Below are 142,040 nucleotides of genomic sequence, written 5' to 3'. Positions count from 1 at the left end.
TGTCAACAGAGACAAGCCTTTTGCCCTGACACATGACCTGACTGTTTCCGGGTTATGCCGCGATAGCCTTTCTGAAGGTTATTCAGAGTGCCAGCGGTGTTTCACATGACCTCCAACACATCACATTCCTCAGCACTAATATCATGAACCCCTTTCCTTTCTCTCTCTTTCTCTCCCACACACACACACACACACACACACACACACACACACACACACACACACACACACACACACAATTGCCCACTAACAGTCCTTGTGTCATATCCAATCATGTCCGTCCAACCGCACAGACTGACTGTGTCGATCACGGCTGTTTGATGTGTGAACATTTGACTTGGGTGGGGTTAGTGTCAACAGCTGAGTCACGGGGGTTAATGGAGAAGACGGCGAGTGCAGGGGTCTCAAACGCAGCAGGCTCTTTCTTTGGCCACACGTGACTGAGGATCATCATCATTAGAGCAGAGATATTCAGCTATGAGCTCATCACGGACAGATGATGGTGCTCATTTGTCACGTCTAGGAGAAGAAATAACTCATTCACTCAAGAAAAGTGTGAGGTTGTGAAATTAAACTCTCAGGCTGCTGTCTGTATTCTGGAGTAGAGTTCAAGAAGTTGCAAGAAATGTCAGTTTCTTGTACAGGCAAAGAAAAAAGATATTTTACTCTCAAATTCTGAATGACATAGATGAAATCTTCCATTGTGTGATTTCATTGAAAGTTGCATATATCATGTTTTACAGTGATGCATTTTTGGGGAATTCAACTGAGAAGTGTTTTATCAAAAAAATAGATGTTTCTCTTTTGGTTGATTCACTAAATGACATGTTAATACCACACAAAGGTACTTAATCACACCTATACAAAAATGCTGTACATTTATGCCAAGAAGTTGGAGTGCTTTAATAATAAATACTACTAATAATTAATAGTTTAAATTATTTTCCAACCAAAATACCAAACCTTCTCGACTTACAGTTCTCTACTTATTTTCTCTGAATGTCTTTGGGTTTTAAATTGCTGATAGGATATAGCACTGTGGGACATTATAATGGACAGTTTTCAGTATTTTGTGACATTTTAAAGACAAAATGATTAACCTGTGAATTGAAGCAAGGGTAAAATGAAATACAAATTAAATTACAAATTCAACGAAAGTATATAATTTACACCAATTTAATGACGGAAGAGTCTAGAATAATGTTTTTAAAAGTATTTGGAGCTTTTTCAGTAGAAATCATCTTACAATATACTATATCAAATACTAAATTACTACATTATTGTCAATTTCACCCAACCCTTACAATGTATAAAAATAGCCACAGTAACTGCTTCAACGTACATATTTTTTAACAAGCAAAATTTTTATGACAGTCTTTTCTATTAGTGCCAGATTTCTTATTATTTCAACTATTTTGTGCTTTTGCCTGCACGGAGCCTTCAAACCTCTAAGTGAACCCCGACTCTGTGCTCAACTCTCAGCGGATACACAAGGAGTTGTGTCTGGGTCCATTAAGGCAAGCTGGGGGTATTCAAAGGGTCCACTGATGTCACGTGATGGGTTCCCACAGCTCAGAAACTCTTGCTTCCCTAAAGCTACAACAGGAAGCAGAGTTTAGGGACAGACTAATGGACAATCATTATGCTTTCTGGCTCCGTTCACTCTCATTTGTTCTTCTAGTGTGAGAACATAGAGCTTCGAGGCCCCCGGCAAAGAAAGACACTGATATCTGCACTTTGTTCATTATGCTGCACAAGTGATAGCCCATTTTCCCATTTCTTGGCTTTTATTCATTTTAATTCATCCTCTAGTTGAGCCATTTCCCCAGCTGCCCTGCTCTGCTCAGTCTCCAGGTCTGTACTCTATCTCTTAATTCCCCTCTGATTTGTGGAACCGAATGAAGCACTGAAGAAATAAAAAAAATGGCATCTGTAAAGTGTCCTCTGCACCAAACCACCACTAAATTGTCAGTATCTTTGAAGCAAAAGAAAAAAAAAATCATCTCACATTCATTCTGCATTGCTACAATTACAAGCCCGCCTGTTGTGCCTGCGTTTAAATATGCCATTGATGAAGGCAGCTAATCAAAGCACATTTTTCCTAAAACATAAGACAACTTTTACTTCCACTTTTCTGTTTCTTCCAAAGTTAGATAAGCCAGCAGTGTTTGTTACAAAGGCTGACAGCATTCTGTCTTCCTGTCTCAGCACCTGTCCAGTCGGACTCAAGTGGGACAGAATGGATAGAAAAAAGACTGGGGCAAATGGCAATATGGCTGCAATTGTTCAAGTATGCTTGAGAGACAGCCAAAAGAGACAGACCAGCCAAACAGGGCCAAAAGAGAACTAGCTGAATGGTGTATGCGTGATGTGTGTGTGTATTTAGGGGGCAGCGGGGATGGGAGATGTCAACATTTTTTCTTCAGAGTGTCCATCTCCATTTGCATAATTATACATTCCCCATGAGCAACAAAGAAAAGAAGGAGATGCTCGTACAAAACCCAAACTGACGAGGGAACAATGGTGGCCTAAAGGATCACTTTGTGAGGGCTAAAATTTCTTAAATCATGGTTTAATATTTTGTCAGGCAGGTTTTGGAAAATGTTGCTTTGCCAAAGCTCAGCTCAGACGCTGGCTTTGTCTGATTTGATGAGCAAAACAGACTGAAACTCAGTAGTTTGTCACATTATCGAAAAAACAAAACAAAGCCTTTTATTTCACTTGTCAGGATCCATTGACTTTGCTGCAAGCCAAAAATGAGCAGCAACAGATAACGGCAAAGAGGACGGTGGACATATGAATGATTAATGCTCATCCTTCCAAAGTTGAGTTCAAGATGCATAATCCACCACAACCCACATGTCACATCAAAAGAGTGGACATATATTTTACAGTGAGAAGACCAAAAGCTTGGATGGACTATATTCAAAATTATAATATGTTCACCAAAGATTTGAGTTAACTGTAAAAAGTTAACAAACTAGGCCACTATGTAACGAAGGGTAATGAGAAAGAGAAATGCAGATAGTTGTGTTTGCTGTATTGAAAGCTTTGTCTGATGGTGAAAGGGCACACACAGCTGGCAGAGGGGCAGGCGTAAGGAGTGAGAGGGCTGATGTAAGGGTGAACGAGCGTGCAGGCAAAGATGGATGATGGATGGTGTTGATACAGGAGGTAGCAGCCCTGCTTTATCTAGGCAGCACAAGCCAGACCTGCCGGGGTGATGGGTGGGCTGTCAGCCCTTTGTTTATGGACCACCACCCATCTCCCATCTCCTATATGCCCCAAAAGCCTAGATCACTCAAAAATAGCTTCCACCTCCTCGCTCTCCATCTCTGACTCTCCTGCCTTTTCATCTTCTTCCCTAACTAATGTCATTTTGTCTCCCGAGTTTGTTTCAGATGTACAGTAGAAAAGAAAGAACTCTATAAAAGTGCCCGTTCAAGAGCTCTCCATTGGTTTGCAAATGTGAAAAAAAGTAAATATTACATTAACTGTAATGATATGGGAACGTGTCTCCCAGACATTTATGTCCACAGAAGAGGGGAGAGAAGAAAGAAGAGCAAAGGGATGAAGTGAACCTAATCCAACCGTATCCCCACGAGTTGCACGCTTCCAATTAACGACTGGTTGGTTTATCAGTCTCCGACGGGTGATTGCTGTTTTTAATCATTTTCTTTCTCTACACGGTTTCTTCTCCTCTATCAGTTCTTCCCACTCTTATCATCTAACCCCCTCCTCACGCTGTCTCGCTTCCCACCCCATCTCTGTTCGGTGCTGACTCTGTTTCATCATGTTCTCATGCAGCCACGCTCTCATGCTGTGTCCGGCATTAGTGCCAGGTCTGTGTGTTAAATAAAAAAACTTTGATGTGTTAGTTTAGAATCTGCCTTGGGCTACTGACACAGCACCTTCCGCGGTAAATGATCCAGGACCACATACCATCTGCTTTAAATCTACAAAACAAGAGCGTGATCAAGAAACAACAAAACTATTCTGAAAAATGCACTGACCCAAAGTACTGTAAGTTAAAGTTTGAGTCTTTGCTTCACGATAACAGGGGGGTGTACTCGGGCCTTTTCTCCTGACTCATCCAGAAACACAGCGGTAGACCTCGGAAAAAAAAGAATCAACATCCACCTCCTCTTTCACCTGCCTTTGTTAGTGTGATTGATTTGGAGACCTGGAATGTGCCTGTCACATTGATCGATCTGTCCACTTGATGGGGGGGTTTATCCCTCTGCCCGGTGGCATGGTAATAAATGGGGGGTGACGGGCGGTTGACGGAGCAGCAGTTATGGCTTCTTTAATTTACCCGACGCCTCACACTGACAGAGACTCATAACAAGGTGACACGGCGCTGTAATGGTTACGCTCAGTCACCTCTTGTCGTGTGGAGAGAGGGCGCAGGGGGCGGAGGCGTATGATGTGTGTGACTTTTCGGGTTTGTGTGGTACAGAGATTGTGTGTGTGTTATTGTGTGTATGTGCAGAAGCTCACTGATTCGATGTTGCCTCTCCTCCCTCTGGTCAAGGTGTTATTGAGAGTGGGGCTGTTATCTCTGTCCACGGGGTCGCCTGCAGCCTCACCAACGGGGAGAACACCAGCCCTACCAATCCCAGTGAGCCAAGCGGCGGGTCCGGGTGGGTCTTTGCTAGCCACATCCTCCTGGGTGGGCTATAACTCATCTCCAGACGGGGGATAGGGCCTTATCTCAGTCCCCCCTCCACAGGCCTGCCCCTCGCCTGCTCTGTCTTAGGGAAAAGATTTTCTGGTGCCCCAGTGTGTGAGTTATAGTTGGGGTTAAGGTGACTGAATAGGCCTGTCTGTTTGGGTTGTCTTAGTGAATTTATGTCTGCGTGGGCAGAGGAATGTGAGAGTGTGTGCGTGTGCATTTATACTGTATGTGTATGTTTTTATAACTGAGATTTATTTACCATGCAAACAATCCCAAGTTGTGTGTCTGCTCATCTTTATGTATCCAATCCCGTGAGGTGAAACACTATTGTCATAAGTTATTTAATCATGTGAAGGGCATCGTTACAGTTGCATCTGAGCTTTGCCCCCCCCTTTTCCACATACACTCACATACACACTCCCCTCCACCCACCTACCCCATCCACACCGCCTCTCTCTGTCATCTCAGCCTATCAATCAAAAATGTATTAAGTCTGGAGTCGGGCCGATCAAAGGCAGAATTCCTGGGAGGAGAGCAGATAAGGCCTATCTCATTAATAAGTGCTTTACCATCGTAGGGGCCCGCGCGCCTCGCCACACCCTGCCTGCCTCCCTTTGATATCTAATTATCCATCCGTTTCATTCTGTCAGAGAGGGAGGAGAGGGACGACTCACAGTGTCATCACAACCAAATACTGTTGCGTGTCTGTGTGTGTGCATGTGTTTGTGTGTCTGCGTGTATCAGGATCTGGGCAAGGGGCTGCACCAAAACATCGTGACATACAGCGAATCCGAACGTGCAGAGAGTGGCACATGTAAACAAATGCAAATAAGATGTTCTCGCAAAGGCAACTGGGCCCCGCATTTGTACGGCACCCCTCCTGAAAAGCTGTCATGCATATAGTGTGAGCCTGGAGATGCAGAGACGGATCTATTTTACAGTGAAACGCCAACAGTCGACTGCTGCTGAGACTCTGAGGCGGCTTACAAATCTACCTTTTAACAATCTGTAGGGGCAATGAGTTTTAAGAGCGCTCCAAAGAGCTGAGGATGGATAAGATAGTGGTGGGTGAGGAAAAGAAACAAGATATTAAAACATCAAGGTAAGATACTGAAAGAAAGGGGACAATGGAAGGAGTGCAAGGGTTAAGAGGATTTTTAAGAAATGCTGGGTAAGACTGATGGACAAAAGCAGAAGAAGAAATGAAGAAGGAAGGGAGAGGCAGACAGGAGAAATGAGAGAATGGGAAATGGGAGGGAGAGAAAGAGTAGGGCATTCTTTTCCCTTCTCTCCTTGGTTTTCTGTAAGAGTAGCTCAGGAAGATAAGGCTAAAAGGTCCGTCAGTCTGTTGTGGAACAATCCGTTCTGTGTCTCTCCCCTTTTTCTCTCTCTCTCTCTCAAGATACTGCCTTTCTCTCTGTCTAATGGCACAACTCAGATTTCTAGCGATGCCTCTTGTGATATGGCTCATCTCTGGTGGCATGGTTTACTGACATCACTTGTCCAATACAATATACTCTCATCCCATAAAGAGCGAAGCAGCCTCAAGTCTAATGTGACAGAAGAAACTCTGCAAACACTTTGGGCTACTTCTCCTTTAAAGAACAAACCTTAAGTATAGCTAATATTCAAACCAGTGTCATTTATTGATATAAAGACTGACTATTCAAAGCTACAATAAAGAGCTGAAATTATGTCTTCATTTAACCGAGCCGTTCAAACCCTCGTCTCTAATCGCTCAAAGCAGAGCTGGGAGACAAACACAAAACCAAGGAGGATTTAGAAGAACAAAACTGACACAAAACACAGGCCCACATGCCTAACAAAGACTCCAAAGTCTGCCTCCCCATCCCATGTCCTCTTTTAAAAAGAGACCTTCATCTCTTGGCGTTCCCGTTATGAAGAGACTTTCTTCAAGAGGAGAAAGGAGGTGTGTCAAAGACATGGGTCACAATGTTTACAAAGACGACTTTTAATCCAATCACAGCATCCTCCTGCTTTTATTTCCTGTTTCATGGGATTAAAATTAAATGAAACATAATAAAAAAAACTAAAAAAAAACAAAAATTAATTTATGGCTGAATAACATATTTTTTCTGTTTTAAAGGGATGGGTTTAAAAGAGAATCTGCAAAGGAAATAATTAGAGTCAAAGAAACAAATCGTCTCTTAGACTTTAATTTATTTTGCATTTTCCTAAGGAAATATTTGATGCAAATGCATGCCCGGCAATTACTGAATATTATCCAAAAAGACTTTTCAAAGTCTCAGTTCTTTTTATTCAAAGCAAACAAAAGTTAAGACACTAGTTAATCTGTAAATAATCAGCTGCACATACATCTCTCTCTCCCTCTCACTACTCCTCTCTGTCTCTGACCTGTTGTGAGGCTGCCTCAGGGCTTGAATAACTGTCTGGTGCCAGGCTGCCTCACCCCAAGGTCTTGTGGGAGAAGAAGAAGAGGTCAGCAAAGGTGGTGGTGGAGGGGGTGGAGGAGGAGGAGGGGGATGGTGGTGGTGATTGTGAGTGTGCGTACATGTGAAGATGTACGCCCTTGGTGGATACTGTTCATCAAGCATGAACAGACAAACGCATGGAGAGGCAGAGAAATTGGAAAAGTGTGCAAACGGACAGATAGGAGAATAGGTGGAAAGAGAGATGAGTGTATTTCAGTCATGGGACCCAGAAGACTGCACAACAGAACACTAACAGAAGCACAAACACATCTGAAAAAGACACCACATTAAATAACTAACATACGGGTATCAGTATTAGTACTCTATCATACTGACACTCTCACAGATTTAAAACTAATCAAAATTAGGTGCCATATATTCAAAGCATCATTAAAAAGTATTTATGATTACAAAAAAACACACGCAAGAAGAAGACTGCAATTGCAACAGCCTTAATCCAACTTCTTCACCTCGCTGATATGTTGCCCTTTCAACATTACTAGGTGTGAGAGAAGACTGGAGACCTACAAGCAGATGAAAGAGAGGTCAGCTCGCAGGGATGAACCTCTTCTTAGGTCTGACCAGAGCTAGAGGGGCTGCCTGCCTGGGTGGCACTATACCTACACCCCCAGATGAACAGATCTGGTTGTGATTTGGTCCAGTGGACACTAAGACACAGCAGTCTTCTTTCGTTTTATTTTTTGTTCCCAGGATGCCTTGGCTAACGTGGGTTAGGAAGGGGTGACAGGGAGGTCAGGTGGGCTCCAGTCGACTGTGCCCTGAGGGGGAATCCTGGGGAGGGATAGGAGAGTGGTAGCTGAAAGAGGGAGGGGGGTATCCCTCAGGAGCCTGGCCCCTCCCAAATCAAAACAAACAAACAGAGTGGTCCTCTGATCTAATCTGGCTGGACTAAAGCCCTCCAAACAGACCGCCTGAAGCTGCTACTACACTGGACTGCAGCTTGTTCTGTCCCTTACAGCAATTTAGAAGCACTGTAACTATAAAAAAATATGTCTTTCCTGATCATGAGCTAACACATAAAATTGTGTGATACTGATTTACATTTTAGATACTGATGTATTAAGGTTAGGTCCAGCGTTCTTTGCTTTGAACTGCAGTTAAGCATGGACTTTGAAAGATTGGGCGAAGAAATGTTTACAGATGTTAAAGAAGAAATATTGCTGTAAGCACTGTACTGTACTAGAGGTCCAGTCATGCCTGTGCACACACCACAGGAAACAGTATCAGGATTATTTTATAGGCTACTGCCTGGGAAAGCCGACATGTTTGGCTCTTTGAGTTCTCACCCTAAACATTCCTTCTGTTTCTGTCTTTTGGAGCTTTGCTATGGTTTAGACAGTAGACTAAACTTCTCACTGGCTAACTGTTACCCCAACACAATGCTAAACAAATCCCTCTTCCTCAGCGATCCACCCACCAATTGCAGCGCTGCACTCTGTCAGCTGACCAGCGAGAGAAGATGAGGGTGAGATTATCCCAATCAGGGGTCAGGCTGAGGTTATCACAACCACTCGAAAAACTAAAACAGATGGAGAACGGAGTGCAGCGCGACTCAACATCTACTGTCGGACTCATATCTTTAGGCCGTGTATTCTCCTGCTCCATTGGACTGGAAGAATGTCAGACTTGGTTTTGGTTTTGAATTCTGGGTCATGTTGCTTTAACAAAATAAGAGTGTGGATCAGCGAGTTCGAGGCGTATGATACGACACATGATAAGACATGTAAATCCTACACAGTGGTTAAAGCTCTCTGCTCCTTAGAGGAAAGAATACAATATAGAAAAAGCAAAAAGCAGCAAAATAAAGCCACAAACACACACACACACCAGGTTCAACGGACTCTTTGCATATGTTCATTACCACATACATTTTCAAACCATTGCAGCAAATTGTATTATCGCAAACACACACCTAAAAAGAGTTAATTTTCCTTTTCAATAGCATGGGCCAAGACCACCCACCTTTCAGGACCGATATCAATATAAGAGGCTTAAATATGTAAAATACTGAGCACACAAACCGATGCACAACAAGACATAGCCTTATCAAGGAAATGGCTTTTTCTGAAGCATTTGTTGGTTTATTAAAATCAGAAATACACAGTTTTTATGTATCTATAAAATAATATCTACTCTTTCTCTTGCTTTCTAGTGAAAATGCTGACCTGCCATGAACTGGCAACTTGGGAGTACAACTAAAAACTTGTCTAGTTTGCCCCAAACATCGTTCCTAACGTCTGTCAGTCTGCTCTAACTTTACTCCCATTTTGTCTATTTTTACATAATTGTTTGCTTGTTTTCTTCATTATCTGTCCATCAGCAATTCAACTCCCTGCAATGATAAACATTAGGCCCCTCACAGTCTCTTTCTCCCCCTTTCTCTCTCCAACTCCTTGCACCTAGCTGAGATGTAATTGTGATTAACAGCGCCGTGACAAGAGGACACAAGACTTTCGTCATGATGGAAAAACAAACAAACAAAACAGACGAGATAAAATGATGGAAATATGTACAATGTCTTATCACAGATGCTAATTGTTTCCGTGTGGGAGGGGAGGGTGGCCGTGGAGAGGAACGGTGCACGTGAGGGAGGGGGAAAAAGGAACTTGAGAATATCCTCCCTGTGCCTGTGGCCTGCGCCTGACTTCAGAGCTAAGCCCTCTCTCAAGAGAAGGTCAACACCAGGTTCAACTTTTCACCTCGGCAGCTGAGAGAACACACTAAATACCAAGGATTACACCACGGTGCACTGCAATATCGCCTGGCCTTCCACTGCATTTCAGAACAGACCTACACAGCACATTTCAAAACCACAACATTCAATAATGCACATTCAATAGAAGTGTCAATAAAATATAAGTAGATGCTGCAATAAAATGCCTGTTGCAATTAGGTCAAACACACTAAATTCAACATAAAATATGAACATATTTGTTGAAAAAGCCACAGTATAATTTTCCTAAACATTATTACTAAGTGTGGATATGCACCAGCTGCAATTACAAGTATAAATTTTCAGAAAGTTTTTTTTTTACATTTTTATCACATTTAGGTGATAGGCCTCACACCCAATCAGCAAAACATCAAAGGCAACAGCAAAGACTGATGCCAACCTCATGTACTGAGGAGACAAGTGAGCCGACCACAGTGGCAATGAGTCAATTAGCCTTAATATGACTTTTGGGTGCCAGGTCCAATAGTGCCATGTATATGTGAGTGTGTGCATGTGTGCATGTGTGCATGTGAGTTTGTGTGCGCATGGCTATGTCGATGTCAGTGCCGGTCAGGTGTAACAGACAGACAGGCAGGCGGCTGGGTGGCGTCAGCAGCCACACGCCTGTCACGACACACCACACGCCGAGGAGCCGCATACCGCTGCGCCCACATTGCGTAGACACAATGAACACTCAGTCCCCTGCATCACGCACCAGCGGCAGCAGAAATGTGAAATATTCAGGGACAAAAGGTAGAGAGACGGGTGGAGGAGGGGGGAGACCCAGGAGGTGAGGATGGAGGAAGGGGTTCAAGAAAAAAGTGGGGTTGAAATTGGGGGAGTGACCTAAAATAATAACAAAGTTGGGTATTCAGACAAACGTCTGACCCCTTGACTGTGGGCATTATTGCAGTTTCAAGTCTTGCAAATAACGAGAAAAAAAGCTTTCAAAAAGCAACGTCATTTTCAAATTTCAACGTCACTTTAATTTACTAAAATATTCTATAGTAAAGCATTAACCACACTTTTGCTTCTTGTAGTATGTGTGTTGTTTCTTGTAGTATGTGTGTTTTTATGAACTGATCTGGTCTGAAATAAAGATTGAACTGAATTGAATTCACCTTAAAGAAGTCACAATTATGAATCATTTAAACCAAAGCAATGATCATATCTAGAGCTGAAACTCATTGACAATAAATTAATAGTCACAAATTTGATTATTGAGTCATCGTTTAAGTATTTTATAAAGGAAAACCTCAAAATATTTGCTGTTTTTTTCCAATGTAACAATTTGCTGCTCTTCTCTCTTTTGATGGCAAATTGAACGTCTTTGGTTGTTGACTATTGATTTGACAAAAATATCAATCTAACAATCACAATGTCACTTTGGGCTGTGGGGAGTTATGATGGGCATTTTTCACTATTTTCTGATATTTTATAGACTAAATAATTAACAGCTTAATAGAAAAGGAATTATCAACAGATTAACAATGAAAATAACCCTTAGTTGCAGCACTAATCACAAGTACTCTCACAGCTTTTTCTTCTTTTTTTTTTTTAAATATTGGAGTTGGTTTTATGTAGACCTTATTACATAAGCTATTTATTTTATAAATGTCATTTCAACACTGTAATGCAATGAAACAACACAATTCTCTTGTTTTATGTAAACTGAAAAACTGCAAAGATCCATGGAAAAAACCCTACTCCCATACATTATTGAATTAGGACTGTGGGAGCCGTTGAGAAACACTGCAGATGTTTTACAGCTCTCTCCCGCCCTCTGGTGGAGCAGCGGGAAATCTGCATGAACACCCTGAACAACCTCCTTATTAAAACTTCCTTTAGTTCAGACTGACCTGATGTTTCTAACCTTTTGGGGATCTGGGGGATGAACAGCAAAGATATTAATGTCAGCCATGTGTGAAGAAGTCGCTTGAGCATTTTCTACAACCAGGACAGAATGGAATACAGTGGGGCCCTCTCAAGCTATTGCCGACACCCTGAGCCCCGCACATCTGGTGTTAATCAGCAAAGCCTACACAAACACACACAAAGAGGTAGACACACACAGACACACACTTCTCCAAAGATCCCCTTAAGAAAATCCCTCTCAACTCCTGAACTTCCTACATGACTGGGGTCAACACGCTTGCCCTGGATCTATTAGTACACACACCACAGCCATGTAATAAGAGCTGGTGACTTGTTACAGTACAACGAGTTCTCACACGCACACGCACACACATCGACACACACAATGCATTTGGGCTCACTCAATAGGGGCTAGTTCAGAACATAACTGACCACGAATACATAGAACGTGAAGATGTATGTTCTGAGCTACTGACCACAATCAGAGAGATTGTAGCACAGACTTAACATCCTGAAAGGTGAAACTGCAAAGCTCCAAAATTTAAGAGTTGATCTGTGCTAAAACTGAAGCTCTGCAAAACGAATAGAGGCACAAATCACTATCATTGGGAAGAGCGAAATCAAGATGCAAACAGGCTTCTAAACTGGCTCCAAGTGAATGTGAATTAAGAAATTGTCATTTTTACTGGCGTAACAGGAGTCTTTCTGCTTGTTGATTGTATCATGTACACTTTCACAGGTGTCATTTATTTTGGCTGATTAGACTTCTGCTCAGGCTTAAGTTTAGATGCAACCAAAATCTTTGTATTAATAAGAATCATAAACGTGTCTCAGGTTAATAGGCTAGAGTGAAGAAGAGTTCAATAGGCCATTTCCAGGACATTCCGACATGTCACCATAGGAAAAGCACAGCTGTAAATTATTAAATTAATGGTGGCTTGGTTTCATTTGGCTGCTTTGGTTTCAGAGCCCTGGTACTGTGCGTGTTGGCTCACTGTCACAGTCATTATTGGGACCCTATAATAGAAAAGACCCATCGTTAATGTTATTATTAACACAGGCGCTTTTTCTACTACGACAAGTCAAAATATCTTTTATGAAAAAAGTTAATCAACCACCACACAGTCCAAGGAGGATATCTAATGAGCCAGGCAGGTGAAATCACCGGTGTCGATAAACTATGGATGTTCAGGACCTTAAATAAAGGCTTTATATTAAAGGACATCTGCAGATTTGTTGGTCGTGCAACAAATCCTGGTCTTTCTTATTGTTGTAAGAGTGACAGATTTTGGGGAGAATAGCCTACTGAATTGTTTTTTGTTTTTGTTTTTTTTTCTTGAGACATATTAGCAAAAAAATTGACACAGAACCATACCAGTTGTTCTGCATACATAACTTATTGACATCTTTATGAGACATTAGTTGCAATACACTTTGCCTGGAGTATGTGTATGTAAATAAGAATAAAATTTAGCTTAATTCTGAGCTCCTGATGAACACATCTTGATAATTTACCTCTGTCCACGCCGTTATTCCATAGCGGAGTCCCGATATTAAACCTGCTCTGTGTCATTTTCATGTCCCCTGTTTCTGGTCTTCTCTCTTCAGATGGAAGCGAGAGCGATGCAGTGGAGTGGGCGGCAACCTGTCAATGAACAGTTTATTGACCCATTAAGATGTTTATATTATACATTTTTTACATCCATTTGGTAGTGAAATGGCAGGTGTAGCAAAGAGAACAGAGTAACACCTGCCATTTCACTACCAAATGGATGCAAAAAATGTACAGTGGTGAAATAAGTAGCAAGAGCACTATGTAAACGTGTCATTATTGTAAAAACTGTTTCAACACTCTCCATTACAAACTTGTGTTTTTGTTTTTGTTTCAGTGACATAAAAAACGATGTCAACATCGTTATTATTTCGAAGTTTAGCTAACGACATTTAACGACTTTAAGACATTAAATTAAGACAATGGTTTTGTGTCCAGATTGAGCTAATACAGTCTATGGCTAATACTAGATATTGTTGGTGTACAAACATTGGCTGTGTATAGACATGGACAACGTGTCTCCACCGCCTACCTCTGTGCAAACGTAAAACTATTTCCTTTCCGGGCTCTGCCATCTTGCTTGTGTGACGTCATTTGGGGCCAGAGTCTGCGCGGTAAAGTTCGGAAGCAGCACGCAGAGGTTTGAGAGCAGTTGTCACAGGCTCAGCTGTCAATAATGACATCATGCCCATTTTTAAAATAATCAAATAATTATTTTAGCATTATTAAATTAGAAAAAATATCACTTGGACAAACATCAGTAGGATAAGAACTTGCTAAAATGAATGAATTTGCAGCCAGCCACCAGGGGGCGATCAAGATGTTTTGGCATTACCTTTGGCGAGCTGTCATGAATGTCCTCAAAAGTATGTGGGTGGTTTCTGTAGGCAGCCTACATGAAGTTTATGATATCGACATGATATACTTACCTCTCTACAAGTTAAACAACTATGACTATGACCTTCACATAGAGGTGCATTACCCTTTGGTGAATCAGTGCTTGGCCTTGACATGTTGCAGCACTGTCATGACTTACTGCCACACCATAATGGGACAAAGCTGCTATTAGCTCCACCTGCACATTTCCTGTTATAAAAAACTGTCATTTTGAGGGCTATCATGTATACCCATGTGTGATGCAAAAACATGTGCAAAAATATGAATAAAAAAAATCGACAATTTGTGATTTCATTTGTTTTTATTGAAAAATATATACTTCTTGGGGCAATAATTACTAACTGAATCTATAGATACTTGTGTTTTAAAAAGTCTGATACTTTATGTTATCTTTACTTTCTCTGTTATCAGGCAGTGTTGTATGGCTGGCTGGGAAGCACATAAAGCATACAGTTGGTACAACTTTACATCAGCTGTTGACATCAGCAAACACTTTTATGAGTTTTGATAATATGAATGACCTGTAATTCTGTGATTATCCACAACAATTATAAAAAATAATGTAATTAGAGGATAATTATTGAAATTTCACAACAAGCACAAACCTTGGGGGTAATTCACTGAGTTGCAATCTACAGCCTCACCACAAGATGCCACTGAAGACTACACACTGGTCCTTTAAAATTGTTGCCCTTAAGCATCAAGGACATTGCAGAACTGGTAGAAGGTGGACATTAAGTTTTTGTTGATTGATTGAAAAAAAGTTGAGAGACAGACAGAGAGAGAGAAATAGATGGAGAGAGTTATGCTTACTGAGTAATGACTAGCTAATTTTTAAATGAGTGGTGATGCCCCTGCTTGTTTGAGTCATACAGTGTTAAAAAAAACTCACATCCTCGAAAAAGTTTTGTTATGTTTGCTTCTGCATGTGTGTTTGTATATTTATAGGTCACTACTATCAGCTATCTCTCAACAGCACAATGATGTGCTATGTGTCCACAGTGAAATTTCACTGTTGTATAACATTCAAAAGATTCAGACAGTCATAAAAAGGTCGGACACAATGTAATCAGAGGCTCCTCCATCCACAAGGCCCATTCCACTGTTATTAACAAACCAGCAGGGAATATTTTCCCCGTTCTTCACATCCCAGCTGAAGTCCTTCTGCCAGTGTCTGCGAAGGAGAGCAAATCAATGATGAGGTGTGTGTACAGTATATGTAAAAAGAAATGCTCACGTGCAGCAGACTTGAAGCGCACCTGGTCACATGGAGTGTTTGTCCCTTCACATGCATGGTGGCGTTTGGTTTCCCGTGGACTTCACCTGGTTGTAGGTCTGTCACCTCAAACTCAATACCATGGTAGAACTGACCTGAAGGGAAACATCTCACTTCATATCTTTTGATTTATTCAAAGTTTAAGAATGAGTAAAACATAAGATAAAATATAAAAGTAGGAAAATATGGAGAACTTGCTCTCATTTGTGGCTTTTCCTACCTAGCAGGCCATGAACTGAAGCAGACAAATGATGACTGTCCAGGGTGTAGAAACCCAGGTAGTCTTGTTGGTTGTGACGTCTCTTCCACACCTTTGTGTGTCTGATGACCATGAATTTAACTGAGTGTCTCAGCGTGACTGTCAGGCTGCAGTTTTTTGTCAGCTGGAGGTCCATACTGGAAGAGACACAGAAAAGCATGTGAAGAAACTCATTTTCCTGGGCCAAGGTTGTGGAGAATTTAATATTGTCAGTTTTTAAAATCATTTTTACAAATCCTATTTTTGTTCATTCTAACTTCATATTTCTTTCATTTTTGGTAAAGCAGTGCTACTCACTTGGTTTCCTTGATGGACGCTGTATCAGACCATAGTAGCTTGATGTGCTTGCCGTTGTGGAAGACTGAGATGTCCTGAGTGCTGACATCCAGCCTCAGTCCCAGATTCTGGTGGGTGATGCCAAAACGCCCAAAGTAGGTATTGATCTTACCATCCGGTACAACTTTCTTCTTACCAATAATTTGGCCGTTCACCACAAAGCCTGAAAGTAATGACAGGTTAGTTTTCCCTTCCCATACTTCTCAAACAAAAACAGACTATGTGAATAAGTAAGACTCAGGGCTGACCTGATTTAGGGTCTCTGACCAGGTTGAAAATGGTTCCTGGTTTGTCATTAATGTTAAAGCACAGAGCGTCCTCTTTGTCTGGGAGCTCTATCATGAAATGAGGATCTCCATCCGCTGCACAAGCATCATTAAACGAGCATATCAGATGAGATGCACAATTAATACTTTCAAGTACACAGTTAATACTCAAGTACAAAGGTATATTACTATAATTTTAAAGCAGCAACAGTATACGTAAAAAATTCAGCCAGCAAAAATGGCCTATAGTTACGCTTGAGTGACAGACACCATCAGTTTAGGTAACATCCAAGGTGATAAATTTCCATAATCAAAGGTGCCAGGTTGGGTACATGACAAGATAGATAGATGGCAAAAAACTGACTAAGCTGCAGGGGGCTGTCACTTCCCACTTCTAACCATGAGTCAGGACAGTTTTTTAAATTGTGGTTTTAAGCAAAAGAAGGACTAATAATCTAATTGTATGTATAAAAATCTTACCATCAAATTGTGAAAAATGTGAACTGGCAGCCTGGGCAGAGGAACCTATTATCAAAAACAATGAAAGCAGACATTATCAAACTTGCTCGTCCCAATATGAGATGTATTTGGCATGTCATAGATTTGAGTTGACTGTCGTACCAGTGCGCCTCTCTGCTTTCTGTCTCTGGTCTGTGAAACAGGGAAACAATTACAAAACATAAAATACAAAGTTAGTTCCACTTTGATTTACTGATTCAACAGGTTATTAATAATGTCAAAATGTGCTGTATATTTGCAGAGAAAGAAAGACTTTGCCATGAGTTATTAGTCATTAACAAATCTTTTTAATTCTTATGAAAAACGGACAAATTAAACATGACTAGAAACATTTCCACCACCCTCACCCTCAGTCAGTTTATTAGCAATGAGAGTGCTTTCTGTGCCGTTCTCAGTTTCGGGCTTGGTGACCACCATGGAGGTAAGTGGAGTGACGAAGCTGTACCGCAGGGACATGTCCAGGGCCTTAGCCGTGTTGTTTTCTTTCTCCTGCTGTGTACCAATGTCACTGGAAGAAAAAACAGAATAAGAGGAGATTGGTTGTTTATTAATGTCATATGATATTCATGATGTGGAATAAAAAGTCCTCTCTATAAAATTATCTGAACAATTTTTTTTTAGTTCTGTTATTGTGATTGTTTCAGAGAGACTCTGACATCAAATCTTGCTGGAGGTATGCAATTAAGATGAACACACCTGTTTTCCAGTAGCTGCTGGATGGTGAGGTAAGCCCATAAACGCTCTGTGAAATTCCCAAAAATGTAGTACTGTTGTGGGTAGATCACATCCCAGTTTACCACACTGGCATTTCCCTGCACCTGGAAGTCATCATCAGGCTAGAGAAAGATGAAAAATGCAAGGTTTACTATCAGTAAAAATCATGGCATAGAATTGATCCCTACTGAGGCCTCATATTAGTTTGGAGGGGAAAAAAGTGGACTACACAATGTAGCTCGATTAATTCACAATATCATTCACACCATTCAATATTCAGTCATAGGTATTGATTCAAATGAGAATAAGAACCAAACACTTGTATTGTCATTTGTCCTGAATTATGTTTTGCTGTCCATGTCTCACCCCCTGGCCATATACTTCCACCAGGAAGTTATCCAGGTCATTGCCGCTCAGCTTTCCAGCCACCACGATCTCTGAGCCATTAAACAAATGGCTGTAATGGTTTTTGGTCAAGAAGTCTACTGTGTTGTCAGGGTAATTCAGGTCCACCTCCAGGAGCAGAGGGTTGGACACCTCCTCATAGAAACCCTAGAACAAAGACATACCCCAATCATGCTATGTCTGATCCCCAAAGGTTGCCTGGCTCCAGACCTTTGAATCTGCCCTACTGTGTAATGAGTTAACAATCCTGTCTGATATCAGGCAACCTTGGAGGTGCAAATACAGCACTCAATCTTGCATTGGCAGTCCCTTTGTTTTTTTTTCTCCCCTACCTGGAGTTGAACAGCTGCATCTGAGGCCTCATAGATTCTGCGGGCCAGTCCCTTGTTTTGTTTGGACATCACATCCAAGAAGGAGTAATCCACATCATTTCCAAATCCAAGACAGAAGAGAGACATGTTCCCGCCAATAGCAGAACGCACATTCTCCTGGATTGTAGGGAGGTCAGACACACCTGTGTGTATATATGCAGATTAATTATGTGGGAGTATGCATTGAAAGCCTTGCAGTTCCTTGCAATGATACAGTTGCTAAATGTATTTGTACATTTTTCAAAAGCTTGTCACAAATTGAAACTTTGGAATTTGATTGTGAATCAAACTGTTGCTTTTACAAATCTAGAGGATCATGCATGCTTCAAAACTCGCAACTTTTCAATCTCTATCGCAGTCAAGTCTTTCTTGATAAACAGGTGAACCCAGAAACTCAAAAACTACATCCCTTGGTTACCCTGAGATAAAAGACATTTTTCAAGATTGCAAGTGAAAGATTGTTAGCTACATGTTAAATTTATGATGAGCTGCTGTAGCCAGTCTCTGAGGACCTCTGATCTCCAATGATATTTTTCCTCATTAAAATGGCTCACCGTGGTTTGGCATCCCATCAGTCAATAAAATAATCATATCCACACTTCTCTCTGGTAGCTTCTTTTGTTTTCTGTCATTCTTCAGCATTTTCACTGCTTTTAGTACGGCACCATTGATATTGGTAGCTGAAAGGCAATGACACAATGAGAAGTTTAACATTCTTGAACTATTCTTCCTATAAAGAAAAATAAGCCTCACTTGCTAGCAATGTTCTTTAAAGGAATGACATTTTTTACTCTCATGAATGATTAATTTAGTCACATTTTTCTCTTGATATTTTTTTCTTTTTCTTTATAACTATTGTATAGACAGTTTATCATGCTTAAATAACATTGTTATCATACGTCCGCAAAAGCTAATTTGAAACATTTTTAGATCCTACTTTACTTCTCAACCTCATAGGATGTGTGTGCAGTACATTTAAAGACAGAAAATAAGTTTCTAGCCATTTGAATAAAGAAGTGAACAAAAACATTTGGCATTAAAATAAGTGCCATTCATTTTCCTCTTACATCCTTTGTCCCTTAGTTCGTTTACATAGGCAATGGCTTCAGCCACATTTTTCTTAATTGCTTTGGTAAGAGACTCCTTCCAGGTGACAATCTTATCATCAAACAGGATGAGAGCAAAGTGGTCCTGCTCGTGGAGGTCTTTCAGAATGGCGACCAATGCTTCCCGAGTCTGCAAAGGTTCACAAGTTCACAAATGAAGATATACAAACAGTGATGCACACAGTATGTAACTTACCAACTTACAACATGTTTTACCTGTGCAATCTTTCTTCCACTCATTGAGCCACTCCTGTCAATCACAAACACCACATTCTTTGGGACTCTGGGTAGGTCAGGTGGAGCAAAGAAGTGCACAAAGTATCCATTTACAATCTGAAGGAAAATAAAGCATTTGGTTTGGACAAATATGGCACAAGGGCACAGCTATGCTCACTTTCATACAGTTAGGGAAATAAGTAAGTAAGATCATCTGTAAAATTCCACTTTTTCAGTTCAAAGTGAATCCAAAAAAGTTCCCAGGCATTTTCAATTATTTGAGTTTTGTAAGAGTAGTTTGTGTGTAAAAAAGGTAGTGTTTCTGCAGGTGAATTTCATTATTTTGTGTGTCAGGTAATCTAACAAAGAATTTCTCAGCAGCTGACCTGAATTTCCCCTAGGCTTTTTTCTCTCTTTACATCGTACTTGATGATGAAATCTCCAGCAATCATGGTACCTTCACATCCTGCACATTTCCTCTGCTGCTCCAGTGTTGGTGAGAAAGAGATGTGTGCCTGAAACACAGAGATTCACTTTGATAGACATGGTTAACAACTTACTGAACGATGGTTCAGTGTAATTTCGAGCTAGCGTCATATGCACCATGAGGGCCATCTAATCAGCGCCTCAGCCCTTTTTTTTCATTTGGTTGCAAAATAATGGAGTTAGAGCCATCAGCCGAATGGCTTAGTACAGGCGCTAACAGGACCACCAGTGTATCTCGTAAATGACCCCCACTAATAATGCCTGGATTGTTATCAAACTTCTACAGCAGTACAAATAGGGTCTTTACTCATAAATCGATGCACTGGAAAGTTTGTAAGGTAAGTGTTTATTAAAATAAACACTTACCTGATGGCTTTAACTCTGTTGCTACTGCTAAAGCTGTAAACATTGTCAAAATATCGCGAGATCCCGCACAGCACATCTAGAGATCTGTGCGGGATCTCGCAAGATGCGACCAAATTAAAAAAAAGGGCTGAGACGCTGATTAGATAGACCTCATGGTGCATATGTTGCTAGGTCGAAATTCATCATCAAAAAAAAAATTAAACCTTTTACCTTTGTGTCTGTGACTATTTTCTCCACCAGTGGGAGCAGTTCATTGCTGAGGAAAGTTCCAGAGGCCTCAACAAAAGCAATGCCCTGAGGCTCATAGATGTCTGCCACAATCTGTATCCACAGACAATGAAGATACAATCAGAAATCATTCTTACGCGAGGTCTCATTAATGTTTAATGTTGTCATTATCAAGAAAACAAAGGAGAGTATGCTCAACCTCAAACTCTTGGACTGGTTGTTTGGGGTTAACTTGGGTCAGAATCTCATACTGGCCCAATTTCCTCTGAAGGAGCTCCTCGTAGGTCAGAATGAAACTCACGTTACTCTGAGATGCAATGTTGACTGACACTGAAAACTTCTCCATCTTTCTTCCAGAAGCCCTGTAATGAATGATTATTATTTTAATGAGATGTTCACACCACAGCCATATGCTAAAATTGCACTGTGGTGTGATAATTTTCAGTCCAACATACTTGACCAGTCCAGCAGTCTGTCCTGAGGAAACAGCCTTCTCATACTGTTTCTTGGCTTTCTGTTTTTCCTTCACCTCTCCAACATACTCCTGACCATCTATTTCCCTGTAAGGTATGAGTGACATTGACAAAGAGTGCGAAATATATCATCTGTTCACTGTCAAAAGAATTGAGTTTTAACCGACATGCTGAAGTTGGTGATGAAGGCTGTTTTAGGAAGCTCCACTTCGAAGACGATTTCCTGTGAGGTGTTTGCTTTGTTCAGAGCCTTCGAGGTCATGACAGTGTGAGCGAAACGAGACGTCACAGCACAGATAACTCTAACACTGTATACTTCCACCAACTGTGTGGGAAAGAGAGACACACTAATTAAAGGTGTAATTTTAACATCCATATATAAATCACTCCAATTCATCTTGCCACAGTTTTTCTTTTTCTGTTTTTATCTTTTTTCAAAGAATTGTACATTAGAAAATCTGGAGAGAAAAAAGGCACAGGGGGGCTTGGCACTGCCAAACTTTTTGAAGTATTACTGGGCCTCGAATATTCACAAGGTGATTTATTGGGTATCACATTTTTAGATTTCTGAGATGGAGCAAGCGTCATGTAAAATGATATCTTTAACATCTATTCTCTGTGCACCACTACCTTTCAACAAGAAAAACCTGACAAACCCCATTGTGATTAACACATTGAAAATATGGTCTCACTTTAAGTACACAGGCAATGTGTCTAATGTCTATTACAGGCAATGTCCTGTTCCCACCATCTCTCCTGGACTCCACCTTCCAATTGTGATTCAGTAGGGGTTTAAGGAGTCTTATTATCAAAACAATAATAACAGTATGGCATTCCACATCTCCATTTCTATAGATATCTCCAGGAGCTTTGTTTTGTCAAGAAGCTGTTTGTGTCCTTCCCATCTCCTCCTAAACATGGCAAGATAGATGATTTTGTAGACAGGGCCCCTCTGCAGCCAGGTCTGATATCTAAACTATACAGTTCAATTCAAGACATGGTCACCCATTCTTTGAACCACCTTAAGGAGCAGTGGGCTAGAGATATTGGGACTGAAACCTCTGATGAAATATGGCAGTCTGCACTTTCAAAATTTCATTCTACATCGTATGCATTAGACATGGTTTATTACAGTTTAAAGTAATACACAGGCTACTATGTACTGCATGTACTTCTACTGCAGTAGAAGCAGACCGGCAATGATGTTCCCAGGAGTAGATAAGACTGCCCCCACTGACATCAGGAAGCACTGCAGTAGAAGCAGACTGGCAATGATGTTCCTAGGAGTAGATAAGACTGCCCCCATTGTCATCAGGATGAAGCCACACTTTATCATTCGTTTTGGAGCTGCCCAAGTCATGGACCATTCTGGTCAGCCACTTTGAAATTTTCTCTACTATTTGTGGTAAGGAAATATGTCCAGACCCAGTTATAGCATTATTTGGAGTAGTTCCAAGAGAGTTGGCAGTTACATGTACACACAGTGTGATGCCTTAGCCTTTCTGTCACTATTGACAGTTAGTGTTGATTCACTGGAAATCTACCAAACCAACATCACACAGTAAGTGGGTGGAAAGTGTTATGACACATCTAAAGTCTGGAAGCCTTTCCTTTCTTGTTTTGAAATAATAAGACCCCCCCCCCCCCCTTTGTAATTGTATTACTTAAACATTATGGGTTTATATGTCTGCTTGTATATTGAAAAAGTATTACAGTAAACAAGCAAGATCAGTGGTCAAGAGGACTGTTGCTTCTCCACTATTTTCTGCATCAGATGTCATGAGAAATGTCCCTCAGTGATTCATGTCACAAACAGAAGGAGGTTAGTGTTCTCTAAACACAATGTAAGATGAAGCTTTTAAAAGTTCTCAAATTGGCAAATGCAGAAAAAGAATAAATCCCAAATGGACTAATCACTTCCAGCATGATTATTGTTTCCAGTAAAGTAACGAGAAAATAAATGCATGCCATGGGAAGGAAGAGCAAAACAAGTGGCATCTGGAAGCAATGAGGTTTATGGGAAATGTGGACTTCATTTTGCCAACGGTAACAATACCACTACTGTGAGATAGAAACTACCAGTCAACTTTACTGTGGTTTCATGTGTATTCAGTTATTACACCCAGGCTTTAACCATTAATTTGACAGTTATTGACATGTATTTGACATGTTTAACAGCAAGGCATGTATCCTTGTTATTGCACACCAGTCAATGTTGGTGGCTCAGAGAGTACTGTTACATGCTGATTAGAAAATGTAAACTGACTGAGGAAACAGCAACCTCAGACAATAAGAGAGACAGTGAGTCTTGGACTGGTGTCCCCTACTTTGTGCTCATTCAGATTAAGATCATTCTTTTAAAAAGATATTCCCCCATTGGGTTTAATACATTTTCATACAAAATTAACTAAGTTTTATCATTTCTGCTCTATTGCCCTTTATTTGGATTGGTTGGTCAGTTGTGAACCTGCAGGCTACAAAGTACAGCAGTGGGAGTTGCATAGGCTTAGAAGGTTTTACAATAATATCAAAATGAGTTCCTTACATCCGTAGACTTTGTGCTTCTTTTCTGTAGATGAAAAAAAAATAGAAACATATAATCTTTCACAAACCAACATCTTAGTATTTTGTCTTTGGTTTCGTAACAGAGACCAAAATGAGTGGAATATAATCACAGCACATGTAAAGATCAGCAAAATAGTTTTTAAAGCAGTTCCAGCCTAACCTTAATTGACCTGGTGTCCACATCCTCTTTGGTTTCCTGAAAAAACAAAAACAAAGTGTGATTGCATGTTTACTGTGAAAGGAAAAGCAAGATTCCAGAGAGCTGTGCACCGAATATATTACTGAAAGATTACCATTAGTTACATCCAGGAATTGAATTGATTCTCAGTTTTATTTATTTTTCTAGTCACTAGTTCAGTCACTATAGCAAGTATTCATGCATTTGACATTCTTCACCACTAAAGTTGTCTCCTTTATGTTCAACAAAATGTCATCAAGATCAAGTTTTTCCAGCTCATTGAGCACTGCAGTAACACGTCTGGACAGCAAGGTGTGGACCCTGAAGAGGACTAAAGATTTAAGGCGGGTGTGGGAAAGAACTTGGGGATTGCCACAAGATGAACAGAAATTAAGTCCTCCTCCTTGGTCAAAATGCAAGATGCAAAATACAGAGGAATCATGTGAGTTGATGACATGTCTCTACTTGCATATTTTGTTTTCTATCTACATCATAACCTGCCATGCAATGAACTTGTTATGTAGCTGTTAAAACGCAGTGTAATGAAGGGCTGTAAAAACAAGGGCATGAGACTAGACTTGAACTTCACAGCTGTTATACTTTACTGGACTTCAGATTCATAGCTCACACCTGCTGAACATTTTTATGTGAAAATCCATTGTGCTTAATGTCTATCTGCCCAAACATAAACTCAAGCCTATTATCTTTAAGAATTTCCCCTGTAACTGCAGGTGTTTTGATGTTCCCAAACATGACAGTGCCATCTTTTTCATTGATTCTCTGAAACAGTTTGTGTTTTTCTGCTCAGCCTTAGTAACTATGCCCACTAAACAACCATTTATTCCATTTTCAGAGAAAACTGCTGCTACCAAACACGCACAGCACACCACTTCCTGCATAACTTCCTAAAGACTTTTCTTGGGAATGATCTATTCTAGTCTAACCTGATTATGGTTACTTCTACTGTCCAAACAAAGTTACAAACAAGACATTTGTTTACATGCAAATGCTTGATTTTATTTACCTGCATCCGAGCATCTCTGCGGGAAATGACCAGAGCTCCTTGGGTTTGAGCTGGAAGCCAGATGCAGACACAAACCCACAGCAGCAGGACTGTCCACCTTGCAGGCATGGCTGGGAAACAGAGGGGCTGCTTCTCAATATGGCTGAAAACAAGTGTGGAGGGAATTCAAGGCATGTGCTTCCCATATGAATTTCACCCCGCCTACGCTCTGTGCTGCAGGAGGCGGAACCTCTGCTGCCTCCACTACCCTCATGTTTATGTGAGTCACTGACCATCAGTTTGAGTGTTTCTCCATAAATTGTCAAGGTTCAGCACCAGTCAGAGTCATTAGGTACACAGAGGAGTGACTGTTTGACCATAAAGAAATGTTTCAACAATTTGTCTGCACCAAAGACATATTTATTTGGTATCATGTGGTTAAGGAGTCCTACAGTAGACTTAACATTAACTGTGAGAAACCTTTTGATCACAACTTTTCTGTTTTAGACAGTTTTGATCAGATTTACTTCTTTTCAGCTCCTGACTTTAGCAATCAGTGAAGCTGGGATTATAAGAGCAGGGCAAGTCGGTGCCAACATAAAATCCTTCAAAAGTACAACAAGCTATGACATATTCAGAAAGTCAAACATGTCTGTCAGGAAAAATGAGGGATAACCAAAGCAACAACTTCATGTGATGAACAAATTGTGAAACTACCATTTAAAAAAAGGAAATGCCCAAACCAAGCGAGTGTTCATTTTAAAGACCTCTTGTTTTTATTATTATATTTATTATTAAGAACATTTATTTCAGTATTTCTGAGATAGTGATTAAACTGTTAAATTCTCTACACAATGCTATGAACTAAGTCTTTTGTGTATGTTTTATTGTATGAATTGGTCATTCATGGGAACAACACTGATAGGACTGTGTGCAAACCGCTTTAAAATCTTTTGAAAAGGCCAGACATAATGTAGTCTGAAGCCTTTCCGTCGATGAGGCCTGCTCCATTACTGTGAATGAACCAGCAGGGAACATTTTCTCCGTTCTTCACGTCCCTCCTGAAGTCTCTATGGAAGCCTCTGTGGACCAAGACAGAAACATCATGTAGACCTGATTAGGACAGTACAATGAATACAACACAAAGCAACAGACATTTATTCATTTAGTACATAATAAATGCAAACTTTGAGGCATGTGGTGTACCTGTTCACATTGAGCTCCTGTCCTTTCACAAACATGGTGGCATCTGGTTTCTCTAGGACTTCACCTGGACGCAAGTCTGAGACCTCGTATTCAATCCCCTTGTAAAACTGACCTGGAAAAAGACCCACCATTGGGGTTGAAAATCATTTCTTTTCTCATCACTTTACTCTAGTCCTAGCAGATTTCTCTCTATGACAAAGAATACAACTGGGTTAAAGTATCGCTTTGTTTATACAGATACAATTTACAGAATGAAGAACAACGATTAATGCAAATATTTGTTAGGATCAGATCATTTTAGTTTAGCAACTTTAATTGCTGTAAAATGCATTTAGCTGCACAGCATCATAAAGATGATTGCTGTTATCCTCAACCTCAGTATAGTATGTAAAAAAGGGGGCACTAAACTACCAAATTTAAAAAAAAATTTTTTAAAATTGTTGTCAAGGACAAACTCTCAAGGACTCAAAAATCTTTTTTTACTTTGATAAAATTGCATATTTGGCATTGTCACTGAAAAGGTTCAGTCACATTACATGTTACATGTAATCATTTAATCTACAGTGTTCTAAAATTAATATATGCAGCTTTGATGTCTTAGACTGGTTAATTGAATTGTGTTCTGACTGTTTTTTATTTACTTGTGATATTTTTATCCATTGAGTGACTTAATATACAACAATATACAACATATTTAACTTCTAACAGAAATTCTTTGATCTATTAGTTACTTTTTTGGCTGCCCTGATGAGACATTATTGTAAATTATAATAAAAATGAAATAAACCATGCAATCTATTTCTAACAAGTGTGCCATGTTGTACCTAGTAGACCGTGAACAGAGGGAGACAGGAGGTGACTGTCCAGTGTGTAGAAACCCAGGTAGTCCCGGTGGTATGGGTGCTTCGCCCATACTTTGTGCAGCAGGATCATGAACTTGACAGAACCTCTTAGAGTTATCATTAGACTACGATCCTTGGTCAAGTGAAGATCCACACTGAAGGATAAAGAAGGGGCAGATGAAGTGGATGAATGGGCACATCATATTGTCATATCTCTCAAGTATTTGGGTCTTTCCCTGAAGGAGATGATAATCTGGTAGTTTTAGCCACTCACTTGGCTCCTTTGAGGGAGGCTGTATCAGACCACAGCAGCTTGACCCGTTTGCCATCCTGAAACGCTGTGATGTCCTGTGTGCTCACCTCCAGTCTCACACCCAGCTTCTGGTGGATGATGCCAAAACGCCAAAAGTAGGTGTTAATTTTACCATCGGGTGGGATTTGCTTGTCCCCGATGATCTCGCCATTCACTAAAATGCCTGAAGAAACAACAAGAGATTGAGCCTTTCACTGTTTCACTGCAGGGAATGATTGACTGGCACACATGTGAGGAGTTAAAAGTGTCCAAGTTATAAAGAGGACATTCATTTACATTCTGTTCCACAAGGTGTATATATGTTTAGTGAAAAAAAGACATCTTGAGTAAGAAAGTCATGGTTTTAATCAGGATTCTGCTGACCTGATGCTGGGTCTCTGACCAGGTTGAAAATGGTTCCTGGTCTATCGTTGATGTTGAAGCACAAAGCATCATCTCTGTCTGGCAGCTCTATCATGAAATGAGGATCTCCGTCCACTGCAGGTAATATGACATTAATTCACAAAATGGTTTAAATAGATGTGATTTTGAGTTAGCTGTGCCCAAACAAGATGAGCCATAAAATGACACAACTTACCAAAATATGTGGGTGGGGCAGCAGCATATGATGGGTAGCGATAAGCTGCATACAGTTACAAAAAATCCAGGTTAAAAAAAAGCAATACAGGCAATAGACTTAATATTTTATATGCCATTTAGTTTTAAAATAAAAGACTGTCTTACCTACTCTCTCTGCCTGTTGTCTTTGCTCTGATAAAAAAGGACAAAAACAAATTTGTAAATTCCACAGTTCAGACTGGAGCTCCAGTCTCTGCTGGTGTAAGTGAGTAAAGAGAAATTATATGTTTAAAAGTTCAATTCCGTATCCAGTGCTTCTGGTCAATGTGCTGCAGGTTTACTTGACTTCAGTCAATGCCATTATGCCACATTAAGAAAAGCCTATCCAACGATACTTTTTAAACCCTCTCTGCACTCCCTTACCCTCAGTCAGCTTATCAGCAATGAGAGGGCTTTCTGGGCCGTCCTCAGTGTCAGGCTTGGTGACCACCATGGACGTGAGAGGGGTAACGAAGCTGTACTGCAGTGACATTTCCAGGGCCTTGGCTGTGGCGTTGGTTTTCTCATCAGGGGTACCAGTCTTGCTGTGAGAATGAAAAAAATACACACCAGTTACCGCACTGGACATTTTCATGAGACCAATGGGAAATAATAATATCTAAGGTTGAGCATTTCAGGGTTTGAGTAAAATCACTTAAACTGACCTCAGCTCCAGTAGCTGCTGGATGGTGAGGTAGGCCCACAGGCGCTCTGTGAAATCACCAAAGATGTACTCCTCATCGGGGTACATCACATCCCACTCCAGAGCACTGGCCTGGCCCTGCACCTGGAAGTCCTCCTCAAACTTTCGGTGAGAGAAAAGAAAAACAATGGGCATCATGCAAGAAACCATATGCAAACAAATTGCCTCTTATTTTCATCCATGTCCAAGATTTGTTCTTATTTTGTTAGTACCCATTGATTTCTCAGATTCACCTATGTTTTCTTATTTTTGCTCTTCTCTTAGGTAAGAAAAATGGCATTCATCATTCAGCACACCTTGGTAAGAGCAGATGTGGGTGGTTAAGAACATTTGGTGCATCTGGAGTTGATTTCTCTTATTTTTTCTCTTAATAGAAATTGAAGAGAATATTGCTGAACGAGGGCTAGTGTTTGGAAAAAAAGGCTTTTCTGCACCTCAGCACCATCTCTAACTTTCTGATGTTTCTTTTTCTCACCCCCTGGCCGAACACTTCCACCATGAAGTTGTCCAGGTCGTTGTCTATCAGCCGCCCGGCCACCACGATCTCTGAGCCGTTAAACAACTGGCTGAAGTGTTTTGTGGTCAAGAAGTCCACTGCGTTGTCAGGGTAACGTAAGTCTACTTCTGAAAGCAGAGGGCTGGATACCTCATCATAGAAACCCTGTAAAAGATTTATATGCACATTTGTTTATATACATTTATTTGTGTGCCATATAAATATATTCTATTTGAATTATATATGTTAATTGTTACACATTTCCAGAGGAATATTGCCTATTTTGGATAATACACCCCGATCCTTGTGTTGGGCTCAAGAAAACCAAACTACTGGCACAAAGATGTGTAGCCTCAATCCTCCACCTGGAGTTGAAGGGTTGCATCTGAGGCCTCATAGATTCTGCGGGCCAGTCCCTTGTTTTGTTTGCTCATCACATCCAGGAAGGAGTAATCCACATTATTTCCGAATCCGAGACAGAAGAGAGACATGTTCCGGCCAATAGCAGAACGCACATTCTCCTGGATCTTCGGGATTCTGGACTCACCTTCAGAAACACATATATAACAGGCACAAATTTAATGTTAAATATTTATTTATATATATATATATATATATATATATATATATAAGCACACCACGTACAGTGTAAAGTACACAATGCTCACCAGTATTTGGCATTCCATCAGTCAGTAAAATAATCATGTCAACGCTCCCCTTTGGGAGCCTGTCCTCCTGTCTGTCTTGCAAAATCATGTTCACACCTCGCAACACAGCATCATTGATATTAGTTGCTAGAAGGAAAACACAAAATATTTAGTAAAACTAATTCTCTCATTTAGGTAATAAAGATGATATTTGGCATTAAAGCTGTTGTCACATGTTTTTTATTAACCTCCATCTTGTCTTATCCCTCTGACATAGACCATGGCATCAGCCACATTTTCTTTGGTTGCTTTGGTGAGTGATTCCTTCCAAGGACTGATGGTATGGTCAAACTGGATGAGGGCAAAGTGGTCCTCCTCGTGGAGATCTTGGAGGATGGCCAACAGTGCCTCTCGGGTCTACAAAGAGTTACAAATTCAGAGGCCAAAATGCATGCATGTGTGCAACAATGTATAAGAACCACATTATCTTTGAAGAGTGATATATATTGTTGACGTGTGTGCAGACATCTGAATGGTCTCTTACCTGGCGTATCTTTGTTCCACTCATTGAACCGCTCCTGTCAATCACAAAAACCACATTCTTTGGGACTCTGGGTAGGTCAGGTGGAGCAAAGAAGTGCACAAAGTATCCGTTCACAAGCTGAAGGGAAGAGATCACAAAGAGCAGTAATACACACAAAAGACTGAAAGAAGGCTGTAATTGTTGTCATTTCTCGTCCAGAAAAATGATTCACTTGACTTTGTTGCACAGAATTTTTAACTGAACCAAACCTCCAGACAAAGAGGGTTAAAGTTATCCTGCATTATTTTATATGTGAGCCTGATATAAACATGCAGACAGCAGACACTCAGGTGATTCTGAATTTGTTGACTGCTGACCTGAATGTCTCCGAGGTCCTTTGCACGGTTCACATCATACTTGATGATGAAATCTCCATCGATCAGTGTCTCATCACAACCTGGACATTTCCTCTGCTGGTCCATAGTTGGTGAAAAAGAGATGTGTGCCTGTGGATAAGAAGATGATAAATACGTTCAGATTGATCCATTCTTCCTTCTTAAGTTCTCTGTTCTCTGTTCATTTTATTGAACACAAGAAGTCACACCAATTTTACCTTCATTTTGAAAATTAAAACAGAGACACAAAGATGCAAGATCTTATTTTCTGTAGCATGTACCTTTTTTTCTGTGACAGTTTTCTCCACCAGGGGGAGCAGATCATTGGAGAGGAAGTTTGCTTGAGCATCAACATATGCAATGCCTTGAGGCTCGAAGATGTTTGCCACAATCTTTGTCCACATACACACACACACACACACACACACACACACACACACACACACACACACACACACACATTGTGTGTGAGTGAGTTAATTTTTTGAGCAAATCCCCTCATTTACAATATCTGACACAGACAGGAAATCATAAAGATGCAGGATGTGTGCATGGCTTCACCTGAAATTCCTGGACTGGTTGTTTGGGTTTAACTCGGGTCAGAATCTCATACTGGCCCAGTTTCCTCTGAAGGAGCTCCTCATAGGTCAGAATGAAACTCACGTTACTTTGAGATGCAATGTTGACCGACACTGAAAACTTCTCCATCTTTCTTCCAGAAGCCCTTTAATCAAAACACAGACAAAACTGACCGTCTCTGATGATAAAAGGATCAGTTTTAGTACTTTAGATAAACAATGTTGCTTTAGTATGTGTGAGGGGGTGGTGTGGCTGGTCTTTTTCATCTTAAATGACATACTTGACCAGTCCAGCAGTCTGTCCTGAGGAAACAGCCTTCTCATACTGTTTCTTGGCTTTCTCTTTCTCCTTCACCTCTCCAACATACTCCTGACCATCTATTTCCCTGTAAGATCCAAAAATGGAGGATGAAAAACTGAGTAAATAAACTGTGTCTCTGACAAAAATCTGCGAGAGAGAGCAAATGCAAAAGGAAGCAGGGATAAATCTCGTCAGGAATGTGGGCAAAGTGGAAATAGGAGTGGAGACAGACTGACATGCTGAAGTTGGTGATGAAGGCGGTCTTTGGAAGCTCCACTTCAAAAAAAATTTCCTGTGCAGCGCTTGCTTTATTCAAAGCCTTCGAAGTCATGACAGTGCGAGCGAAACGAGACGTCACAGTGCAGTCCACTGTCACACTGTACAGCTCCACCTGAGACACAGTGACAGGGAGGAAGAGACAAAAAGATGAGAACAGCAACAGAACAATATGCACAACCTTATCACAAGCCCCTCATATACAGTACAGTAACTTAATACTTAACTATTAAAAAAACAAAGAAAGTCATTCCAAATGGAGTCCAGCCAACAGTCTGCTGCCCTGATTTGTGCCAAAGAAAATTATTACATCTAGAAAACATTAAAAAAATACATTATGTCACTGATTCCATTTTGGGAGTGTTGTAATGACTGTTTGGGTGAGTCAACCTGGGTGCTGGTTGCTCTTAGCATGGATAGTGTGGCTGCTGTTGATGAAGATCTGAACTATTTTCTTACCTTGCCATCATTTGTACTTCTTTTCTGTAAGAAAAAAAGAACAGTGACTATATACATTTTAGATCAGGCTGAAAAAGTAGCACATCCTACATCACATACATTCAAAAATCTTTGCCCTCCCATTTCCCTTCCCACACTTAAATTATACATATGATTACATTATATGTACCCTCCTCTCCCCCTTCTTTCCCTTTTTCTCTTTTCTTTCTTTGTTTGTTTGCTTTTCATTTTCTTTTGAAGTCTCTGTATGTTGCATCTGGCTACTCAGATTTTACACACATTTTAATGTACTTAGAACTGGAAACATGTCAAGGTAGCTGAATAATTTATAAAGAAATTGCATCAAATAAAAATGAACAAACTTTGAAGGGTTCAAGTTAGATTATTATTCAAAGTAAATATGAAGCTTATGGAATAGTGATATTTAAGAATGACCAAAACATTGGTGAATAACATATAAGCAGAAAGATGAAACTTCATGATAAAATACTGTTACTATATCTTGAAGCGACTGTCTGTCTGTAAATACAGTATTTCTGCTAAATACCTGCAGTGATCTGGCAGCTCCTCTTGTGTCCTGAAATGCAAATACAGCAGAGCAGAGCAACAAGGTATTAGCAAAAGCTACTGGCATAACATGATCTAATTTGTAGGAAAAGAACACTCATTCACACACTTAGTTTTACAGCATGTGTCACATGTATACATACAAGAGGAGAAGTTAGACAGAGTAACAAGACAGCACAACTGAGTAGGTTTTAAGCTGTAAACTACTATCAGATAAAATGAATATTCGCAAAAAATTAAACAACAACAATAAAACAATGTCATTTCCAATTAAGAGCATGGTATAAAAGAGTCTGTGTGTGAAGGTACCTGCACAGTTACATGGTCCCGGGAGATGACCAGAGCCCCCCAGACCATGCTGGGCAGCCAGAGGCAGGCGCAGCAACATAGCAGCAGTTGTTGAACACCCAACAGTCCAGACATGACCAAAACTCTACTGAACACTGGCTGACTTCACTGCTGAGAAAAAAGCTCTCTGCCCAGGAGAGGAGGGACAAAAAGTGTGCTTGTGTGTGTGTGTGTGTGTGTGTGTGTGTGTGTGTGTGTGTGCGTTGGTCTGGAGTACTGACCAATGGACCTGAGCTCATTCTTGCATTTATTCATCAACATCATCATAAACTTCACTCGCCTCTTGCTCAAATGGGTTCCTCCTCCTTTGCTGGACCATCTCACAACGGCCTGTGCTGCTTCACTTGACGTATGTGTGCTTGTGTAATTTGTCATTTGCTGGAGAGCAAACAGTGGAGTACTGTAAGAAAATCAGAGAGACTCTCTTGTAGGGTTTTATTTATCTTGTTTTCCTCAAAAATGTGATAGCAAGCATGTTCATGGTGCTGAAGCCAGTGAACAAACAATGGTATTTACTTGGAAAAGCTGTACTGCTCAAGTCATTTTCATCATGTGGGGGCATGTTTGGCAAAAAGAGACCCAATAATTTGTGTATTTTTTACCAGTGGGTCTGCAGGATGGAGAGTGAGAGACACATTCAGGTACTATATTCTGTGCTCATGTCATGACAGAGCGGTGTGTTCTTGGGGTTCTGTTGTTAATCAGGATGCTTGTTTTTCATTTTAATATCAATACTTTAATTATCTCTGCCAGAGCTGGATTAAGGCAAGTGGCCCAGATGTAAAAATGCCCTGTGGGCCCCTGCTGACTCTCTGAGGCTGCTTACAGTTGGTTTCGGTGAGCTGAACACAAGTGAAGAGCCAAGACATTCACATCTGTGTCTATTATGCATCTCCAAGTGTTTGAGCTGACTGCTTTTCATAACTGCCTACATTACTGCAGTTAAATGGTCTGAGGGCCTTGCTCACAGTTATTACATCAGTTGCCAGACAAGAGCCAAATATCTTTAGCAAACTGCTAGCTAGAAAACAAAAACGTTTCAAGAAGAAATACAGGCCAATTAATGTTTTTTGTGTCCATGTTGTTTAGTCAAATTTAAAGGGTTTAAAATGGGAAAATAAACCTATGAATAATTTGCACACATTCTTTTTTTGTGGACCCAGATAAAATTCCTGCTTTTAATACATTTTGAGAGAATATATTAGAAGAATATAGCAAAAAAGTAGTGTAACCTTTGTACCAAATAATTAAAGTTGCTTAAAAACACTAAATTATCAATAAAACATCATATCAACTAGTTTGGCATTATCTTACATATCTTTTTTTATGTCAAATAAAGGTAATGTAATACAATTGTTCTAAATATTAAATTTAGTCTGGGGAATCATGTCAATGAGGAACCATTTCAATTTTGTTTTTTAACAAAGTAATTATTTGTAAGTACACTTAAATACACTGTAGGTGGATAAAATATGTAATATCTTTTATTCTTTTGTGGTAACACCATTTGACATTTTCAGGAGCATTCAGTCTTTCCAGCAAACCAACAAATACAAAATGTAGCCTACATTTTAACAAACTTGATGCTGCTTTTAAACCATTTTCTTAAATTCTCAATCGCTCATCTTGCCAACTCTTATTTGTCACTGACCCATATACATGTATGAGCTCTTCCAACTGTTGAGAGAGGCAGGACAAAGTCATATGCTGTTACCAAACAACCACCACTTCCTGCATTGATGACGCATTTTCTGTCTGTTATGACCTGGATCAAGTGGCATCAACAAAAGGGAGATACATCTAGCAATCAGTTAACAAAATATATTTATTTAATCCAAAAATAAACCATATTAAATGTTTAGAAGGTCATCCAGTTTCAGACTCAAGGCCTTCGCTCTGCTGCCTGTTAACTCAGTGCAGTAGCAGAGTGAAGTTTGGACTTTTCTTACATTCATTGCTGCAGTTCTGGCCTTTAAGCTTGATGCCACAGTATTTTTGGACTAGTTCCTCACCTTTGCTGGTTTACTCTGTTCTGTGCAACAATGAGAATGTGAGTATTGAGTTATTATTCTGTTTTAATTAGTGTAAAAGTGGTGATGTGTTTTATATTGTAACTTCTCATGTATAATGACAGTGCTCGTGTCTCTTTGATAGTATAATGGTCACGTCACTTTAATAGTGGTCACAGAGATAAAGTGAAGAAATGTATGTGACTACATGGTAAAGAGTATACAAGAAACCAAAAGGAGAACTTGCAAAGGTTTATGGATTGATGACAGAAGATATGTATATCTTTATATATAATTATATGTCTCCCAAAAGAACATAACAGCAGTGTAGGAAATGCATGTGAGGTGTATCAAATGGAACTGCATGCATGCATGACTCGTTGTTGACCTTTAAAGTCAGAATATTGTCTGAAATTAGATATACATAACCAGGGACTACATGTTGGTTACAGACAAATGTCTGAAAGTGTTCATTGGAAAGTATGAGTACCTGTAGCTGCAGGTGTCCCCAATGATCTCTTCGGTCTCATTTGCTGCTGAGTGTCCTCACAGCGCTCAGCTGAAAAGTAAATAATCTTTTCCACGTGTCGTTCACACCCCATACGTAGGGTTTCTCTATGCATATACATCACAGACTGAAAAAAAAATTCCTGGTGGCAGTAGCTGCAGAGTCCAAAATAAAAAGTAGAACTGCAGTCTATTTATTTAACATTGAAATAGAAATTGAAGTTGACATGAAATGAAATGTGGAAAAAATGCCATATGCAATGGCTCCCTGGCGAAAGGTTAACGCACAGAAGGACAGACGGATGGACAGACGGACCAACATCCCAATTATATCCCTCCAATTATATTAGTAGGATAAGACCTCTGCCTCCAAAGGACGTGGTCTCTGTATGTTAAAATAACATAGCATAACAAATCTATGAGAAGAAAATGTTAAAAGGCCATGATATGTCTATGGTCAGCAACAAAATGCAACTTGACATTCTGCTGAATATTTTTATATGAAGCTACTTTGTGCTTAATGTCCCTCTGCCCAAACATAAACATATGCCTATTATCTTGTTGCTTTTAAGGATTTGTCCTGTAATTGTAGGTGTTTTTGTTACGTTAAGTAACACTAGCCCTTAGTTCTTGTTGTATGGATTTGTTTTGTTTCTAACTCTCCTGTCATTTCACATCCCGCCTCCCTCATACCATGCACCTGGTTTTCCCCGCCCATCTCCTCACCTGTAGCCCATGTGCTCATTAGTCCCACATTCTGACTCTTAGCAATGGCTTTGTTGCTGCAATTCAACCTGTCAAACCTGCAACTCCAAGTCTTCTCTTCACAGTTGAAACTGAGACTTGCTTACTACGACAGCTATGAAGCTGTGCTTGAAGCTGTTGTCCTGTGAACCACCTATCACACAAGCTGTTGACTCTCAGAGACTTGTCTTCTGACTATGTTGTGGCTTTGGGTCTGCCAGACCTCTCCCTTTCAGAGTTTCCCCAGTTTCTGAATGCTTTTTTGATGGTGAAGGAGACTGTACTCACTGACACCTTGACTTTCTTCGCAGTTTCTCTGACTACATTTTAAGTGTTTTTGTATAATTTTCAGTTTTGGGTAACCTTACACTTACACATGCAGAAATTTACATTTCACATTTCTTTTAATCTTTGCACTTGTCCCTCTCATAGCCTACATTTCATCAAACTGTACTGTCCTTTTACTTAAAAGGGACATTGCACATTAATGGACATCGGTGTCAATAAATACACATGTAAATGCACTAAAGTTAGCACAACTGATAATTTGCATCTGTTGTCTTCTTGCAGGACACACACGTGCTCACACATGTGTGCGAGCATGCATTGCAGATCAACAGTGAGTGCAGGATTGATTACTCTTGAGCCAGTTCTTCATATGTGTTTTGAATATGGCATATGTATCACATTACCTTATTGTTGAAAAAATCAGGAAGGACTATTTATGAAATCATACCCGCTCCATGCTGTGTATAATGAATATGGGAATACTTTTTCTTGACTATCTCACCACCTGCCGTGATGCCGGGTGCTCTTTTCTCAATGAAATATAAAAAAAGTGGGAGGGGGCTGAGGGCTGGGGCTCCCTTCTGGGAGCGCAGTAGTAGTAGGGATGATGTGTAGACTATAGGGGTGTGTGTGTGTGTGGATGGATGGATGGATATGCTGTAGACAACTATGAGCAGAATATTGAGATATGCTGTAGACAACTATGAGCAGAATATTGAGACATGCTGTAGACAACTATGAGCAGAATATTGAGACATGAACGTTTATTTCTCTTTTTATTCCTCACAACAAGTTACATTTGCTGAGGATCATGGGTAGGCTAAATTAGCCACTTCTGCTAATGTCCAAAGCAGCAGAAACAAAACGTATTTCTCACAATCGAAAGTGAAATAATAAAAACTGATGGTCATAACATTCACCCAACATTTCGGTGAATTATCCAGGACACTTTCTTGTTTTTGTGTTCAGAAATGTTGAGGATATAAATAAAGTCGTCAGTGAATTAGCCAGTCTTTCCGGGACATATAAAGACACAAAGGGGGTCATATCTCCTGGTTAAATGTTTAATAATATAGTGTTTATATTTTTAAAGTAATTTATAATATTTGTGGATTACTGGATTTTAATCAATAGATTCAATTTCAGGGCTATTTTAAGAACAGCCGTGAGATTTGGTTGCGCAGGCGCACTGATCACTTGTGTCGCTGCATGTATTTAGATTCGTATGATATCATACGAAAAATAGTGCTCAACGTTTTGTACGATATCATACGAACATAAGATGAGGATGCGTTGCAACGTTACACCTCTTATAATCCAAGATTAAATTTAAATTCTCTTCACAATGCTATGAACTTAGTCTGTTAAAATGTGGGCAGATTTTATTTTAAATATGTCTTATTGTATGAATTTGAGTGGTGATTCATGGGAACAACAGCGATAAGACTGACTTTAAAATCTTTTGAAAAGGCCAGACATAATGTAGTCTGAAGCCTTTCCGTCGATGAGGCCTGTTCCATTACTGTGAATGAACCAGCAGGGAACATTTTCTCCGTTCTTCACGTCCCTCCTGAAGTCTTTCTGCCAGCCTCTGTGGACCAAGACAGAAACATCATGTAGACCTGATTAGGACAGTACAATGAAAACAACACAAAGCAACAGACATTTATTCATTTAGTACATAATAAATGCAAACTTTGAGGCATGTGATGTACCTGGTCACATTGAGCTCCTGTCCTTTCACAAACATGGTGGCATCTGGTTTCTCTAGGACTTCACCTGGACGCAAGTCTGAGACCTCGTATTCAATCCCCTTGTAAAACTGACCTGGAAAAAGACCCACCATTGGGGTTGAAAATCATTTCTTTTCTCATCACTTTACACAGATCAGATTTCTCTCTATGACAAAGAATAAAACTGGGTTAAAGTATTGCTTTGTTTATACAGATACAATTTACAGAATGAAGAACAACGATTAATGCAAATATTTGTTAGGATCAGATCATTTTAGTTTAGCAACTTTAATTGCTGTAAAATGCATTTAGCTGCACATCATCATAAAGATGATTGCTGTTATCCTCAACCTCAGTATAGTATGTAAAAAAGGGGGCACTAAACTACCAAATTTTAAAAATCATTGTTGTCAAGGACAAACTATCTTCTAAATATCGAAATTTCTCTAACAATGGATAAACTCTTTTTTACTTTGATAAAATTGCATATTTGGCATTGTCACTGAAAAGGTTCAGTCACATTACATGTTACATGTAATCATTTAATCTACAGTGTTCTAAAATTAAAATATGCAGCTTTGATGTCTTAGACTGGTTAATTGAATTGTGTTCTGACTGTTTTTTATTTACTTGTGATATTTTTATCCATTGAGTGACTTAATATACAACAATATACAACATATTTAACTTCTAACAGAAATTCTTTGATCTATTAGTTACTTTTTTGGCTGCCCTGATGAGACATTATTGTAAATTATAATAAAAATGAAATAAACCATGCAATCTATTTCTAACAAGTGTGCCATGTTGTACCTAGTAGACCGTGAACAGAGGGAGACAGGAGGTGACTGTCCAGTGTGTAGAAACCCAGGTAGTCCCGGTGGTATGGGTGCTTCGCCCATACTTTGTGCAGCAGGATCATGAACTTGACAGAACCTCTTAGAGTTATCATTAGACTACGATCCTTGGTCAAGTGAAGATCCACACTGAAGGATAAAGAAGGGGCAGATGAAGTGGATGAATGGGCACATCATATTGTCATATCTCTCAAGTATTTGGGTCTTTCCCTGAAGGAGATGATAATCTGGTAGTTTTAGCCACTCACTTGGCTCCTTTGAGGGAGGCTGTATCAGACCACAGCAGCTTGACCCGTTTGCCATCCTGAAACGCTGTGATGTCCTGTGTGCTCACCTCCAGTCTCACACCCAGCTTCTGGTGGATGATGCCAAAACGCCAAAAGTAGGTGTTAATTTTACCATCGGGTGGGATTTGCTTGTCCCCGATGATCTCGCCATTCACTAAAATGCCTGAAGAAACAACAAGAGATTGAGCCTTTCACTGTTTCACTGCAGGGAATGATTGACTGGCACACATGTGAGGAGTTAAAAGTGTCCAAGTGATAAAGAAGACATTCATTTACATCCTGTTCCACAAGGTGTATATATGTTTAGTGAAAAAAAGACATCTTCAATAAGGAAGTCATGGTTTTAATCAGGATCCTGCTGACCTGATGCTGGGTCTCTGACCAGGTTGAAAATGGTTCCTGGTCTATCGTTGATGTTGAAGCACAACGCATCATCTCTGTCTGGCAGCTCTATCATGAAATGAGGATCTCCGTCCACTGCAGGTAATATGACATTAATTCACAAAATGGTTTAAATAGATATGATTTTGAGTTAGCTGTGCCCAAACAAGATGAGCCATAAAATGACACAACTTACCAAAATATGTGGGTGAGGCAACAGCATATGTGGGTGGGGCAGCAGCATATGATGGGTAGCGATAAGCTGCATACAGTTACAAAAAAATCCAGGTTTAAAAAACACTACAGGCAATAGACTTAATATTTTATATGCCATTTAGTTTTAAAATAAAAGACTGTCTTACCTACTCTCTCTGCCTGTTGTCTTTGCTCTGATAAAAAAGGACAAAAACAAATTTGTAAATTCCACAGTTCTGACTGGAGCTCCAGTCTCTGCTGGTGTAAGTGAGTAAAGAGAAATGATGTGTTTAAAAGTTCAATTCCATATCCAGTGCTTCTGGTCAATGTGCTGCAGGTTTACTTGACTTCAGTCAATGCCGTTATGCCACATTAAGAAAAGCCTATCCAACGATACTTTTTAAACCCTCTCTGCACTCCCTTACCCTCAGTCAGCTTATCAGCAATGAGAGGGCTTTCTGGGCCGTCCTCAGTGTCAGGCTTGGTGACCACCATGGACGTGAGAGGGGTAACGAAGCTGTACTGCAGTGACATTTCCAGGGCCTTGGCTGTGGCGTTGGTTTTCTCATCAGGGGTACCAGTCTTGCTGTGAGAATGAAAAAAATACACACCAGTTACCGCACTGGACATTTTCATGAGACCAATGGGAAATAATAATATCTAAGGTTGAGCATTTCAGGGTTTGAGTAAAATCACTTAAACTGACCTCAGCTCCAGTAGCTGCTGGATGGTGAGGTAGGCCCACAGGCGCTCTGTGAAATCACCAAAGATGTACTCCTCATCAGGGTACATCACATCCCACTCCAGAGCACTGGCCTGGCCCTGCACCTGGAAGTCCTCCTCAAACTTTCGGTGAGAGAAAAGAAGAAACAATGGGCATCATGCAAGAAACCATATGCAAACAAATTCCCTCTTATTTTCATCCATGTCCACGATTTGTTCTTATTTTGTTAGTACCCATTGATTTCTCAGATTCACCTATGTTTTCTTATTTTTGCTCTTCTCTTAGGTAAGAGAAATAGCACTCATCATTCAGCACACCTTGGTAAGAGCAGATGTGGGTGGTTAAGAACATTTGGTGCATCTGGAGTTGATTTCTCTTATTTTTTCTCTTAAAAGAAATTGAAGAGAATATTCCTGAACAAGGCCCACTGTTTGAAAAAAAAAGCTTTTCTGCACCTCAGCACCATCTCTAACTTTCTGATGTTTCTTTTTCTTACCCCCTGGCCGAACACTTCCACCATGAAGTTGTCCAGGTTGTTGTCTATCAGCCGACCGGCCACCACGATCTCTGAGCCGTTAAACAACTGGCTGAAGTGGTTTGTGGTCACGAAGTCCACTGTGTTGTCAGGGTAATGTAAGTCTACTTCTGAAAGCAGAGGGCTGGATACCTCATCATAGAAACCCTGTAAAAGATTTATATGCAAATTTGTTTATATACATTTATTTGTGTGCCATATAAATATATTCTATTAGAATTATATATGTTAATTGTTACACATTTCCAGAGGAATATTGCCTATTTTGGATAATACACCCCGATCCTTGTGTTGGGCTCAAGAAAACCAAACTACTGGCACAAAGATGTGTAGCCTCAATCCTCCACCTGGAGTTGAAGGGTTGCATCTGAGCCCTCATAGATTCTGCGGGCCAGTCCCTTGTTTTGTTTGCTCATCACATCCAGGAAGGAGTAATCCACATCATTTCCAAATCCAAGACAGAACAGAGACATGTTCCCGCCAATAGCAGAACGCACATTCTCCTGGATCTTCGGGATTCTGGACTCACCTTCAGAAGCACATATATAACAGGCACAAATTCAATGTTAAATATATATATATAAGCACACCACGTACAGTGTAAAGTACACAATGCTCACCAGTATTTGGCATTCCATCAGTCAGTAAAATAATCATGTCAACGCTCCCCTTTGGGAGCCTGTCCTCCTGTCTGTCTTGCAAAATCATGTTCACACCTCGCAACACAGCATCATTGATATTAGTTCCTAGGAGGAAAACACAAAATATTTAGTAAAACTAATTCTCTCATTTAGGTAATAAAGATGATATTTGGCATTAAAGTTGTTGTCACATGTTTTTTATTAACCTCCATTGTCTCTTATCCTTCTGACATAGACCATGGCGTCAGCCACATTTTCTTTGGTTGCTTTGGTGAGTGATTTCTTCCAAGGACTGATGGTATCATCAAACTGGATGAGGGCAAAGTGGTCCTCCTCGTGGAGATCTTGGAGGATGGCCAACAGTGCCTCTCGGGTCTACAAAGAGTTACAAATTCAGAGGCCAAAATGCATGCATGTGTGCAACAATGTATAAGAACCACATTATCTTTGAAGAGTGATATATATTGTTGACGTGTGTGCAGACATCTGAATGGTCTCTTACCTGGCGTATCTTTATTCCACTCATTGAACCGCTCCTGTCAATCACAAAAACCACATTCTTTGGGACTCTGGGTAGGTCAGGTGGAGCAAAGAAGTGTACAAAGTATCCGTTCACAAGCTGAAGAGAAGAGATCACAAAGAGCAGTAATACACACAAAAGACTGAAAGAAGGCTGTAATTGTTGTCATTTCTCATCCAGAAAAATGATTCACTTGACTTTGTTGCACAGAATTTTTATTTTTTTAAAGTATATTTTTTCGGGCTTTTTTGCCTTTAATGTACAGGACAGTAGAGATAGACAGGAAACAGGAGGCAGAGAGAGGGGGAATGACACGCAGGATAAGACCACTCGGCTCAGGATTCGAACCGGGGTCACCTGCAACGAGGACTATAGCCTCAACACATGGGGCAGGTTCTCTACCCGCGAAGCTAAGCTCAACCCAATTGCACAGAATTTTTAACTGAACCGAACCTCCAGACAAAGAGGGTTAAAGTTATCCTGCATTATTTTATATGTGAGCCTGATATAAACATGCAGACAGCAGACACTCAGGTGATTCTGAATTTGTTGACTGCTGACCTGAATGTCTCCGAGGTCCTTTGCACGGTTCACATCATAATTGATGATGAAATCTCCATCGATCAGTGTCTCATCACAACCTGGACATTTCCTCTGCTGGTCCATAGTTGGTGAAAAAGAGAGGTGTGCCTGTGGATAAGAAGATGATAAATACGTTCAGATTGATCCATTCTTCCTTCTTAAATTTTCTGTTCTCTATTCATTTTATTGAACACAAGAAGTCACACCAATTTTACCTTCATTTTGAAAATTAAAACAGAGACACAAAGATGCAAGATCTTATTTTCTGTAGCATGTACCTTTTTTTCTGTGACAGTTTTCTCCACCAGGGGGAGTAGATCATTGGAGAGGAAGTTTGCTTGAGCATCAACATATGCAATGCCTTGAGGCTCGAAGATGTTTGCCACAATCTTTGTACACACACACACACACACACACACACACGCACACACATACACACACATAGAGGAACAGTGAGTTAATTTTGTGAGCAAAATATCTGACACAACCAGGAAATCATAAAGATGCAGGATGTGTGCATGGCTTCACCTGAAATTCCTGGACTGGTTGTTTGGGTTTAACTCGGGTCAGAATCTCATATTGGCCCAGTTTCCTCTGAAGGAGCTCCTCATAGGTCAGAATGAAACTCACGTTACTTTGAGATGCAATGTTGACTGACACTGAAAACTTCTCCATCTTTCTTCCAGAAGCCCTTTAATCAAAACACAGACAAAACTGACCGTCTCTGATGATAAAAGGATCAGTTTTAGTACTTTAGATAAACAATGTTGCTTTAGTATGTGTGAGGGGGTGGTGTGGCTGGTCTTTTTCATCTTAAATGACATACTTGACCAGTCCAGCAGTCTGTCCTGAGGAAACAGCCTTCTCATACTGTTTCTTGGCTTTCTCTTTCTCCTTCACCTCTCCAACATACTCCTGACCATCTATTTCCCTGTAAGATCCAAAAATGGAGGATGAAAAACTGAGTAAATAAACTGTGTCTCTGACAAAAATCTGCGAGAGAGAGCAAATGCAAAAGGAAGCAGGGATAAATCTCGTCAGGAAAGTAGGCAAAGTGGAAATAGGAGTGGAGACAGACTGACATGCTGAAGTTGGTGATGAAGGCGGTCTTTGGAAGCTCCACTTCAAAAAAGATTTCCTGTGCAGCGCTTGCTTTATTCAAAGCCTTCGAAGTCATGACAGTGCGAGCGAAACGAGACGTCACAGTGCAGTCCACTGTCACACTGTACAGCTCTACCTGAGACACAGTGACAGGGAGGAAGAGACAAAAAGATGAGAACAGCAACAGAACAATATGCACAACTTATCACAAGCCCCTCATATACAGTACAGTAACTCAATACTTAACTATTAAAAAAACAAAGAAAGTCATTTCAAATGGAGTCCAGCCAACAGTCTGCTGCCCTGTTTTGTGCCAAAGAAAATTATTACATCTAGAAAACATTTAAAATATATACATATACATAAATACATTATGTCACTGATTCCATTTTGGGAGTGTTGTAATGACTGTTTGGGTGAGTCAACCTGGGTGCTGGTTGCTCTTAGCATGGATAGTGTGGCTGCTGTTGATGAAGATCTGAACTATTTTCTTACCTTGCCATCATTTGTACTTCTTTTCTGTAAGAAAAAAAGAACAGTGACTATATACATTTTAGATCAGGCTGAAAAAGTAGCACATCCTACATCACATACATTCAAAAATCTTTGCCCTCCCATTTCCTTTCCCACACTTAAATTATACATATGATTACATTATATGTACCCTCCTCTCCCCCTTCTTTCCCTTTTTCTCTTTTCTTTCTTTGTTTGTTTGCTTTTCATTTTCTTTTGAAGTCTCTGTATGTTGCATCTGGCTACTCAGATTTTACACACATTTTAATGTACTTAGAACTGGAAACATGTCAAGGTAGCTGAATAATTTATAAAGAAATTGCATCAAATAAAAATGAACAAACTTTGAAGGGTTCAAGTTAGATTATTATTCAAAGTAAATATGAAGCTTATGGAATAGTGATATTTAAGAATGACCAAAACATTGGTGAATAACATATAAGCAGAAAGATGAAACTTCATGATAAAATACTGTTACTATATCTTGAAGCGACTGTCTGTCTGTAAATACAGTATTTCTGCTAAATACCTGCAGTGATCTGGCAGCTCCTCTTGTGTCCTGAAATGCAAATACAGCAGAGCAGAGCAACAAGGTATTAGCAAAAGCTACTGGCATAACATGATCTAATTTGTAGGAAAAAAACACTCATTCACACACTTAGTTTTACAGCATGTGTCACATGTATACATACAAGAGGAGAAGTTAGACAGAGTAACAAGACAGCACAACTGAGTAGGTTTTAAGCTGTAAACTACTATCAGATAAAATGAATATTGGCAAAAAATTAAACAACAACAATAAAACAATGTCATTTCCAATTAAGAGCATGGTATAAAAGAGTCTGTGTGTGAAGGTACCTGAACAGCTACATGGTCCCGGGAGATGACCAGAGCCCCCCAGACCATGTTGGGCAGCCAGAGGCAGGCGCAGCAACATAGCAGCAGTTGTTGAACACCCAACAGTCCAGACATGACCAAAACTCTACTGAACACTGGCTGACTTCACTGCTGAGAAAAAAGCTCTCTGCCCAGGAGAGGAGGGACAAAAAGTGTGTGTTTGTTTGTGTTGTGTGTGTTGTGTTGTGTGTGTGTGTGTGTGTGTGTGTGTGTGTGTGTGTGTGTGTGTGTGTGTGTGTGTGCATTGTCCCGGAGTACTGACCAACGGACCTGAAGAGGCCCTGAGGTAGAAAAGCTTCTGCTGGTAAAGCTGGAAGAAAATATCTGTGCTCAGTCTGAAAGTGTGTTAACAGGACTGTCACCAAACTCACAGCTAAGTATGTGTTCAGTAATAGGACAAGCGTGACCCTAAGGGACCTCAAAGCTGAACGGAAAATCATAGAAGCACCAATTAGTGACACCAAAACTGCTATTGACACAGTCCATTATGTCACACCAGTCAGCTCATAATACAGTCATATTGTAACCAAAAATAAAGCAATTTAAATTTGTGAAAAAATGATGAAGTAGCAGAAGAATAACTTCATTACAGCTTTTTGTTATGTGGATTATATGTGTAAGCAAATATAAAGTGTCTATAAGCTTTAACTGGTATACAGTCAATATGTGTGTTTACAAGCTGCCATGTGTTGCAGTTGTTTTGTCAGCTACTTTAAGAAATTGGTGGATACACTTTTGTTGTTGTTTTAGGCTTCAGGATAATGATCTGGCATAAACATAAAGATATTCATTCTTGCATTTATTCATCAACATCATCATAAACTTCACTCGCCTCTTGCTCAAATGGGTTCCTCCTCCTTTGCTGGACCATCTCACAACGGCCTGTGCTGCTTCACTTGACGTATGTGTGCTTGTGTAATTTGTCATTTGCTGGAGAGCAAACAGTGGAGTACTGTAAGAAAATCAGAGAGACTCTCTTGTAGGGTTTTATTAGGGCCCGAGCGCTGACCAGCGCGAAGCCCTATTGTTTTTGCCATGATTATTATTCATTTTTTTTTTCTTCTGACAAAGTGACGGCCTTTTTGCCCCCCTGAACGTGCCTTAAAAGTCACCAAAGTTTGCACGCAAGCCAGACCCGGCGAAAAATTTGATATTTTATGGTCTACATAAATGGGCGTGCCATAATGGCTCTCTAGCGCCCCCTACAAAATCAAGAAAATCGAGCCCCTCGCCACAGATTGACATAGAGAAACGAAACTTGGTACACATGTTCATCATGTCAAGACGCACCAAAAAGTCTCTTGGACACATACTCTAACACCAACAGGAAGTCGGCCATTTTGAATCGAAATATTGATTTTAATGCTGAATCTGGCATCATATTTGAGCGAACTTGTCCTACAGATTTCATCCCATCCACTTGAAATTCACACAGGATCATCTTGAGACATTGGAGAAGAAAAGTTATCAAAAGCTTTTTTGTCCGTCATTCCTGGTTGCCGTGGTGACGCGGCGAATTTCGATGCTTCGCCATGAAATTTCAAACCCTCATAACTTGACTCCACATGCTCTGAGCTTTTCCAAATTTGAGATGCTTGTTCAGTGTCCCGGTCTGAACACATGTACAGTCTCATATTTAGTGACAGTCATAGCGCCACCTACTGGCAACAGGAAGTCACTTGCGTAATTTGTTCATTAATTACTCCCATAATCTTAAGTATTTCCACCTGAAATTCACTCAGCTGAGACATAAGACCTTGGTGATGCTACATTCTGCAACTCATGACCCATCATCAAATACTGTTGCCATGACAACGCATTCAACGCCATGAAAATACGATTACAGTTTTCAGAGGCAAAGGATGCCTCCACGGTAACGAAACTCAACACACACGTCTGGAGTGGGGTCATTTAACATCCTATATACTTCAATGGGATGGGCGTGGCTAAAGGGCTCAATAGCGCCCCCTTGAATATTTCAAAATTGAACCCCAGCCTTCCCGATTGACATAGAAGAATGAAATTCGGTAGGTTTATGTATCATCTCCAGACGCACAAAAACGCCTTTTAGACCCATACCCTAAGTCCAACAGGAAGTCGGCCATCTTGGCTCAATGCTCAATTTTGGTGAGTGTTTTGGTCATTTCCACGCATCATACTTGAACGAACTAGTCCTAGGGATTTCATCCCATCCTCTTCAAATTCACACAGAATCATCTTGAGACATTGGAGATGAAAAGTTATCAAAAGCTTTTTCGTCCGTCATTCCTGGTTGCCATGGTGACATGGCGAATTTCGATGTCTCGCCATGAAATTTCAAACCCTCATAACTTGACTCCACATGGTCTGAGCTTTTCCAAACTTAATATGCTTGTTCAGCGTCCTGGTCTGAACACATGTACACTCTCATATTTAGTGACAGTCATAGCGCCACCTACTGCCAACAGGAAGTCACTTGCTTCAGTCGTTCACTAATTACTCCCATAATCTTAAGTATTTATACCTGAAATGAACTCAGCTGAGACATAACACCAGTTATCAAAAGCTTTTTTATGACTTCTTCCTGTTGGGCGTGGCTGTGCAGACAATTTCGATGCTTCGCCATTAGGCAGGAAGTCCTTATAACTCCTACAGACATTGTCCTGTCTACACCAAATTCATCATGCATGTAGAGGGTCCCGCCCTGAACACATCTATGCATCAATACTGTGTCAAATACACAGCGCTACCTACTGGACACAGGAAGTCAGCCTCATATGACAAACATTATCCGATTTACATGAAATTTACAGGGTGTGTTCTCCACATCACACACTGCAACATGACATGTAATTGGTGGGTGATCTCTAGCGCCACCTAGTGGACACATGCAATGAGACTTAGCCCCATCACACAGTGTTCATTACAAGCCCCGGTGCCAAGACTTCTACGTGCCCGCTGTGTCTGCCATGTGACTGCAGTATGCACCGACATGCGCGTACAAGGCGGTGCATGGGGCGCGAGGGCCCGTTCATCACTGCTTGCAGTTTTAATTATTCTTCTTCTTCTCCCAAAACAACGCCCTTTTTGCCCCCCTGAACGTGCGCGAAAAGTCACCAAAGTTTGCACGCAAGCCAGACCCGGCGAAAATTTCGATATTTTATGGTCTGCACAAATGGGCGTGTCAAAATGGCTCTCTAGCGCCCCCTACAAAATCAATAAAAGCGAGCCCCTCGTGACAGATTGACATAGAGAAACGAAACTTGGTACACATGTTCATCATGTCAAGACGCACCAAAAAGTCTCTTGGACACATACCCTAACACCAACAGGAAGTCGGCCATTTTCAATCAAATATTGATTTTAATGCAAATTGTGGCATCATATTTGAACGCACTACTCCTAGAGATTTCATCCCATCCACTTCAAATTCACACAGAGTCATCTTGAGACATTGGAGATGAAAAGTTATCAAAAGCTTTTTCCCACGTCATTCCTGGTTGCCGTGGTGACGCGGCGAATTTCGATGCTTCGCCATGAAATTTCAAACCCTCATAACTTGACTCCACATGGTCTGAGCTTTTACAAATTTAATATGCTTGTTCAGCGTCGTGGTCTGAACACATGTACAGTCTCATATTTAGTGACAGTCATAGCGCCACCTACTGGCAACAGGAAGTCACTTGCGTCATTTGTTCATTAATTACTCCCATAATCTTAAGTATTTCCACCTGAAATTGACTCAGCTGAGACATAAGACCTTGGTGATGCTACATTCTGCAACTCGTGACGCATCATCAAATACCGTTGCCATGACAACACATTCAACGCCATGAAAATACGATTACAGTTTTCAGAGGCAAAGGATGCCTCCACGGTAACGAAACTCAACACACACGTCTGGAGTGGGTTCATTTAACATCCTATATACTTCAATGGGATGGGCGTGGCTACACGGCTCAATAGCGCCCCCTTGAATATTTCAAAATTGCACCTCAGCCTTCCCGATAGACATAGAAGAATGAAACTCGGTAGGTTTATGTATCATCTCCAGACGCACAAAAACGCCATTTGGACCCATACCCTAAGTCCAACAGGAAGTCGGCCATCTTGGGAAAAATGCTATATTTTGCTGAGTTTTTGGGTCATTTCCAGGCCTCATATTTGAACGCACTAGTCCTAGGGATTCCATCCCATCCACTTCAAATTGACACACAATCATCTTGAGACATTGGAGATGAAAAGTTATCAAAAGCTTTTTTATGACTTCTTCCTGTTGGGCGTGGCTGTGCAAACAATTTCGATGCTTCGCCATAAAGCAGGAAGTCCTTATAACTCCTACAGGCATTGTCTGATCTACACCAAATTGATCACACATGTAGAGGGTCCTGCCCTGAACACATCTATGCATCAATACTGCGTCAAATACACAGCGCCACCTACTGGACACAGGAAGTCAGCCTCATATGACAAACATTATCCGATTTACATGAAATTTACAGGATGTGTTCTCCACAGCACACACTGCAACATGACATGTAATTGGTGGGTGATCTCTAGCGCCACCTAGTGGACACATGCAATGTGACTTAGCCCCATCACACAACATTCATTACAAGCCCAGGTGCCAAGACGTCTACGTGCCCACTGTGTCTGCCGTGTGACTGCAGCACGCACCGACATGCGAGTACGGGGCGGTGCATGGGGGCGCGAGGGCCCGTTCATCACTGCTTGCAGTTTTAATTTATCTTGTTTTCCTCAAAAATGTGATAGCAAGCATGTTCATGGTGCTGAAGCCAGTGAACAAACAATGGTATTTACTTGGAAAAGCTGTACTGCTCAAGTCATTTTCATCATGTGGGGGCATGTTTGGCAAAAAGAGACCCAATAATTTGTGTATTTTTTACCAGTGGGTCTGCAGGATGGAGAGTGAGAGACACATTCAGGTACTATATTCTGTGCTCATGTCATGACAGAGCGGTGTGTTCTTGGGGTTCTGTTGTTAATCAGGATGCTTGTTTTTCATTTTAATATCAATACTTTAATTATCTCTGCCAGAGCTGGATTAAGGCAAGTGGCCCAGATGTAAAAATGCCCTGTGGGCCCCTGCTGACTCTCTGAGGCTGCTTACAGTTGGTTTCGGTGAGCTGAACACAAGTGAAGAGCCAAGACATTCACATCTGTGTCTATTATGCATCTCCAAGTGTGCAGTTAAATGGTCTGAGGGCCTTGCTAACCCTAACCCTAACCCTTATTACATCAGTTGCCAGACAAGAGCCAAATATCTTTAGCAAACTGCTAGCTAGAAAACAAAAACGTTTCAAGAAGAAATACAGGCCAATTAAGTTTTTTTGTGTCCATGTTGTTTAGTCAAATTTAAAGGGTTTAAAATGGGAAAATAAACCTATGAATAACTTGCACACATTCTTTTTTTGTGGACCCAGCATAAAATTCCTGCTTTTAATACATTTAGAGAGAATATATTAGAGGAATATAGCAAAAATGTCTAAGTGGTGTAACCTTTGTACCAAATAATTAAAGTTGCTTAAAAACGCTAAATTATGAATAAAACATCATATCAACTAGTTTGGCATTATCTTACATATCTTTTTTTTTATGTCAAATAAAGGTAATGTAATACAATTGTTCAAAATATTAAATTTAGTCTGGGGAATCATGTCAATGAGGAACCATTTCAATTTTGTTTTTTAACAAGTAATTATTTGTAAATCCACTTAAAAATACTGTAGGTGGATAAAATATGTAATATCTTTTATTCTTTTTTGGTAACACCATTTGACATTTTCAGGAGCATTCAGTCTTTCCAACAAACCAACAAATACAAAATGTAGCCTACATTTTAACAAACTTGATGCTGCTTTTAAACCATTTTCTTAAATTCTCAATCGCTCATCTTGCCAACTCTTATTTGTCACTGACCCATATACATGTATGAGCTCTTCCAACTGTTGAGAGAGGCAGGACAAAGTCATATGCTGTTACCAAACAACCACCACTTCCTGCATTGATAACGCATTTTCTGTCTGTTATGACCTGGGTCAAGTGGCCACAAAAAAAGGGAGATACATCTAGCAATCAGTTAACAAAATATATTTATTTAATCCAAAAATAAACCATATTAAATGTTTAGAAGGTCATCCAGTTTCAGAATCAAGGCCTTCGCTCTGCTGCCTGTTAACTCAGTGCAGTAGCAGAGTGAAGTTTGGACTTTTCTTACATTCATTGCTGCAGTTCTGGCCTTTAAGCTTGATGCCACAGTATTTTTGGACTAGTTCCTCACCTTTGCTGGTTTACTCTGTTCTGTGCAACAATGAGAATGTGAGTATTGAGTTATTATTCTGTTTTAATTAGTGTAAAAGTGGTGATGTGTTTTATATTGTAACTTCTCATGTATAATGACAGTGCTCGTGTCTCTTTGATAGTATAATGGTCACGTCACTTTAATAGTGGTCACAGAGATAAAGTGAAGAAATGTATGTGACTACATGGTAAAGAGTATACAAGAAACCAAAAGGAGAACTTGCAAAGGTTTATGGATTGATGACAGAAGATATGTATATCTTTATATATAATTATATGTCTCCCAAAAGAACATAACAGCAGTGCAGGAAATGCATGTGAGGTGTATCAAATGGAACTGCATGCATGCATGACTCGTTGTTGACCTTTAAAGTCAGAATGTTGTCTGAAATTAGATATACATAACCAGGGACTACATGTTGGTTACAGACAAATGTCTGAAAGTGTTCATTGGAAAGTATGAGTACCTGTAGCTGCAGGTGTCCCCAATGATCTCTTCGGTCTCATTTGCTGCTGAGTGTCCTCACAGCGCTCAGCTGAAAAGTAAATAATCTTTTCCACCTGTCGTTCACACCCCATACGTAGGGTTTCTCTATGCATATACATCACAGACTGAAAAAAAAATTCCTGGTGGCAGTAGCTGCGGAGTCCAAAATAAAAAGTAGAACTGCAGTCTATTTATTTAACATTGAAATAGAAATTGAAGTTGACATGAAATGAAATGTGAAAAAATGCCATATGCAATGGCTCCCTGGCGAAAGGTTAACGCACAGAAGGACAGACGGATGGACAGACGGACCAACATCCCAATTATATCCCTCCAATTATATTAGTAGGATAAGACCTCTGCCTCCAAAGGACGTGGTCTCTGTATGTTAAAATAACATAGCATAACAAATCTATGAGAAGAAAATGTTAAAAGGCCATGATATGTCTATGGTCAGCAACAAAATGCAACTTGACATTCTGCTGAATATTTTTATATGAAGCTACTTTGTGCTTAATGTCCCTCTGCCCAAACATAAACATATGCCTATTATCTTGTTGCTTTTAAGGATTTGTCCTGTAATTGTAGGTGTTTTTGTTACATTAAGTAACACTAGCCCTTAGTTTTTGTTGTATGGATTTGTTTTGTTTCTAACTCTCCTGTCATTTCACATCCCGCCTCCCTCATACCATGCACCTGGTTTTCCCCGCCCATCTCCTCACCTGTAGCCCATGTGCTCATTAGTCCCTCATTCTGACTCTTAGCAATGGCTTTGTTGCTGCAATTCAACCTGTCAAACCTGCAACTCCAAGTCTTCTCTTCACAGTTGAAACTGAGACTTGCTTACTACGACAGCTATGAAGCTGTGCTTGAAGCTGTTGTCCTGTGAACCACCTATCACACAAGCTGTTGACTCTCAGAAACTTGTCTTCTGACTATGTTATGGCTTTGGGTCTGCCAGACCTATCCCTTTCAGAGTTTCCCCCAGTTTCTGAATGCTTTTTTGATGGTGAAGGAGACTGTACTCACTGACACCTTGACTTTCTTCGCAGTTTCTCTGACTACATTTTAAGTGTTTTTGTATAATTTTCAGTTTTGGGTAACCTTACACTTACACATGCAGAAATTTACATTTCACATTTCTTTTAATCTTTGCACTTGTCCCTCTCATAGCCTACATTTCATCAAACTGTACTGTCCTTTTACTTAAAAGGGACATTGCACATTAATGGACATCGGTGTCAATAAATACACATGTAAATGCACTAAAGCAGTGGTTCTTAACCTGGGTTCGATCGAACCCTAGGGGTTCGGTGAGTCGGTCTCAGGGGTTCGGCAGAGCCTCATTTTTTTTGAAAATGACATGAGAGTGGCACTTGCCAAGGTGAAGCCACGCATATCTGAACTGGTCTCTCAAAGGCAACAGCAGAAGTCACACTGATTTGCAGGTATGTAGGCCTAATTTGTTGTGAGTTTATGCATTGTGTTGGTTTTGTTCTTTGAATAAGGTGATGTTCATGCACGGCTCATTTTGTGCACCAGTAAAAAAAATATATCTATGTCTTGAATTTGAAAAAAAATCATATTTTATTTTTCACTAAAGAGGGGTTCGGTGAATGCGCATATGAAACTGGTGGGGTTCGGTACCTCCAACAAGGTTAAGAACCACTGCACTAAAGTTAGCACAACTGATAATTTGCATCTGTTGTCTTCTTGCAGGACACACACGTGCTCACACATGTGTGCGAGCATGCATTGCAGATCAACAGTGAGTGCAGGATTGATTACTCTTGAGCCAGTTCTTCATATGTGTTTTGAATATGGCATATGTATCACATTCCCTTATTGTTGAAAAAATCAGGAAGGACTATTTATGAAATCATACCCGCTCCATGCTGTGTATAACGAATATGGGAATACTTTTTCTTGACTATCTCACCACCTGCCGTGACGCCGGGTGCTCTTTTCTCAATGAAATATAAAAAAAGTGGGAGGGGGCTGAGGGCTGGGGCTCCCTTCTGGGAGCGCAGTAGTAGTAGGGATGCTGTGTAGACTATAGGGGTGTGTGTGTGTGTGTGTGTGTGTGTGTGGATGGATGGATGGAAATGCTGTAGACAACTATGAGCAGAATATTGAGATATGCTGTAGACAACTATGAGCAGAATATTGAGACATGAACGTTTATTTCTCTTTTTATTCCTCACAACAAGTTACATTTGCTGAGGATCATGGGTAGGCTAAAGTAGCCACTTCCGCTAATGTCCAAAGCAGCAGAAACAAAACGTATTTCTCACAATCGAAAGTGAAATAATAAAAACTGATGGTCATAACATTCACCCAACATTTCGGTGAATTATCCAGGACACTTTCTTGTTTTTGTGTTCAGAAATGTTGAGGATATAAATAAAGTCGTCAGTGAATTAGCCAGTCTTTCCGGGACATATAAAGACACAAAGGGGGTCATATCTCCTGGTTAAATGTTTAATAATATAGTGTTTATATTTTTAAAGTAATATATAATATTTGTGGATTACTGGATTTTAATCAATAGATTCAATTTCAGGGCTATTTTAAGAACAGCCGTGAGATTTGGTTGCGCAGGCGCACTGATCACTTGTGTCGCTGCATGTATTTAGATTCGTATGATATCATACGAAAAATAGTGCTCAACTTTTTGTACGATATCATACGAACATAAGATGAGGATGCGTTGCAACGTTGCACCTCCAAGACTAAACTTAAATTCTCTTCACAATGCTATGAACTTAGTCTGTTAAGATGTGGGCAGATTTTATTTTAAATATGTTTTATTGTATGAATTTGAGTGGTGATTCATGGGAACAACAGCGATAAGACTGACTTTAAAATCTTTTGAAAAGGCCAGACATAATGTAGTCTGAAGCCTTTCCGTCGATGAGGCCTGCTCCATTACTGTGAATGAACCAGCAGGGAACATTTTCTCCGTTCTTCACGTCCCTCCTGAAGTCTTTCTGCCAGCCTCTGTGGACCAAGACAGAAACATCATGTAGACCTGATTAGGACAGTACAATGAAAACAACACAAAGCAACAGACATTTATTCATTTAGTACATAATAAATGCAAACTTTGAGGCATGTGATGTACCTGGTCACATTGAGCTCCTGTCCTTTCACAAACATGGTGGCATCTGGTTTCTCTAGGACTTCACCTGGACGCAAGTCTGAGACCTCGTATTCAATCCCCTTGTAAAACTGACCTGGAAAAAGACCCACCATTGGGGTTGAAAATCATTTCTTTTCTCATCACTTTACTCTAGTCCTAGCAGATTTCTCTCTATGAAAAAGAATAAAACTGGGTTAAAGTATCGCTTTGTTTATACAGATACAATTTACAGAATGAAGAACAACGATTAATGCAAATATTTGTTAGGATCAGATCATTTTAGTTTAGCAACTTTAATTGCTGTAAAATGCATTTAGCTGCACATCATCATAAAGATGATTGCTGTTATCCTCAACCTCAGTGTAATATGTAAAAAAGGGGGCACTAAACTACCAAATTTTAAAAATCATTGTTGTCAAGGACAAACTATCTTCTAAATATCAACATTTCTCTAACAATGGAAAAACTCTTTTTTACTTTGATAAAATTGCATATTTGGCATTGTCACTGAAAAAGGTTCAGTCACATTACATGTTACATGTAATCATTTAATCTACAGTGTTCTAAAATTAATATATGCAGCTTTAATGTCTTAGACTGGTTAATTGAATTGTGCTTTGACTGTTTTTTATTCACTTGTGATATTTTTATCCATTGAGTGACTTAATATACAACAATATACAACATATTTAACTTCTAACAGAAATTCTTTGATCTATTAGTTACTTTTTTGGCTGCCCTGATGAGACATTATTGTAAATTATAATAAAAATGAAATAAACCATGCAATCTATTTCTAACAAGTGTGCCATGTTGTACCTAGTAGACCGTGAACAGAGGGAGACAGGAGGTGACTGTCCAGTGTGTAGAAACCCAGGTAGTCCCGGTGGTATGGGTGCTTCGCCCATACTTTGTGCAGCAGGATCATGAACTTGACAGAACCTCTTAGAGTTATCATTAGACTACGATCCTTGGTCAAGTGAAGATCCACACTGAAGGATAAAGAAGGGGCAGATGAAGTGGATGAATGGGCACATTATATTGTCATATCTCTCAAGTATTTGGGTCTTTCCCTGAAGGAGATGATAATCTGGTAGTTTTAGCCACTCACTTGGCTCCTTTGAGGGAGGCTGTATCAGACCACAGCAGCTTGACCCGTTTGCCATCCTGAAACGCTGTGATGTCCTGTGTGCTAACCTCCAGTCTCACACCCAGCTTCTGGTGGATGATGCCAAAACGCCAAAAGTAGGTGTTAATTTTACCATCGGGTGGGATTTGCTTGTCCCCGATGATCTCGCCATTCACTAAAATGCCTGAAGAAACAACAAGAGATTGAGCCTTTCACTGTTTCACTGCAGGGAATGATTGACTGGCACACATGTGAGGAGTTAAAATTTTCCAAGTGATAAAGAAGACATTCATTTACATTCTGTTCCACAAGGTGTATATATGTTTAGTGAAAAAAAGACATCTTCAGTAAGAAAGTCATGGTTTTAATCAGGATTCTGCTGACCTGATGCTGGGTCTCTGACCAGGTTGAAAATGGTTCCTGGTCTATCGTTGATGTTGAAGCACAACGCATCATCTCTGTCTGGCAGCTCTATGATGAAATGAGGATCTCCGTCCACTGCAGGCAATATAATGACATTAATTGACAAAATGGTTTAAATAAATATGATTTTGAGTTAGCTGTGCCCAAACAAGGTGAGCCATAAAATGACACAACTTACCACAATATGTGGGTGGGGCAGCAGCATATGATGGGTAGCGATAAGCTGCATACAGTTACAAAAAATTCAGGTTAAAAAAAAGCAATACAGGCAATAGACTTAATATTTTATATGCCATTTGGTTTTAAAATAAAAGACTGTCTTACCTACTCTCTCTGCCTGTTGTCTTTGCTCTGATAAAAAAGGACAAAAACAAATTTGTAAATTCCACAGTTCAGACTGGAGCTCCAGTCTCTGCTGGTGTAAGTGAGTAAAGAGAAATGATGTGTTTAAAAGTTCAATTCCGTATCCAGTGCTTCTGGTCAATGTGCTGCAGGTTTACTTGACTGCAGTCAATGCCATTATGCCACATTAAGAAAAGCCTATCCAACGATACTTTTTAAACCCTCTCTGCACTCCCTTACCCTCAGTCAGCTTATCAGCAATGAGAGGGCTTTCTGGGCCGTCCTCAGTGTCAGGCTTGGTGACCACCATGGACGTGAGAGGGGTAACGAAGCTGTACTGCAGTGACATGTCCAGGGCCTTGGCTGTGGCGTTGGTTTTCTCGTCAGGGGTACCAGTCTTGCTGTGAGAATGAAAAAAATACACACCAGTTACCGCACTGGACATTTTCATGAGACCAATGGGAAATAATAATATCTGAGGTTGAGCATTTCAGGGTTTGAGTAAAATCAGTTAAACTGACCTCAGCTCCAGTAGCTGCTGGATGGTGAGGTAGGCCCACAGGCGCTCTGTGAAATCACCAAAGATGTACTCCTTGTCTGGGTACATCACATCCCACTCCAGAGCACTGGCCTGGCCCTGCACCTGGAAGTCCTCCTCAAACTTTCGGTGAGAGAAAAGAAGAAACAATGGGCATCATGCAAGAAACCATATGCAAACAAATTCCCTCTTATTTTCATCCATGTCCACGATTTGTTCTTATTTTGTTAGTACCCATTGATTTCTCAGATTCAATTATGTTTTCTTATTTTTGCTCTTCTCTTAGGTAAGAGAAATGGGATTGAGCACACCTTGGTAAGAGCAGAAGTGTGTGGTTTAGAACATTTGGTGCATCTGGAGTTGATTTCTCTTATTTTTTCTCTTAATAGAAATTTAAGAGAATATTGCTGAACGAGGGCCAGTGTTTGGAGAAAAAAAAGCTTTTCTGCACCTGAGCACCATCTCTAACTTTCTGATGTTTCTTTTTCTCACCCCCTGGCCGAACACTTCCACCATGAAGTTGTCCAGGTCGTTGTCTATCAGCCGACCGGCCACCACGATCTCTGAGCCGTTAAACAACTGGCTGAAGTGTTTTGTGGTCACGAAGTCCACTGTGTTGTCAGGGTAACGTAAGTCTACTTCTGAAAGCAGAGGGCTGGATACCTCATCATAGAAACTCTGTAAAAGATTTACACATTTGTTCATATACATTTATTTGTGTGCCATATAAATATATTCTATTAGAATTATATATGTTAATTGTTACACATTTCCAGAGGAATATTGCCTATTTTGGATAATACACCCCAATCTTTGTGTTGGGCTCAAGAAAACCAAACTACTGGCACAAAGGCTACACAAAGATGTGTAGCCTCAATCCTCCACCTGGAGTTGAAGAGTTGCATCTGAGCCCTCATAGATTCTGCGGGCCAGTCCCTTGTTTTGTTTGCTCATCACATCCAGGAAGGAGTAATCCACATCATTTCCAAATCCAAGGCAGAACAGAGACATGTTCCCGCCAATAGCAGAACGCACATTCTCCTGGATCTTCGGGATTCTGTACTCACCTTCAGAAGCACATATATAACAGGCACAAATTCAATGTTAAATATATATATAAGCACACCACGTACAGTGTAAAGTACACAATGCTCACCAGTATTTGGCATTCCATCAGTCAGTAAAATAATCATGTCAACGCTCCCCTTTGGGAGCCTGTCCTCCTGTCTGTCTTGCAAAATCATGTTCACACCTCGCAACACAGCATCATTGATATTAGTTGCTAGAAGGAAAACACAAAATATTTAGTAAAACTAATTCTCTCATTTAGGTAATAAAGATGATATTTGGCATTAAAGCTGTTGTCACATGTTTTTCTATTAACCTCCATTGTCTCTTATCCCTCTGACATAGACCATGGCATCAGCCACATTTTCTTTGGTTGCTTTGGTGAGTGATTCCTTCCAAGGACTGATGGTATCATCAAACTGGATGAGGGCAAAGTGGTCCTCCTCGTGGATATCTTGGAGGATGGCCAACAGTGCCTCTCGGGTCTACAAAGAGTTACAAATTCAGAGGCCAAAATGCATGCATGTGTGCAACAATGTATAAGAACCACATTATCTTTGAAGAGTGATATATATTGTTGACGTGTGTGCAGACATCTGAATGGTCTCTTACCTGGCGTATCTTTATTCCACTCATTGAACCGCTCCTGTCAATCACAAAAACCACATTCTTTGGGACTCTGGGTAGGTCAGGTGGAGCAAAGAAGTGCACAAAGTATCTGTTCACAAGCTGAAGGGAAGAGATCACAAAGAGCAGTAATACACACAAAAGACTGAAAGAAGGCTGTAATTGTTGTCATTTCTCGTCCAGAAAAATTATTCACTTGACTTTGTTACACAGAATTTTTAACTGAACCAAACCTCCAGACAAAGAGGGTTAAAGTTATCCTGCATTATTTTATATGTGAGCCTGATATAAACATGCAGACAGCAGACACTCAGGTGATTCTGAATTTGTTGACTGCTGACCTGAATGTCTCCGAGGTCCTTTGCACGGTTCACATCATACTTGATGATGAAATCTCCATCGATCAGTGTCTCATCACAACCTGGATACTTCCTCTGCTGGTAAATAGTTGGTGAAAAAGAGATGTGTGCCTGTGGATAGGAAGATGATAAATACGTTCAGATTGATCCATTCTTCCTTCTTAAATTCTCTGTTCTCTATTCATTTTATTGAACACCGAAAGTCACACCAATTTTACCTTCATTTTGAAAATTAAAACAGAGACACAAAGATGCAAGATCTTATTTTCTGTAGCATGTACCTTTTTTTCTGTGACAGTTTTCTCCACCAGGGGGAGTAGATCATTGGAGAGGAAGTTTGCTTGAGCATCAACATATGCAATGCCTTGAGGCTCGAAGATGTTTGCCACAATCTTTGTCCACACACACACACATACACACACACACACACACACACACACACACACACACACACACACACACACACACACACACACACACACATACATACACACACATAGAGGAACAGTGAGTTAATTTTGTGAGCAAAATATCTGACACAACCAGGAAATCATAAAGACGCAGGATGTGTGCATGGCTTCACCTGAAATTCCTGGACTGGTTGTTTGGGTTTAACTCGGGTCAGAATCTCATACTGGCCCAGTTTCCTCTGAAGGAGCTCCTCATAGGTCAGAATGAAACTCACGTTACTTTGAGATGCAATGTTGACCGACACTGAAAACTTCTCCATCTTTCTTCCAGAAGCCCTTTAATCAAAACACAGACAAAACTGACCATCTCTGATGATAAAAGGATCAGTTTTAGTACTTTAGATACACTATGTTGCTTTAGTATGTGTGAGGGGGGTGGTGTGGCTGGTCTTTTTCATCTTAAATGACATACTTGACCAGTCCAGCAGTCTGTCCTGAGGAAACAGCCTTCTCATACTGTTTCTTCTCCTTCACCTCTCCAACATACTCCTGACCATCTATTTCCCTGTAAGATCCAAAAATGGAGGATGAAAAACTGAGTAAATAAACTGTGTCTCTGACAAAAATCTGCGAGAGAGAGCGAAGCAGGGATAAATCTCGTCAGGAAAGTAGGCAAAGTGGAAATAGGAGTGGAGACAGACTGACATGCTGAAGTTGGTGATGAAGGCGGTCTTTGGAAGCTCCACTTCAAAAAAGATTTCCTGTGCAACGCTTGCTTTATTCAAAGCCTTCGAAGTCATGACAGTGCGAGCGAAACGAGACGTCACAGTGCAGTCCACTGTCACACTGTACAGCTCTACCTGAGACACAGTGACAGGGAGGAAGAGACAAAAAGATGAGAACAGCAACAGAACAATATGCACAATTATCACAAGCCCCTCATATACAGTGCAGTAACTTAATACTTAACTATTAAAATAAAAGAATGTCATTTCAAATGTAGTCCAGCCAACAGTCTGCTGCCCTGATTTGTGCCAAAGAAAATTATTACATCTAGAAAACATTAAAAAAATACATTATGTCACTGATTCCATTTTGGGAGTGTTGTAATGACTGTTTGGGTGAGTCAACCTGGGTGATGGTTGCTCTTAGCATGGATAGTGTAGCTACTGTTGATGAAGATCTGAACTATTTTCTTACCTTGCCATCATTTGTACTTCTTTTCTGTAAGAAAAAAAGAACAGTGACTCTATACATTTTAGATCAGGTAGCACATCCTACATCACATACATTCAAACATCTTTGCCCTCCCATTTCCTTTCCCACACTTAAATTATACATATGATTACATTATATGTACCCTCCTCTCCCCCTTTTTCCCTTTTTCTCGTTTCTTTGTTTGTTTGCTTTTCATTTTCTTTTGAAGTCTCTGTATGTTGCACCTGGTCAAAAGCTGCCTACCTGCCCTATCGATGTTAATAACTGACATCATTCATTCCTCGCTGCAATAACACCAACACTCAAGAAACCTGGCGCCGATCCAAATGACTTGAACAACTTCTGTCCCATCTCAAACTTGCCATTTCTCTCCAAAATACTAGAAAGAACGGTTGCAGCTCAGATCCACACCCATCTGTCTGACAACAACCTCTATGAACAATTTCAGTCAGGCTTCCGTCCTTTCCACAGCACTGAGACAGCCCTAGTGGAAATCACAAACAACCTCCTGATGGCATCCGACTCTGGACTTCTCTCCATTCTGGTTCTCCTCGACCTGAGTGCAGCCTTTGACACCATTTCTCATGACATCCTCCTGGACAGATTAGCCTCCATTGGAATCACTGACATCCCACTGGTTTGGTTTACATCATATCTCTCCGGCCGCACACAGTTTGTTCAAATCAAGAACCTGAGATCTGGCTCCTCTCCATTCTCTAGTAGTGTTCCCCAGGGCTCTGTCCTTGGCCCCCTCCTGTTCATTATTTATCTTCTGCCTCTTGGTCACATTCTCAGGAAATTTGACATACAATTCCACTGTTATGCTGATGATACCCAACTCTATCTTTCCACTAAGCCTACTTCCACTCTGCCACCCACAGCTCTATCTGACTGCTTACTGGAAATTAAATCATGGCTCTCACTAAATTTTCTTAAACTTAACGTTGAAAAAACTGAGGTCCTCCTCATCGGTACCAGATCAACCTTAGCAACACTCAACACTTTCTCCATGTCCATCGACAATTCCACTGTTCCTCCATCTCCCCAAGTAAAGAGCCTGGGTGTCATCCTGGATAACACAGTATCTTTCGAAGCCCACATCAATAACGTTACTCAGTCTACTTCCATCTACGTAACATCAATCGTCTCCGTCCCTCACTTTCACCAACCTGCACCGCTATCCTGGTAAACACCCTGATCACATCCCGTCTGCACTACTGTAACTCTCTCCTTTTTGGTCTTCCGCGGAAATCTCTCCACAAACTCCAACTGGTACACAACGCAGCCGCTCGTATCATAACCAGAACTCACTGGCTCCCTATCAAATATGGGGTGCCGTTTGTAAAGCAGCTCACGCTGAAAATAACAGCAACATTTTGTCACATTTAGCTTCAAACAATGCTTAAAAAACTGGTGTGAATTTTTGAGAGTCACTTTTTTGCACATTTACAAAAATATTTGTCAATATTTTAAATATTTAAATCCAAATGTTAAATGTTAAATTTAAATGTTAAATCTAAATCTAAATGTTTAATCTAAATCTAAATGTTAAATCTAAATCTAAATGTTAAATCTAAATCTAAATGTTAAATCTAAATCTAAATGTTAAATCTAAATCTAAATGTTAAATGTAGGCCTAAATCTAAATCTAAATGTTAAATCTAAATCTAAATCTAAATGTTAAATCTAAATGTTAAATCTAAATCTAAATCTTAAATCTAAATGTTAAATCTAAATGTTAAATCTAAATCTAAATCTAAATGTTAAATCTAAATGTTTCGAGTGAAACTATTTAGCTAATATTCAAATTCAAATGCCGGTAACAGGAAGTACCAAAATAAAAGCTCGAGGAGGTCAGAGTGTGTTTATAGTGGCAAATAATAAATGAATAAACCCCATCTTATCCGGGGAAATGGACTCTTGGACATGGATTATCGTGATAATAACTACCTAAAATGACAAACACGGTTGGAGAAACTTTATTTGAAGAGTACTGTGAGTTTTTAGTGTCACTTTTATGAAGGGTGCCGGACTTATGACCTGTAGCCACTACAGTCAGCCACAAGGGGGCTCACTATGACTGAGCTGTCATCCTACACACTCGGTCCTCCACTCGGTGCACTGTACTGTCGGCCATGGTCGCGCTGCAAGCATGACTTATTCAGCGTTAGCTGAGAACATCGGCGACAGCAACTGCCACAGGGCCACCAACACCTAAAGCAGATTCAGTCATGTTTGCAGCGCGACCATGGCCGACAGTACAGTGCACCGGGTGGAGGACCGAGTGTGTAGGATGACAGCTCGGTCATAGTGAGCCCCCTTGTGGCTGACTGTAGTGGCTACAGGTTACCGGCATTTGAATTTGAATATTAGCTAAATATTTAGTTTCACTCGAAACATTTAGATTTAACATTTAGATTTAGATTTAGATTTAACATTTAGATTTAGATTTAGATTTAGATTTAACATTTAGATTTAACATTCAGATTTAGATTTAAATTTAACATTTAGATTTAACATTTAGATTTAGATTTACATTTAAAATTTAGATTTAGATTTAACATTAGATTTAGATTTAACATTTAGATTTACATTTAACATTTAGATTTACATTTAACATTTAGATTTACATTTAACATTTAAATTTAACATTTAACATTTGGATTTAAATATTTAAAATATCTCTAAGTTGACACATATTTTTGTAAATGTGCAAAAAAGTGACTCTCAAAAATTCACACCAGTTTTTTAAGCATTGTTTGAAGCTAAATGTGACAAAATGTTGCTGTTATTTTCAGCGTGAGCTGCTTTACAAACGGCACCCCATAATCAAATCCCGCATTGACTTTAAGATTTTACTCCTCACATTCAAGATCCTTCACAACCTGGCACCATCATATCTCTTTGACCTTATTCACATCTACACACGTTCTCGAACTCTCCGATCCTCCTCTGCCAACCAGCTCTTCGCCCCATCTGCCAACTTAGCCACCATGGGGTCAAGAGCTTTCAGCCGATCTGCCCCCCGCCTATGGAACTCTCTCCCACTTGACATTCGCACTTCAGACTCTGTCTCCATCTTTCTATCCCGCCTGAAAACGCACCTATTCAGAGTGGCCTACTCTGTCTCCCACTGACTTTGCCATCTTTATTCTTGTTTATTTATTGTACTAATGCACTTTGTAGTCACATTCATATTTATTCTTTATCTTTGCACTAAATGTCTGATTTGTATTGTTTGATGTACTATTGTTGTGTTATATGTGCCTTGTAAGGTGACCTTGAGTGCTTTGAAAGGCGCCTTTAAATAAAATGAATTATTATTATTATTATTATTATTATTATTATTAATAATATTATTATTATTATTATTATTATTATTATTATTATTATTATCTGGCTCCCTTAGATTTTACACACATTTTAATTGTGCTGCCTCTAAGGCATTCTTTTATTTCTTACAAATTTCTCCTTTGAACAATTATTTGTGCTTGTTTCAGTTAAAAAGATGTTTGGCATCTTCTCTTAAGTTTAATTTGTCTTTAAGAAAGTTTTTTTTTTATATTTGATTACTGATGATTTCACATCCTGCCAAGTCGCTTCCTGTTAGCTCATTTCCTGTTCATGTTAACTCCCTGGTTGTTCAGAAAAGCAAGGCAGACATGTTGTGCATGCTCTGAATGTAATCTGCCTCCGTCCGCTAAAAAGCATCATAGAAGCAATGCCTTAAGTTCATTTATTTAATAATAAAGATGTTAAAAAAAGATAAATAGTAATGTTTTGATAAACAGTATATTTGATAAGTGGTTAAACATTAGTTTATATACAAGCTAGGAAACATGCTAGTAGACATTTTAACTTCTACTTAAAGTGCACACAGTGATGTAAATCTATGTTTATGGTCGTGCAATGTCATATTTAGTTAAAAACACGGATGCTGAATATTTTGTATGGTTTGTTTTTTGTGTACAGTTTTCTCCAGCATGTTAATGAAGAGGTGTGACAGTAAATGGTTGACCTTACTACAACTCTGTCTTCATTGGCAATGGTTTAACTTGGTGTTTAGTCAGAGTTTCGACACAATCCATGAGAACACTACATTAATGTACTGAGAACTGGAAACATGTCAAGGTAGCTGAATACTTAATAAAAAAAATGCATCAAATAAAAATGAACAAACTTTGAAGAGTTCAAGTTAGCTTGTTATCATTCAAAGTAAATATTAAGCTTATAGAATAGTGATATTTAACAATGATCAAAACATTGGTGAATACGATGCAACTTCATGATAAAATTCTGTTACTATATCTTGAAGCGACTGTCTGTCTGTAAATACAGTATTTCTGCTAAATACCTGCAGTGATCTGGCAGCTCCTCTTGTGTCCTGAAATGCAAATACAGCAGAGCAGAGCAACAAGGTATTAGCAAAAGCTACTGGCATAACATGATCTAATTTGTAGGAAAAAAACACTCATTCACACACTTAGTTTTACAGCATGTGTCACATGTATACATACAAGAGGAGAAGTTAGACGGAATAACATGACAGCACAACTGAGTAGGTTTTAAGCTGTAAACTACTATCAGATAAAATGAATATTGGCAAAATTAAACAACAACAATAAAACAATGTCATTTCCAATTAAGAGCATAGTATAAAAGAGTCTGTGTGTGAAGGTACCTGCACAGTTACATGGTCCCGGGAGATGATCAGAGCCCCCCAGACCATGCTGGGCAGCCAGAGGCAGGCGCAGCAACATAGCAGCAGTTGTTGAACACCCAACAGTCCAGACATGACCAAAACTCTACTGAACACTGGCTGACTTCACTGCTGAGAAAAAAGCTCTCTGCCCAGGAGAGGAGGGACAAAAAGTGTGTGTTTGTTTGTGTTGTGTGTGTTGTGTTGTGTGTGTGTGTGTGTGTGTGTGTGTGTGTGTGTGTGTGTGTGTGTGTGTGTGTGTGCATTGTCCCGGAGTACTGACCAACGGACCTGAAGAGGCCCTGAGGTAGAAAAGCTTCTGCTGGTAAAGCTGGAAGAAAATATCTGTGCTCAGTCTGAAAGTGTGTTAACAGGACTGTCACCAAACTCACAGCTAAGTATGTGTTCAGTAATAGGACAAGCGTGACCCTAAGGGACCTCAAAGCTGAACGGAAAATCATAGAAGCACCAATTAGTGACACCAAAACTGCTATTGACACAGTCCATTATGTCACACCAGTCAGCTCATAATACAGTCATATTGTAACCAAAAATAAAGCAATTTAAATTTGTGAAAAAATGATGAAGTAGCAGAAGAATAACTTCATTACAGCTTTTTGTTATGTGGATTATATGTGTAAGCAAATATAAAGTGTCTATAAGCTTTAACTGGTATACAGTCAATATGTGTGTTTACAAGCTGCCATGTGTTGCAGTTGTTTTGTCAGCTACTTTAAGAAATTGGTGGATACACTTTTGTTGTTGTTTTAGGCTTCAGGATAATGATCTGGCATAAACATAAAGATATTCATTCTTGCATTTATTCATCAACATCATCATAAACTTCACTCGCCTCTTGCTCAAATGGGTTCCTCCTCCTTTGCTGGACCATCTCACAACGGCCTGTGCTGCTTCACTTGACGTATGTGTGCTTGTGTAATTTGTCATTTGCTGGAGAGCAAACAGTGGAGTACTGTAAGAAAATCAGAGAGACTCTCTTGTAGGGTTTTATTTATCTTGTTTTCCTCAAAAATGTGATAGCAAGCATGTTCATGGTGCTGAAGCCAGTGAACAAACAATGGTATTTACTTGGAAAAGCTGTACTGCTCAAGTCATTTTCATCATGTGGGGGCATGTTTGGCAAAAAGAGACCCAATAATTTGTGTATTTTTTACCAGTGGGTCTGCAGGATGGAGAGTGAGAGACACATTCAGGTACTATATTCTGTGCTCATGTCATGACAGAGCGGTGTGTTATTGGGGTTCTGTTGTTAATCAGGATGCTTGTTTTTCATTTTAATATCAATACTTTAATTATCTCTGCCAGAGCTGGATTAAGGCAAGTGGCCCAGATGTAAAAATGCCCTGTGGGCCCCTGCTGACTCTCTGAGGCTGCTTACAGTTGGTTTCGGTGAGCTGAACACAAGTGAAGAGCCAAGACATTCACATCTGTGTCTATTATGCATCTCCAAGTGTTTGAGCTGACTGCTTTTCATAACTGCCTACATTACTGCAGTTAAATGGTCTGAGGGCCTTGCTCACAGTTATTACATCAGTTGCCAGACAAGAGCCAAATATCTTTAGCAAACTGTTAGCTAGAAAACAAAAACGTTTCAAGAAGAAATACAGGCCAATTAAGTTTTTTTGTGTCCATGTTGTTTAGTCAAATTTAAAGGGTTTAAAATGGGAAAATAAACCTATGAATAACTTGCACACATTCTTTTTTTGTGGACCCAGCATAAAATTCCTGCTTTTAATACATTTAGAGAGAATATATTAGAGGAATATAGCAAAAATGTCTAAGTGGTGTAACCTTTGTACCAAATAATTAAAGTTGCTTAAAAACGCTAAATTATGAATAAAACATCATATCAACTAGTTTGGCATTATCTTACATATCTTTTTTTATGTCAAATAAAGGTAATGTAATACAATTGTTCAAAATATTAAATTTAGTCTGGGGAATCATGCCAATGAGGAACCATTTCAATTTTGTTTTTTAACAAGTAATTATTTGTAAGTCCACTTAAAAATACTGTAGGTGGATAAAATATTTAATATCTATCATTCTTTTGTGGTTACACCATTTGACATTTTCAGGAGCATTCAGTCTTTCTTTTGGTAAAAAATGGTGCATGTCTTTTCAAATGACATAAAACCAACAAATACAAAATGAAGCCTACATTTTAACAAACTTGATGCTGCTTTTAAACCATTTTCTTAAATTCTCAATCGCTCATCTTGCCAACTCTTATTTGTCACTGACCCATATACATGTTTGAGCTATTCCAACTGTTGAGAGAGGCAGGTCAAAGTCATATGCTGTTACCAAACAACCACCACTTCCTGCATTGATGACGCATTTTCTGTCTGTTATGACCTGGATCAAGTGGCATCAACAAAAGGGAGATACATCTAGCAATCAGTTAACAAAATATATTTATTTAATCCAAAAATAAACCATATTAAATGTTTAGAAGGTCATCCAGTTTCAGATAGTGTCAGAATGCTCTATAAACACCAATCAAGGCCTTCACTCAGCTGCCTGTTAACTCAGTGAAGAAATGTATGTGACTACATGGTAAAGAGTATACAAGAAACCAAAAGGAGAACTTGCAAAGGTTTATGGATTGATGACAGAAGATATGTATATCTTTATATATAATTATATGTCTCCCAAAAGAACATAACAGCAGTGCAGGAAATGCATGTGAGGTGTATCAAATGGAACTGCATGCATGCATGACTCGTTGTTGACCTTAAAAGTCAGAATGTTGTCTGAAATTAGATATACATAACCAGGGACAACATGTTGGTTACGGACAAATGTCTGAAAGGGTTCATTGGAAAGTATGAGTACCTGTAGCTGCAGGTGTCCCCAATGATCTCTTCGGTCTCATTTGCTGCTGAGTGTCCTCACAGCGCTCAGCTGAAAAGTAAATAATCTTTTCCACCTGTCGTTCACACCCCATACGTAGGGTTTCTCTATGCATATACATCACAGACTGAAAAAAAAGTTCCTGGTGGCAGTAGCTGCGGAGTCCAACATAAAAAGTAGAACTGCAGTCTATTTATTTAACATTGAAATAGAAATTGAAGTTGACATGAAATGAAATGTGAAAAAAATGCCATATGCAATGCCTCCCTGGCGAAAGGTGAACGCACAGAAGGACAGACGGATGGACAGACGGACCAACATCCCAATTATATCCCTCCAATTATATTAGTAGGATAAGACCTCTGCCTCCAAAGGATGTGGTCTCTGTATGTTAAAATAACATAGCATAACAAATCTATGAGAAGAAAATGTTAAAAGGCCATGATATGTCTATGGTCAGCAACAAAATGCAACTTGACATTCTGCTGAATATTTTTATATGAAGCTACTTTGTGCTTAATGTCCCTCTGCCCAAACATAAACATATGCCTATTATCTTGTTGCTTTTAAGGATTTGTCCTGTAATTGTAGGTGTTTTTGTTACGTTAAGTAACACTAGCCCTTAGTTTTTGTTGTATGGATTTGTTTTGTTTCTAACTCTCCTGTCATTTCACATCCCGCCTCCCTCATACCATGCACCTGGTTTTCCCCGCCCATCTCCTCACCTGTAGCCCATGTGCTCATTAGTCCCGCATTTAGTCCTCCCTCCTCTGCCAGATTGTCTTGTATTCTGCCAAGCTCTCCAGCTGTTTTTGAGTCCGCTTACCCTGGTTTGACTTCTCCTGCCTGATTACCTGGACCTTGAGTTTCTGCCTGCTCCTGTTTGGAATTGTCTTCCTGGGTTTGACCCTGCCTGTGCTTGGCCAAGTAAAAATTTGCTACCCTAGTTGTATTTTTGTCTGAGTCATGCTTTTGGATTCCTCTCTGCTAGTACCTTTCTTGACAGAACAATCTGGCCACTATGAACCCAGCCGACTCTGAGTCACTCTGTAATGAGCTGAGTGTACAGTCAGGTGCTTTCCAGAGTTCAGAGCTTGACTGCCATCTCTGAATTTCCAGATCTGTCCGGAGTTCCCAAAGAGTATCTGGACCTTAAGGAGGTTTTTAATAAGGCCTGGACCTCCTGTTTGCCGCCGCATTGGCCTTCCTTCTGATGTGGTCTCTGACCGGGAACCACAATTCACCTCTTGCTTTTGGTCTGAGTTTTGCTGGGGACCTCTGTCAGTCTGTCATCTGGTTTCCACCCTCAATCAATCAATGGTCAAGCTGAGTATATGAATCAAAAGATAGATATGGCTCTGCGCTGCCTTGCCTCCCGCAATCCCTCCTCCTGGTCAGAGCAGCTCCTGTGGATTGATTACGCTCATAATACCCTGCCCAGTTCTGCCACCAGTCTCCAACCACGGACCAGTACCAACCACACTCTTTCCTTAGCAGGAGTGTGAAGCCAGTGTTCTCTCTGTTCAGGTGTTCATCCGACAGTGTCAGCACACTTGGACGCTGGCCCGCTCCACTCTTCTGCTACCAACGGTCTGCCAACAGACGTTGCATTCCTGCACCCTGTTACACAACAGAGCAACATGTCTGGATGTCTACATGGGACCTTCCTCTCAGAGTGGAGTCCCAGAAGTTGGCTCCTCATTTTGTGGGTCCATTTCCCATGTCCAAAGTCATCAATCCTGTTGCTGTCTGCCTTCATTCATGCCGGTTCATCCCATGTTCCATGTTTCCAGGATCAAAGCTGCCAATGAGAGTCCTCTTCAGCCCTCCTCCAGACCACCACGGCTCATCAATGGGGCACCTGCTTATACAGTATGTCACCTCATCAAATCCCAGTGACATGGTAGGGGAGTTCTGTACTTGGTTGACTGTCTTCCCGGTTTTGACCCTGCCTGTGCTTGACGAAGTAAAACTTTGCTACCCTGCTACTTGTATTTTTGTCTGTGTCATGCTTTTGGGTTCCTCTCTGACAGTACCTTTCCAAAAAGATTTGATGTTCCCAAACATGACGGTGCCATCTTTTTCATTGATTCTCTGAAGTAGTTTGTGTTTTTCTGCTCAACCTTAGTAACGATGCACACTAAACAGCCATTTATGCCATTTTCAGAGAAAATGGAAAATAGTTGCTACTTAGAGCTGCAATTATTGTTTATGTTATATTGCTTTTGTAAACAGTATATACAAACAGTATATATCATTTTATTTACCTGCATCTCAGCGGGAAATGACCAGAGCTCCTTGGGTTTGAGGTGGAAGCCAGATATAGACACAAACCCAGCAGGACTGTCCACCTTGCAGGCATGGCTGGGAAACAGAGGGGCTTCTTCCCGGTTTGGCTGAAAACAAGTGTTGTTGTTGCTCTGTGCTGCAGACCCTCTGCTGCCTCCACTACCCTCATGTTTATGTGAGTCACTGACTCAAATGTTGACATTTTCTGTTATAAAAGTACAACAAGCTATGACACATTCAGAAAGTCAAACATGTCTGTCAGGAAAAATGAGGGATAACCAAAGCAAAAACTTTCATGTAATGAACAAATTGGGAAACTACCATTTTAAAAACAAAAAAACCCAAACCCCAGCGTGTGTTCATTTTTTAAGAACTCTTGTTTTTATTATTATATTTATTATTAAGAACATTTATTTATTTCAGTTTTGAGATAGTGTTAGTTACACCTCTTATAATCCAAGACTAAAATTAAATTCTCTACACAATGCTATGAACTTAGTCTGTTAAGATGTGGGCAGATTTTATTTTAAGTATGTTTTATTGTATGAATTTGAGTGGTGATTCATGGGAACAACAGTGATAAGACTGACTTTAAAATCTTTTGAAAAGGCCAGACATAATGTAGTCTGAAGCCTCTCCGTCGATGAGGCCTGTTCCATTACTGTGAATGAACCAGCAGGGAACATTTTCTCCGTTCTTCACGTCCCTCCTGAAGTCTCTCTGCCAGCCTCTGTGGACCAAGACAGAAACATCATGTAGACCTGATTAGGACTGTACAATGAAAACAACACAAAGCAACAGACATTTATTCATTTAGTACATAATAAATGCAAACTTTGAGGCATGTGATGTACCTGGTCACATTGAGCTCCTGTCCTTTCACAAACATGGTGGCATCTGGTTTCTCTAGGACTTCACCTGGACGCAAGTCTGAGACCTCGTATTCAATCCCCTTGTAAAACTGACCTGGAAAAAGACCCACCATTGGGGGTGAAAATCATTTCTTTTCTCATCACTTTACTCTAGTCCTAGCAGATTTCTCTCTATGACAAAGAATAAAACTGGGTTAAAGTATCGCTTTGTTTATACAGATACAATTTACAGAATGAAGAACAATGATTAATGCAAATATTTGTTAGGATCAGATCATTTTAGTTTAGCAACTTTAATTGCTGTAAAATGCATTGAGCTGCACATCATCATAAAGATGATTGCTGTTATCCTCAACCTCAGTGTAATATGTAAAAAAGGGGGCACTAAACTACCAAATTTTAAAAATCATTGTTGTCAAGGACAAACTATCTTCTAAATATCAACATTTCTCTAACAATGGAAAAACTCTTTTTTACTTTGATAAAATTGCATATTTGGCATTGTCACTGAAAAAGGTTCAGTCACATTACATGTTACATGTAATCATTTAATCTACAGTGTTCTAAAATTAATATATGCAGCTTTAATGTCTTAGACTGGTTAATTGAATTGTGCTTTGACTGTTTTTTATTCACTTGTGATATTTTTATCCATTGAGTGACTTAATATACAACAATATACAACATATTTAACTTCTAACAGAAATTCTTTGATCTATTAGTTACTTTTTTGGCTGCCCTGATGAGACATTATTGTAAATTATAATAAAAATGAAATAAACCATGCAATCTATTTCTAACAAGTGTGCCATGTTGTACCTAGTAGACCGTGAACAGAGGGAGACAGGAGGTGACTGTCCAGTGTGTAGAAACCCAGGTAGTCCCGGTGGTATGGGTGCTTCGCCCATACTTTGTGCAGCAGGATCACAAACTTGACAGAACCTCTTAGAGTTATCATTAGACTACGATCCTTGGTCAAGTGAAGATCCACACTGAAGGATAAAGAAGGGGCAGATGAAGTGGATGAATGGGCACATCATATTGTCATATCTCTCAAGTATTTGGGTCTTTCCCTAAAGGAGATGATAATCTGGTAGTTTTAGCCACTCACTTGGCTCCTTTGAGGGAGGCTGTATCAGACCACAGCAGCTTGACCCGTTTGCCATCCTGAAACGCTGTGATGTCCTGTGTGCTCACCTCCAGTCTCACACCCAGCTTCTGGTGGATGATGCCAAAACGCCAAAAGTAGGTGTTAATTTTACCATCGGGTGGGATTTGCTTGTCCCCGATGATCTCGCCATTCACTAAAATGCCTGAAGAAACAACAAGAGATTGAGCCTTTCACTGTTTCACTGCAGGGAATGATTGACTGGCACACATGTGAGGAGTTAAAAGTGTCCAAGTTATAAAGAGGACATTCATTTACATTCTGTTCTACAAGGTGTATATATGTTTAGTGAAAAAAAGACATCTTCAGTAAGAAAGTCATGGTTTTAATCAGGATTCTGCTGACCTGATGCTGGGTCTCTGACCAGGTTGAAAATGGTTCCTGGTCTATCGTTGATGTTGAAGCACAAAGCATCATCTCTGTCTGGCAGCTCTATCATGAAATGAGGATCTCCGTCCACTGCAGGTAATATGACATTAATTCACAAAATGGTTTAAATAGATGTGATTTTGAGTTAGCTGTGCCCAAACAAGATGAGCCATAAAATGACACAACTTACCAAAATATGTGGGTGGGGCAGCAGCATATGATGGGTAGCGATAAGCTGCATACAGTTACAAAAAATCCAGGTTAAAAAAAAGCAATACAGGCAATAGACTTAATATTTTATATGCCATTTGGTTTTAAAATAAAAGACTGTCTTACCTACTCTCTCTGCCAGTTGTCTTTGCTCTGATAAAAAAGGACAAAAACAAATTTGTAAATTCCACAGTTCAGACTGGAGCTCCAGTCTCTGCTGGTGTAAGTGAGTAAAGAGAAATGATGTGTTTAAAAGTTCAATTCCGTATCCAGTGCTTCTGGTCAATGTGCTGCAGGTTTACTTGACTGCAGTCAATGCCATTATGCCACATTAAGAAAAGCCTATCCAACGATACTTTTTAAACCCTCTCTGCACTCCCTTACCCTCAGTCAGCTTATCAGCAATGAGAGGGCTTTCTGGGCCGTCCTCAGTGTCAGGCTTGGTGACCACCATGGACGTGAGAGGGGTAACGAAGCTGTACTGCAGTGACATGTCCAGGGCCTTGGCTGTGGCGTTGGTTTTCTCGTCAGGGGTACCAGTCTTGCTGTGAGAATGAAAAAAATACACACCAGTTACCGCACTGGACATTTTCATGAGACCAATGGGAAATAATAATATCTGAGGTTGAGCATTTCAGGGTTTGAGTAAAATCAGTTAAACTGACCTCAGCTCCAGTAGCTGCTGGATGGTGAGGTAGGCCCACAGGCGCTCTGTGAAATCACCAAAGATGTACTCCTCGTCTGGGTACATCACATCCCACTCCAGAGCACTGGCCTGGCCCTGCACCTGGAAGTCCTCCTCAAACTTTCGGTGAGAGAAAAGAAGAAACAATGGGCATCATGCAAGAAACCATATGCAAACAAATTCCCTCTTATTTTCATCCATGTCCACGATTTGTTCTTATTTTGTTAGTACCCATTGATTTCTCAGATTCACCTATGTTTTCTTATTTTTGCTCTTCTCTTAGGTAAGAGAAATAGCATTCATCATTCAGCACACCTTGGTAAGAGCAGATGTGGGTGGTTAAGAACATTTGGTGCATCTGGAGTTGATTTCTCTTATTTTTTCTCTTAATAGAAATTGAAGAGAATATTGCTGAACAAGGCCCAGTGTTTGGGGAAAAAAACTTTTCTGCACCTCAGCACCATCTCTAACTTTCTGATGTTTCTTTTTCTCACCCCCTGGCCGAACACTTCCACCATGAAGTTGTCCAGATCGTTGTCTATCAGCCGACCGGCCACCACGATCTCTGAGCCGTTAAACAACTGGCTGAAGTGGTTTGTGGTCACGAAGTCCACTGTGTTGTCGGGGTAACGTAAGTCTACTTCTGAAAGCAGAGGGCTGGACACCTCATCATAGAAACCCTGTAAAAGATTTATATGCAAATTTGTTCATATACATTTATTTGTGTGCCATATAAATATATTCTATTAGAATTATATATGTTAATTGTTACACATTTCCAGAGGAATATTGCCTATTTTGGATAATACACCCCGATCCTTGTGTTGGGCTCAAGAAAACCAAACTACTGGCACAAAGATGTGTAGCCTCAATCCTCCACCTGGAGTTGAAGGGTTGCATCTGAGCCCTCATAGATTCTGCGGGCCAGTCCCTTGTTTTGTTTGCTCATCACATCCAGGAAGGAGTAATCCACATCATTTCCAAATCCAAGACAGAACAGAGACATGTTCCCGCCAATAGCAGAACGCACATTCTCCTGGATCTTCGGGATTCTGGACTCACCTTCAGAAGCACATATATAACAGGCACAAATTCAATGTTAAATATATATATAAGCACACTACTTGCAGTGTAAACTACACAATGCTCACCAGAATTTGGCATTCCATCAGTCAGTAAAATAATCATGTCAACGCTCCCTTTTGGGAGCCTGTCCTCCTGTCTGTCTTGCAAAATCATGTCCACACCTCGCAACACAGCATCATTGATATTAGTTCCTAGGAGGAAAACACAAAATATTTAGTAAAACTAATTCTCCCATTTAGGTAATAAAGATGATATTTGGCATTAAAGCTGTTGTCACATGTTTTTTATTAACCTCCATTGTCTCTTATCCCTCTGACATAGACCATGGCATCAGCCACATTTTCTTTGGTTGCTTTGGTGAGTGATTCCTTCCAAGGACTGATGTCACTGTTAAACTGGATAAAGGCAAAGTGGTCCTCCTCGTGGAGATCTTGGAGGATGGCCAATAGTGCCTCTCGGGTCTACAAAGAGTTACAAATTCAGAGGCCAAAATGCATGCATGTGTGCAACAATGTATAAGAACCACATTATCTTTGAAGAGTGATATATATTGTTGACGTGTGTGCAGACATCTGAATGGTCTCTTACCTGGCGTATCTTTGTTCCACTCATTGAACCGCTCTTGTCAATCACAAAAACCACATTCTTTGGGACTCTGGGTAGGTCAGGTGGAGCAAAGAAGTGCACAAAGTATCCGTTCACAAGCTGAAGGGAAGAGATCACAAAGAGCAGTAATACACACAAAAGACTGAAAGAAGGCTGTAATTGTTGTCATTTCTCGTCCAGAAAAATGATTCACTTGACTTTGTTACACAGAATTTTTAATTGAACCGAACCTCCAGACAAAGAGGGTTAAAGTTATCCTGCATTATTTTATATGTGAGCCTGATATAAACATGCAGACAGCAGACACTCAGGTGATTCTGAATTTGTTGACTACTGACCTGAATGTCTCCGAGGTCCTTTGCACGGTTCACATCATACTTGATGATGAAATCTCCATCGATCAGTGTCTCATCACAACCTGGACATTTCCTCTGCTGGTCCATAGTTGGTGAAAAAGAGATGTGTGCCTGTGGATAAGAAGATGATAAATACGTTCAGATTGATCCATTCTTCCTTCTTAAGTTCTCTGTTCTCTGTTCATTTTATTGAACACAAGAAGTCACACCAATTTTACCTTCATTTTGAAAATTAAAACAGAGACACAAAGATGCAAGATCTTATTTTCTGTAGCATGTACCTTTTTTTCTGTGACAGTTTTCTCCACCAGGGGGAGCAGATCATTGGAGAGGAAGTTTGCTTGAGCATCAACATATGCAATGCCTTGAGGCTCGAAGATGTTTGCCACAATCTATGTCCACACACACACACACACACACACACACACACACACACACACACACACACACATACACACACACACACACACACACACACACACACACACACATTGTGTGTGAGTGAGTTAATTTTGTGAGCAAAACCCCTCATTTACAATATCTGACACAGACAGGAAATCATAAAGACGCAGGATGTGTGCATGGCTTCACCTGAAATTCCTGGACTGGTTGTTTGGGTTTAACTCGGGTCAGAATCTCATACTGGCCCAGTTTCCTCTGAAGGAGCTCCTCATAGGTCAGAATGAAACTCACGTTACTTTGAGATGCAATGTTGACCGACACTGAAAACTTCTCCATCTTTCTTCCAGAAGCCCTTTAATCAAAACACAGACAAAACTGACCATCTCTGATGATAAAAGGATCAGTTTAAGTACTTTAGATACACTATGTTGCTTTAGTATGTGTGAGGGGGTGGTGTGGCTGGTCTTTTTCATCTTAAATGACATACTTGACCAGTCCAGCAGTCTGTCCTGAGGAAACAGCCTTCTCATACTGTTTCTTGGCTTTCTCTTTCTCCTTCACCTCTCCAACATACTCCTGACCATCTATTTCCCTGTAAGATCCAAAAATGGAGGATGAAAAACTGAGTAAATAAACTGTGTCTCTGACAAAAATCTGCGAGAGAGAGCGAAGCAGGGATAAATCTCGTCAGGAATGTAGGCAAAGTGGAAATAGGAGTGGAGACAGACTGACATGCTGAAGTTGGTGATGAAGGCGGTCTTTGGAAGCTCCACTTCAAAAAAAATTTCCTGTGCAGCGCTTGCTTTATTCAAAGCCTTCGAAGTCATGACAGTGTGAGCGAAACGAGACGTCACAGTGCAGTCCACTGTCACACTGTACAGCTCTACCTGAGACACAGTGACAGAGAGGAAGAGACAAAAAGATGAGAACAGCAACAGAACAATATGCACAACCTTATCACAAGCCCCTCATATATAGTATTTTAATACTGTAAGAAAGAGCACTATCTTTTAAAATGTCATTCCAAATGGAGTCCAGCCAACAGTCTGCTGCCCTGATTTGTGCCAAAGAAAATGATTACATCTAGAAAACATTAAAAAAATACATTATGTCACTGATTCCATTTTGGGAGTGTTGTAATGACTGTTTGAGTGAGTCAACCTGGGTGCTGGTTGCATGGATAGTGTAGCTACTGTTGATGAAGATCTGAACTATTTTCTTACCTTGCCATCATTTGTACTTCTTTTCTGTAAGAAAAAAAGAACAGTGACTCTATACATTTTAGATCAGGCTGAAAAAGTAGCACATCCTACATCACATACATTCAAACTCGCCCTTCCTTTTTCTTTCCCACTTAAATTATACATATGATTACATTGTACATGTCCACCTCCCCCTTTCCCCCTTTCCTCCTTTCCCCTTTCCCCTTTTGTCTTTTCTTTTTTGTTTGTTTGCTTTTCATTTTCTTTTGAGGTCTCTGTATGTTTTAATGTACTGAGAACTTGATACATGTCAAGGTAGCTGAATACTTTGTAAAGAAAATGATGAACAGTGAAATTGCATTAAATAAATAAAAAAATTGAAGAGGTGTGACAGTAAATGGTTGACCTTACTACAACTCTGTCTTCATTGGCGATGGTTTAACTTGGTGTTTAGTCAGAGTTTCGACACAATGCATGAGAACACTACATTAATGTACTGAGAACTGGAAACATGTCAAGGTAGCTGAATACTTAATAAAGAAATTGCATCAAATAAAAATGAACAAATACTTGAAGCGACTGTCTGTCTGTAAATACAGTATTTCTGCTAAATACCTGCAGTGATCTGGCAGCTCCTCTTGTGTCCTGAAATGCAAATACAGCAGAGCAGAGCAACAAGGTATTAGGAAAAGCTACTGGCATAACATGATCTAATTTGTAGGAAAAAAACACTCATTCACACACTTAGTTTTACAGCATGTGTCACATGTATACATACAAGAGGAGAAGTTAGACGGAGTAACATGACAGCACAACTGAGTAGGTTTTAAGCTGTAAACTACTATCAGATAAAATGAATATTGGCAAAATTAAACAACAACAATAAAACAATGTCATTTCCAATTAAGAGCATGGTATAAAAGAGTCTGTGTGTGAAGGTACCTGCACAGTTACATGGTCCCGGGAGATGACCAGAGCCCCCCAGACCATGCTGGGCAGCCAGAGGCAGGCGCAGCAACATAGCAGCAGTTGTTGAACACCCAACAGTCCAGACATGACCAAAACTCTACTGAACACTGGCTGACTTCACTGCTGAGAAAAAAGCTCTCTGCCCAGGAGAGGAGGGACAAAAAGTGTGCGTGTGTGTGTGTGTGTGTGTGTGTGTGTGTGTGTGTGTGTGTGTGTGTGAGTGTGTGCATGCGTGGGTGTGGGCCTTTGTGTGTGTGTGTGTTGTCCTGGAGTACTGACCAATGGACCTGAGCTCAGTGTGCAAGAGGTCCTGAGGTAGAAAAGCTTCTGCTGGTAAGGCTGGAAGAAAATATCTGTGCTCAGTCTGAAAGTGTGTTTACAGGACTGTCACCAAACTCTGACTCTGACAGCTATTGACACAGTGTCACACCAGTCAGCTCATAATACAGCCAGATTTTAACCAAAAATAAAAATAATGCTTCAGTGAAAAATACATTTTGGTTTGATGAGAACAGAGGAATAAATCATTTCAAATGACATTTTGTATTTTAAGAGTGTAAAAATGATGAAGTAGTAGAAGAATAACTTCATTAGAGCTTCATGTTATGTGGATTATATGTGTAAGTAAATATAAAGTGTCTATAAGCTTTAACTGGTATACAGTCAATATGTGTGTTTACAAGCTGCCATGTGTTGCAGTTGTTTTGTCAGCTACTTTAAGAAATTGGTGGATACACTTTTGTTGTTGTTTTAGGCTTCAGGATAATGATCTGGCATAAACATAAAGATATTCATTCTTGCATTTATTCATCAACATCATCATAAACTTCACTCGCCTCTTGCTCAAATGGGTTCCTCCTCCTTTGCTGGACCATCTCACAACGGCCTGTGCTGCTTCACTTGACGTATGTGTGCTTGTGTAATTTGTCATTTGCTGGAGAGCAAACAGTGGAGTACTGTAAGAAAATCAGAGAGACTCTTTTGTAGGGTTTTAAAAAATCTTATGTTTTTTATCTTTTAAAATCTTGTATCTTGGTGTCTGAAGAACCACCACTCTACCTGCTCTGGAGACTGAGGTCTTTTGGAGTACAGGAGACACTCCTGAGAACATTTTATGACACTGTAGGCATCAGCCATCTTTTATGGGGTGATCAGTTGGGGCAGCAGCATCTCAGCTGCGGAAAGGAGGAAACTGGACAAACTCATAAAGAAGGCTAGCTCTGTCCTGGGATGCCCCCTCAACCCGGTGGAGGTGTTGGGAGAGAGAATAATGGCCAAGCTTTCTTCTCTGATGAACAACGATTCCCACCCCATGAAAGACACCCTGACTGCACTGGAGAGCTCCTTCAGCGACAGACTCCTTCATCCAAAGTGTGTGAAGGAGCGATATTACAGGTCCTTCCTCTTTGCAGCTGTCAGACAGACAACCAGCACTGCTCCGTATATCTTGCCTTATCTTATCTTATCCTCAAAAATGAACCCAGTGAACAAGCAATGTCATTTACTTCGAAAAGCTGACTGTTCTCTGCTCTCCATTTGATGAGTCATTTTCCTCATGTGGGAGTGTTTATGGCAAAAATGACCCAATCATTTGTATCTGTGTATGGTGAAAATCATTTCAAATGACATAAGACCAACATAAATACAAAATGTACATTTTAACAAACCTGACGTTGCTGTTAAACTTTAAAAATATATATATTTTTTTGAACCCATATACATGTATGGACTATTCCAACTGTTGAGAGTGGCAGGACAAAGTCATATGCTGTACCAAACAACCACCACTTCCTGCATTGATGACGAATTTTCTTGTTACATTCTTATTGGAGATGCAAACGGACAGCTTCTCATTTACACTGCTAAAGATATGTGGTCAAATGCATCCCTGACCACCTCTGCAAGTGGTTTGAGTGATTGCATCACAATGCGTCTTGGTGGGCCTTTACACTTGTATTTACCACTGTCTACTTCCAATCCAATTGCCCAAGGTGCATCTTTAAAACTAAGAGTAAACAGGGTCTGTGTTTCTCACACTTCTTGCATATTTTGTGTGTATTTGTTGTTGAGAAATTTGTTTGTGGAGCCAGACTTAACTTTATTTGGCAAAATGCATCATGTAAGCACAATATATACCGAAACAACAGAGGCCTTAACACTATATTCTAACTCAATGCAGGCCACTATTATTTTAGTTTATTTTGTAACGTATACATAATTTAATAATTTAATAATTTAATAAATAATTTAATTTGAAATGAACTTAATTACCACAAACTACTTGCCACACAGAGTCTTTGGGCAGTTGCTCACTATGCCTGGTTCGTTATACAGCCTTAATCTCAGTTAACTTCTCATTAATCCATCTGTTTTAATGCAAAAATGTTAATGGAATTGTATATTTTCACTGAAAATGTGTTGCATATTAATTTAAACATACACAATTAATATTTAACTACTGAAACTTTATAAAATTAGACCCTTCATAATTTAGGGCACAAGACTTGAAAAAATGGAAAACTTGGACTCCTGAATCATTTAGAGGTACTGACTGTGTGTATAGAGTACATACTAATACTATATACTAATATTCAAACTTCATGTACGCCTAAGATATCCCTCAGACTTATATGAACAGATGAACAGAGAAAACAGTTGCTGTTACTCTGTTGTTCTTGCACAGATAGCTTGGCACTTTGAAGTTAATTTGAATAGGTTATCTGCCACAGTTACTGTTCATCTGCATTAGCAAAGTGTTCATTTCAAGCTCTAAATACACTCCAAAAATAGCCTTGTGTTATATTTTACTACCAACAAATAATCAAAAAAAAAACATTAGGTCTCTATACAGAGGAAAACATTTTAATCAGGAAAATTGGTCACGTAAATAAATGGACAAATAAGCAAATATTTTAACAACCTTAGTCAAAACTGATAAAAATCACAACCCATTTACAATCTACATTTATCCAAACCAAAGCCATCCTACAAGGCTGATGCACTGTTCAAAGTACAATATCTGTTTACATACTTAGCAAAATCAACACAGCCTACACACACTAACCTTAACCTCTTTTAATTTCATTAACTTGCAGTTCATATTACTCAACATCAGTGACTCACAAACTTAAAGACTATAGTGTGTGTTTCATCAATACTGTTGGGTTTATGCAGCAGTGTATTGTCTATTTGCCAAACACACTGGCACCAGGAGCTTTGGCAGCAGGCTTCTCCAGGCTTGTCTCTGTCCCCGACCTCACATTGCTGAAAACAGACGGAGCCACTTTGCCCATACGTTCTGAACAAAGAAACAGATATATACTGTCAGAGATACAAATGCTTAAATTAGGCGACTGCTAATCTTCAACAGGTCATAAAGCTTCCAGCTGGCTGTCTTTAAGGGACGTATGTGACTAAATTTGGCAAAAACACATAATAGGCATTAGTGCAACATAAAATCCTAATGGGCATAGTTACAATTAAACAACAGGCTGATATCTAAACTACTGTTTTGGGGTTTCTTTCAATGTGGAAGAGGAGATGTTATTTTAAGGATTTTAAACAGGCAATTTATTCATTTAATGTAAATAATTAAATGCAATGTCATTTTATAATATTATTTTAATATATCTTAGAACATGTCTTGAGGGTAATAAAAAAAATTTATAGGCCAAATGTACCTAAATTATCAAAAGTATACCCCAGGGAATATTCTGAGTTGGTGCTATGAGAGTTACTATAGCTACCGATACATTCATGTGTAGCAGAATTTTCGTGTTGTACTTTATGCATACTATCAATGTGTCATAAATTATAACATGGCCATTAAGTTTGTTCTGTATGTAAAATAGAACTCTGTTAAATAATCTACTTGTAACTTGTAGCCTATGTGTGAAATGAGCAATGGCAAAAGTGAAAGTAGGCTACTCAGGTAAACTACAGGTGTGGCTACCTCACAACAGTAGCCTATGTACAAATGTACAGTAGATTAACTTTCTTGAGTAAATGTACTTAACATAGCTACATTCACCACAGAGAGAATAACAACATTAAGATCATAACACCATAACTCTGTCCATGAAAAACAAGGCAGGCTGATAGCAAGTTAGCAGTAAGGATAGCTCAGCTCAGTTCGACAACTGATACGCCGTTGATCGTATCATTTAAAATTATTTCACTTTCCTATGCTGCCAGTTTTAAAAAGGAAGTGTGACAGATTTTCATGCGCCTTTCCCTGGTGGTCTAGTGGTTAGGATTCGGCGCTCTCACCGCCGCGGCCCGGGTTCGATTCCCGGTCAGGGAACACCCTTTTTACACTTAGGTCAATTAAAAGTTTATTTATATAGCACATTTAAAACAACCTCAGTTGAGCAAATTGCTGTTTAAGCTGAAGACACAAAATACATTAACAGAACAATTACGACTATGATCAACTATAAAAACAAAATAATGACACAATAACATTCAGGATGTCAAACTCAACTAGGATTAAAAGCCAACACAAAGAGGTCAGTCTCAAGCAATGATTTAAAACTTTCTAGGGTCTGAGCAGTTTGTATATTGTAAATTAAGCTGTTCCACAAGTTTGGAGCAGTCACTGCAAAGGCTCTGTCACCTCTGGTTTTGAGCTTCGACCTAGAAGCATGCAGAAGCATCTGTTAGGTTGATCTCATTGCTCTGACTAGAGCATGACTGTGCAACAACTCAAATAAATAGGGTGGTGCCAGTCCGTTAAGAGCTATAAAAACAAGTATCTTGAACTGTTTTCTGAAGCTGACAGGAAGCCAGTGTAGAGAGACCAAAACTGGCATGATGTGAACATGTCGTCTATTCCCAGACAGGAGACTGCTGCATTCTGGACCAGCTGCAGGCGACGAGGAGACGACTGATCAGCACCAAAACAGAGGGAATTACAATAATGGAAACGTGAAGTAATGAACATATGAATGACCCTCTCAAATTAATTTAAAGTAAGATAGACCTTAACCTTTGCAAGAAGTATTATGTGAAAGAAAGAAGAAGAGCACTGTTAATGCCATCCAGAAGTTCAGATTTCCCAAATATAATCATTTGGGAAATCTATTGGCAGATAGACTTGTAAATCATCTGTAAAACAGTGGAAGGGGCAATGGCAATGTTGTATTTTCCAAAAATGGAGCATATAGAAAAGAGAACAGGGCCTAAAATGGGGCCTTGGGGGTCCCAACCTAGTGATGCTGATGATGAGTATTTGCCTAGATGGGTGTTAAAGGTCCTCTCTGATGACTGAAACAATTTAAGGGCAGTACCTTTAATGCCTACACACAGTTTTAATCTTGATAAAATAATCTGGTGATCAACTGTGTCAAAGGCAGCAGTCAGGTCTAATAGTATCAGCACAGCAGTGTCCCCAGTCAGCAGTTAAAAGAAGAAAAAAAAGTGCTGTTTCAGTGCTGTGTCATGATTTAAAACCAGACTGGAACTCTTCATGAATGCCATTAAAATCAGTTGTAGTTGCTTGAGAACTACTTTTTCTAAAACTTAAGACAAAAATGGGATAACAATGGGAGCTTAGAAATTGGCCTAAAGTAGAACAGAAGGTTCTAGATTGTGCTTCTTAAGAAGGGGCTGCACAACAGCATGTTTAAAAACAGTTGGAACACAGCCTGAGGTAAAAGAGCTATTTATCAAGCTCACAATGGTGAGCAGTGTTGAAAACATCTTTTAGCAGTCTGGGGGGAATGCTGCCTAGGAGGTATTGTGAAGGGCTTAATTTGTAAAACTACCTTAGATAATTCAGAGTGACATGAAATGGAACTGCTCAAAGACAGCTGGGCAAACATTGGCACAGCATGATCCAAGGTAGAAGGAGAAGGTGCAGACGTAATGGCTGAAATCTTGTCAATAAAAAAATGCACTGAAGTTTTCACATAGAGTGTGTGATGGCAGAATAGAAGACGAATTACACAGATTTATAAGACGATTACCACTTATGTGTTATAAAACTGATACTTTTGAAAAACAGATGATGAACAGATGAAATGATCAGAACTAATTCTGATATCATACACAGACTAGCTATACCTCAACATGTCCACATAGCATTCTGAAACAGTGACACACACACCATATCACATTACTCTATGACAACCAGGTCCTGTCTTACTTAAGTCATGTTGGGTAGTTAAGCTACATTGAAGCAAATTTGCAGTCTACAGGCCAAGCAGGAATTAAACAAATAAATTATCTACATTTAAGGCTGCAGCCAATGTGAACATGTGGGATGTGTCACATCACTTGTTTTGAGTTCATCACTCAGTAAAATGTTTTTACTCACCACACTCCACCATGACCTCATAGGTCTTACTCTTGACCTCGCCCTTCAGACCCAGTTTACTGCGAGCTCCTTTCAGGTCCTCCTCCTTCATTGGTGGACGCTTCTTCTTCTTCACCTCACCCGGCTTAAAGAAAGAAGGAGAAAGTATATATGTTAATGGTAAAGGGAAGGAAAATAAAGGGAGGTAATGTTGATTTCTGTCATCAAATCTGAGGCATTGTGTTCATTTTCTGTAAATGATTTAAAACAAACAAACATTTGACCTGATGTAACTTACCTGTGACATGTTGATTTAAGCTAGTGTGTTGAGTCCACAGACACCCTCTCCACTATGAACGTTTCTCTGGTTGTTATTCTGGTGTGTGTCTTTGTTTTCCAGCAAGCCTAACATTATATATAGTCCTGGTCCAGACCCAGTGAGTCAGTCAGACCCCCTACCCTCTGTCCCTGTCAGGGTGTATTATTAGGTGTGACGTGAGGGATAGTACAGCTGGAATGGGTCTCCAAGTCTTTTACGATAGGCTTACAGGACCAACAGCTGATAATTCAGGACAAAACACAAGTGGTCAGATACCTCCTCCTCCCCTGGCGCAGATTAAATGTTGGTATGGGATGTAGCACTTGCTCCTGTCAAAAAAGAACTGAGGCTGGGTCCACCACCCTGACACACCTCCACCCAGCTCCATTGGGTGTGGCTCTGTCTGTGCATTGTTAAAACTTGATTTAAGCATGCAGAGATGTATTTATGAGTGTTGTAAAAAAAAATAATTCTCAACACTTAACACATGGGCCAAAAAAAATGAGGGATGACCCAAGAAGCTAAGCTAGGAAAACTGCCCAACTGTCATGTTTCCTGTTTGAGTCACAGGAAAGCAATTTATGCCAACATGAATAACAGGCAACAAGCTGGCTGTAGGTAAAATCTGGGAGCGTGTAAGAAACTCCCTATCATTTGCTGACACAGCTATAAGATCATATACATAACAATGAAACTTTTACATCTACTCCAACAGCAATAATAAGGTGCTTCACAAACACAAATATATATTTATTATCATTTACACACATTATTTTTTGCATTGGGATATTTAAGTATAAATTAATATGAAAAACAACTAGTATGCAGTAAAGATGAGTTATTATTATCTGAAAGATCATACTTGTAATTTTATTGATATATATAATTACAGTTTTCTCGTGTTACTTTATAATGTATGTTTTGTTTGTTAGTACATTTTCCTCTCATTTACCGTAATCTTGTGACGTCAAGGTGTAGCCTATTTTAAGATAAAATATGTAAGCAAGTAGGAAAGGAAATACTGAGCAGTCACAAAACAAGGAATTGAAGTATTAACTATGTGATGACGGATAGACAAACTGAATCATTATTTTAAAATGGCACACTAGCGACATATGATCCTAAATACCTGTCTCAACTCCCTAACAAATAATTTAAGATATGATAGTGTGTGCTTAGACGTTCACTGGTGGCTTTTGTATTGAGGGTTATTGAGGATGAGTGACAAAACAACAAATGACGCGCTTATGTCAGGTAGGAGTTATTGTGACTGCGCAGAGTGAAAACTGTACTTAGCTGAAGCTGACTAGTCAGGATGTCATGTAGAGCTTCTAAGGGATGACTCCTGAAGCTAAGTGTGTGTTATTTACAAGAAGCTATAAGTTTAACACTGGTTTTATTTCTGGGCACACAATCATGACTATAGCTCGAGCGGCTCTGATATCAACTGCACCTCTTTCCAAGTCTGGTCTGTCTGTGTCCACACATCACTTCTAGTAGTAAGAAATAAGCGATGTGCGTCAGTCTTTTTACTTGTATTATCATTATACCAATCGAAAACAGCGGCTCTTTTTTTTTTTTTTTTTTTATCTCTTAGCTACCCATTACATCAACTTCCCTGGTGGTCTAGTGGTTAGGATTCGGCGCTCTCACCGCCGCGGCCCGGGTTCGATTCCCGGTCAGGGAACACTTTTCTTAACACATATCTCTCAAATGGAAAGAAAATTCCCAGCACTCAGAATAGTGTATCACATCCTTTATTAGAAAGTAGTTTGTAATGATAATTTACCTCCATCACTTGACTTTTTTAATCTAGTCAATCCACTTCGCAAGATACTAAAAGCCCTCTTTGTCCTGCTTGAACTGAGAGTTACAGTAACTGCTGCATGATGCTGTTCTTTCCCCCTTTAAATTTATTTCTTGCGTCTACATGCCAAAAACGTCATAATTAAATCATTGCCAGCACCAAACTCATCACAGTAACAGTTTATGTCACTCTCCCTTTACTTTAAAGAGGACCAGCAGTCACATGTGCACATACACACATCTATCATACACCAGTACATAACAGTTGTACTGTAAACACGCACGCACGCACGCATGCACGCACACACACACGCTTTCTCCCGACTGTCTGGTCCACAGTCACTTAACAGTTTAGAGGTCTATGCATGTCACATTCTTAACATCAGAGCCTGCTACAAAAAAAAAAAAAAAAAAATCAAAAATCAAAACGAACAAACAAAACACCTGCTGGTAACTTCACTCAGGCACATTATTGTAACAAAAAATGTACGCAAACACAAAAGGAAAGATAAAAGCTGTGATAAATGGGAAATTGTGCAATAAATGGTTCCCATATCTCGGAGTGAAGGAATAAAGAACACTTTTGGAGCAAGCATAGTCACCTTTTTTGGCCCGAAAAATAACACTCAAAACTTGTATAAAAAATCCCAACAACTTAAAGTAAGACAAGAGACATTCAAAGACAAAAAAAAACAAAGTCGGAGGACATCAGTTAAAACGGTCAGACAAATGGAGAGACTGCAGTCTTGTGCATATAGACAGACACCGGCTGAGCTGATATTAGAAGGATGTTGCAGTGGTGGTCCTTGCAGCCCTACAGGTTGAACAGGTGAGAGGACTCTGTCAGAAGATAAAAATGGAAGGTTGCTGCAAGCATTAATGTGCTACCTCTGACATCAGTAACATTACATACAAGATATACAGTAGTAAAGTGTGTAACTGTGCTGGAAACTGTTAAGAGTCGCATCAATACAGTGATTCAAACACTCTGACGTAACGCTCCTCTAAATTTGAGGTGTGTCCAACAGTGCACGCCCCTCACACACATACACTCAAACACACATCACAGGCCTTGGTGGTGCGTCTATATGCGAAAACAAAAGGACAAAGTTTACATGGAATCTACGTTAGGAATACAATCACTTCAGAGGACATGTTAAAGTAACAAATGTAACCAACTCCATGAAAAGTTTGCATGATGGTTTGGTTCTTTTGTTGCCATTGAGATTCGTCCACACAACTTGATCCTGGATCACTGCATCACAATACCAGACACAACGCCACTGAAGTCCAGACAGGAATCAACCAGTGTTACCTTTTTCCTATTATACTTACATGAAGGATTTAACAACATGATGTTCATACATTGTGGGGATACTTTTTCCCAGAGCGTCTTTAAGACACCACTCACCGAGGAGTGCCGTGACATAATGCAACAGTGATCCAAAGTACCTGGTTAACTAGCAAAACATATCTCCCAGCGAGTTAAATTAAGGTTAGACACAGTTCAGTGTCTGAGGAGTTCTCCAGGAGTCAACAAGTAAAGGGACTTCAGTTACAGTATATTCTTCTGTGATCAAAGGGAATCCTATGTTTAAAAAGATCATGTCAGCTCCTAAAGAGGGGTTGTATGCGGGCCTGTGAGGTGAACGGCAGCCGGAGGAAATTCGATCGTAGCACTTTAGCGAGGCACGCAGGTCAAACAGGGATCCCCATGCGAAGTTTCTTCTTCTTCACCGTCTTCAGACCAGTGAGTCGCCGTACGTCGTCTTCATCCGACTCATCCATTTCATCGTCTGCTGAGAAAAGAATCTAAAAAAAAAAAAAGAGAGACAGAGAAACGTATAAATAGCTGAGTGGGAGGCAGGCTCACATAACATTGACTACAAGGGTATACTGACATAAACAACTGCCCCACCTTTACATGTAGGCTCATCACACAACAGCCATCCATTCCATAGTCTTGGTTGCTTAGGTTGTGGTTACATTTTTTCCCTGTGTTTGTTTGTATGTGTGTTCCACTCTCATTTTTCGGAACCAAATTTGGCTCTAACATGATGTATTTGAGAAGTTTACATTTTGAGTAGAGAATGAGTAAAAGAAGTGAGATCCTACTACAGGGGCTGACCAAATCAGAGTAGGCTAATTGGGAGGGGGCCTTAAAATGACCTGTTTCAGACAGAGGCTGAACTGAGGGGCTGTGTAAAGGGCCAGTATAATGGAGCTTTTCCACTACACAGTTCCAGCACTACTCGGCTGGACGCGGTTCCAGGAACGACCTTTTCCATTACAAAAAAGTACCTACTCAACGTGGGTGGGGTCGTCATAGCACGGCTTTGCGAAACTGCCCTGACTTGGTTTTATACGCGACACAAACACAAACAATGGAGGACATGGAAGCAATGGTGTACTTGCTGCTGTATGTGGCTTTCTGTCACACACAAAGCAAGAAAACTGAGTCGAGTCGAGCCGAGTGGAGTCGTGCTGGAACTGTGTAGTGGAAAAGCACCATAAGATAAATACTATGTTCTTTAAAACTGTAAATCATGGAAATATTTTCCAATAAAGACCCAAAATATAAATATAGACCTCCAAATGTGCATATCTCCCCTTAGTAATAATCCAGTGATACTACATACTTAATGCAAGACAATACAATAGAACAAAATAATACTGCTGAGAAAAAATATGCAGACCAATGTCTATAGGATGTCTTATTTAGTCTCTTTGTATGAGGTTATGCTGAAAGTAACTTGTCTGTAACGGTTTCCTTTAAACCAAGACACATTCTTGGTAGCGAGAGTGAATTTTTTACTTCAATAATCAGTACCAACTAATGCTGCATTTCATGTAGAAGGACATCACAGTCACTCCCTGATGAAACCAGTAAAGAGTAGAAAAGCAGACGAGCCAGCCAGGAGTCGAACCTAGAATCTTCTGATCCGTAGTCAGACGCGTTATCCATTGCGCCACTGGCCCGCTGTGAATGTGGGCTCCTGCTAAAGCCAATACGTATGGCAGCTAAACTTTGCCCATCCCCCACCACTCAGCACTCTGCTGAAAGCATGCTGTCTGCATCTAGCTGCAGCATGCAAGCAGGACGTGAAACTAACCACCAAGCTGGCTTATGTGTGCACCGCTTTGACTATTCAGATGTTAAATGCCATGAAAAGCAGCTTTATATTTCATTTTGTGACCTAAATACATAGAAATGTGTGGGCCGCTGATAGATATACAACTTCTGCTTCTAACAGGCTGAACAGTGTTGCTCTAATCATTTTGTAGCCAGACCTGATTTAAGAAATAAAGACAAAACAACACCTAACTATTGTTTCATTTAGAACAATTAAAATGTGATGTGCTTCCACTTCTCTCTCTGATACGGAATTTAGTGAAACATTCATGAATGAATTAGTGGGTGAATATGACTTGAAGGCCACTTTGTGCTGTACATGTATTAACCTTTTGGACAGGGATTCACACTACTTTTGTCTCCACAACCTCTGATACAAATTCACTTTAATGATTAAAGATAAATCTAAACAAAATAGGATATGTAAAATCCATGATTTAAGGACAGACTGCAGGGACAGGACTAAAAGCTATATTTGGCTTTGCTTGTGGCAATCATTTAATAACTCTATAGTCTTCCAAGTAAAACAATTTAGGACTATATGGTCATGGGCAGTGCTTAGCTTGTGTCCGTTATATCCATTTCAGGTCCACACAGTGATGCAAGTTAAATCTGTGTCAGGTGATGTGAATAAGTCAATGGAGGGTTACAAATATGTCAAAAGATGCCTACGAGCCAGCAACCTACAATCCTCTGATCTGTTGACAGACATGTTATCCATTGTGTCACTTGCCCAAGTGCTGAACTTTGAACACTCTGAAAACTCTGATCAGCAACTAAAAAACAAATTGCATACCTGATTACTTCCTTTTGAACAACAATATGACATGTTTAACAGCATATTTGAGTTATAAATCAATGTCTGCTGCAGACTCTTACATGTAGGTGATGACTGATTCTTTTTGAATCTTTGTTTTTTTTTTAACCTACTAACTATTGTTTCTATTATAATACCCTCCTTGAAGACTATCTGACTTTCTGTTATTAGATTGCTGTTTACTCCTTATAGTTATATTCAATTTGATCAATTCCAGTCTTTTGAGATGGGCTTTACAAATGACTATTATCAACATATTTCAATAAAAGTTGACTTTTAAGCTATTCAAGTCACATTTCCAGAAACTCCCAATGCAATAAATCAAACATAACAAACCATTTCATCTCCACACACCTCCTCAATGCTCAGTTCAATAGAGTCAAATCCAAGCTCTAGTCTATGCCATTGTGAGATCTGTCATTTTCAGTAGAGTTTCTGGGTTGTTTCTTCTCCTAGATAAATAAGCTTCAACTGATATGAGAACATATCTGAAGCTGAAGCTGGCTACTTGGGTGAGTTGGAAATCAAATAATCTTTTTTTCTCAGATTGGAGTAAAACCTAATCTGAAATACATTTCCTTCTGTGAAATAGAAAACAGTGAAACAATTCTGTATGTTGGTTACACACAGAATGAGCCACTGTTTTATTTTGAGTGTACTGTTGTGTACTATAAAGCACTAAATCTCAGCTTTATTAAATAATGATCACAACACTTGTAGTTGGTGGTACTCCAACATACTGATGATTAGTACAAACACTGGGTATCAGCTCCCTGGTGGTCTAGTGGTTAGGATTCGGCGCTCTCACCGCCGCGGCCCGGGTTCGATTCCCGGTCAGGGAACATCTTTTTATGTCTGCTGTACATATTGCAAACACTAGTCACACTTTGATGGCTGCATACACGTGGTCCATATTGACAAAACACAGATTGCTGTGAGAAATCAAGACTTGTCTCCTTAAGTGTTTCGTCCCTAATTCTGGCTTTCTAATCTCACAATTTAACATTTTAAAAATGTTGCTAACACTAATAGTTTATAAACACCATCTGCATATATACATGTATACGAGAAGAATGTCTGTTTATAGGGCCTCCTTTAGACTGTCTTTCTGGACTCAAAAAGATGGCTCCACTTAAAACTGAGCTCCACCGCAAACCAAACGTGCAAAGTGTGTCTTTTGATCATGACAAATAAAAAAGGCCTACTTCAAAGCCAAATATGTATGAGGAAAAAAATGATGTCAGAAGACTAAGCATTACATTTAATTGGTGCCAGTGGTGCCATACCATCAATCTGGAATAGAGTATACTGAATGACAACTACAACATGAACCCACCAGAAACTACCAAATGTCATACAAATATTCTGCAAATAAAGGTCATCGTAAGCAGTGTAGTCACAAAGGTGCAGTAATAGCTTTAAAGTACTTCATTTAATGTTAAAGTTACAGCCTTTTCTGTGCAATAAGTCTAATGTTTCAACAGCCTGTGTCCTTATCAGAGTAAAAAGAAGACTAATGAAGACAGTCATAACATTTTCTTTTGACTATAGTGAAGACAAACTAGCCACTGAAGCCCATTAGTATGATAAAAAGGTATAATTTAATAAATGTGATGATGTACTTCCACCGTTTTGTTCACCTCTATTGCTTGAATGTGAAGTACTGCTGCAAGAGCTCTGTAGTTGCTGTATTGGACTCCTCGGTGACGACCATGATCTACTGTCCTGTTCATGATAACAATCATTATCACATTCATAGTCCAGCAATGATGACACAAGTAGTGCTTCTATAGACAGTAAGTACTCTGTGAACCAGTGACGGTCTGGAGATTCAAGAGAAAATGCCTTCATATGTGGTCTCTTTTTCTCAGATCTCACCACATCTACCTCTCCTTTCAGATCAAGTGTCTTTACTTTTAAGGATACAAGGTCTAGGCTTTGTAGTAGCCATTCTGACACCAACACTACCCATTGTACTGACTGCAGAGCATCTCAAGTCTGCTGTAACCACCATAGACCAGTCCTGTTGCCTTAACAAGTTCACTGACAATTTCAATCACTCTTATACTTTTCGGCTTGAATATAAATGTGCTCTTCATACTGCTAGAACGGTTTCTTTTTGACACAGTTACTACTTACTACTACTCACGTCTAAACTGTCCCCTTTCAGCCACTTTATAGAATTCTTCACCAGTAATGCTGAAATCAGAAAAACAATATCCTCCTCGCTCTCAATTCCCACGCAGGATGGGGCAATTACATCTGAACAGTCTTCTTCTTGTAAGCTTACCCATTTTGAAATGTCACCTTGAAACACTCTCTAGATTGGTATTTCTTCCCCAAGCCCACTACTTCTTTACTTGATCCTATTGCTTTTAACTTTGTTAAGGGCCTTTTCCCAATTCTCAGCCCAACACTGCTACAGATAATAATTACCTCCATTATTAGTGGAATTGTGCCTGAAAAGTCATCTTACTTTCTCCTTTTAAATAGTGAGAAAACTAAAACAATAGTTCTTAGTCCAAAACAGATCAAAAACAAAACAAATGATCTCATTCTGAATTTATCTGGTTCCACAATCTCACAAAGCACTTATATTAGAAATCCATTTTATTTTATTTTGATTTCATTCCGATATAAGAGAGAGACTGCATCCTACTTGCAAAATATTACTAAGATTTGTCACATTCTTAATTGTTATTATGTACTGCCCAATCACAATGTGTGATAATGGGCTATAATAAATTTTGAGTTGAGTTGACTTGACATGCCCTCATACATATCCCTGGTGGTCTAGTGGTTAGGATTCGGCGCTCTCACCGCCGCGGCCCGGGTTCGATTCCCGGTCAGGGAACACCTTTTATGTTTGCTGCTGTGAAAATCAAGGCCTGTCTTCTGTGTTTCAACCCTAATTCTGGCTTCTAATTTAATAATTTAAAAACTGAGCTCCACTGGCCAAACCAGCAAGATATATTTTTTTTATCATTTAAACATTTAAAAATCCTGTGTGAGTGAAAATATAGTAGTTATATTAATGTAAGTCCAGTTGAATGAGTACCTGTGTAGCTGTCTTAAGGGGTATTCACAAGAATGTGTCATTTGTTCCCTTCACTCTGTGCCCGGTGTGCATGCTCGCCTATTATACGGAGTGCATGGTGCCTTTTTAAGGAGATTATTCATCTGCTATAGAAGTTAGGTTTGGGGCTCCCTCTGACTGTGCAACTGAAGTCATGAGGAGGTGAACTGGCCCTCCTGGTGGGCCACAGGCCGCATTGCATCCTCTGTTGCACTTTTCAGATGTGTCTCAGTGGAGGATATCTGTTACGCTGCCTTTTTGGTCTTCCACTTAGACCTTTGAACAGTCCTATTTCAGGGATAATGACTATTGGTTATGTCTAATTCAGTGCCTAGTGCACTGTCTAGGGGGACACTGCCTGGAGCAGACTGAGGTTTTGATAAGTGGCCAGCTTTTTTTGGCCTTTTTACAGACTGGTCTGAGACCCTAAGACAGGCATTGCTCAGCTGTTGGACTGCTACTCAACGCTAACCACAAGCCCAGCTGACCCCAGTTATTGTTGCAGAGTTTCAAATAAAGATGAGCAACGCTAGTGCTGGGGTCTTGTAATGGGAGGGGGCAGTTGCAACCTCCTGATAAGGCGGGAGTGGAAAAAGTGGAAAGATTGAGTGGAAAGATTGTTCTAAGGTGCCAAGGCAGCACCCTGTAGGGTAAACTAATTGCAAATTCCAGAGGGTGCTACTTATACAACATTGAGTGAGTTTTCTCGTGCCAGTTTCACAGGGATAACAACAGCACAGAATTACACTAAGTACAGTGCCACAAAGCAACAGTGATCACAAGCTGTGATGAAGGCATGTCACAGGGAGTTTTACATACAAACAGGTGGCACAATAATAGTTACTCTTTAAAACATTTCCCCACCCACACCTCACTATTTTCAAAAATCAACAGAATTTGTCACAAATGAACACAAACAATGTTGATTTCATCACAGTGTTTAAGAAAAGCAGCAGTATCACTCATTTCTGGCAGTACAAAAATAAATCCTAGTAAGAGGCAGTGACAAAAAGGACTTAATGATACAGACTTTGATTTGACGTTGAAATGATTTTGTTTGATATAAACTGATCTGCATAAAGATATGGACATGTTTCAGTATTTCTATCTTGATGGATCAGTTTTAAGTACCGTAAAGGAAGAATTCCAAGAGAAGGAGCAGCCAAAGTGAACTGGTTAGATAAAGAAGTGCAGGAAACAGCGCTGTCTGTAAAACCTTGTACAGGTCATCAAGATAAGCTACACCTTTTACTATGTGGTCCTGACATATGGAAAAATCACAGTTGCTCACAGTAAACGTCCTGCTGCTTGGGGCAGACCTGTGTCATGTGATCTGCTTTATAAGAGTAACTGGGAGCAATGATCTAAAACTAGGACACGTTCCTACTCAGTGTGAAGGAGCCCATCAGTACTGGAGACCAGGAACAGTTGACCCACAGTTTCAAAAGCTCAGAAACGGTGGGGTTTTGGGGTAAATAAAAAGGAGACTAAAGAGGCTGTGTGCAGTTTTTGTGAATGTCAACTCTAGTGTTGATTGCGGGTCAACTTTCACTTTATGTGTTTTTAAAAAAATAAATACTGACAGTGAGTAGCTATTTCCTCCCCCCCATTTCTTAGCCTGTGTCTAACAGTTGTATCATTCCAGTGAGACTTACCTCTGACTCTGAGTCGTCATGAGACAGAGCTCGTCTGTAGCGCACCTTGCTGTTCCCCCTCGAGTCTTCCTCTCTCTCCTCTAGCTTTGCTTTTGTCCTGTGCTTCTTCATTAGAAAATTATCAACCACCCAGAACATAAGGGCCTGAGGGAAAAGCAGAATAAATTGCAGTTAATGATGTTTTCCTCTATGGGACATTAACAGCTGTAGTTTTTACATTATTCACCGACACAGGGCAGATTTATTTACACTCGCACACACATATAGGACAACAGCAAATATATAAACAAACAGGAAAATCGTAATGGAACCTCACTAACAAAGAGTCAAAGACATTTAGATACGTTTTTATAAAACTGTACACGATACAGTTTTATAAAAATGTATCTAAATGTCTAGACGCTGTCAAAGAGTCAAAGACATTTAGATACGTTTTTATAAAACCGTATCGTGTAGCAAGAGCTGCAAACTCAGAGTGCAAACACACAGGAACAGTGGACTTACGTTGATGAAGAACGGAACGATGAGCATGACGATGGCCAATTCCAGGTCAGGATTCTTTATGGGGTTGAGGAGAGCCAGCTGCGACACACAAACGCATACAACACACACAAGCACAGACATGAACCTACAGAGCAAGACAGACAGCACACCTTTCCTTTAATTAGAAAGTTTAATGACTGGCAGGAGCAAAACCACGACCAATAGCCTACTACAGCACACAGCGCAATCTGGAGTCTACTGAAAGCTACCAAACATCATCTGCTGAATTGATTTGTTGAAGGGATTGGGGAAAAAGTTTCAATTTTCAAGTTTTCAAATTGAATAAAACTTCAGAATGAGCTGGTTTATTCTGATTGACATGTTTTACTAAGGGCATTTTGACTGTTGCTGAGCTCTTTCCTGTTCTTCTGACTCAGATGACTCTGTCTGATAAATGCTTCAATTTGATCAGTTTGATGATCTGTAAACCCAACCGGATACATACATCTGAACTTGGAATCCTTTCCTTACTACTTGTTCCTACCTAAAATGGCATTTATCCTATAGTTGCTCTAAAGACCTAACAATCAAACAAATTCCAGTTAGTATTAGTTAGTTTAGTATTGAGTCAGTATGTGATACCTAAACAGCAATCTTTGTTGCAGCTGTCTCTCTCAAGTCTGAGATTGCACACAACTCAACTCTTCCGACTGTACACAACTCCCTGGTGGTCTAGTGGTTAGGATTCGGCGCTCTCACCGCCGCGGCCCGGGTTCGATTCCCGGTCAGGGAACACCTGTTTTTTTTGTTTCTTTCCCTAGATAACATGTTGGAGCTTAGACTATACATGATACATTCTTACTTGCACACAAGAACCAATTTTATTGTGAGAAATTAGAGAAACTTGTGGGATTTGCTAAATCATTTTGTACTTAATCCTGACTTTCTGGTCTGGGCTTGATTTAAAACTGAACTCTGCCGCATTAACCAATACTGTAGACAACCCCTGCAAGATGGGTTTTTTTCACTCAGGATTGTATATCAAAGCATACAAAAAAGGACAACCAAATCACTAATCATTTGTGCAAAAAAATTATTAACTATTCATGCAGGATCCCGATATGCACAAAACGTCTGTATATACAGTTAAGTAACTACAGTCGAGTGCTGCCAAGATCCCACGTAAGATACTTTTAACATTCTTCCCCAGTGGTCTAGTGGCTGGGGTTCAGCCTGGGTTCAATTCCAGCCCAGGAAATGTGTTATTTTGTCTATTTCAGTAAGACTTTAAGAACTGTTCTGGGCTTCAAATTTAGACTTAAACAGATACATTTTGACCTCCAATTTTCTGTGAGAAATCTCATGAAGAATGATTACTGGGTTTGTTGAACAAGTTTGTACTTCATAACTTCACTCATAACTTTCTAGTATCACAAAAATGGTTTGATTTTTTTTATCTGGCGCTCCACACACCATGTTAACTAACGGTGAAGACAAACCATGCAGTGAAAAACTGCCTCATCATTCATGTGTGAGTAGAAATTAATTTACTATTCCTGCAGGATCCACAAACAAAACTTCAAATTTGCATAAAAGTAACATTGTATTTGACAGAGCATAACTTATAGGCCTAACAGTCATCCCTGGTGGTCTAGTGATTAGGATTCTGCACTCTCACTGCTCCCAGTCAGAGAACACTTCATTATGTCTGCTCTATAGCCCACAATGCAGAAGCACCTGTCACAGACCTAAATAAGCATAACTATAAGCTTACATAACATCAAGCACTAGTCATTTTCATATGAACTCCAGGCAATGTCCAAAATATCAAGTCCAGACAGAGTTGCCCTTTCACACATGTACCACAGAGCAGACATGATCTCACCTACTGGACTAATCTGTTTGGTTTGGGCGAGGGGTGCAGAAAGCAGGACGTGACACATGACACAACAAGTATGCTGTGGTTGTAATTCAGTGTTTTTGAGATATTCATCAGAAATTAAATGGCTTTTTTCACGCATTAGTGCTGGCTTCATGGCGTTCAGGCCCAGTCAAAATGATGGCTGACCTGCTGCATTTATCCAGCGCTAGTCCCACATGTAAAATAGCAGCTGTGTATGAGAGGAGACTGCTGGAAGTCAAAGATGTCATGTTTAAGTTTATGTTCTATTTGTTTAACAGTTGTTTAATAAATGGCTAGTGCTGTTTCCCCTTGCTGTTAGATTTTGTTTCACTTACAGCAGAGAACAGTTGTAGATCACTTAGTTGCCACTTAGTTGCTGTGAAGTAGAGAATTCACTACTGTGTTCACACAGGGTCTCAACTGGACATTACACAGACTTTATAGTAGGTAGCTGGTAGAATAAAGTCTGTTTAATATATAGTCCCACTAATTTGCATTCACACATACAACTCCTCCTGGTAATGTCTGGAAAATTTCAGGGTTGCAAGTGCATGTGTGAAAGAGGCTTAAATTAGCTCAATTAGCATTAAAGTTGAATGTAGGTGCAGTTTAGCTTTTCTGATCACTCTCACCATTTCTCCTCCTTTTCTGTACAAATCTAAATCAATTAGCATGCACTGTTTTCATTTCAGAACCACAGGCTACAAACCAGCAATGTACTTTCAAATGCAGAAAACAAAAAAACAAGTGATGACACCTGACAGAGCTGCACAGTCAATAATAGTGTTTAGTTTATCTGACAAGGTCAACAAGCAAGTTAATAATAGCTTGCTGCTGCCTTTTTAAACATTGAGAATTTGTCTCGACTTGAAAAGCTTTAATGCTACGTTAATGGGGCTAATTACGCTGGCTTTCTTTCCAAATAATTACTGACCTTCTTCCACTGGGGGATGAGGAGGACCAGCATGATAAGGACTTTCTCAAACATCATGATGAGGATGTAGAGGATACACTGGCCCAACCATGCTGTGCACTGCACTGGCTCTCCTACACACAAAAAGCAGGAAAAGAGAGACAAAGAGATTACTGTCAAAAAAATCTGCTGAGGTATTCAATTGTAGAGCACAGACCATCATTAGATTTCATTGCTTCAGTGATACACACACACACACTGTGAAGGGGACACGAGAAAAGCACTGACACTGTAAGAATTGACACTGCATCACTGCAGTATCAAGGGCAGCTACTGCCCTCCTTTGGGCATTGCAGGCATTATAGGAATGTGCTGGAGCTCCCACTTTACCGCTCACACACAAGCACATGGTCCTCACCGTATTCTCCAAAACGAAGAGAGTCCCACTGCCTCCACTCGACAATAGCGCTGACTGCTCTCACGCCGGCATAGATGAGTAACATGCCCAGAGACGCATCCAATAGGAAGTTAATGAGGTATCTAAGAGAGATAGTAAAGTGTACTTAGTTTATTAGTGGAAGTGGCATGTGAACACCGGTCAAACAGGCAAAGCTTTCTTCCTAGACAGCCACATGGACACGTCATGTCTATGAGTTTTAAGAATCTTTATCTCAAAACAATTTCATGGCAATCTATATGAAATGTGCAGAATCATGGCGATTTTAGAACAACAGTGATAAGCAGGAATGACTCACAGTGAGCAGGGATCCTCCTCTGTGAGATCTGACAGGTAGACATTAGCAAAGTGGATAAACAGCATCCCAATTGCCTGTTTTGAGGTGTCCAAGAACCTGCGGAGAGACGGGACAAGTGACGTGCTTCTGAAGCGCTCCAGCGGGATTCATTTGATGCCTTTGCAAAGAAAACGAATTTCGGCTGGCTCAGCTCACTTACCAGATTCTCCAGGGTCTCCTCTCATGTTTGGGCTCCCTGAAGCGCTTCACTGTGCAGGAAAGAGTGTGCCACAAAGATAGTGGGATTTTACTACAGATCACACATCAAAATACAGAGGTACACACAGAATCAATCAAACAGAATCTCTCTGGTTTTCATTTAGCCGTGTTACAACCCTCCTGTGAGCTGTGAAGGTTGTCGTCTGATTTTTGAGAAGTTAAATCATCACAGAAATAGGCTCCCCGGTGTCACATTAAGAAGTCACACATCTAGCTAACATGACACTTAACAGTAGATACTTGACTTGAAGTGGGATAGGTTAAATTTATGCGTGCATGGCTTGTGGAGGCGTGCAAGGGCAATATGTTGTTGGTCACAGAGGAAGCAGAACTAGTAGACCAGACCAGCACCGTAATAACTTAACATCACGTGCAGCAGCTGTGAAATGATAAATCTTACATGCTTATTTTCATCTCACCGCAAACATTGGTATACGTGGAGAAGTGAATCAGGCTTTAAATTCCTCAGCGTTTGGTAATAAAAAAAGTCACAGAAACAAACTTTAAAAAGTAATGATGAAGTGATACATATTAAGCTGTGTATTAAGACACAAACTAAAAATAAATATAAACTGTTCACAGAGGTCATCTACAATAAGCCAGAGTGTGTAATAAACACTGCAGCTACTGTATAATATGTATCAATGCAATTGCTACTCTTGGGTGTCTATGTTATGGCCCTTAAAGAAGTCCTCACTTTAATTAATCCCTGTGTGTAAAGAAGTCTGAGGGGTTTTATGCAAGAAGGCTCATCACTGAACACAGTGAAATATCCAACACAAATAAAGCTCCCGCTGTTCTTCACAATAGTGACTTGTTTTCCATGACACCCCCACTACCCACTATCCCCGTCTTTTAACTCTTATGCAAGGAGCTGTATGATGACCGGGTAAAGCATCACTGATTCAATATAACATGGGGTGATACATAAGCTGCACATTTAACCTTCTCCATCAAACGATCTCACTTCTCAAAGCTAAACTAAACACTGTGGCGGTGTCCAAACATTTAATAAAGGCGTTTTGTCCTCTCATGTTATACTGTGAGCTATGACCTCATTTTCTGCTCTGGGCACAAATGTGACTTCAGACTTAACACACCCTGCATGCAGCTGGGTGTGATGTGTTATGTGGATGCAAGCGGAGGACTGGGCCAACTCCTTCTTCTGCTCAGGGAACTGCCTCAAGCAAAAGAGCTCTAAAGTGCTGAACATTCCTCACCGCTGCCTGCGAGGCTGCGCTCTGCTGGGACACACAAAACTGAGGACGCTCTCATTAGGTCACACAGCTGTCAGTGGTGTGCCAGACTCTGACTGAATGGAACCATGGCCTACTCCTCTTCCTTTGTGTTTTTTCTTCCTATTCCAACAATTCACTGTCTATCTGTCTATCTAAACCTGCCACACTAGACAGAAAAAACCTGTGCAGATGATTGACAGGTGAAATTAATAGACTAAATTTAGAACACAGTTTGTACAAGCAGGTTTGTGTACTGTTATTATGCTGTAAAAACGCACGTGTAATACTGCCTGGATAAGGCTTGGTAAAGAGAAGTGATTCTTCTGTAAACAAGCTGCAGTGTGTTTAGTTTAACATATGTGAACCACAGCAGTGTGTCCTTATCACAGTCACCTTATTCATGTCCTAGCAGGAAAGGCTCAGGTGTAATTAATGACACTGTTGATGGCCGCAATTGCAGTTCCAGAGTCACGCTATAGTGAAAGCCATTATTTATAAAGTAATGTTAAAAGTTGTGTCGTCTGTGTTGCCTGTTATGACAAGTCGAAACCTCCACTGTGATAAAGGTTGTTTGGCTTGAACAACCAACAACACTGAACTAACTTGCCCCTGCCTTTGCCCCTTCCATGGACTTTAGTGTGTTGTTTAGTGTGTTAAGACTAAGAGTCAGAGTAAACAGCTTTTATTACAACAACAACTAGTAACTTCAATGGGAAAGTCATCTGGTGCTGAGTTGAGATAAAGTGGAAGCTCTTGCTTGCTGTAGTTTTAAAGAAAAAGTGAACACAGCCTTTCTATCTTACTACTGTTCTTCTATCTATGTTACAGATTGTGGTGGGAGCCTTCCAGCTGTGATCAATATCACATTTGATTAACAGAGTGATGCTATTGGATAATTGCCTGGCTACATCAGCAGCTGGTGTCAGATATCTGACACACAGCAGGCTTCTGGGCCGTACTTACACATCAGCGTGCTGAAAGCCACCACAGCCAGAAGTCCTTGCAGGAAAATCCCAAACGAATCCATCAAGGCGCCATTCTCGCATCCCCGGGTATCAGTAGCTGGGGTCGGGCTGGAGGACGCCGATGTGTTGGTGAAGGACACGGCGGGCAGCCCTGCTCCTCCGGGACCTGCCAGTGCCACGTCTCCGAGCTGGGACAGCATGTTGACCCCATTCACAACCATTGGACTGAAAAGCTGGACAAGACTTGCTGATAAAGCCGAGGGCAGTTGTATCTCGCATGCACCGGCTGTGGGCTTCCCAGTCCTCCCCAGCAGATGTTGGTCAGCTAATTGATATGTTATGCGGCGTAATCTTCTGTGAAAGACGGTGGCATCCTCTCACTGGCAGGCTCGCACTCATTCTCCTGCTTCAGACATCCATAAAACCATCTCTGTTTGAGTAACGAGAAGTTTCAATGACGCACCTCGTCGCTCCAACTAACTCCTACACAGACTTTGACCGATCTGCAACATTAATAATCGATGGCTGGTTTAAAAGGTCCGTGTGCCAGAGAAAACATTTCCTGTCTCGACCTGGAGTCTTGAAATCCACCAGCTAACGTTATACTGACTGTCACACCAGCTAAACAAACATGTAGCTACTCAAACAGACAAAAGCTGTGTTGAAATCTATTTTAAATCAGTTGTACAGTGCGGGTTAACCGGTCTGAGGTATATTGAAGCCGAAAAACTAGCGGTGTGTAGTGGAAAAAGCAGCGGCTGAGATGCTGCTATCAGTAGCGTTACCTACCTAGCTGCAGAGCTAGCTAACTCCTCTGTCATATTAAGCTAACACTGTTCAAGACATTCAAACAGCGCGTGCACAGGTCGCTCCTGACTTAAACGCCTGTAAACTAAAAAAATAAAATAAAAAGCGTCTTTATATATTTTTTTGTCTAAGTGAATGTAAGGAATAATTTTGCAGGTCACGGCTCGCTCTCATACCCAGCTGCTTCCCTTTACAGAGCAGTGCCCACTCATGTTGACAGACGTGATGTCATGTGACCTACGTGTCCCCACACATATGCATGCTGGGATTTGTAGGACAATCGCCGAGAGAGACGTGTTTGATGTGTTTACAGTTTTTTATTGCAGTGTCCTCTGTTTAAATAGCAGTTATTATCTTCAAACATGAAACCAAACCCTGTCCCCATTGCTCTGAGAACAGCTGAACAGCTAGACACATGAGTAAACAAAGAACCACCAGTTTCTTCTTACACAAAATCAAGCACATTACAGCAAATCACACTACAGGAACTGATATAAAAAAAGAGGGGAAAACTGTTATACAAAAGCATATTGAGAAAGACCTCCTCCACTTTAAAACTGCTCGTTTATTGTAGCTTACATTAAGTTAATTGTAAAAGCAATTTGTGACTTATTGATATGAAATGGCTCAAATTATCTGAATTCTCCCAGTGATGCAGCTGAGTATGTTTTAAGCACATTGAGGAAGGTTTAGGCCTATTCTGTGCAAATATACTGTATGTTCAGGACATTTACACATTGCTTATGCAGAAAATTATTTCCTCAATACATTTTTCCCCCTGTCTAATCACCCTGTTGCACTAGAAGATATTTTATTATGTACACTATATACAAACATGCACTGTCATATTTGCATACCACTACACAGTGCATGGTTTTGCTTGTGCTTGCATTACAGAATCCTTGCACTGTAAACTGCTCTTAAATAGAGGCTTGAACTGGAAAGTAATTTAATCTCTTGTTGAAATAAAGGCCCCATTTAATATTAAGATTGTATGTTGATATAATCCAGTTGGCTAATATTTGCAATGGTGTTAACATACATGCCTGGTGTTCACACTAAAATCTAATTCCTTATACCTGTACTAACTCACAACTATCCTTTCAAATCTGCTATATCAGTATTTTCTAGTTTAGCATTATTTCTGGCATCCAGGAAACTTGCAAAGGGTTATATAACGTGTAGTTTAACTCATGAGTAAATTATCTTGACTTTATAATTCAGTCAAATTATCTTTTGAAAGTATAAATATCTAAACACTAGAAACCACAAGAAAAAAGACAATCTGTTGTCACTCCAAAGACTGGAGTTTTGACAGTGACATGATTTCATGAGTAAGTACCAATGCTTGTTTTAAAGTGCCCAATAGATTATGTATTTTTCCGGCAAAATGTTGATCTTCTTTTTCACTGAAATTAGACTTTAGTGTGAAATCACCAGTTTACGAGGCAAGTCTACTTCGCTTTCTACTTCATTACTTCAAGTAGACAAATATTCGCTAGCAGATAACACTGTATATTCTAGGATAACATGTAAAAGCTTTGATTCAGTGGTAATCCCTTTTTAAGACAGCAAGTCAGGCTGGAAATTATTAATGGACACAACGCACCACCGGTGTGGTGGCAACAATTAATCTCAATAGAAGACGAGAATCAGGGCGCTCAAAACATAAAAAAATAAATTAAAAAGCCTAAAAGTCTTCATTTGAACACCTTTCAATTCAGAAATCATCATGCACCCTGATGAATCTGACATAAAACACATTGAAAATACACTGGATTTAATACAGGCTTTTAAACTTATTTAAAAGCTTCAGAGTGCCCATTATTCTTCTCTTTCAGTCCTCACCTGTGTCTTTCATTAAGAGCACCTTAAGTGTTTCTGACCCTATTGTGACCCTGTACCGCCCTTCTCTTCAGTTCTTTAAAAAAAAACAAAAAACCAACGATCAGGAAATGTTGCTCTGTCCGTCTCATGGCCACGCTTTTCTGACACAACGTGGTATTCTGCAGGATTCAGAATTCACTAAAGGATGTCCAGTGTTAGAAAAGTCAAAATGGGAAAATACAGTGCTTTTTACTCAGCATTGATACATATATGTCCCATGTTCATTCACCGTCAGCTACGTAGCAAATTGTTGATAAAATGCCAGCTTGACCCTCTCAATGTGATGGCACAGCTTGATGGCTGGTCCCAGCTTCAGGTCCATGCACTCCTGCACAGTTGGGAGGTTCAGCAGGAGAAGTGCCTGTCCATCAATCTCCTATAAAAACATGTAAATATGTATGAGATGCAGATTGAAATACACTATCTAAAGCTGTTAAAATAATGTTTTGGAATACAATGTAAGTGTATAATACACCTATTGCAGTAGAGTGTACTGAGATCACATCCTGAGTGGCCATTAACTCAATGTTTATTTCTTACTTGATCCAAGAAAATCCGTGCAAGAGGTGCACAGTCAGTGGTTCTGATGAAGCGAACCACATCCGTAACACTCCACTCCAGGGGGCTGGTGTCCAGACACAACTTCTGAGGAGGCTCGATCTTTGAGGTCTATAAACACACAAATAGGGTGAGTCAGAGATCTCAAAGCTGAACTGGAAAGGCTCACAACTCATTTTAACCGTGGAAACTCTTTGTTTGTGCCTCGTAATTTCCGCATTTGCTGTTTTGAGCAAGTTCACATCACAGTGAAACAGAATCTTGTTTTCTTAAAGCGGGATGTTAGGAAGTTCAAGGCAGGTGTGTTTGATGGAAGGGGCAGAGGGAAGGGATTGTGCAGAAAACCCCCAAAACAAATCTTAATTTATGCCTGCATACTAGGATATGAATTACAGGTGCACTGTTTTCTGGGAATATTTCCAGCATTTATTGATAAGGGATAGAAAATTGTTAATTGAAATGTTATCTATACTAGCAGCATGGCTCGAGAGATGGCAATATCATTTGGTTTAGTCCAAACTGAAATATCTATGGGATGGATTGTCATGTTACTTTATAGAGATGTTCATGGTCCCCAGAGGAAGAATCCTACTCAGAGGATGAATCCTACTCACTAAAGTGATCCTTTGACTTTTGATCTAGCTTTAGTCTTGTTTAATTCTTCAGGACTTTCATTACCTTTGGTGAAGGTGGGCGGTTCTCATCATCAGAGAAAGAGGGTGAGCGGGGTTTCCGGCGCCGGCGTGTGGGCCTTGGTGTTGCTGGTGGGGAAGGAGTTGGCGTGGTGGGCTGAGACTTCCCGTTCGATGGTTCGGAATCATCTTGGAGATCATCCTGCAGTTCAGAGCCAGTGTCTTCACTCAGGGAGTCATCTTCATCCAGATCTTCCTCCTCTCCACTGCCCTGTGAAATAAGGAGGCAAACAGTCTATTAGCAGAGAATGAAATAACATGTGGGGAAGAATCTAAGATAAAAATGTTATTTTACCAATGACCTTTAATATAATGCTCAGTGAAGAAAATACACATGTGTTACCTGTGGAGACCCAGCAGGTGTGTTGTCAACTGAGGCTGAGGAGCGTCTCTTCTTGTGGACAAAAAGCTGCTTCCTTCTCTTCCTCCTCCTCCCTCTTCTCTTCACTCCACCCTCCAGGTTGGAGTGGCCTCCGGGAGGACGGCCAACACGTTTACTCTTCTTTTTTCCATAGTAATATGCTGGTGACAAGACAACACGCTTACTTTGTCATGCTGCATCTGACATGCCTGATAGATTTAAATGCATATGGTTGAGATAGATGGGAACATTGCTGTGGAAATGACAATAAAATATTTACGAAATTGAAGGACTAAATTAATCGAACTGAATTTCATGCTTTTAAATATGAATATTGTGAAGCCAAAGTGCTGAAATTGCAGTGAAAGCAGAGGGGTATTCCATCAAGAGGCTAGATAAAAGAAAAGCCTTGATAAGTCTCGCTAATTCAAGTGAGAGTTCCTTTATTGTCCTTTTACGTATTCCTCTTCAGTAACCACGGCAACTTATATAGCAGTAATACCCTGCTTCGCGGTAGGTTAACTGTCAAGCTAAATTTAGCTGTGTGTTAAAGTGTGTACGACGGGTGGAAGCAGATTCCCGTGCTAGCATCACTTTTGCCATGTCTGTGTTCAAAAATATAAGGTGAAAGAACTGTGAAGGACTTTTACGAAAATACCTTTTCAGTTGATCCCATTTCAGTCATGGTCACTGTCGTTTTGGAGGGAACCCTTTTATTTAAAAGCTTAGCATGTATAATTTAAGAAATAAAAGTGTGCTGATGTTTTGAAGTTATTTATTTATTTATTCACTCACTCATTTTGCTCAAACTGTGAAGAAAAAAAAGAAAATGAAATAAAGTCCAAACCATGACCTTCTGCTGTGTTGAAATCATAACGGAAAAAAAAGAAAGTAATTTCTCTCTATGAAAAACGTAGTCTCCTCAAAGCTTCTGACCATATAAAGACAGGGAAGAAATCTTAGGAAAGAATCATAGCCCTCTTTGCCCATTGTGCCGACGGGGAGACAAACACCGCTCTAGTTTTCCTTCTTTTTCTGACACAGTATTTTCTTTTCATCAAACGACTGTTCTGGGCTGTTTATATACTCTGTACATGCAGACACTGCACGCTTACTCGAGTGTAACTACACTTAACCTTGACTAGACACATTTAAACTGTTTTAGCAGGACAGCTTGAGTCGCAAGTGAAGGTTGTTGTTAATTCAAGCCGGATTTTTTCAAGTAAATGTAGCTTTTTTGGCTTTGTCGATGGAATACCCCTCAGGTCTATGGAGGATATGTACTGTCTGGAGTTATATGAAAACATAAAAGACAAAAGAGAAAGAGTAATCATTCCCCAGTTGCTATCAAATTGCATCAGTTCCTTAACAGCACCACTGCGGTGCAACGGCGAGTAAACACATCAACAAAATATGCGATTTTGTGCTGTCGAAATATTTCAGCAGAAAATGAAAGAGGCCAATTCTGAAACATATTTCTGCACCCCACACCTGCTTATTCTTTGCCTGTGAAAGCTTTTTCCAATTTCTAATTTACATTTCTCACATCACTCTACTTCACAAAACCTCTGTAATCATTAAGAAGGCATTTATGTAGCCATCGCTCATTTCTATTCATGTGCAACACAAATGAAAAGTACCAAAGGTTTCTGAACAAGGAGATATTTATCACAGTGGATTTGTGCTAAATGAGAGCAAGTTTAAATTGCTGTTTAGAATTAAGGTCACGTATGACATGCAGATTTACAAATTTCTAAGCTACTTATGATTAATCATCTCTATTATTATCGCCTGATAAATCAAGGCTAGACAACCGTCTCTAGTTGTGTAAACCACTTACTGTATTTGGTCTTGGTGAGGACAGAGCAGTTCTCTGAGCAGCGCTCCAGAACCATTCGAGGTCCAAACAGGTTTGGGCAGCATTCTAGCTTGATGCAGGTTTTCCTACAGAAGTCTGCCACACGGTCTGCAGTGCGGACTATTTCCACCGTGGCTCGGTAACTCTTTCCTTTGTACCTGATATATGAAGAGAGGCAATTAAGAACTGTAATGATCGATATTTCATATTCCTACAAAATATTAGTTCAAAAAATGGGTAGGCTTTCAAAAGCTCTCATAAAGTTCAGCTTTAATCTAACAAGGTTGTTACAACTGGCAAGCCTCACTTAAAAGTAACCCAGATGCTGTCTGCTAAATGATTGCTTTAATGAAGTATCAGAAACATGTGCTGGGCTCCGGTGTGCAGATATTTACTTCCACTTATGTTTCAAGTACATTTCTAATCCAGCATGTGCCCCAAAATAGGCCAGCTGTGACCACTTCTACTATTCCTGCAGGTTTTCTACGGCACATGAGAATTTGGAGCTGTAGATTAAATGGTGTTTCCTCTCACTTGGCTTTGAGTGTCTCTCCATGGCCTTGCCAGCGGCTCTCCTGGTCCAGCTGCAGCTCTCTCAGCACGCGGCTGGGTTTGTATGCCGAGTTTATCAGCAGAGTCAATACCTGGATACAAGACATGCATAGAAATGTGACAATAAAAGGTTATCTGCAAGTTGGTGGGTTAGACCTGTTATTCTTTAATGGTGCTGTGTGCAATCACATCAACTATTTCCCAAATTCGTTGAGACAAGACTTCCATTATAGCAACAGATTTGGAGAGCGTGTGTGTGTGTGTGTGTGTGTGTGTGTGTGGGGGGGGGGGGGGGGCAAGTAGCAACTTCCTTTAATGGGGGTTTAGGGAAATACAGCAGGGTCAGAAAAGGGCATTAGGGAACCTCCAATACAGCTCACTTTGTTTAAAGTAAATATTGAAAGAAATCACAACAAGTTAAATAATACAAATTCTGCACAGATCACCTTTGAAATGTAGTTCACTTCATATGACGACTAACAGCTGTAGTAGCCTATCTCACCTCTTTGAGCACAAGAACACAGTTTCCAGGACCGATGAACTGAGGAAGCTCAGCAATGCGTCCCTTGTTAAGGTAAGGCCCGGAGAAGCAACGATGGTTGAAGTAGATCTTGGGGCTGCAGTATTTCCCGTTCCCCTGGACTGCACATGGACACACAGAAAGAAACAAATGATGGAACAAACACTGAACACTACACAATTGGATATACAGTAAGTCGCAGTTTGGGCTCCTTCAATGAGACCTGAGACATAACACCTACCTGTCTCTGACTGGTTTGACATCTGCTGCTTGACGCTGTCAGGCGACGATGACTTTGGTGGAGCTCTGCTGTTAAAGCGAAGAAAAAGATCAGAGTCAGATATTGAAAAACTGCTGAACCCGATCCATTCAAACTCACAAAACTATCAACACCTCATCTTATACTCACTGTTTCTCAGGCTGAACAACAGCAATCTTCCTCTCTTTCTCAACTGAAAAACAAAGAGAGACTAATGTGTGCCCAGTCACATAATTACAATGTGTCACTAATTTGGAGGCCAGGGTGAAAAAAGATTGTATTGCGTTTGTCAGATCATTAGTTAATGTATCATTAAAGCAAATGTGTGAAGACCTTGATAGTTCAGTGTGATGATGACTCATGCTTTGTACCTGAGGGCTTGATGGGGTAGACGAGCGGATAGCCGTTTGTCTCACACCAGCTGACAGGGAAGATGTCGAGGGAGTCGACATGAACGATCAGCTCTGGCATGGGCTGTTTCAGTCCTGGACAAAAACACACAAAGCTTTTAGAAAGTCAACTTCCGACACACATTGTGCAGCTAAAGCAAAAAGGACAACATTATATCTTGAAATGATGTATGTTGCATTTTTAAAAATTAACTATGTTTTGAGTTATAATAATTTCCTTCATAATCAAAATCCTTTCATGTCATAGAGTGAAACACATTTTGCTGTCTTCATCTGTTCACATGATAATGAAATAACGCATTTACTTTAAAAAAAAAAAAAAAAAAAAACTTTGTATCAGTACTATACAGAGAAAAAAACAAATATCACATTGTTCTTTTACTTGTTTAGACAGTATGAATATTTATCTGTTCTTTAAAAAAAACACCTAATATCACACATAAATGCAACATTAAAAAAAAAAAGAAAACGCACCTTAGCGACCCAGAAAACTTAATCCCAAACCAACAATATTAGCCATACAGCTTGTTTCACATTACAGATTTCCTTGTACAACTCTCACAGTTTAGGAGTCAGAAGGGCTGAGTAGGAGAGACAACAAATCAAAATGTAACTAGAGAAGAATCTACAAGGTTGTCTGTCTGGTGGCTGTTGTCTGAAGTTAATCAAATCTGCTTTGAACCGCCAGCTTCAAGAGTCTACCTCCTCAAGTTTCTGAGTGCTTAACTTATAATTAAGGATTTTTTTCTATATTTAACTTTGATTGCTTATTTAGTTAAACATATAATATAATGTAATATAATAGAGACATAGTTAAATACTTATGCGCATTAAAATGTTGTGTCTGAAGTGTGTAGTGTTGATTTCTGCCTCTCTAGGAGAATTGTTTAATCTCCAAATCAATGATTATGTGTGTGAGCTGGTGTAAATTGCTATCATCTATTTATCTAAAATTCCTGTCTTCTTCACAGACGAGAGAACAATCATCTGCTCCGCTGGAAAGTATGGACGATCTGGTTAGATCTACAAACAACAGGTTCATGCTCTACATGTGACTGCTCCAAATGTGCTGTGAGACCTCCCATAAGTTACACGTTAATTTGTATCTGCTTTCATCATCTGAGGTAAACACATTCTTTCAGTGCCTCTCACCTTCCAGGCTGAGCCAAACGTATTGCCCTTTGACCTTGGTGACTGTGGCCACGTGAATGTGCTCTGGGGACAGCGGGTTGACAGCCTCTAGTTTCATGGCCTCTTTGAAGCTGTGGTCACACTGCTCCTGGCGGGTAAACAGAGAGAAAGAGAGAGAGAGAAAGAGAGAGAGAGAGAGAGAAAAGAAAACTTGAGAACTACTTCACAGTGGAGGACGGTTTGTGCTGAATGATTTATTTTGTCCATTTTGAAAACGCTACATATTTTTTTCTTTGGTAAAAGGGAGGAAAGTCCCACTGGACCATCTGTTTACAACTCATCACTGACATTCGATTATGCTGTCAGTCAAATGTGTGGAATCTCACTTCCTACAGTCGAAAGGCAAATGTTATGCCTTGATTTCACAGAGGCATGGTTGTGTCACGTTCCAACTGTATTGCCACCAGGAGAATTTCAGAAGCCGGCAGCACCACAGAGAAGAGAGCCAACCCTCTACCAGGAAAGGACGCTAGGTACCGGGGCAGTCATTGCGGGCGGCAACAGTGTCATAAAATCTTTTCATCATCATCCTCGGTGACAAATATCCTGTAACTGCTTGACTTCTGGTCTGGTGCCACCCGTTATAACTTAACGTTGATGTCTTGATGTGACATACCATAGGGAGTCTACACAGGGTGTTTAATTTTGAAAATAACTGGATGCTCTATGCTATTTGTGTGTCTGACCTCATGCCCAGTGAAATGAGACAAAATTAGTTTTACTGCATTGGATAGCAAAATAAAAAAGATAATGAAGCTAAAAGATTACAAATGGAAAAAAATCCCTTCAGCTGTGATGTTTACACTTCTGCTGTATGTTGTAGAGAACCTCAGCCACACTCTGCAGGCTGATACAATTCCTTTAGAGGAGCATCGTCTCATATTTTTAATGTGAAAAAACCTGTTTATTATATTAAATCACACAAGCCGGGTCTGTATACAATGACCAGTGCTCTGGTAAAGATGGTATGGTGGGTTTCTTCATGGCTCACCAGACACGAGGAAACCCTTTTACACTGAAGCCTGAGCGGCGTGAACCTGTTGTAAAAAGAAAAGCAGTGGTGACTTACAGTTGGGAAGCAATGCTGAGGAGCTGCCTCGGCCTCACACTGTTTCAGGTAATCTGCCCAGTCAAAGTCGGGACCCTGGTATCCTATTTAGGATAAAATGAATGGAGAGGAATAAAGAGGGAATGTAAGAAAGAAAGGCAGATAAGGGAAAAAGTAGACAGAGAGAGAAAAAAAGGCAGGATGAGTTAGCTAATCATACGTCATCCCTTAATTTAAATGCTTATATAAAAAGGAAAAACACATGACAAAGCAAACCTGGTGGGGGGCTGAGAGGGAGCCCGTTTTTAAGACTCCACTGAGCGGGAAAGATGCCTGGACTGTCTCTGTGGCACAGGAAGGAGCGCCCAGCACCTTCTGACTCTTCCATACCACAAAGGTCATCCATGGTCACCAGGAAGTACTGTTCATTAAACACCTGAATTGGAGAGAAGGGGTCATTTTGTGACAGCTGCAGACACTCACAACTGACAGCTGAAAAGTCATCTCTCTTTTAAACGTCTAAAGACTGCGTCGAGTGAATAGTTAAGTCAAGATCTGCAGGGCTCTGTGGCTTAATAGAAAAACTTTTAATTATGTTCAAGCCCAGGAGATGATCATCAAAAAGAAAAATAACTAAGGAAGGTAAACAACAAATGGGGGGGGGGGGGAAGCAGTGTAGGAGAGACAGGTTTGATATAAAAAGTCTGTTACCTTGGTGACAGTGGCGGGCCTGATGGAAATAGGAGCAGCAGGGTCAACAGCCTCCAGTTTCATCCGTTCCGTGAAAGAATGAGCAGCGATGGTGGGCTGATCCTGAGACAACAACACATATGCAGAGTCATTTTCAACAACTCTTAGAAATGTTTCAGCACCCGTTTTAAAATAGAATGTCATTCTTAACTCAGATCTTAACTGGGAGAGAAAAAAAATTCTGATGAAGAAGAGCAAATGAGAGCACTGTTGGCAGTACCTTACTGAGCTCTACAGTCAGAGCTTCATCCTGAGGCAGGTCGTCGATCCTCTGTCTCACCTCCCGCCACTCCTCCTCTGTCCTCAAGGCCAATAGATCTGAAACAAATACACACCAATCAGCTGCTGAAGTGCAAAAACCTGCTGACTGAGTATATTTGCATAACTGAATTTTCAAAGGGATGCTTAAGTTAACACACACAGCTTGTTGTTCTATCTAACCCTCCACATAAACAAAAAAACAGATCCCCACAGTTAATTAAACAAGCTCTCCCCACCCCCTCCCCACCCCCCTCAAAAAAATCAATGTTGTCCTCTACAATTTTGCAACTACACAACAAGAACTTCTTATCCCAGGGCCCTCGGTTCCACACTGCCTTACAAACATGATGTTATGCAGAGTTAATACGTCTGAACCTCTAAAAAATCCAGTCTATCTTCCCCATTCTTTAATTAAATGATAAAATACAACTCGTATAAACAGGCCACGTTTTATTCAAATGCTTTTTTCTCCAAATCAGTTTTATGCACCCGTACTGCTGCTGCTCACCATATTCTGTTATTAACTTGCAAAAGCACTCAATCCAGATACAAAAAAAAAAACACACAACTACAGCAAAAGTCTAGTATTTAATATCAATAGGGCTTCAGCTGCACTGGTACTAAAGGGTAGATGAGCAGTGTTAGGGGAGAGATATAGCCTACGGTGCTTTTTACATCTTGCATATTAACAAACTTGTCCACTTTAAAAAAAAAACTTGCAGATCCAGGGCCTTGAAAACAATGATCCATCTTATCTGGCATGCAAAATCAATTTAAAGGTCTAGTGAGATACAGTCCCATTAGGCACATCACTCTGTATTACTTTGCATTTGTAAAATGTATCGTAAAATCTTAACACAACTCACAAGAGAGTGAGTTGCAAATAACGTGGCAAATAAAGAAAAAGGACATATCTGATTAAGTAATCAGCATAATATGAGTTATAATTAGTAAAAAGAAAATTGGATTCAGTGATTCAAGATGAATAACACAGTGTAAAAATAATAATAGGGTCATTATACATAATTGGACCTGCATCCAGTTCATGATTGGCTTCTTCATGAGTCTTTCCATCAACAACCAGTATTCATGCCTGCTTTTGCAGTAAACCTCAAGATCTAGAAATCCTCTTTCCTTTCTTCCTTTTGTTTCTAAATATAAGACTTGACCCGTGTCAATGCCACTGACCTGAGGGAGGCCTGAGGGTGCAGCCATGCTCTTTAGCCCAGCCGGGTGGGTGGAGGCGTGGGTGGAGGTAAAAGAGCCAGAGGGTTGCAGGCGTGTCTGGGAGGCCTTCGGTGCCTACCAGGCGAAGTTTCAGCCTTCCCCCGACGTTCTCCTCCACCTCGGCAGCCCAGGCCAGCCCCGGGTCAACACTGTCCTGGAGCTCCACATAGCAGCCTGCACACAGGAGCTCCACTGGGTCTCTACCTCGCTGGGGCTGGGATGGGGTGAGGAGAGGTAAATGAGAGGCTGATAGTGCACATTTACACAAACACAAATGAACACATGCCTAGGCAAGGCAAAGAATTTGTACTGGGAAAGAAATGCGCTGCATGACTAAGTGGCAGAACTGAAGCACAGACACTGAAAGCTAACTAATGGCTCTAAGGAATTTCACAGGCAGTTCCTACAGCCAATCTGCTTTAAATGGCACAGCCTCAGCGCTGTAAATTAAAGCTCATAGCTTTGTATTTTGCAGACTTGCGGCTTCATGCAGGATGTATGTGCATGACTTATAGATATAAAGTCTTATTTAGTCCAAATTCACATTTATTGCTATAGTGTTACATTTTTGAAACATTCTATTCACATTTCAACGTGGGCATAAAATAGCAAGTTCTTACAGATCTGCACTACAAGGACACTTAAACAAGAAGCAAACAAAAGGCAAAACATGACAGCCGTACAGCATGTGTGTGTGTGTGTGTGTGTGTGTGTGTGTGTGTGTGTGTTAGTGTGTGCGCGCGGGCCAAGACTGCACAACTACTGTTTACGATTCTGATCACCTGCGGGTGAAAACTGTCAATTTGGTGTTTTTCTAATGTCCGTTGTATTTATTGATCTTGCCTCACCACTTAAACAATAATGTGAAAATCTGACTTCATTGTGACATGCTCAACAGTTTTATTTATGGCACTCAGTGTTTTAAAGGTTGAGAAATAAATCAAATCAGTAGCGATACAGGAAATTGCTCTTGGCACAGACAGCGCCCCACTCTGTGTGTGACTGTTTTAGGCTACATCCATACTTGTACTATTCTGTTTTTTAAAAACTAAAAAAATGAAAACAAAAATAACTTTCTCTGCATTTACACCTACACTGTAAAAATGTTATAATATAAGATGTTTTTGCAACATAACAAAAACATGTTATATTGTGTTGTTAAAATATTGGAAGATACATACTGAGTGAACGCAGAGATTTTAGTTGAGCCAACTATTTACCTACACTGAGGCGTGCTGACTCGACCCAAATCATAATGGGTTGAGATAATTTATTATTTTAGTTTGTACCGACATTCGGCCACCTTGCTCTAAGTATTTTTGAATTAGCAAAAAGTTGGGCCATTTTGAACTGGGTGCACGTTGTGTCAACTAAATGGCAATGTAAAATTTTACATTTGGTCTTTAAACTCAAAAAAGCTGTGCAACCAGTTACTTAACTTTTTTTTTTACATTGTGCAGGCATATTTATTTTTACAGTGTAGCGTCTACACTACTACAGCTTTTTCAAACCTCTAAAACAGAGACTTTTGAAAATGCTGTTGAACCCATTTTAGTTTAAAAACTCTGGGTTTGCCTTTTAGCATGGACGGAAACAGAGACACCCACATTTGCTTCCTGATTGGATCTTATCAGTGACGACGTGTCCCGCCCTGATTCTTCATGCCCATATCATGTCATCCTTTAACAGAAGAAAGACTACCAGTGGATAATTCAACATGGGTAAGGAATGACAGGCGTTGGTGTCATCGGTCCAAGAGTGAGCAGCGCGTGTGCATCACAGAACCTCTTGATTTTCATTTCAGTGCCCATGTGAACAGATTAGAGCAGCTACATAGCTCCCATGAGGGGTGTGTCTCACATGTGGCTGCTGCAGCATGTCATCTAGAGATTCAGGACCTTGCCCATTTTTTTCCACCTGCACGTGTGGCTCTCAGCAAAAACTGACAATAATCTGTTAATAGTCATATTCACATAATACCTGGAATATTATAACTTCCACTATAGTTTCAATGTCTTTAGCTGTAGAATATATCACAGATATGACAATAATATAATGTGTCACCACTGTGGGTTAGCCTGCACAGTACACGCTGGGTCAGGGAGCTTCTCTAGCGGAACTCCAGTGTGGCAAGTCGTGACATACAGAGCTCCTCCTTGCTTTCTGTGATATTATATTTCATTTTATATTTGGTGACTCCTGCCTGTTGTTTTAGTTGCTTCAAGATGGAGATTCAGTGTTGTTATTTTTTTTTATTTGTTGTCAGTTTCCCCCCCGACAGTTCGTCTGGAGGTTTGCTTGTCGGAGTGTGTTTGGCTCATTTAGGGAACTTGGTTTCGTCAGGAGGGATTTTCTTCACTTGTAGCGGTGACAGCGGGGGTTTAACTGGCGGAATAATCAATACAATCAATAAAAAAACCTGTCCTCTGTCAGGATTGTATGTGGCTGACACAGAGGTAGTCCAAACCAGACAACACCATGCCGCTTCCACCTCACATTTTATTTGTTTTTCACAATTAAGCAAATGCCTTTTAAGCTTTTTAGGTCTAAATATAAATACAATTCATAATGAAATGATGAAATGAACACTCTATTATTGATGGCCATTGTCACAGTGAAACTAACTGTAGAAAGGGCTGGCAGTGGTAGTCCAATAGTAGCATCAGTGTCTGTGTGGACACTACATTGCCCAAGCTGAGGTAGAAGTTGGTTTCTGCAACTAAGAAACCAAACACACTGTAGACAATCTGCTTCCTGTTTAAACTGGCATGCACATGCCCAGTGTAAATGAATGGTCATGTGATCTGCGTTTTCAGGCGTGTTAGTATGGATGGAGATTATTTACTAAAACGCTTGTGTGGGCGGAGATTGTTTTTCATTTTAAAATGCTGTTTTAAAATGAAAACATATTAATGTGGACCTTCCTCTGCCTTACCAACTCCAGCAGGCTGGCAGGAACGCTGCACTCCTCAGCCAGGGCCTTTTCCAGCAGAGCCTCCCAGTCCTGGTGCTTCTCACGCACACCTGAGGTGGATCATACACAAAAAGTGCACATTTTGTTAGCCAACCTACCAGGTGGGCGAAGTATCCTGTCCAACCCACATCTGCTTTGAAATAAGGATATCTACCAGAATTCATTGAACATAATAGATGATCATTTCTAGTGCTATTATGCAACTTGCATCTGGCGTATCAGACTGTCTCATGCAGGTACCACATTTTAAACAGGAAAATCTAGTGTTACTGCTCTGGTATTCAATTTGATAACACATCACTGTTTTTAAAGGGAAAGTTTGTTTTTTTTCACAATCAGCTGTACTGTGGTGTAACACAATAAGTGGCATACGTAAGATTATGGAAGTTCTATGGTCCAGAAAATGTGGTGCCAAAGGAAAGGCCTAAATATAGTGTACACTTGAACCGATACTGATTTGTTTAAGTGTGCCTATTTTAGGTGGCAAAAATATGTTTTGTTTCTGCCCTCGTCCACCATACAGCTTATCTTCAGTGCCAGTACTCCTGCCTGCTTCTCCATTCTAGGAGCACGTCGACCCAAATCTACTGCAGGTAATATACTGACTGTAGACCTCATACAACCCCACTTCAAGTCAAGTGCTAATTAGGTGGCATTTATTGAAAATAACCAAAATCACTGCTTCAGCGTGAGGCATCAAAAACCATGAGGCTCTTGTCTGCTCTGCACTTTTCACACAGACTATATTTTACAAAACTAGAACATCAGAAGGGAAACAAAAGCGTTTCACCTCTGGGCATCTGTGGCACCAGTGTATCAGGAGAACAGAAACATTCATTACTTCTTGTTTTGCTAAACGGAAAGTGCGGTTATGAAGAATTCCACCATGAAAAGAGCCTTTTGACATAATATATAGAGAATACAACTATAGAAAAACTGTGTAGTGGCTCCACTGCAGAGCCTATACATGCACAGCAGACTTATCCCTGAAGCACTAACAGAAAAAAAGTCCTAAAACTTTACTTTTGACAACTGAAAAAAAAACACCGTAACTCACCCTCAGGGGCTCTCATGGTCTTGCCATGCTGGCGGCTCCATCCAAGAGGGTGGAGGTCTGCTGTCATGATGTCACACCAGAAGTCAGCGCTCCGGTTATCCTGGTATCCCTCATAGCGAAGCAGCAGCAGCTGACCACATGTAGTGATAATGCTGGCCACCCAGTAAGGACTGTCAGCCTCCGCGCGCACACACACCTCCAGCTTCATGCCTGGAGTCAGTCCCGTCTGCAGGCCCTGGTCCACCTGAGACAGGGACAGAAGAACACATGGAGTCATTCACTTGATTTGCTCACAGCTGGATAGACTGGTGAATTTATATTGTGTGTAGACTTAATTCTCAGTTGTGTTCTCAGTTCATAAAGAAAGATGAGAAGTGAAAAGGGACAAATTACAAAAGTTTATAAATGCATACAAAATATAAGACTCAAATATTTAACACTATGATTATACAGATATAATAATGCTGATAAGACTAGCATGTTATAAGAACATCAGACTCACATTATTCACAATTTTTGATTGATTATCCGATCAACTGAAAGTTAATCAGCAACAATTTTGATAAACAATGAATCATTTGAGCCATTTTATAGCAAAATTTCAAAAACTTTGCTGGATCCAGCTTCTTAAATATCATTGCAAACTGATGATGACTGAAAAAGACATTTGAAGGTGTCATCTTAGTCTCAAGAAAACTGTGATGATAAATCCATTAACCAAGAAAATAATCTGAAAATGAATCAGTCGTGAAATTGATCCTTCTGTCGCAGCTCAACATTATTCTGATTGAACCTAACTGCTAGACTGGCAGGTAAGAGTATGAATGTGCTGTTATTTATAGAGGCTGAGTTAAAAGTAGTGATGCTACAGTGACTTCTGTGTTTATACTGTTGATTCCTTAACAACTGGATGTTGTTTCTTAGAAGGCTTAGTTTCTTAGTAACCAGTTTCCACATTACAAGGAGCTCTCCTCACTGACGCATTCCAGATGTTTCAGTGGTGAGTTCAGATTTGATAGATAGTTTAGAGCTAACTAGTGGTGATTAGAGAGCTCAGTAAATACAGAACCTAAGCTATTGATGATGAATAGCTGGTACAAGGCTAATACAAATGCCTTCAAGTTAGTTAGAACCCACATGTTTGAAGGCGTGATGGGGCACAGACACGGCTCCAGTCTCCTCCAGGTAGTCATCCCAGTTGAAGTCAGACACATCCTGAGCAGAGTCTCCATCTGGAACACACACACACACACACACACACGCACACACACGTTCAGAGAACACATTTCTCTTTTCCAACCTGCTTTCCAACATTTTATCTTACTCATTTCACGCAGCTGTTCACAGAATCCTTCTTACCAGACTCCAGTGACTCCTGACTCATGCTGGTGCCCCCTCAAGGTCAAGACTAGGAGCTCTGCGGAGGAACAGAGAAGGAGGGTTATTATCCAGCGGGAGTAAACAAGTGAGCGCCGGTCCAAAACTCTGGCAACAGCAAAATAATACAGTTGAGGCGGGGACATATAGAAATGCCACCTTCCTCACAGTCTGTGATAAATCAAACCACTATCTGTAGAACTCAAAAAACAGCTGGAAACTGTGACAAAAACTTACCCTTACCCTTACTCACTCTCACACTCTTAAATAATAATGTATAAATAGTATAAGTTATTCTTATATTTTATTTACATAATAACTTAATAAGCCAGCAACTGTTACACTAACTAGCAAGACAATTCAACAGCCTAAATATGCAAACCCCGCTCCAAGGCCAAAATTAAATAGAGTGTCATTTGATTGGATTTTTTCAGCCATTCTAAAATCAAGGTCTGCTGGGTTTTCATAATAGAGTTGTCAAGATACCAAATCTTTGCTTAAGCTGCTACATCAATATTCAAGTGCTTCTATCTGCTTCTGGACTCTGTCACTACAAAACAGGAGAAGCAGTGAATAAAATCACTGATTACGGGCTGCTTTTTTTTTGCCATTCATTAGAGCAGCACAGGCTACCGCCAAAGTATCACACCAGATGGTACGCGATCAGGAAATATATGAAACTATGCTAATTTCATCCAGCCTCACCTCTACTTGTGTTCACTTATTCTAGGCTCATCTCTTTTAAAAACCCTAATATTATGCCTTCTGCTTCAAGGAAGTGAAGTTTCAAATAGCGCCCTGTCATGAATGTGGACACACGCATCAAACTCTGACACATCAAACTGACCCGCAGCATTGTGAGATGAAATAAGTTAATGCAACAAGAGAGATGGCATGAATGAGAAAGAAGGGAGCACCGGGCGTGACGACAGCGGAGAGCGAGGTGTATGTATGGGACGGTGAGGAAAGCTGCTCTGTCACGGCAACTCCATTCAGCCGGCCTGTCAGGCCCGTCTTTGTCGTGTCTGACGTCTCTATTAAAGCATCAGAAAGCACCCCCCTCCCGGCCAACGGGCTGCCACCGCGACCCCCGTGCTCCGCTGGGAGCAACGCCGCCTTTCAGCCACGACCCTGCCCCAGACTCCTTCTGTCTTTCTCACCCTCCCTCCAAGCACATACATACACACCACAGGGCCTCATTGTCCCTGGGGGTCACACTCCTGACATAAGAGTGGAAAAAAAAGAGCTGAGACAGATGTAGGAAAGTTTAGAGGTTGCTTTCTAACACCTGATGCTCAGCTTTTTACATATTAGCTCATTTATGATAGTGATAAGTTGACTTCTTTCTATATTTCTAGCTACTTTCTACAAGTTACCTGAAATTTCACACACACTTTTTTTTCATTTGTGAATGTTTCTGATGCAACTGGCAAAGAAAATCTAACTGAATCAATCAAAAAAAAAAAAAAAAAAAAAGTGCCTGTGTCTTTGTTGTAATACCTTTAAATTGTATATTGATTGTACCATTTCTGACATCCATCTTTTGAAATGTCCGTAAAACAAGCTTTTAAGATTTACTCAAACTTATGGGCTGCACGTGCTTTTGGTTTTTGTGCAACACTTAACTTTGTAGAGCAGCACAGCTTCAGTTTGTATGAGCATACAGGAAGAAAAGCAACTTCCCCTGTTTCATAAGCAGTCAATGGTCTGCGTGGACCACAGCTACCAGCAGTCAGCCTGAATCTCTCTGCACTGCCCGAGTCTCTCTGACTGAACCTGAAAGAGAAACGGCCAAATGTGCACACACCCACACAAGCAAACACACGAACACACAGGAGCACTCGCAGATAAATGAGATCCACATTACATCCTCTTTACAAGCAACTAACTGAATCATATTCTCATCAGCACTTAGCATGCGATTGAGCATTTCTAAACAAGCTTTCTTAAAGCTACGGGGTCTCTGGGCAGGAAATACAGTCCGACAAAACACACTCACACACACACACACACACACACACAGACACGCATGTAGTACAGACAGCTTCTCCAGGAAATAAAATTAAAGTCCACTTTCAATGAAATGAAACTAGCAGCTGAAACGTTATTTAATAGCTGCTCCTAGCTGATATGAGATGACATTATAATCTGTAATGTAGAGGGAAATATAGTGGAAAATGAGTATGTCCTCCTGTAAGCGTCCATACTCGTACATATAAACAAAACCTGTTTTCAGAAGAGCACCTGTTTGCTTTTCTTTACATGTATTACAGTTTTCACACTGCTGCAAGTGTGGTGAATTTGCCATTGTGATGAAGGAGAGATAGATGAAAGGTTTAGTGCAGAAAGCTAAACTAGATGCACTGGAGGAGAATCACAATGAATCTGTGACACAAAAAGCTTAAAGTTGATTCATCCAAATTACAAATATATATTTTCTCACTTTCTTATCTTAGCACTAACAAGCCAAGCAGGTAGTTTTAGTTTTAATAGGTATATCAGTCTCTGAAACTCCTGGCTCCTCCCAAAATGCAATGGAAGTGATTCTATTATAGTTGTGATGCTTGAAATTCGACAGGAAGCATGATGTGTCCATTACTATAAATACTCAGCAGTCCTCTCTGTGCATAGTCTTCATAGGGACTATTTCTTCGATGGAAAATAGTTCCAATGAAAACTGTTTCCAGTCAAATCTGTGGTTTATATCTTGAATAACAGGTGCACTTTTCCCATCCATTATATTAGATTATTATATTAGGGTGGTGGCAGAAATCTTACAGACTGGTGACTCAACCACTGAGCATGTCAAATCTAAAGTGCATGGATGGACACCAAACACTGGAGGTGAAATAACGTTGGGTGAAATGACCCTTTAAAAAGGCAGCTAAATAAAGTTGATGTGGGTTTATATTTCAAGGCACTTCTGATAATAATAGTATGTTTGGATCAAATTGGGAACATGAATTACCGTGCTGTCAGAGGTTGTTCCCATCAGCTTTTTTTTAAAACAAGATGACTTCCACCTGCCAAGGCGTTGTGAATGAGTTGGGCATGAATATGGATATTATGGTTGCCAACAAAGGGTTGCACTGAAAACCAACTGCTCAGTGCATGATAATCACCAAGCTCTGCCAACCTGACCTCTGCTCTGTCAAGTAGCTGGAGAGCAAACAAGGTAATAAGATGGGGGGGGAAACACAAAGTTCACCCACACTGCGTGCATAAAGATATAAAATGCTATTTCATCCAGTTGCATTAACGCTGCTGCTCGGTCCCGTTGTACCACCGGCACGTCAACAACAGGAGCAGCGCTGCCAGTAGCCGATCAACCAAGTTGCACAATAGGGAAGTTATAAGAAACACAAGGCAAAATAGGGCTGCAATAAGTCAACGTGGGTAATAACCACAACAACTAAAAATGACAACCTTCAGTGCATCACCTTGTTTATCAGCCCTGATAGAGCAGACGCGAAACACGTTTACAAACGACGGAGTTTGTTTAGGTGAGAGCCACAGAAACACTAATCGGCTGAGGTCGTGCAACCTTTATTATGTAAGACCTCGATAGTATAAATATACGGAGTTATTCAAGGGCACATCACTGGAAATTTCCATACAATCCTTGAACTGTAACTGGCTTAAGATTGCACCGTTTGCACAGACTAACCGCAGCATTCAGAAACAGAGATGGGCCATTAACGCAGTGGCTTTGCAGAGAGAGAGAGAGAGAGAGAGAGAGGGGGAGAGAGAGAGAGACTACAGCGCTGACGGTCTTAACTTTCACACTGAGGAGAACATGACAAAAGAGCGATTCCCAAAATGATCCCGCAGCTGTCTAATAAATAAACACGAGGTCCCAAATGCGTTAGGATCGTGCGGGACACACCGGACACATGGTGAAACCGCCTGTGTCAAGTTACTGGACGTCACGGCTTGAGCAATAAGAGCAGGCTGACGAGCAATAAGGGCGCTTACACTCGACCGAACCCGACTCATCTTTTTGAGAGACGGGAAAAAAGACGAATGCGCCACCACCAAACAAAACACCGCTAGGAATGTGTAACAAACAGCACGGAGCAAGTGAATATTGAGTCGCAAAATTCGTCTCTTACCGTTAAGTAGTTTTTCCAAGTCGGTTTTTTTAGATGCCGATCCTCTCCTCGCCTGCTCGCTCGCAGCAGTGTGAAGCACCCAGGAGTGAAAAACGGGAACCCCGGCCGAGCGTTTCAAAGTAAACCGACTTTGTGTCACCGAAGTCGTCAAAGCGACAACGAGGCTTTTAGTGTGGAGGGGAAAACAGCGACACATCCGGTGAAGCTCCGCTAACGTCTCGCCAGCTTGACGCAGCTCTCGTTCACGACCTCCTTCCAATATGGCACAAACGGCCACTGCGCATGTTCTGCCGCCTATATGCCTCTGAGCCCGGCTACATCACACACCGACTTCCATCTTCACACACACAATAAAATATCAAGAGCAACATCTAGAACACGCACAAAAGAAAAGGGGAAAAAGCAGAATGATTTCCGTTCATTCTCATATAAACAGGGAGGGCTCTCCTCATCAGCCGTTAGAGGATTTTTTTTTTATCCCCAATGGAATCAACACTTAGTTCATGTTTGAGCTAGAATTAAATGCACATATAATCGACCCACTTTCGATAAGTGGATTTTTTTTTTGCCATGAAAAAAAAACCAGTTCGTTCAGAATGAAATAACATATGACCTCGAGTTGCCAATTTCCATTTACTGTAATATTTTTGAAGTAAATACAATAGCCCAGTAATGCACAATAAAAAGCTGAATGGTCCATTAGTTTTTTAGATAAATTACAATCTTAACCACTGGATAAAATGTTATAAATGTCACTGCTGGTACTTCTGCTGCACAAGAATCACAAGTCGGATTTTTTTTTTTTTTTTTTTTTTTTTTGGAGGGGGAGAGGGCGGGAGAAACTGCTGGAAATATGCGCTGACACTGTGAATGTAACGCTCAAAGTCTTTCTATGTTGCATTAAAAATATGCTTTCTTTATGAAATAAGTGTATTTGTCGTTTTGGAAAGCGTTTGAGAGAGCCTACAAGCCTAATCCGTTCTCTGAAACAGGTTCTGCCGCTCACTTAGACCATGTATGCTTCTGCCTCACATAATCCTCCACAATAGACCAACCCTTCGGATGCCTATTATAACAAAAGAAAAAAAATATCCGCGTTTTGCATTCGTTGAGGTGGAAACAGTAGAATAAATGTGGGCTACAGTAAAGCGATCGGAAGCTTAGCTGAACAGTCGAAACAATCGGAGAGCCGTGCAGAAATCAAAAAGGGGGGCAGGCATATACTCCCAAATTCATCCAGTCGTTTTATTAAAGTGTGTAGGTGATCTTTCTGTGAAGCTGTCGCACAGAAGACTAGAAGATTATTATACATAAATAAGGTTTAGTAAATAAAAAATATGATTAAAAAAAAATCGCTTTTTTTGGGGTCATGGTAGCTATTTAACGTGGCAATTTATGTGGGGTCATTTTAATTTTTGAAGGGTCTACAACTTTAATGCTGCATTGGGGCTCAGGGATGTTTGCATAAAGCCACATTTCTCATCAACTTGAAGAGGTTTATTGCTCGGTGCAGGTGGCTGTTTTTTGCGTCATGTTTGGGGTTTGGTACCTGTCCTGTCTAGATCCTGCAGTCAGCCGGTGGGACATTGCTGGGGACAGAGGATGAGGACAGGTCGTAAGCCGTGCGCACTGCAGGAATGTCTCTTCGCCTTTCTCATACACGTTACACTGGGAGAGGCAGTTATAGCACCTGACCGGTAGATGGCGGTAAAGCATGACAGGTCATACTAACAAAATCCCTGTGGCAGTTGGAAATATTGTGCTGGCCTTGCACAAAACTTCATATATTATGTGGTGAAGTGCAGCAGAGGCCACGTAAAAAAAAAAAACCCAAAACAAAACACAATAGAAATATGAAATATGGAAAATCACTTAATCTGTGACCAGAGTGCCACACCATAACAGCTGGAATGCAGTGATTAGCACAGGAATTCCTTTGGTATGCAACTCTACAATAGGATTTTTGTTAGTGCACATACAACTGCATGACATACAAGTCTGAAATGCAAAACATACTTTAGGTGGACAATGACTGACAGTAATATATTTATTTATTATCAGATGTAAAAGATTAGGAGAGTAAAAAACAGTACACCCATAATTCACAGACAATTCATGGTAACATACATATTATTTTCAATTAAACAGCACTATTATCTTCATGTTGAAAGTCCTACATTCAAGTAATTTAACATATTTATGTCCCAACGGTTACAGTAAAATGCCCATCCCTCCCACACACAATAACACATCCTTCAACACATACACATGTACAGGTATGGTACCATAACATTGCTGCAACTTCTTCCAGTACGTCTGATAATGAGTCCAAAATAGCTGATGTGAGAACATTAATATTATGATATCAAAAGCTGGTTGCTATGCGCTATAGTTTGATGTACAGCTTGAGGTTTGAAACCAGTGGCACACAATAGCCAAGATGACTGACATGTAAAAATCAGTATACATTTTTAAAAAAGGGGGGCATTTGTTTATTTAGACACTGGGGCTTACTTGAAGCATCTCCAGTTTCCCAAGACAGTGCAGTGAGTGGGGGGAGTTTGGGGGACTATTCAGCTGCATAATAACCTTTCTTTAATTCAGAGGAATTTAAATTCTCCTTCCCTTTGTATAATTCTTTCTGTGGTGCACATATATGACTGCCAGAGGGATCAACTAAGGATTCATTCATCGACAGACAATGTTGCTGAGTACAGCAGCACACACCCCCACACTTATATGTGGTAAAACACATAATTGAATGTAATGGAAGGCATACAGTAGGCAAAGCACACAGGGTGAGAGTGCATAGGTACCAGTGAACAGAACTCTCAAGTTGCATGTGCAATGCATGTATATACAGTATATATGTGTGTAACTAAATGAGGGCAACATGCTTGTGCCTGTGAGTTTAAATTAGAGGATACAGTACATTTGATGATTTGTATAGACTCAAGGTGTGATCACAAAGAAACATTTTTACAATTTAAAATAAAAAAAGACAGAATGCATTATTGACTATCCTCCTTCAGCATTGACTATGGTAACGCTGGTATCTTAAGTATCTCCCTTAATTTCCTGGAGTGTATTACTCCTTTTTACACCTACACGGTTTGACAGCTGAGACAGGATCATTCATTTAGGTGCCTATCAAACATCCTGGTATCATCTTATTCTCCGATAAGACAAATTCAAGAAGTCATTGTAAAGCCCAAAGCTTTTTATGTTGTTGTTATCCATCCAGTTGAACTTAGACCATATGAGGATAAAGGGAATAGGATAAGAGTTGATTTCATAGTGCAGGGCTATGACCGTGTTCCCAGGGCAGCCATTGTGTCTTTTCATTTGGTTATCATGGTTTCCAGTCTGGGGTTGATGAAGGAAAAGCCAGCGAACGCTGCCTGGTCCATGGAGTCGATGAGGTTCTTGTCGGCGTGGGAGAGGCGCGGTTTCTCGCTCAGAAACTCTCGGTCAAAGTTGCTGCAGTCACTGGGGGATTTCTATGGGTGGCGGGATTTCAGTTAGGTCAATATCACAATATCAAAAAACATACTGGAAATAAATGGCATCCCAGATGCATGCAAATATGTTTACACACATGGATTTCAGATGCAACATTGTTTGTACAGAAAAAAAGATCAGACTCATACCACTTTTGGCTTGAAAGGGGGGTCCACTTCTCTCCTCTCCAGAGCTGGCCAGTTGATAGTTTTGAAGAATGGATGTGCACGGATGTCTCCCACAATACCCAACCTGCGACTGGGCTCTCGCTCAAACAACTGAAATAATGATGATAAAGAGAACGAGAAAAAGATGACAACTATTTTAATAACAACTCAAATTAACTCCCTGTAATGTTGTGATAAGGAGGAAAGCATGTACTGACATCCAGATATGCATGGTGTAAACAATGTCTTGGCCTATATGGGACAAAGTACGCCTGATAATGTAAGTATACTGTTAATCACCAGTTCAATCATGTTCTTGGCCTCCTTGGTTAGCCACCGAGGGTAGTGGGGGGTGTCAGATCTGATGGACTCAAATAGCTCATCCTCATCATCGCCTTGGAAAGGTGACTGACCAATCAGCATCTCGTACACCAGCACACCGAAAGACCACCAGTCCACTGAGAAGGTATACTTTTGCCCCAACAATATCTGAGGAGAGACAATTTAATAAGATACATCTGTCGTAGATGGGAAGCACCCAGCTGTTGTTGGCCAACATTGCAGACAGAAGGCAAGTGAATGATTTAATTTGATGTAGACATTGCAACACTTCCTAGCAGCCACTAGGGGGTATACAGACTGTGACAGAATGAGGGACAGCACGTTCAAGCAGAGATTCACATTTTAGAATAATAATTCTCAAACTAAATTGCAGAGTAAATATGGTTTAAAGATTTTAATGGAAAAGTGGTGGTATGAAAACACAAAAGGTGCTACCAACCAGGTCGTGAAGCTTACCTCTGGGGCGATGTAGTCCGGTGTCCCACAAAACGTGGTGGCCCTGACCTCTCCAAACACGTTCTCTTTACACATGCCAAAGTCTGCGATCTTTATGTGTCCATCCTTGTCCAGCATGACATTGTCAAGCTTTAGATCTCTGCAGAAAGACACAGAAAAAAATATACACAATGTAATACAACACAATAGTTCTGTTACAATATATGAAATACTGTTGTCAAACATCCAACAACGGAGTCTGTTCCAGTTTGCTGCAAACATATTACAGACACTAGTACAAAGTGGCTGTTACCTGTAGATAATTCCTTTTGAGTGGAGGAACTGCAGTCCCACAACTATCTCAGCAGCATAGAATCTAAAGGTTGGGATAGGACAAAAAAACATTTAACAGTTACTGTGACTAAAACCTAATGGTATAAATCAGAATTGCTGCATTATTTGTAGTTCCTTATATGGAACTATACATCACAGTGTACTCACGTGGCTCTGTTGAGATCAAAGCGGCCTTTGTCTTGGATGTGGAACATCAAGTCACCTCCATTCAGGTACTCCATTACAAAGAAGAGATGCTCCTGTGCGAACAACACATTATTGTCAGCTCAGTGTTGCAGACATAGAAAAACGCATGAATGACAGAATGACAGAGGATGAGAGAGAATGGATTCAGATAAGGGGGGCTGAAAGGGAGGTCTTCATCAACAACTGATGGTCTAGTGGTCAGGGAAATGTCGCTCCTACTGCCTCAGCCCAGGTTTGATTTCCTGTCGAGGGACATGTTTTTACAGCTTTTACTAGTAGACATGTCTATAGATGTAAGCTTACTTTAGACTGGAACGTGGAGTAGAGGTGTGTGAGGAAGGGGTTCTCCCAGGCAAGGGACAGGACTCTCTTCTCGACCATTGTACACTCCACGTCATCATCCATGAGAACGACATCCTTCTTCAGTACCTTCACAGCAAAGTACTGACCCTGCCCTTTTAGCTCTGCCAACAGCACCTGAAGTGTCAGAGCCAATTAGAGTGAGTTGTTTATCAATGTGATCACACCAGCCCCATTCACATAAAGTAAGCACCCATCCTGTACCTTTTATACAAATAGATGACTGTTTCCATGACAAGTGTGGCCCCACAAAAGATCTTTAATATTTTATTGATTAACATTTAAATGATTAGTAGTTTGTTTAGTTTCTGTTCATACTATTCATACTATTAGTATGAATAGTTCACATGTCCAAGTCCATCATGTCCATGAATTCTGTTTATGTATGCATTGTCACAAAAACTTAATGCATTTTATGAAACTGTAGGCTGATAATCCTTAATGAGTAAGCACTGAAATGCCCGGGGCAGGGAGGTGTGGGCTTTGCTTAAAGCATGCATGAGACTCACTAAAGAGCGCATGCAATATATACAGCCGATCCCGGTTCGAATCCCAGCCAGAGGTTCTTTGCTGCATGTCACACCCCCCTCTCTCTCCCATGTTTACTGTCTGTCTGATAAATAAAGGCATCTATGCTGGAAAAAAATCTTTAAATAAAAAAACCCCATTACAGATATGGTACATTTCTGTCTGTCTTACTGCCTTTTTCATGATTATATTTGGTAGGTAATGTTCATCTACGGGTCAACATTCACATGTGGACAAATTTCGGAGGAATGTCTTTTTTATTTTGCTGTTTTATGTGTGATGTTATTGGTACAGGCAAGTTTGTGCAATGCTCAGTCTTTCAGTTTTGTGTCAACACAATCATGTCATGATACATTTAGAAAAAGGTTTAGAGATGGGGAGCACAAAGATTACCTTGCCAAAGCTTCCTTTGCCCAGCACTTTGAGGAACACCAGGTGGGTCATGGTGAGGCGTACTTTGGGAACTGTACGTGGAGCTGGGGTTGGGCTCAAACCTTCGCGAGGCTTGCCATTGCTATCTGCTATAGACATGCACATTTGCAAACAGAGCAAATTACATATGCAAAGCTGAATGCAAAGATGCATGCAAACTCATACAACAAAGATTTGAGAATGTAACTTAAGACAGATTATCAACAACAATACCTCATATATTTTACCTCCAAAGATAGAAGTTGATTGATGTAAAAAAAAAAAAAAACAATAACTTAGAACTGTACAGTGTGTTACAATTAATATATCTTACCAGTAGAGTCTGCTGTTGGTCTTGGGACGTCTTGGTAGATCCCAATATCAGGCGTGTTTGGATCAGACTTCTTCATAGATTTCTAGGGAGGAAAAAAATGTTTGTTGAAACATTCTTGATGATTTACATCCACAAAAAATAATTTGTACATCATCTTTTAACACAGTTTTTTATAATATGCAGTTTTTCACTATACAAACCTGGCTGACTTGAGATAGAGCCTCGGCCAGTAGTTTCTGGTTGATTCCACACAGATTGGCCACTTTCGTCTGACAATAACTATGTGTGTTCATGCCGCAATCTGGTCAGAGTTATGAAAGATGGATTAATGAAGCGGAGGAGGGGAATACAATGAAAGAGTAAAATATCAGAGGAAGAACAGAGGGTGGGGGTTGGGCTGATATAACACAGTACAAATAAAACATTGGATTCACCTTCACATTTAAGGCCCTGTTTGTAGAGACCCCATAGCAGACTGCCACAGTGATCACAGAAGGTGGGGCTCTTGTAGTTATAGAACTTGAAGCGATGCGGCATATCAATCTTGAAGCGTTCTTTCTGGAACTACAAACACACAGAAATCCATTAACTACACAGAAAGCTGCTATCTGATAAATAAAGCAGACAGACTGAACACTGCTTTTGAGTGACAAGTAGAGTCAATATTCAATCAATACTTGAGCACACATGTCAATTGATTTGAATATGAATATAATATTAACATTCCCTGTAAACTTGGCTATGCCCTGTTTGGTTAACCAAACAATATTAACCAAATTATTGAGTGAATTTCATAATGGTGAATAAGTCATAAAATCAAGCAGGGCAAATTTGAACCATAGCTGGGAAAATAAATGAAAGCTATTACTGTAAAACACAACGGCAGTTCATTGTCAGTGTTTGATCTAAGGTCATGTTTTGCATGCAAACTTTTCTCACCACAGTGTCTCGACTGTTGGCTGCTGTTCCAGTGCACCTTCCAATGATTTTTTCGATGCATTTCTTGTGGATTGCCGCATTGCATTCTGGGAGAAATAAATGATCAAATATCGTTGTAATTGTGATGTGACGATTCATTGAAGTTACGAAATGTGCAAAAGGGCAAAATGTGATAGAAATGCAGATAGCAGTTAGGAAAACACTCACGTCTGCACTTGTAACCTTGTTTGTTGAGCCCCCTGTATGGGAGAAAAGAGAATTAATTAAGGGTTTTAATGTGTTGACAGAGCAAAAATGTTTTCTTCCACTGGTGGAAAAAAGACAAATACTGCTGATATTGGGACTATTTACTTGAGATGGTTTTCTTTAGTGTGTTTTGTGGTTATAACCGTGATATACTGTACTTAGCATGAGTTTCCAAGCATGAATGAAAGTTTACAGTCTCCTTAATTCAACAATCACCAAACTACATATGTAAAAAAGCAAGAGAGACCTGATACTAGCTGAAACAGCAATGACTCAGGGTTTTTATATTTGTTATCAGCATAACTGGAAGTTATCTTGCACATCTTTGGTCATGAGAGTGAAACTTCACCCTGCATAAAAATGTCCAGAAAATACGTGGACATGCTGTTGCACACACTAAAGACAACATCAGACTTCCTCCTGTCTGTCTCTACAGGGGATAGATTATACTGTACTTTGGAAAAGAGGGGAGGAGTTTGGCTTACAGGTTAGAGTTGCTGACATAGTATGAAAACAACATGACAGCCTTGTGGGATTTCCCTAGACAGTGACTCACTCTCACAATAGAAACCCTGCTGTGCTAACGTTAACATTATTTAATAATCTAACATTACTACACCCCCTGAATTAGTAGCGGTTCTAGGAATACGAGAACCGCTACTAATTGGTCTTTTGAGGAGCAGCCATGGGGGGCTGGACTTCTTATTGGGCAACTGATGTTTTTGTCTCATTTTGTAACCAGAAAATATACAGTGGGTGACAGAACAAATGGTGTGTAATTATCACAGCTGTGCCCCTGGCATCTTAATAAAAACACAACGTGAATTCTAATAATTAGACATCATGATCAAACAGAATAGGATTAGAAATAACTTCCTTAGTATATCCCTAGAGCTGACATGCACTCAAAGCATACTGAAGAGGAAAGTGAAAGTTTTGATATGCTAACCAGCTAAAGTACAGAAACGTAAAAGACACACAAACGTTACAGATGTAACGTAACAAAGGCTGGCATCTCACCAGAGGAACTCTCTGCAGACGGAGCAGAAAGTGGGCTGGCCAAAGAAGGTGGCACAGAACTCGTGGTTTTTGATGAAGTGAACTTTGGGCTGCTTGAAAGCTCCTCTCCTTCTGTTGAGGGTTGTGAATCCATCTTCAGGAGAAACCTTCACTGATGGCTGTGATGCCGCTGAGGGGAAACATGAATTTACACATACATTTAAATGTGAAATGGCTCTATTTTTATTCAAATCCTAAGACTACAAGAACAAAGCAAACATGTTTGTATTCTCCAGTTTCTAAAGACAAGAAAGAATGACATTAGGGATGAACTACCTGATTTGTTTTTACAACCTAGACACATGCTTTATTGATCCTCCCAAAATGACAACATTTTAAGCATTATCATAAATCAGCTCTAAATGCCAAGGAGCATTTTGTCTTAGCTAGGGAAGGAAGCCAAAGGCGCTGCTGGTAAATGGAGGGTAAACATAGAAAAATATCCTCCTGGATAAGCGGCTCCGGCTGACGCATGTCAACAGGGTGGGGTCAAAAGTCACCCAGAGAAGGCAGTGAAAGACGCGTGAGAGAGGTAAACAAAGAAAACAGAAACTCTGGAAGACAACCAAAAGATAGGGAGGGTGGGTGGTTTAATGGGAGGGAGATAAGAGGGAGAATACAAAAACTGAGCTGCCTTAAAGAGACAATTGACAGACAGGGAAAACTGAGGGAGATTCATTAATTTCCTCTCTGCAATTCTACTGACAGATGTTCGTGTTTGGACGGTGCTTCGGTGAGCTGAGTCAGTGGGAATGGGAGCGAGAGAAAGAGAGAGAGTGAGAGGGTAAGAAGGAGACAGACAGATGAGGCATACACCGTTGAGGGCTGCTCACACGCTTAAAAATACTCTGGGTTGCTTTTCAGGAAACCTGTGGAGTGTGTAGGAAGGAGCTGATAGAGTATGGAGCTCTTTCATAACCCCCCCCCCCCCCTTCCGATCCCGAACAGTGAACCCCGGCTGTGCCACTCCCACACAGAAACTCCCTCTGAACAGAACCAGTGTGTAAATCTCACCCAATCTTGCACCAAGTTGGCAGACAACTAGCACTGCCATGGGTTAGCTTCCCTGCCTGGGGTGGTGATCAAGCAACTGAGTAAAACACTGCCAGTCAGCACTGCTCTGCTTCACTTCTGCCTAACAGCTGAAGTGAAACCAAAATAGTTTTTTGGAAGATAATAATGATAGTAATATAATTAATATTAATAATACAATAGAATATTTTTTGGACTTTTTTGGCTACCAATGGTGGATATTTTGTGCAGCTATTCAATATATTTAAGAATATTCTGTGTTTCCCTTGCATTCTTGACAGGCTAGGAGAGATTACAATATAATAAAACACACTTAATATTCTGTATGTGTTTGGCTAACTCCAGTCCCAAGGAACACGCTGATATATCCTAACAAGAAAAATACACTTCTTATAACATATGTTGAGCCATCATCTTTGTTGCAGTCACTATCTTAGTGATACAGCAAGTCCTAAGGCTGATTTCCTACATGACCTTGAGTCACTGTAACGCTGTGTAGATAGCCACACCTGCCGTCACCTGACAAAGTCATTGTGAAATATAGATTGAGCAGTAAACATTGACAGCTTGAGGAAGGCAGTCGCTCCAGTGCAACTCTACACTCCTCTGCACTAGTCCCATAAGACCCACACTAGTTAACATGGTATGCTTTGGTTGTGTGTGGCAAATGCATGGAGATTAGCACTAAATGGAGGATCCCTGCTGCCAGTAGAGGGCATTATATGTCAACACTAGAGCACATTATTTTCTGCGGGTGTCCATGGGAGAGGGAACAGGGAGGGGGAAGGGATTTTTTTCCCCCCAACAACTGGAGGCAGGCTATCCTCTTACATGAAGAGCATCATTCCCTGGTGGTCTAGTGGTTAGGATTCGGCGCTCTCACCGCCGCGGCCCGGGTTCGATTCCCGGTCAGGGAACTCTGTTTTAAAGGCCCTGTGAACATACTTCCTAGAATCAACTTTTTACTTTAAGCAATCAGCTTCTCCTACAAGAACTCAAACTATCTGGTGAAGCACTTTGGTTATTCCACAAGAGAGATTGCTTATGTGTCTGTGCTTTTCTTTGAACTGAGCTGTGTTCAGAGAAAAGGTGATCACATATTTCACATGAAAAGGATTTAAAAATATTTGAATATAAATAAAAGTGATGACAGTTAAGTGAGGTTGTTTGCTTAAATTGCTAAGCCACTGTCAATAAAATCTGAACAAACCACACCCACTCAGTCCTGAAAAGCAGATCAGCTTTTTGATAAACTCTTTGCTAAACCCCTCATAAATAATACTGGATTTGTTGTTGTTGTTTATTACTCATAAATATTCAGGGACTTTAGGATAATGCAGTTTTACCTGCATCACTGTCCTCCAGGAAGAACTGCACAACCATCTGGACCCTCCCAGAAGGTTGCAGGTCCATCCAGAACTCGACACGGCCAGTGGTCTTGGATTTCTTACAGCGTTCTGCCAGTACAGACACGCCAACTGTAGCCTTGGCCAATGGCTCCTCATTACTTTGCATGAGGATCACTTCTAGGACACGCCCCTCATAGATGTGAGCATCAAAACTGGACTTCCAAGCTGGATACATGGTGGGCTTCCTCTGGACCAGGGTCTTGCCTCGCTCTGTGAAAGAAGACTGGGATCAACTTGGGGGAGCAAAACATCTTTACTTTTCCCCTCTTTGTGGAAGTCACTGCAAAGTTACTCATGGACTTTGAAGCCCAGCAGATGGTGGCTGTTAGAGCAATTAAACCCAGAGCGCCTGGCCTACTTATTGTGCCACTCCCATCTAGATGAAGTGATAACTTACATGCGTATGTGCACCTGTACATACCTGTGTTGACAGACTCCTTCATCTTGATGGCACAGATGGGAGTGTCAGACTGAGGAGGCAGAACGCCCACATCATAAGCATTGAAGGTGATACGCAGGAAGGGTGCCATGGTGACCAATCACCCAAGCCTCCTATAACAGACAGACTGGCAGTTAGTACTTCTCCCACAGACACATGTTCATCGTGTAACCGGATTGCTTAAGTCCTATTCTTGAAACAAGCAGGAAGAGAGTCAGTTCCTAATAGTGTCCTCAGATCGGAACAAGAGAGGAAGTAGAAGTTTCCAATTTAAAACATGACTCTGGAAACTACCTGCCAGTTATAAAGAAAAAAAGAATCCAAAAATGTGCACATGGGAGCAGGATGAGGAAATTAGACAGAGAAACAGAAAATCCACATTTCACATTTCCAAGAAAAACAAAAGTGACAGTGATAGGAAGAAAGACAAACAGACTAAACTATAAACATTGGAGCCATGTTACTGTTTTCACATTGATTTTTGTAGTGATTTTTGAATGATTGATTACTGATTTTTTGTGTCTATTCCCAGTCCCTGATTGTCCCCACTTAGTTGGCTGTATACATTTGTGTCTGGGTCATTTAAAAAAAAAAAGAGTTTTGGAGCAAAACAACACAAACTGCCAACACTGGCACCAGACTTTCTTGCTGGTTACGCAGTACTATTTTATGTTATAGGAGGAGGTGCTGCTAATCTTGTTTTTGCAGCCCTGTTTGGTTAGTTTTTAGTATTACATTTCTATTAGTATAAGATTGAACTTCATGGTTGATCCGAATGCGTTCACCACTCTACGGCTCTGAATACCCTTTCACTGAAATCATTGTAGGTTCGTTTTTTTTTTCAGGGATAACATCTTTAAAAAAATCTTTTTAATCTTGTACAACAATGTGTCTGAAGGCCACATTTGAGAATGCTGTCATGTTGTGTTCAAATAAACGAATTCACAGATTTTGCATTACTAAAAATTTCAAAATGAAAAAAGTCAATTCTACACTTAAACTGAAACAGAAAACACAGCTTGCAAAGTGCCTACCCCCCCCCCCCCCCCCCCCCCCTGCTTCACTTAAACTGAATTGCTTCACAGACAAATTTGTACAGCGTCGCTTTGCATATGTTTCATACACTTCCTCTCAAAGGGGTTCTTGTGGGGGTCAGGTCTTGTTCAGACATCCCTGGGTAATTATAAAAGAGTTCAGTAGAGTATCAGAGTACAGCATAGTGTTAATTAGCATCTTCTTTAGAGATACAATTATCCAACTGAAAACATTTGAAATAAATAAACACAGATTCATTTATTTTCAACATAAGAAAATGTACAAAAGATCAAGTTGTGAACACTTTCTTTGTGGCGGGAAACATTGCTGCTTTGATAACTATAAATAGCAAGTATACACAGTAGTATATACTTTGTATAAAGCCAGTATATTATAATTGTTGTAAGGGGATCTTTTGGGAAGGGGGGTTTGTTTATCTGAATATTTTTCTCTAAATATGGATATGTGGACATAGAAATCATTTTTTAAAAAAAGCTGCAATCTTGTATTACACTGCCACTGTCCAGTAAAGGAAAAATACCACAAAAAAACAAACAAACTGTATTTTCATCTCTGGAGTGTTTAGTAAAATCAGTTCAATAACCCCAAACAGTCTTACTGTGAAAACAATAGCTGGAACTCACCCTTCAAGGGGTCTTATAAGAACAAAGATTACAAAGGGTCAAGTTTTCTGAATTTAGGGGAGGGGCAGTGGAGCCTCATGTTGTATAAGGGGTCTGTACTAACAAACACTTTGAACCTTTTTTTAAGTTATCACATCACACAGATGCGATGTCACAGCGTAGCAGGACACAGAGGGTATATTAGCCTACATTCTTATTCCCAACGCAGCGATAAAATCCCACTGAATTCCTCCAAGAATTTCCACACAGCACTCTCTGTGAGCTTTTAAGTTCCTTTACTTGATCGGTTATAGCTTTAGTCTCCTGCCTTATTAACATAATCTTGGTTTAATAGTAATGTCAGGGACAGTAGAGCTGTGATCTGAGGAAAACAGCATCACATTTTAAGTACACTGATGTTTATCGGCTCTGTGAAGTGACATTTCTGGGCTGTAATCTCTAAAAGCAAATGCACGTGGACATGTCCTTCTCTTAAGCTCCTGGGCAGGACCTCCTTGTTTGTGCTTGAATGATTTATCATTCATAGGGAAACAAGTTATGTTTGCATGCTCCTTTCCTTTTGAGTCATGAACTATACCTGCTGTGATATACAGTATTTACATGTATACTGCTCGTCTTACAAACATATACTATAGCTACTTTGAGCTTTGGTTGCATCACATTTTCATTTGTCTTCTGAATGAAACTTTGAATGCAGAATTATGGAGACAGTAAGCATGGTGTTCCTATACTTTCTGTTACTGCAGTAGAAGAGATTTGGGGGAAGTGGAAATCTCCTTTTTTAACATTCAACTGAGTTTTTCTTAAATCCCCTGAGGGAGCTGCTTTAACAGTGCGGGAGGTATGTGTACCCACACTGGGCAGGTCTCAGGTGTGAATGTGCTCTACTGTATTCCTGAGAAACCAACCAACACAGGATCTGTCGCTGTAAATTCCTCTTAATGGACTTCAATACAATGTCCACAGTGATTGGTTGACAGGTGACTGGTCTATGTCAGTAAATGTGAATTGAACATTAGTCAATATCTAGGAACTCAATTTAAAACATAAAATGTAATTAAATTATATTGAATTATGGGAAAATGTATTTAAATGATTAAATCTGATTAAATAATGGATGAAGGATGGATTTCAATATTTTACACATCTTAAAAACTGTGCCTCAGATTTCATACATGAAACACAGTAAAATATATAATATCAAATTATCAATGTCAATTCAATGTTATTAGAGGAGACTCAAGCACATGGAAGAAAGCACACAGCCTCCATCAACTCCACACAGGAACACCCCTCCAACACATGACCTTCCTGCTCTGTCATGACAAGGCTTACCAGAGAGCCATCATGCTCCCCATTTATATTCCAAAATCACAAATCCACACTCAGGCTCAAGAGGGGTCAAGATAAAGTATATGATAAAAGGGTGTTTTTCACATGATAACAGCACATGAACAACAAGCAGTACAAAACTCATTTACTTTTATTCAAAGTAAATGAGTTCATGGAAGGATATGAGAGCTTATGAGTTTACAGAAGTACATAATGTGAAAAAGATGGATGGAAGGCTACAGAGCTGCATACGTGAGTACAGAAAATGTGTTGCTTGCTATGCACAAGAACTGTAAGGAAAAACAGGAAAGCTTGTCAAAATATTTACTTAAGAGATGAAGCTACAGCGATAGAGAATGCATATCTTTAGCTACATCTTCTCCATCTGTTAGAGAGGTATATTTTTGAGATTGTGATTGTTCAGCTGTTTTCCCTTGGCAGGAAATGAGCATCCATACAGATGTGAAAACACAGGAGTTAATGTAGTTCAGCAGCGTCTCCACTGATGACACATCTGTCGTTGCTGCTTGAGGCTTTGACTGGGATCTGAGGACTCCTAAACAAGCGACTGTTTCTGAGCGAGGTCAGGAGGGTTGAGAAACTATTAGAGCTCTCAAAATACTGCCCGCGCGCACACACACACACACAGAAGACACTCACAAGCGCACACACCTATAAAAACAATATTAATCAAAGTCATGGAGTTTGACACACAAACACACATAAAAAATAAAGACTTTTTCACAGTCTTTTACACATACACTCCTCTCTTATGTACACACACACACACACATACATACACATTGCTACATTGAAAAAGAGAGCTTTGTTTCCCCAGAGAGAGTGGAAAAAATGAGCACATGCAATTGGGGAAGGGGTGGGTAGAGGGAAAGAGCAAATGAGGGAGGAAAAGAAAAAAGATAGACAAGCCAGTGGACATGAGAAGGAATCAGACTCAATGACAGAACCAGATTCGCCTTCACTACATCCAGTTCATTTCCAGGAATTTTTGTGTGTGTGTGTGTGTGTGTGTGTGTGGATATATTTAGTTATTCTTAAGAAAGTCTTGTTTTTTGTGCTGGACTACACAAAGGAATTCATAAATTATACACTATTTGGAAGGCGGCACTATATACGGAAAAGACGAAAACATGCCACTTGACTTGAGATGGAAGTCTCTTATCTTCCGTCATATCAGCTATGAGGAAGTTTTTCTATTCCCACAACTGTGTGCCTCCAGTAGGGGTTTTCTACCACGTATGACAAAGAAAATCATGAAGTCATCACATTAGAGAAGCTTATACCAGCAATGTTTGGCATCTTTGCTTAAAATAATGAATAAAATGATTCATTTCTGTTGATCTACTTATCGATTAATACACTAATTGTTGCAGCTCTTGCTTTGAAACAACATTTAAAAACAATGTTTAACAATGGCTTTATAAAAATGTATTCCTACAACAGTTAATCATGTGATAAACAGGCCAACAGAATGCCATGTTTCATGAATTAGCTAATACCTTAAGTAGATGAACATACAAGTAGCAAAATACTCCTCAGCTGTTCCAATATAAATCTAATCTTTTACTACATGCACTAAAACACAATGATGGAGTAAGAGATGCATGACTGTCTACATGAATAAGGCTATAATCAAAGACATGTTCAGTGACTCACCATAAACAATGCAAAGGGTTGGTATGCACTAAATGATTGGAGATGTCATTAAGTGGAAGCAGTGATCAAGCAGGTTTTGCAGGTTGAGGAGCTTCCATATGACTAAGACAGAGACATTTACACAGAGAATGACTGAAATGTTCACCACATAAAACAATACATGCGTCATTTGTGCTATTAATGACAGCACCTTAAATGCTGCTACACGCAGAGTCGAAGTTGATTTTAGTAATCCTTTATTAGTCAGCTGTAAAACCAACAAAACAGAGGGATTCTGAAGATATGATTATGACGTGGGTGATTTACAGTACAGCATATTTTTCTTTTCTTTTCTGTTGTTGTTGTCTCAGTTTACATTTGGGTGAACAGTGTAGGACTTGTAGTATTTTGGTATGGCTCCAGCTCAAAGACAGTCTGTGTGTCAGAACAGTAGTTAATTGTAACATTAACAATAGCTACATACCTTTCATTGTCACAGTAAGTCATGACAGTGAGTGAGAAGGCACGATTACCAGCACACTGCAACTGGCTCATCTACA

The 142,040-nt window shown here is 40.2% G+C and overlaps 8 protein-coding genes, 1 long non-coding RNA gene and 7 other non-coding genes across 17 annotated transcripts; 7 read left to right on the top strand and 9 right to left on the bottom strand.

Moving 5' to 3' along the window:
• Positions 1-15,054: 15,054 nt before the first annotated feature.
• Positions 15,055-21,504, bottom strand: LOC128355232 (inter-alpha-trypsin inhibitor heavy chain H3-like). The gene is made up of 18 exons (XM_053315481.1): positions 21,378-21,504; positions 21,193-21,297; positions 20,937-21,099; positions 20,720-20,830; positions 20,044-20,172; positions 19,658-19,774; positions 19,403-19,571; positions 18,890-19,015; positions 18,297-18,478; positions 17,926-18,111; positions 17,542-17,681; positions 17,193-17,353; positions 16,948-16,977; positions 16,309-16,422; positions 16,022-16,223; positions 15,686-15,861; positions 15,449-15,560; positions 15,055-15,363 (listed from the first exon to the last, which is right to left on the bottom strand). The coding sequence occupies exons 1-18, from the start codon at positions 21,470-21,472 to the stop codon at positions 15,225-15,227; spliced, it is 2,457 nt and encodes an 818-aa protein (XP_053171456.1). The 5' UTR covers positions 21,473-21,504; the 3' UTR covers positions 15,055-15,224.
• A 4,380-nt stretch (positions 21,505-25,884) lies between these two features.
• On the bottom strand, positions 25,885-33,321 carry LOC128355946 (inter-alpha-trypsin inhibitor heavy chain H3-like). Its single transcript, XM_053316336.1, has 22 exons — positions 33,169-33,321; positions 32,840-32,869; positions 32,293-32,316; positions 31,794-31,948; positions 31,538-31,642; positions 31,240-31,402; positions 30,960-31,070; positions 30,661-30,789; positions 30,305-30,421; positions 30,009-30,177; positions 29,782-29,907; positions 29,479-29,660; positions 29,093-29,278; positions 28,580-28,719; positions 28,299-28,459; positions 28,041-28,067; positions 27,895-27,939; positions 27,681-27,794; positions 27,279-27,480; positions 26,987-27,159; positions 26,163-26,274; positions 25,885-26,038 (listed from the first exon to the last, which is right to left on the bottom strand). The coding sequence occupies exons 1-22, from the start codon at positions 33,280-33,282 to the stop codon at positions 25,900-25,902; spliced, it is 2,724 nt and encodes a 907-aa protein (XP_053172311.1). The 5' UTR covers positions 33,283-33,321; the 3' UTR covers positions 25,885-25,899.
• LOC128355948 (uncharacterized) lies at positions 31,838-44,536 on the top strand. Its single transcript, XR_008321147.1, has 2 exons — positions 31,838-31,958; positions 44,473-44,536. It is a non-coding gene; the product is annotated as an uncharacterized LOC128355948 (long non-coding RNA).
• On the bottom strand, positions 38,127-45,824 carry LOC128355944 (inter-alpha-trypsin inhibitor heavy chain H3-like). Its single transcript, XM_053316334.1, has 22 exons — positions 45,683-45,824; positions 45,354-45,383; positions 44,807-44,830; positions 44,293-44,447; positions 44,037-44,141; positions 43,739-43,901; positions 43,489-43,599; positions 43,190-43,318; positions 42,611-42,727; positions 42,315-42,483; positions 42,088-42,213; positions 41,815-41,996; positions 41,429-41,614; positions 40,915-41,054; positions 40,634-40,794; positions 40,376-40,402; positions 40,210-40,275; positions 39,996-40,109; positions 39,594-39,795; positions 39,302-39,474; positions 38,471-38,582; positions 38,127-38,346 (listed from the first exon to the last, which is right to left on the bottom strand). The coding sequence occupies exons 1-22, from the start codon at positions 45,794-45,796 to the stop codon at positions 38,208-38,210; spliced, it is 2,745 nt and encodes a 914-aa protein (XP_053172309.1). The 5' UTR covers positions 45,797-45,824; the 3' UTR covers positions 38,127-38,207.
• A 9,453-nt stretch (positions 45,825-55,277) lies between these two features.
• LOC128355947 (inter-alpha-trypsin inhibitor heavy chain H3-like) lies at positions 55,278-66,560 on the bottom strand. The gene is made up of 22 exons (XM_053316337.1): positions 66,446-66,560; positions 66,119-66,148; positions 61,747-61,770; positions 61,252-61,406; positions 61,019-61,111; positions 60,720-60,882; positions 60,418-60,528; positions 60,119-60,247; positions 59,763-59,879; positions 59,467-59,635; positions 59,239-59,364; positions 58,968-59,149; positions 58,575-58,760; positions 58,066-58,205; positions 57,785-57,945; positions 57,527-57,553; positions 57,381-57,425; positions 57,164-57,277; positions 56,762-56,963; positions 56,470-56,642; positions 55,633-55,744; positions 55,278-55,508 (listed from the first exon to the last, which is right to left on the bottom strand). The coding sequence occupies exons 1-22, from the start codon at positions 66,557-66,559 to the stop codon at positions 55,370-55,372; spliced, it is 2,712 nt and encodes a 903-aa protein (XP_053172312.1). The 5' UTR covers position 66,560; the 3' UTR covers positions 55,278-55,369.
• Positions 66,561-71,987: 5,427 nt separating this feature from the next.
• Positions 71,988-79,668, bottom strand: LOC128355945 (inter-alpha-trypsin inhibitor heavy chain H3-like). The gene is made up of 22 exons (XM_053316335.1): positions 79,528-79,668; positions 79,201-79,230; positions 78,607-78,630; positions 78,116-78,270; positions 77,871-77,975; positions 77,573-77,735; positions 77,263-77,373; positions 76,964-77,092; positions 76,608-76,724; positions 76,312-76,480; positions 76,085-76,210; positions 75,814-75,995; positions 75,428-75,613; positions 74,914-75,053; positions 74,633-74,793; positions 74,375-74,401; positions 74,229-74,273; positions 74,015-74,128; positions 73,613-73,814; positions 73,321-73,493; positions 72,484-72,595; positions 71,988-72,359 (listed from the first exon to the last, which is right to left on the bottom strand). Exons 1-22 carry the CDS (start codon positions 79,639-79,641, stop codon positions 72,221-72,223), a joined length of 2,724 nt encoding a protein of 907 aa, XP_053172310.1. The 5' UTR covers positions 79,642-79,668; the 3' UTR covers positions 71,988-72,220.
• A 2,726-nt stretch (positions 79,669-82,394) lies between these two features.
• LOC128355736 (store-operated calcium entry regulator STIMATE-like) lies at positions 82,395-104,058 on the bottom strand. 2 transcript variants are annotated; one of them, XM_053316073.1, is made up of 10 exons: positions 103,169-104,058; positions 100,909-100,957; positions 100,710-100,805; positions 100,373-100,494; positions 99,976-100,088; positions 97,160-97,237; positions 96,656-96,799; positions 89,679-89,786; positions 85,871-85,994; positions 82,395-82,852 (listed from the first exon to the last, which is right to left on the bottom strand). In XM_053316073.1, the coding sequence occupies exons 1-10, from the start codon at positions 103,389-103,391 to the stop codon at positions 82,740-82,742; spliced, it is 1,170 nt and encodes a 389-aa protein (XP_053172048.1). In that variant the 5' UTR covers positions 103,392-104,058; the 3' UTR covers positions 82,395-82,739. The 2 variants fall into 2 exon arrangements, with proteins under 2 accessions (XP_053172048.1, XP_053172047.1); XM_053316072.1 differs by lacking the exons at positions 89,679-89,786; positions 96,656-96,799; positions 97,160-97,237; ... (3 more) ...; positions 100,909-100,957; positions 103,169-104,058 and adding an exon at positions 86,148-86,474.
• On the top strand, positions 83,786-83,857 carry trnae-cuc (transfer RNA glutamic acid (anticodon CUC)). The gene has a single exon. It is a non-coding gene; the product is annotated as a tRNA-Glu (tRNA).
• Positions 87,784-87,855, top strand: trnae-cuc (transfer RNA glutamic acid (anticodon CUC)). The gene has a single exon. It is a non-coding gene; the product is annotated as a tRNA-Glu (tRNA).
• On the bottom strand, positions 90,881-90,953 carry trnar-acg (transfer RNA arginine (anticodon ACG)). Its single transcript has one exon. It is a non-coding gene; the product is annotated as a tRNA-Arg (tRNA).
• trnae-cuc (transfer RNA glutamic acid (anticodon CUC)) lies at positions 92,695-92,766 on the top strand. Its single transcript has one exon. It is a non-coding gene; the product is annotated as a tRNA-Glu (tRNA).
• Positions 94,707-94,778, top strand: trnae-cuc (transfer RNA glutamic acid (anticodon CUC)). The gene has a single exon. It is a non-coding gene; the product is annotated as a tRNA-Glu (tRNA).
• Positions 97,860-97,931, top strand: trnae-cuc (transfer RNA glutamic acid (anticodon CUC)). The gene has a single exon. It is a non-coding gene; the product is annotated as a tRNA-Glu (tRNA).
• Positions 104,059-104,285: 227 nt separating the features above from the next.
• On the bottom strand, positions 104,286-125,152 carry sfmbt1 (Scm like with four mbt domains 1). The gene is made up of 21 exons (XM_053316316.1): positions 125,072-125,152; positions 120,942-120,999; positions 120,720-120,814; positions 119,583-119,826; positions 118,487-118,575; positions 115,513-115,765; positions 114,284-114,381; positions 114,025-114,126; positions 113,590-113,749; positions 113,335-113,417; positions 112,227-112,353; positions 111,036-111,149; positions 110,815-110,857; positions 110,647-110,714; positions 110,388-110,527; positions 109,868-109,977; positions 109,316-109,491; positions 107,458-107,636; positions 107,101-107,325; positions 106,405-106,533; positions 104,286-106,240 (listed from the first exon to the last, which is right to left on the bottom strand). The coding sequence occupies exons 2-21, from the start codon at positions 120,964-120,966 to the stop codon at positions 106,100-106,102; spliced, it is 2,601 nt and encodes an 866-aa protein (XP_053172291.1). The 5' UTR covers positions 120,967-120,999; positions 125,072-125,152; the 3' UTR covers positions 104,286-106,099.
• Positions 125,153-127,918: 2,766 nt separating this feature from the next.
• On the bottom strand, positions 127,919-136,908 carry LOC128354994 (protein kinase C delta type-like). The gene is made up of 16 exons (XM_053315128.1): positions 136,796-136,908; positions 136,312-136,584; positions 133,895-134,063; positions 132,836-132,867; positions 132,629-132,714; positions 132,124-132,253; positions 131,890-131,990; positions 131,690-131,771; positions 131,338-131,465; positions 130,360-130,533; positions 130,018-130,109; positions 129,830-129,892; positions 129,538-129,676; positions 129,040-129,228; positions 128,722-128,850; positions 127,919-128,571 (listed from the first exon to the last, which is right to left on the bottom strand). Exons 1-16 carry the CDS (start codon positions 136,902-136,904, stop codon positions 128,413-128,415), a joined length of 2,055 nt encoding a protein of 684 aa, XP_053171103.1. The 5' UTR covers positions 136,905-136,908; the 3' UTR covers positions 127,919-128,412.
• Positions 135,811-135,882, top strand: trnae-cuc (transfer RNA glutamic acid (anticodon CUC)). Its single transcript has one exon. It is a non-coding gene; the product is annotated as a tRNA-Glu (tRNA).
• Positions 136,909-142,040: the final 5,132 nt, after the last annotated feature.

This window comes from Scomber japonicus, chromosome 3 (assembly GCF_027409825.1).
Source record: "Scomber japonicus isolate fScoJap1 chromosome 3, fScoJap1.pri, whole genome shotgun sequence".
NCBI classification, from domain to species: Eukaryota; Metazoa; Chordata; class Actinopteri; order Scombriformes; family Scombridae; genus Scomber; species Scomber japonicus.
Note: the sequence above shows the minus strand (reverse complement) of the source record. Positions and strands in the feature narration are given on the sequence as shown.

Bases quoted from the DNA above. Each gene is read 5' to 3' on its own strand.
- LOC128355232 (XM_053315481.1), bottom strand. From the start codon at position 21,472: ATGACCTCGAAGGCTCTGAACAAAGCAAACACCTCACAGGAAATCGTC. The intron at 16,978-17,192 runs GTGAGGGTGGTG...CCTGTTTCACAG, and splicing joins TGCTAATAAACTGACTGAGG to ACCAGAGACAGAAAGCAGAG. The intron at 16,224-16,308 runs GTCAGCCCTGAG...CATTACTTTCAG, and splicing joins GGTCAGAGACCCTAAATCAG to GCTTTGTGGTGAACGGCCAA.
- LOC128355946 (XM_053316336.1), bottom strand. From the start codon at position 33,282: ATGTCTGGACTGTTGGGTGTTCAACAACTGCTGCTATGTTGCTGCGCC. The intron at 30,178-30,304 runs GTAAGAGACCAT...AACTCTTTGTAG, and splicing joins GTGGAACAAAGATACGCCAG to ACCCGAGAGGCACTGTTGGC. The intron at 27,160-27,278 runs GTGAGTGGCTAA...TTTATCCTTCAG, and splicing joins GCCTCCCTCAAAGGAGCCAA to TGTGGATCTTCACTTGACCA.
- LOC128355944 (XM_053316334.1), bottom strand. From the start codon at position 45,796: ATGTCTGGACTGTTGGGTGTTCAACAACTGCTGCTATGTTGCTGCGCC. The intron at 45,384-45,682 runs GTACCTTCACAC...TTTGCATTTCAG, and splicing joins GGGACCATGTAGCTGTTCAG to GACACAAGAGGAGCTGCCAG. The intron at 39,475-39,593 runs GTGAGTGGCTAA...TTTATCCTTCAG, and splicing joins GCCTCCCTCAAAGGAGCCAA to TGTGGATCTTCACTTGACCA.
- LOC128355947 (XM_053316337.1), bottom strand. From the start codon at position 66,559: ATGTCTGGACTGTTGGGTGTTCAACAACTGCTGCTATGTTGCTGCGCC. The intron at 60,883-61,018 runs GTATGTCATTTA...TTTTGATTAAAG, and splicing joins CAGACTGCTGGACTGGTCAA to GGCTTCTGGAAGAAAGATGG. The intron at 57,554-57,784 runs GTAAGGGAGTGC...CTTTTTTATCAG, and splicing joins TGCTGATAAGCTGACTGAGG to AGCAAAGACAACAGGCAGAG.
- LOC128355945 (XM_053316335.1), bottom strand. From the start codon at position 79,641: ATGTCTGGACTGTTGGGTGTTCAACAACTGCTGCTATGTTGCTGCGCC. The intron at 79,231-79,527 runs GTACCTTCACAC...TTTGCATTTCAG, and splicing joins GGGACCATGTAACTGTGCAG to GACACAAGAGGAGCTGCCAG. The intron at 75,054-75,427 runs GTGAGAAAAAGA...TCTCACCGAAAG, and splicing joins TGGAAGTGTTCGGCCAGGGG to TTTGAGGAGGACTTCCAGGT.
- LOC128355736 (XM_053316073.1), bottom strand. From the start codon at position 103,391: ATGGTTGTGAATGGGGTCAACATGCTGTCCCAGCTCGGAGACGTGGCA. The intron at 100,958-103,168 runs GTAAGTACGGCC...TTTCCTGCACAG, and splicing joins GGCTTTCAGCACGCTGATGT to TGAAGCGCTTCAGGGAGCCC. The intron at 100,089-100,372 runs GTGAGGACCATG...TTTTGTGTGTAG, and splicing joins TCTTCGTTTTGGAGAATACG to GAGAGCCAGTGCAGTGCACA.
- sfmbt1 (XM_053316316.1), bottom strand. From the start codon at position 120,966: ATGAGTCAGGAGTCACTGGAGTCTG. The intron at 112,354-113,334 runs GTAAGTCACCAC...TTTACCCGCCAG, and splicing joins CTCAGCATTGCTTCCCAACT to GAGCAGTGTGACCACAGCTT. The intron at 107,637-109,315 runs GTAAGTGGTTTA...TCTTGTCACCAG, and splicing joins CCTCACCAAGACCAAATACA to CATATTACTATGGAAAAAAG.
- LOC128354994 (XM_053315128.1), bottom strand. From the start codon at position 136,904: ATGGCACCCTTCCTGCGTATCACCTTCAATGCTTATGATGTGGGCGTT. The intron at 131,991-132,123 runs GTGAATCCAATG...AACTCTGACCAG, and splicing joins ACAGGGCCTTAAATGTGAAG to ATTGCGGCATGAACACACAT. The intron at 130,534-131,337 runs GTAATCTTTGTG...CTGACACTTCAG, and splicing joins GCAAAGGAAGCTTTGGCAAG to GTGCTGTTGGCAGAGCTAAA.